This window comes from Schistocerca piceifrons, chromosome X (assembly GCF_021461385.2).
Source record: "Schistocerca piceifrons isolate TAMUIC-IGC-003096 chromosome X, iqSchPice1.1, whole genome shotgun sequence".
Taxonomy (NCBI): Eukaryota; Metazoa; Arthropoda; class Insecta; order Orthoptera; family Acrididae; genus Schistocerca; species Schistocerca piceifrons.
In genome coordinates, this window is record NC_060149.1 from 376,091,811 (window position 1) to 376,235,989 (window position 144,179).

Consider the following 144,179-nt stretch of genomic DNA (forward strand, 5'->3'; position numbering starts at 1 on the left):
GGAGCTCCATCGCAGTCTTTAACACTGGTAGCATGCCGCGACAGCGTGGACGTGAACCGTATGTGCAGTTGACGGACTTTGAGCGAGGGCGTATAGTGGGCATGCGGGAGGCCGGGTGGACGTACCGCTGAATTGCTCAACACGTGGGGCGTGAGGTCTCCACAGTACATCGATGTTGTCGCCAGTGGTCGGCGGAAGGTGCACGTGCCCGTCGACCTGGGACCGGACCGCAGCGACGCACGGATGCACGCCAAGACCGCAGGATCCTACGCAGTGCCATAGGGGACCGCACCGCCACTTCCCAGCAAATTAGGGACACTGTTGCTCCTGGGGTATCGGCGAGGACCATTCGCAACCGTCTCCATGAAGCTGGGCTACGGTCCCGCACACCGTTAGGCCGTCTTCCGCTCACGCCCCAACATCGTGCAGCCCGCCTCCAGTGGTGTCGCGACAGGCGTGAATGGAGGGATGAATGGAGACGTGTCGTCTTCAGCGATGAGAGTCGCTTCTGCCTTGGTGCCAATGATGGTCGTATGCGTGTTTGGCGCCGTGCAGGTGAGCGCCACAATCAGGACTGCATACGACCGAGGCACACAGGGCCAACACCCGGCATCATGGTGTGGGGAGCGATCTCCTACACTGGCCGTACACCACTGGTGATTGTCGAGGGGACACTGAATAGTGCACGGTACATCCAAACCGTCATCGAACCCATCGTTCTACCATTCCTAGACCGGCAAGGGAACTTGCTGTTCCAACAGGACAATGCACGTCCGCATGTATCCCGTGCCACCCAACGTGCTCTAGAAGGTGTACGTCAACTACCCTGGCCAGCAAGATCTCCGGATCTGTCCCCCATTGAGCATGTTTGGGACTGGATGAAGCGTCGTCTCACGCAGTCTGCACGTCCAGCACGAACGCTGGTCCAACTGAGGCGCCAGGTGGAAATGGCATGGCAAGCCGTTCCACAGGACTACATCCAGCATCTCTACAATCGTCTCCATGGGATAATAGCAGCCTGCATTGCTGCGAAAGGTGGATATACACTGTACTAGTGCCGACATTGTGCATGCTCTGTTGCCTGTGTCTATGTGCCTGTGGTTCTGTCAGTGTGATCATGTGATGTATCTGACCCCAGGAATGTGTCAATAAAGTTTCCCCTTCCTGGGACAATGAATTCACGGTGTTCTTATTTCAATTTCCAGGAGTGTATAATGATAATATATACTATCTGGTGAGGATAAACTGTATTCGCCAGCAACTCAGATCGTTTGATCAAGGAGCTTTTGAGAAGCTACATTCAAACTTTGTTCGAAGTCGTCTGCAGTATCCACTTATAAACACTCTAGGAACGTCTTATGCGATATCCACTTCTGAATACACTGGCAGATACTGCAGTACCATAACAAGTAGTAAAGAATTTATTGTTATTTATGCATGCATGAAACATTATTTCAGTATCAATTTAACGCACCTAGGTGTTTGTCTATGGCTGAAAATAATGAACAAAATATAAATAAACAGCAAACAACTTCCATGTTCAAATCAGATGTTACTCACATGTCGCAATTACAACATAATTTCGTTGTTACAGCTACACGACTACATCTACAGGATTTCTTTGCAATCCAGACTTACGTGCCTGGCAGAGGGTTCATCGAACCACCTTCGGACTATTTCTCTACCGTCACACTCTTTAACAGCGGGCGGGAGAAAGGACCACTTAAATTTTTTCTTACTAGCCCTGAATTACATTATTCTATGGTCATTTCTTCCTGTGTAAGTTCCCGACGAAATAATGTTTTGACATTCAGAACAGATGCTGGTGATTGAAATATCGTGAAAATATCTCACGGCAACGAAAAACGATTTTGTTTTGATGAATGTCAACACAACTCGCTTATCAAATCTGGGACTCTCTCTCCCCTGTTTCGAGACATTACAAATCGTGCTACCGTTCCTTGGACGTTTTTGGCGTGCACCGTCAATCACGTCTGTCAAGGATCCCATACCACGCAGGAATACTAGAGCAGTATACGGACAAACGTAGTGTAGGCAGTGAACGTCCTTGCAACCTTACAGGTTGTAAGGAGGTTCAAAAATGTTTCACATTATTTTCTCATTCGTTTATTATTTTTTTAATTCATTAATTACACAGAAAGTTAATTGACGAATAACGACAACATTATTTCAACATAAATTGGAAAAGACATTCCCAAAAAACTCTGATAGAGAGGAAGGAAAAAATAATAGTAAAAAAATATATGGTTTCGAACTCGGGAATCAAATTTAAGAAGGAACGACGTAGCCACTGAGCAACCGCTTCAATTGCATTCTCGGGCGCAAAAGGTATCTACACTATAGCAACAGCGCGTTGATAACTTTGATCGTCGTTTTCTCGGAAACGGTCGAGGGTCTGCAGATTAGCCGAAACACATGTTCGCTTATTTTGTCCTCTCCTTCACTGAGCAAATTTTCCGAACAATCAGCGTGTGGCACCTGGCGAGTTCCCCTCCTTAGTCATGTCGCTTCTTACGCCCGGCGAGAACTATTTATGCCTCAGAGTAAACTGCGCTACTTGGAAACACGGCGAGCGAGGATAAACACGTTTTCCTTTTTATAAGGCAACCTTCTACAGCTAAAATTCACGGGGTGTTCTTCTGGTCGCCTCAGATATTTCAGAAATGTTTAATACGTTAGGCCTGCCGTATATGCAAAACGTAAACATTTCATTTCATGTAATATTCAGGAGTGGCCGAGCGGTTCTAGGCGCTACAGTCTGGGGCCGTGCGACCGCTACGTGATGACTGGGTGTTGTGTGATGTCCTTAGGTTAGTTAGGTTTAAGTAGTTCTAAGTTCTAGGGGACTGATGACCATAGATGTTAACTCCCATAGTGCTCAGAGCAATTTAGCCATTTGAAAACTACCCATTTGTCAACGCACGACTAATTCAGTAGACTTTTGATCTCAATGTTAGCAGTAAGACCGTCACTCGTCGTCTAAGGGAAGGTGGACTGAGAGCAAGAACTGCTGCTGTGAAAGAGACATTGACTTTTGCTGCTGAAAATGTCGACAAACCTCTCCAGTTTTGGAGGCGAGTGATTTTCACGGACAAAAAAGTTTTCTCTACGGCATCAACCGAAAAAGTACTTGTTTACCGGCCAAAATACGCTAGGTATAATCCAAAATATATTTACAGTTGCCGAAGAAGTGGCAGGGAGTCGGTAACGGTATGGGCATAGATATCGGCCGAAGGGTGTGGGCTCCTGTGGGAAGTGGAAGGAAGACTCGATGCGCGCAATTACATATCAGTTCTGGAGAACGTGATGTTGCCTTCTATGACAGAAAGATTTGGCGATGATCAGATCATGTTCTAACAAGATCACTCGCCTATTTATATGGCACGTGTGGTTAAGAGGTGGTTCGACGACCATAGTAATATTACTGTAATGGAATGGACACCTAAAGCGGTTGACATGAATCCCATTGAGAATATTTGGGCAGAAATAGTCAGAGTAATACGGGAAAAGGGACAGTCATCGTCGACTCACCGGCAGCTTTCTGATGGGATTCATGACGATTGGAATGAGTTACTTGAATCTCCTAGTTATGTGGCTAGAGAAGTGGGCTCAGTGCCCAACAGACTTCGAGCCGTTGTGGAAGCCGAAGGAGGCTATACGCGACCTAAGCAGCATCAGCAGCAGTGTTTTTTTCAGCCCTTAACCAATCAGTTTCAACAGATAATTACTATTAAAAACAGTCTTGACCACAATTTATTTAATAAGGTGACCGGTTTCGACCACTACTGTGGTCATCTTCAGACCATTGAGTAGGAACCTCTTTGTTGGAGATTCTCCAACAAAGAGGTTCCTACTCAATGGTCTGAAGATGACCACAGTAGTGGTCGAAACCGGTCACCTTATTAAATAAATTGTGGTCAAGACTGTTTTATAATAGTAATTATTTATAAGACATTGATCACTGCTGTTCCCATAATGCATTCAAAAGTTTCAACAGATGTTTCAAGGTTGTTTTTTTCTTTTTAACAGATGTATATTTGTATAATTTTAAGGAAATACAGTAAGTTGAATCTGGACAAACAAATTAATTCACAACAAGATATGTAATATTTAATTTTCTAAGAGAAGAAATACGTTATACATTCATGCAGTCTCTAAAAAATAAATGACACACGTGTACATGCAAGAAGGGTAAAGAGCAATTCAGCACAAATGAAAAATATTGAGGAGAGGCTCGCCGATGAAGGCGTAATTGGAGAGCGAAGGTTGGGCTGGAAGCGGAGGTAAGGAGGCCCGACAAAGAAGAGAAAAGTCAAATACCCAATAGACATCGAGTCGTTGTCGCAGCAGAGGGCGGTTGGTACGAGTATATGGGATTCGGAGCAACAGTAGAAGAATAGTTTTATTTTCTGATTTTTGAGGCTTTATTTTGTGACAGCTAAACAGTGCTGCTTCATGAGACCCCCCATTTGTCCACATGTGGCTAAACATCAGGGGTGTAAAGAATTTTGAGAGGTGCCGAAGTTCTCTGGAACAGTAACGTATTTTAGACAAGAAGATGATTTTTAGTTCATTTTATTTTAACCATTCACAGTATGCTTTGAGATTCTAATCTATGATTTCATTTTATTATTATGTATATTTTCTTCAGTGAAAGTGAACGGTAGTAAGTTTCAAGACATAAAGGATAACTGGAAATTTTTAATTTGTGGAATAGCGTATTTAACAGTTAATATTTTCAACAAACCTGTAGTTATAGGACATATTAAGAGGCAAGTTAAAAATGACATGATGGAAAGATCAGGTTGGTCTCTAAAGGGTGACGACGGTCGAATAGAAAACACAAAACTATAGGTAACAACTATTGTTGATGGTGAGGAGCCATAATCAATTGGTGCAAATGGCTCTGAGCACTATGGAACTTAACTTCTGAGGTCATCAGTCCCCTAAAACTTAGAACTACTTAAACCTAACTAACCTAAGGACATCACACACATCCATGCCCGAGGCAAGATTCGAACCTGCGTCCGTAGTGGTAGTGCAGTTCCAGACTGAAGCGCCTAGAACCGCTCGGGCACACCGCCGGCGAGCCACAATCGAAGTAATGTTTCTGAAGTTTATCGTCGATCCTAGGACTGAAACCGAGACTCTGTTTTACGAAAACAACATAACCATTAAAATTTACGTAGCAGCGCAGAATATTAATACACAGTATACAGATCAGGAACCTATACCACTGCCTTTAATTTTATTCTCACGAATGACATTGAGACAGTAAATAACAAGAGAAATGACAGATCTTTCAGAATCAATATAGAGAATTCAAGTGTCCAGTGGATTCAAAAGTTTGATATAGTAGCGAATAACTGCTTTCATTGACTCCTTCATGCCTACGTTTTCTCAGTCAGACAATGTTTGAAACTAGGACTAGCAAGGTAAAACATTTTTCTATAAATTGTCAAATTGCAAGTCGAAGAGCAAGTTACATAAATTAAGACGACAATAAACGTTTTTCAAGCAGACAGGTTAGGTAAGTTTAAGTGGTTCTAGGTCCAGGGGACTGATGACCTAAGTAGTTTGGTTGCATAGCTCATAGAGCCTTTTTTTTGACCTTTCACGTAAATTTTCATTACATAAACTGCCGTAGCTTTAGACTGTGTTGACATAGAAGCTCACTTGTTTACACCACCAAGGGACCGTATACGGCAAGAAGTGCGACACATTTCCGCTTATTATGTCTACCCGTACTCGAGGTAAACGGGTTTTTTAAGAGTTGGGTGTACAGATAGACGGTCAAGAAAGTGAGACTAGTGGGGTTCCATTTTTACCGATGTAGGTGGCGAAATACTAACAACGAAAATAGCTATGACAGTTACTGAAGATGAGGACCGCTTAAATAATTCCCCTACACTTTCTTCGAAATGTTCAAGTTGCAGTCGATACATCAGCAAATTACTCATAACTACGCTTTCGATCCAAATCACGTTTACAGAAATGCAAATAAAATCCATTTGCCTATAAACGTGGTAATTCAGATTCCAGTATTAATGCCATCTCATTTTAGAAGTGCGAGCATTCCCATTGCTAGCTAGATTAAGAAACACTGCCGCTAATGATCGTTTTCTGGCTGAGGCGAGTATAATGGAGAATTCGAAACATTATAGAATACGTTTGGCAGCTATATAGCCGTTTATTTCCTTGGGTGATGCAGAATTATCCTACTAATCTTACTCACTAATAACAGTATTTTGTTATTTCGATAAACATCCGGAATGATTGTCACATAAGCGGTCACATAAAGGCAGAAAATTCATGTTTTTGAGTCCAGAAAGCTCTATGCAACAGAAACTGCAGATCATTTTGCCATTTTCAGTGCGAAATTGCCGGCTTATTCATGTCTGGGGTAATAATAGAGTGCTGTTTGGCTGGATTGTCTGCTAGCGTAATGAACGGTGTTTGCTACTGCAAGGGAGGTTTAGTTTGCTTTCGGTTTTAATCTCGGTGGCGGCAGATAGAGTATCAGTAAAGCAATTTTAAGAAATTCTCGCCCCCCCCCCCCCAATACGTTTTATTGCTACCTTTATTCTGTACCGGCGCCCTGTGGATGTCAATATGAAACTCTTGTAGAATTTCATACCCTACTGTCGATTAAAATTGCTACACCACGAAGATGACGTGCTACAGATGCGAAATTTAATCGACAGGAAGAAGATGCTGTGATATGCAAACGATTAGCTTTTCAGAGCATTCACACAAGGTTGGCGCCGGTGGCGACACCTACAACGTGCTGACATGAGGAAAGTTTCCAACCGATTTCTCATACACAGACAGCAGTTGACCGTCGTTGCCTCGTGGAACCTTGTTGTGATGCCTCGTGTAAGGGGGAGAAATGCGTACCATTACGTTTCCGACTTTGATAAAGGTCGGATTGAAGCCTATCGCGATTGTCGTTTATCATACCGTGACATTGCTGCTCGCGTTGGTCGAGATCCAATGACTGTTAGCGGAATATGGAATCGGTGGGTTCAGGATGGTAATACGGAACGCCGTGCTGGATCCCAACGGCCTCGTATCACGAGCAGTCGAGATGACAGGCATCTTATCCGCATGGCTGTAACGGATCGTGCAGCCACGTCTCGATCCCTGAGTCAACAGATGGGGACGTTCGCAAGACAACAACCATCAGCACGAACAGTTCGACGACGTTTGCAGCAGCATGGACTATCAGCTCGGAGACCATGGCTTCGGTTACCATTGACGCTGCATCACAGACACGAGCGCCTGCGATGGTGTACTCAATGACGAACCTGGCTGCACTAATGACAAAACGTTATTGTTTCGGATGAATCCAGGTTCTGTTTACAGCATCATGATGGTCGCATCCGTGTTTGGCGACATCGCGGTGAACGCACAGTGGAAGCTTGTATTTGTCATCGCCGTACTGGCGTATCACCCGGCGTGATTGTATGGGGTGCCATTGGTTACACGTCTCGGTCACCTCTAGTTCGCATTGGCGGCACTTTGAACAGTGGACGTTACATTTCCGATGTGTACGACCCGTGGCTCTACCCTTCATTCGATCCCTGCAGGATAATGTACGACCGCATGTTGTAGGTCTGCACGGGCGTTTCTCGATACAGAAAACGTTCGACTCCTGCCCTGGCCAGCACATTCTCCAGATCTCTCACCAATTGAAAACGTCTGGTCAATGGTGGCCGAGCAACTGGCTCGTCACAATACGCCAGTCACTACTCTTGATGAACTGTGGTATCGTGTTGAAGCTGCATGGGCAACTGTACCTGTACACGCCATCCAAGCTCTGCTTGACTCAATGCCCAGGCGTATCAAGTCCGTTATTACGGCCAGAGGTGGTTGCTCGGGGTACTGATTTCTCAGGATCTATGCAGTCAAATTGCTGAAAATGTAATCACATGTCAGTTCTAGCATAATATATTTGTCCAATGAATACCAGTTTATCATCTGCATTTCTTCTTGGTGTAGCAATTTTAATGGCCAGTAGTGTACTTATTACTGGCTACTTTTTCCGCTTCTATCAATAACTAAATTGACTTACGTGTGGCACTGAATGATTTTTAACTGAATTTCGTTATTAATCTTCACGCCTTGCTAAATTTGCACACTTTCATGGTAGGTCAGCAACGGTAATCCAGTATGACTGGTCTGAACGTTGACACAGACCGTTTCGCGGCCAAATGCCCATAATATTTCGCTAATTCGTAACGATCTGGGGTACTTTGTCTTACTAAAACAGTTATGCTATCTCGATAAACTAAAATTCATTTTTATTAGTACAGTTCATACTAATTAGCGTATCTTCTTTCATTTATATCTTATATTTACGTGTTGCGTTTAACACACTAATCAGCATTAATATAGTCTTACACATGATTGAAAACAGCTGACAAAGTTCGGATAGTTTTTCAATTTCACGCCTGTGCATAGTATGTTGGTAGCACTTCGTCGCCTTGCCTGTGTAGCAGACTTTAAAGCTGTGCGTTTCAGCATAACGAAAAGGCGAGGGGTCCCGTTCGTTTTGTTCACGACTGTATATGTCACAAAACACCTATGATCTGTAAGATGTAGAAATTAAGGTTCACGCGGAGTCTTATTGGCTGTACTTTCATGGCTGAGACGATGTTCTTAGAAACGAGTTATTAAACAGCTTTACGATCGGGGCTAGAGACATTCAGTGTCACTTGCTAGATGCAGAAACCTACTGGAGGGAGGTGTGGAACGGGAAGCGTAGGCGACATAAGCTAGGGCCAGAAATAATGGACGGTGGCTAGCCTGTGGTGTGCTAAGCTACCTGCGCCTCGCAATGTTTTTCTGTCGATCGATATATGCGTGTACTACAGCTATGTTGGTCACCGTCGTAGATTAATCCCCGGCAGTGGCACTTCCGGCTATTAGCGTGTCGTGCATGAATGGTAGATTCTAGAGGGAATTTTAAGTAACAAGAATTACATGGAAAGGAGCACTTATTGTTCACAGTATTTCTGCACATTCCTCTCAGGATCAAAACGTTGAAATCGTGTTAATTTTGTATCTATCAGACATTCTGCATTGTAGACTTTAAAATCGCCATAAAGATATATTTTGGAAGCTGAATCGCTGGCGGATCCTTTCCCCACAAGAAATGGTCCAAACATCGTAGTTTGTAAACTTCAACTGCCAAAAGAGTTGGTGGGTGTAATAAAAGTCGGAGAGACTCATCGGTCATGCCAAGTAGTGTCGTCACTGTCGTTCCAGTTGCAGTGTGCTTTCCGTTGTCTAGCACGCCTAAATGTCGTCACTACCGATGAACCTAGCGTTTTTAACTGATATATCTTTTAGTAGGGTGGAAGACATCGTACGTTGACATAAAAAATACCGAAAACAACAGTCATCATCAACTATTGACTTAAGGACATGTTTTGGTATGTGTTCTAATCTCTTACCAGCTTGTAACAGTAATGTACAACAGAGAAGATATCTCATAATATGCTGCTAGCACGTACAGAACGGAACGTATCTGTTTCGACAACCTAAGAAAAGCTTTTCTATAAACGTAACAAGGACACAGAAAATCACCAAAAACCTGGGTGGTGACATGACATTATTGTCAATGGGATGATAAATCCTAACTGGCTAGAATATGGCCTCGTTGAAAATGGGCCGTTAAGGCCCACGCTAAAGCGCTTTCGAGCGCTGTAAGGTTTACATCGAAAATTTCCAAGAGCTCGGGTTCTAAGATGAAGAGAGGAACAATAGAGCTTAACGTCTCGTTGACAACCAAGTCATTACAGACGGAGCTCAAGGATTGGAGGACGGAAACGGAAGGAAATTGGTTGTGTCATTTTTCTAATAACCCGCTCACCTAGAGAAATGGAGACGGAGTTAGAGAGTAGATCTGACATTACAAAGGCTATTCGGAAAGTAAGGAACGATAGGTCGCGAAATGGAAACCACAGTGAAAATCAACAGTTAGCTAAAATTTCCAGCTACTTGTCTCCATAGTCGCCATTCCGACTTAGACGTTTGTTGTAGCGTTGTACCAACTTTCCAATACCCTCGTTATAAAAGGCAGCCGCCAGTGCTTTTCGCCAATTCTCTACGCTGGCCTACAGCTCCTTGTCTGTGCCAAAATGTAGTCTTCATAGCCAGCGATTAATGTGAGCAGAGATGAAACTCAAAGGGAGACAATTACGGGCTGTATTGTGAGTAATCAAACATTTCCAATTGAAAACGATGCAGGAGCTTCTTCATTGCCCCTGCAAAATGTGGCTGAGAATTGTCTTGAAGAATAAAACGCACGACAGTTATGTAGTATTGGCTGCATAGCTTCAGGCGAAATTTCTCACCAGTCCCTCGTACTTGGCGGGAGACACTATTGTTCTAGGAATCGTTATGTGCTCCCTGTGTGCTCAGAACTAAAAAGAACGAAGTAACGCGACCGACGGGCATACTAGAGACACTGCCCAACACACCTGTGCAAAACTTCATCGTATTTTCACTGTGGTTTCCATTTCGCGACCGATCGTTCCTTGCTTTCCGAATAACCCTCGTGTTTGTTCGATTCGCAGTTGTATCTTCGCAAGCCGCAAGCCTAGATGTAACGGCAAATCTGCGGATTTGAGACAGCCGCTAGCTCTCTACGTGAAGTAAATACCAACCACAGAGGGCGGATGGGGCAAATTGTGTCTGAAGCCATAGTTACGATTTCCCTCAGATACAGGCATTACTTCGCTTTCTGCACGTGGGGTTAAATTTGGGCCACATCTTATCAGTCCCCATCCTGTTGCACTTGCAAATGGATCGAGAAAGAAAACAACTGTCTGTACGCCTCCATACGGGCCCCAGTTTCTGTTCACTTCCCTTCGTGGCTCTTACCCGAAATGTACGTTGGTGGTAGTAGTATCGCTATACAGTCACCTGCAAATGCAGGTTCAGCTAAATTTTATCAATAGCACTTTGCGAAAAGGTCGTCGTCTTCCCTCCAGGGCTTCCCATTTCAATTTACGAAGTATCTCCGTGGTACTCGCGAGTTGCTCGAACTACCGGTAACAATTGCAGTACGCCTCTGAATTCCTTGGACGTTTTCCTTTAATCCGGATTGCACTACTTTTTTGTACGCGGTCTTCTTTACAACTGAGCTATGATTTCCTATAATTCTCCGAATAAACGGAAGTCCACCATTCGCCGTCCCCACTACTGACCGTACGTGCTCGTTCCATCTCATATCACTTGGCAACGTTACGCTTAGATATTTAATCGACGTGACGGTGTCCAGGAGTACAGCACTAAAATTGTATTCGAACATTACAGGATTGTTTTTCTGACTCATCTGCATTAACTTAAATTTTTCTACATTTAGAGCAGGCAGCCATTCATCATACCAAATAGAAATTATGTCTAAGTCATTCCGTATCTTTTTACATCTTCTTACACTTCCCTGTACATTACATCATCGTCAACAAGCAGTCGAATATTGATGCTCCCCTTATCCATTAAGTCACTTTTTTCGCTTTCGACATATCCACGCGCTTTTTAAACCAAGAGTGCAACAATATGTGATTCTTCAGCGTTTTTTGATTTTTTTTGTTAAAACACGGTGATTGTTTTCCGTCCTTAATACATTTACTCAGACAACAAGGTCACTATCGAAGGAGCATAAGCTTGGGTTTGGCAAGGATGGGGAAAGAAATCGGCAACGCCCTTTCAAAGGCACCATCTAGAAGTTCGCTGAAAGTGGCTGGATGTCAGAATTCCAGGAACACTGATGAGAACACTTTTCTGCCCAGACTGCCTACTGACTCTCTATTCTTATACTTGAATCTACAATCTTGCACAGAAAAATAGAGAACGCAATTCAACATTTGAAGAATTATAAACCCACTTGTCTAGACGGTATATCTGCGGAGATGTTAAAAATGGGGTAGGAAGGTACGGATGTTCCCCATTCAGTGTGTAAAAGAATATGGGAAACTGAGGAGAGACCAGAGAAAAGATCTAAATCTCTCTCCAGGTCAGTCAGAGACAGCTCCAACTACTAAATAGTCCTTCTCATATCCTTGCAAGTAAAATTTTGCTCTACTTTTTTAACCATCGTCTGAAGCCGTACATTCAGCTTCACACATCCACAGAACAAGCATCTACATCTACATCTACATGATTACTCTGCAATTCACATTTAAGTGCTTGACAGAGGGTTCATCGAACCACAATCATACTATCTCTCTACCATTCCATTCCCGAACAGCGCACGGGAAAAACGAACACCTAAACCTTTCTGTTCGAGCTCTGATTTCTCTTGTTTTATTTTGATGATCATTCCTACCTATGTAGGTTGGGCTCAACAAAATATTTTCGCATTCGGAAGAGAAAGTTGGTGACTGAAATTTCGTAAATATATCTCGCCGCGACGAGAAACGTCTTTGCTTTAATGAATTCCATCCAAACTCGCGTATCATATCTGCCACACTCTCTCCCCTATTACGTGATAATAGAAAACGAGCTGCCCTTTTTGCACCCTTTCGATGTCCTCCGTCAATCCCACCTGGTAAGGATCCCACGCCGCGCAGCAATATTCTAACAGAGGACGAGCGAGTGTAGTGTAAGCTGTCTCTTTAGTGGACTTGATGCATCTTCTGAGTGTCCTGCCAATGAAACGCAACCTTTGGCTCGCCTTCCCCACAATATTATCTATGTGTTCAAAAATGGTTGGCTCTGAGCAATATGGGACTTAACATCTGCGGTCATCAGTCCGCTAGAACTTAGAACTACTTAAACCTAACTAAACTAAGGACAGCACACAACACCCAGCCATCACGAGATCTATGTGTTGTTCGTAATTTTTACACCCGGGTACTTAGTTGAATTGACAGCCTTGAGAATTGTACTATTTATCGAGTAATCGAATTCCAACGTATTTCTTTAACAACTCATGTGGATCACCTCACACTTTTCGGAACTTGTGAACATATCTTTAACATACGACAAATAACTGAGAAATCGCGAGAGTTCTGTGACCTTGTTCTCTACATCTACATCTACATCTACATTGATACTCCGCAAGCCACCCAACGGTGTGTGGCGGAGGGCACTTTACATGCCACTGTCATTACCTCCCTTTCCTGTTCCAGTCGCGTATGGTTCGCGGGAAAAACGAATGTCTGAAAGCCTCCGTGCGTGCTTTAATCTCTCTAATTTTACATTCGTGATCTCCTCGGGAGGTATAAGTAGGGGGAAGCAATATATTCGATAGCTCATCCAGAAACGCACCCTTTCGAAACCTGGCGAGCAAGCTACACCGCGATGCAGAGCGCCTCTCTTGCAGAGTCTGCCACTTGAGTTTATTAAACATCTCCGTAACGCTATCACGGTTACCAAATAACCCTGTGACGAAACGCGCCGCTCTTCTTTGGATCTTCTCTATCTGCTCCGTCAGACCGATCTGGTACGGATCCCACACTGATGAGCAATACTCAAGTATAGGTCGAACGAGTGTTTTGTAAGCCACCTCCTTTGTTGATGGACTACATTTTCTAAGCACTCTCCCAATGAATCTCAACCTGGTACCCGCCTTACCAACAATTAATTTTATATGATCATTCCACTTCAAATCGTTCCGCACGCATACTCCCAGATATTTTACAGAAGTAACTGCTACCAGTGTTTGTTCCGCTATCATATAATCATACAATAAAGGATCCTTCTTTCTATGTATTCGCAATACATTACATTTGTCTATGTTAAGGGTCAGTTACCACTCCCTGCACCAAGTGCCTATCCGCTGCAGATCTTCCTGCATTTCGCTACAATTTTCTAATGCTGCAACTTCTCTGTATACTACAGCATCATCCGCGAAAAGCCGCATGGAACTTCCGACACTATCTACTAAGTCATTTACATATATTGTGAAAAGCAATGGTCCCATAACACTCCCCTGTGGCACGCCAGAGGTTACTTTAACGTCTGTAGACGTCTCTCCATTGATAACAACATGCTGTGTTCTGTTTGCTAAAAACTCTTCAATCCAGCCACACAGCTGGTCTGATATTCCGTAGGCTCTTACTTTGTTTATCAGGCGACAGTGCGGAACTGTATCGAACGCCTTCCGGAAGTCAAGAAAAATAGCATCTACCTGGGAGCCTGTATCTAATATTTTCTGGGTCTCATGAACAAATATGGCGAGTTGGGTCTCACACGATCGCTGTTTCCGGAATCCATGTTGATTCCTACATAGTAGATTCTGGGTTTCCAGAAATGACATGATACGCGAGCAAAAAACATGTTCTAAAATTCTACAAGAGATCGACGTAAGAGATATAGGTCTATAGTTTTGCGCATCTGCTCGACGACCCTTCTTGAAGACTGGGACTATTTGCGCTCTTTTCCAATCGTTTGGAACCTTCCGTTCCTCTAGAGACTTGCGGTACACGGCTGTTAGAAGGGGGGGGGCAAGTTCTTTCGCGTACTCTGTGTAGAATCGAATTGGTATCCCGTCAGGTCCAGTGGACTTTCCTCTATTGAGTGATTCCTTAACTATAGAAATGCCTTTGACAATATTGCCTTATAAATGTTATGACAGATGCTTGCAGTGTTCGGTGTCGCACCATAGCTATTGCACTGATCGGAAGTCTGCACAATAATCGTCTCACAGCTGTGAATCCAAGCGCTGGAATGTCTGATTCCTTTAGTGTATCAAAAGGTGTTAGAATTGTGTCTCATCATGCCAACGGTATATCATCTTTGCAGAACAAATAACTAGGAATGTTCTTGATGGTTCAACTAAACGCATCTCGATTGGTGGAATAATTATTAACAACCTCTGGTTTGCTCATGACACCGTAGTTTTTAGACAGCATCGAAGATGAACTCGCTAAACTACTGACAAAAGTAAGGGACATTAGTCTATCATACGGATTTGTCATCAGTCTCAGCAACTCCAAACTCATGATAACTTACAGAGGACATCAGATCCAAGTCACAGATCAGAAAGGAACTGGAAATTTTGCATTCTTTCAGCTGTCTTGGGTCAGCCATCTGCGATATGGGAAGCTATGAAGTTGAGATGAGAAGACTGATCACACTAAGGCGAGCGACTATGAAAAAGCTCATCAAGATATGGCACAACGGAGCGATAACGAACAGCGCAAACATCCATCTTGTTCAAACATACTGTGTTTTCTGTCTTCTTTTATCGTTGCGAAACACAGAGCCTTATGACCAATGGTAAATAGAGTACTGATGGATCTGAGCTTTGGTGCTAGCGCAGGATTCTACACAGAAAGTGAACCGAAAGAAGGACAGATGTGTCGATTATTGAGCCACTTTGTGAGAAGAGATAGAGAAAACCTAGAGAAAATAATCATGGAAAGAAAGATGGAGGGCACGAGAACGAGGGGGAGAGCAGCTAACAGGTGGATAGATCAAATCAACATGACCTCCGGTCTGCCTCTTCAGGAGGCTAAAAGAGAAGGTGATAACAGTCTCGGATGGACATGCTTGGATCATGGAATCATGACGCTCAGAAATGAGCACAACGACTTTTGATAAATGGGATATATTGAAAGAAGAGCTAATTAATATAGTCAACGATGCATGGAATGTTCAAAACCTTCACACAAGTTTCCACCAAGGACTCATAGTATTGGTACACCAAGAAATACCTGTAAACAGTCATCGACTCCCTTGGCCGATAACTATGCTGAACGCCGACTAAAAATATTAGTACGAACAGTAAAAGCAAGATCAAGGAACGCAATGAAAAACATAGGAGATTACAAAACGTGCGCAGTTCCTTGGACGCTGTGTAACACATACCCTGCGTGACTGCTGTGACATAATAGTCCCTACGGACATCTTTAAAACTCTGTATTTGATCTCTTGAAAGCTTTAGACCGAATTTCTCTCAGTTTTCTGCTAAAATCAATGCGGAAGTATGCAACAGCTTGGCCGGCCGCTGGTGGCCTAGCTGTTCTAGGCGCTTCAGTCCGGAATCGCGCGACCGCTACGGTCGCAGGTTCGAGTCCTGCTTCACATATGGCCATGCACGTGGAATCTGGAAACTGACACAACAAAAATTGTGCAGTCCTAAAGCATCAACTGCACACCGACCAGAGCAGCGCTGCGAAACGACATCAAGAAAGCGCCGACCCGCGCGCCGATGAAAAGAGCAGTGAACGCCACACCTCTAAACATAGAGTTCACCGCCCCCTGTCAACACTGATTTAACCAACCGCTCATCGCTGGTCTGCACGAGTTCGGTCGCTAACTTCGAGAGCATCAGTACTGAGTAATAGGACTTTGTTACTTAGCCTGCGTTCTACGAGTAGTAGTAGTGGAAAGTGCTTGCACGTGGAAGGCAAAACAAGATAAGTAATGGTTCTCTTCTTTATGGAAATAGCGTTGTATTAATCAGCATGTGAAATGTACAGATCATTTTGCATTCTTGCTACCGGCCATCGCAACGTCTTTCCTTCCGTGTTCGTGTCGATCCTGACTTCCATAGTAGCCGACACAACAAAAAATTTGCATAACTACTGAGGACGGTAACACAATATGTCAATATACAAGAAGTTGTAACCCCAAATCTAAAGCGATACTCCGGCCAGGAAAACTGTAAAGAAATTTGTGTGTCAGGCTAATTCATACACCACATGACAAAGTCAGATCCACCAAGGTAATGGAATTTGAGTGTAGACTAACATCATTGCACTATGCACTGCAGAAAAAAATGGACTTACGAAAACAATTTAGAAAAAGCTCAAGAGCAGGGTACCAGTGCATCTGAAATATTAAAACCAGCGTGTAGAATGCTGAGGCCTCTGCTTTTTATATTGTATTGAAGATTAATGCTTTTGCTCATTATGTTACCTTTACCTTAAATGCAATTTGCGCACTTGAAGCAGGATAAACGTGGTAATCAGAAAAATTGCTACAACGAAGGACAGTAAATTTTTTTCATTTATTTTTTAAGATTTTCCTAACTAGAACCAAGAACTTTGATTTCTATAGATGACAATGTGACTGGATTTAGACAAAATATCAGAATTGTTAAGGCTTTCGTGGCCACTTGTGGACAAACTGCTTATTGGCTTCTGTCTCGGGTTCTTCGGCCGACGTTGGTCTGATGATTTTACTGACGTTTCACCAGCACGAGTGGCTGACACTGTCAAAGCTTCACCCTCCATAGCTGATGGTGAACTGGAGCCGAGCTCGCAGCCGCAGACTAAATGTACCTGGCGCACCAACGTCCGAGGGCTTACCCGCGGTCATTTCCGGTGCGATTCTCCTCTCGCTACCTCCGACGTTCGTTCGCTGCAGCACGGGAAGCCAGGATCCGTTTACCTTAAGGCTTTCCTCTTTCTTGTAGAAGCTATTCCCGTGTTTTTGTATTTCTATCGCCTCTCTGAACAAGCGGGTAGGATAGTGCTTCTCTACAGCCAGAACTTCCGTGTCGGCTCTGCCACAGCCGATTTCTCCACCTGCCTAACCTGCAATGTCGCTTATGTTCCTTGATCCTGGTGTTGATTGATCGTCCAGTCATTCCGACATAAATTTTCCCGTATGTGCGTGGTATGCGGTATATTCCCGACACTGCAAGTGGGCAAAGGAGAAAAGGGACCCACGTATGAACAGCCTAGTGTAGGCTGTCTGCAGATGGCATTTGAGACAGCTCGATTTAATTTTTACGTGAAGATCCCGTTGTACCCTTAAAATAATAAAAATATCTTCTTAACCGAAATTTGACCTATTGTGATCCAAACACGATCACTGTAGAATGAATTCATTCTGCTTTTACTTTCAGAAAGTACTTTTTAAAAAGCTGTACTTCGGTTTTAGAATTTAGGAAGCATTCTGAATCTATGTTAACTGGAACAAAACGCTTCCATTGAGCTTTTAGATCGCTTTTTTATCAGTGGTTAAGTATTCCGCTCATCAGCTGCAATTTGTAAATTATTCTCTTAGTTTAAAATACAAGAGGAGTTACGTTGTTTTGCTGGCAATTTTGTGATAAAAAACAAACCTTGATCTAGTTAATGGTATTATTCCCCAATTATTTAAGTGAAGTGCAATATTTTTGGCAATATTCGGGTTTCCATGTATGTTCAAGTTTGTGATGCGATCGATGGGTATCTGCTAAGACTAAGTGATATTAGTCACCTATGTTTAATGAAGCCTTTTGTGTACGCCAGTGACACAAATGCGAAAACAGTATTGTGACATAGCCTCCTGACTGATGACCGTCCAAGTCAACTAGAAGAAGCATCGTAGAACTCACCCTGCGGGTGTTCGATGCATCTTGTTATCAATCAAGCTATGAAGCGGGGGTCAGAGCATCGTCAGATATAGACGTCACTCTAGTGAATATGGCAACTGCGTGCTGTGTGAAAAGCTGTAGGGTTTAGAGTGGAACGACATCGAGTGATCGCAATATAACACACTATACCATAGCTGGAAGGAAAATCCAAGATACCACAGCCAACGTGCTCACAAAGCCCAATCAACGAGGCAAACTTTGAAGAAATGGGAATTGTTCTTTAGTGTCCGAGAAGTCCATCGCAGGTTGTATACGTTAAAGGGCAAGACCTGACTGTGGCTATACACAGGATAACGGAGGCGTCGGTACCTATCAGGAGAGGTCCTTCTAGAGGAATACCTAGAGACGCAAAACAAGACTAGAAGCTATAACAAAGCAGCATGACCCAATAAGAAAGAATCCGATGGCTACAGAAATGTGTGTATGTTAAATAACGTTTTAAGGATGAGTTATGGAAATGATAATGAGTGGGTGATAAAAATTCGTGGAAACTAATTAAGAAACCAATCCCTGGGGAATGTCATACAAAATAGTCTACTATAAGATACGATCACCAACAGTCTTGTCCATGATGGGATGAAGAAGACAGGAAGTTGGGAACGGTCAGCTGCCCTTCTGATGGAAACACTGCTTCCTGACGACGAAGGAGAAGGAGAGACAGATGCTCAGCTATAGGCTACGAACAATGTTGTGGGAAGAATATAGAAATAATAAACTTGAGTAGCTGTTTGCCCAAGAAGAGATTAGACAAATAATTTTGAGAATGGAAAAGAGAAAACCTCCAGTACCGGATGGGGTTCTTCTGAAATAATACAAGCTTTATGTGAACAACTGGATAAAAAGGGGCGATCAAGAATTTTCTGTTTGAGGGCGTTGCTGTAGTGAATATATAACTTAGTGCGTCTCCGATGCGGGTGTATAAGAAGCGATATGTAGGCAAGGGATTAGTGTGACATTCGTGTCTTCCCAACGTGCACGCGGTGAACGCATAGACGTGAAATATGGTGACATTATTACCAAATGCGTCCAAACAGGACCAGTGTGCTGCTATTCTTTTCTTGGCTGCCAAAGTACAAACAGTGGTAGACATCCACGAGAGAATGAAGAATGTTTATGGGTCAGTATGTCTGTTGAAACCCACTGTTAGCCAAGTCCCGCGCTGGTCGCAATTAGATATAAGACACAACACGTTAATACGTTTCTTGAGCGCATTGTTGCACGCAGTGGAAGCTACTGATACACTCCAGCACATGTCCTATAGTCCTGATCTCTCCCAATGTGATTGTCATGCCTTTGGTCCCTTAAAGGCGGCCTTGAAGGGTCGATGACTCCTATCGGATAAGGATGAGCTGCAGCCAGTTGTGGACTTATAAATCTGATATAATTAAATTTTCTTTGAGACATAGTTGAAGACGTGATCTGAAGTCTGTCTTATGGAGGGTGGTCCGTGTAGCTGTGGTACCTATACTGCTACGGTGGTTTAATGGCGTCCGCACGGTAGATCAGCGTGAACGGTCAGAGGGTTAGCTACTCTCTGTAATAAAAAAACTGAGTGAACGGGTCAACGGACAACCTGAATGGGTGTCATCGGACGTCATGGGTTCAAGTCCTACCTGTGGCACAAATTTTAATTCATTTCTCCCACTTCCATCATTATCGTAGTTACGGGCTTCTTTATGCACCAGGACACGATATTTTACCAAACGATTATCTTCAACCTGGTACGTCGGCTGGATGTTTGCATCAGCACTCATGGCGATTTTGCCTGATTTGTTTAGCGATTCTAAACTTTACGGTCTTTGAATGGAAACTTTTTGGTTACACTTTAGGTTTACTTGTGAAAACTGTACGAGTATCACTTGCAAGAAAGCGTCCTGCGCCGTGGAAGAATGCTGACGTGGTGATTATTAGTACAGGGCAACACAAATATCCAATGACACCCAAATCCTACAGGGTAATTTAACTTCTGAAAGTTCTCCCTAAGATGTTGAAAAACTATTAAGCAAGAGATTCAAAAACCAGAGACTGCTGCTTCGAAGAGGCAAGTCGGTCGAACATGCAATTAATATGGAGATCTCGCTAGTGATGGCATCCATTCTACATACGATCTGACTACGAAGATCGATATTACTGGCACTTTGGATAAGCTATGGTGGCTGTCTTTCTCTGGTCGTCTTAGGAGTTTGACTGTCCGTAGGCGCTGTAGAACTGCCTGAGAGACTGTTGCCATGGGAGACATGCATCTTTAATACGTCCAGGAAAGGAAATGACAGAGGTCACATCGGAAGGCTGTCTGCTGGGATCAGTAAGTGGACGAGAGTTTTGGAACATAGCATTAGAGAACATACTACAGAAGGTACATGACAGCCGTAACGTAAGCGGACCGTTAGCATATGCAGATGAAATGGTTCAAATGGCTCTGACCACTATGGAACTTAAATTCTGAGGTCATCAGTCCCCTAGAACTTAGAACGACTTAAACCTAACTTACCTAAAGACATCACACACACCCATGCCCGAGGCAGGATTCGAACCTGCGACCGTAGCGGACGCTCGGTTCCAGACTGTAGCGCCTAGAACCGCTCAGCCACTCCGGCCGGGTATGCAGATAAAGTGTTGTTCGTCGTACATAGTGACTTCAGGAGAACCACGGAAAACAAATGTAGTGCAGCGTTTCCGCTTCGTAAACTTGTATGATGATGTCGACATGTCAATTTGTCATTAGCACCTCACGAAACTACGTGCCTCCTGCTGAAAGGGTAAGTAGAGACGAATCCTGAAATAAAAGTAAACGCTGTAACGATTAGTAGAAGCATACTAACGAGATATCTAGGCATATTCCTGGAAGAGGGTCTTCATTTTGCACATCATGTATAGGAGGCAGCCAGAATGGTACAAACGAGGTGAAAAAAATTATACCCATCGTAGATAAGCAATTTAGACTTTCCTTGAAAAAAGACAGCTCATACCAACAATGTATATTAGCATCAGTTGTAGGTTATGGTGCGAGGTATTTGGCTCATAGACTGCAACTTATGAAGTCGAAAGAGTTCAACGAGTGGTGCTACTAAAATTTACAGACGCCTACTGTATTACCCCGAATGGTACGTTGTTAGCAATTCTAGGAATAAATCAATTAGACTTGCAAATCATAAAAGGGAGATCCGTTTATTGGTTAAAGAAAGTTAATCAAATGGAAGTACGAAGGATACTTGGAACTGAGGCCAATACGAAACGGTTTACACGAGATCATATATTACAACTCTGACAAAATGGATGTGATATTACAGACACAGGCAGGAGATCATACGAATTTGTCCTTATCAGGGAGAGTCTAAAATTTACATCCCGTTAATCTTCGAGTGGACTGACCGGTTCATCTGACCGGTCATAGACCGTATGCTATGGAACTGTACAAAATTAAAAGACAAATGAATGGTAAGCATATAATGCAGACTTTCACGGCCGGTGTTTGTATTATTGACCATTTTTGTATTGCTAGTATTAGGATGTGGGACAAGGCATAATTCCTTGCTTGAACCATGGCCTAACGCCCGTAATATAAATATCTAATGAATGACAGTTGCGCCTGCGGCAGTCTGGCACCCCAAAGCACACATTTTAGGAATATGTGAAGACGCACTGGGTAATGGTCCACCTAGCACATGTTGGAAGCAAGGAACACATCACGAGGCACCCAGCGACACGTCAGCATGCTGCTATACCGTCTAGACAACGAACTCAGCAGGTCGAGATAAGAAGACTGCGGTGGTTTTCTAAGGATTTACATGGCTTTAATGCACATGAGCAAGAAAGGGTGGCCCTTAAGACGTTAAAGTGGATCGTGAAATCGGTTGTACCTGAGGAATCGCTGCCGACATGCTGACCGATGTCCAAGGATTCCAACAGACAATGGCTGTTACCCGGCGTAGTATGAGGGCGGATCCAGTAGCAGAAACAACCATCTAAAGTTTAGATGTACCCTAACAACTGAAGAGATACATAGCAGAAGCTGTAGTAATAACTATAGTATTAGTAGTTGGGTAATTGGTTAATAGGTATTATTGTATTTCTGTATGGGTAACAAGCAGTTCTAGTATTCGCGTTCCTCTACTGTTAGCATTTATTTAGTAAGTACAAGGTATAAATATTTAATATACATATTTATTATTATCCAGGAAAGTATGAACTGTATGGCCTATTTTAGCTTCCCAGATAGTAGGCTGTAATTGCGAAGATTAAATAAATATTTAAATATGGAGGCCGCTTGGTTCGTAATCGGAAGACCGTAAAATAGAGCCTCTGTATGGTTCTACATATCGCTTGTTGAGAATGGAAAATTTGGTTTTGTGTACGTATACTACATCGGAAATGTCTGCCACTATCGTTACCAACTCGGCACATGGTAATGCGTCGCAACTTCGATTTATACAGCTTTCGATGAAGCAATGCACATTACCGCCGTCTTCATTGGCGCACAGAAATGAGCGCAATAACAGCATTATCTTGGTCTAACTGTTTTTATTTAGCGCCCGTCCAGCATTATATATTATCATGGAAGTTGTTTAATGACAAGCACGATTGCACATAGCTGGAAATGGAGCTCATTTCGTGAATGAGTGTGATGCAGTAGTCCCTCTCTCATATGCCGGTTTTAATAAACGGAGGTTTTGTGTCGAAGGCATTATTATGCGGCTATGTGAAGAATATTAGCTTGCAGTCTTCAAAGTGCGTGCCTAAAGAGCCGCATCCGCTTCTGCGCGCTCACCATTCTTCTTTACTGGCGAAGTGGAGTATTCAAGGGACTATGGATGGATTGAATTTACGTTTCCGATATCTTTTGGGACAGTTTGAAACGCTCTAGAATTTATGAAAAGCCCAGTTATATCACTTTCTGGCTATTTGAACACTCTCTAAGATCTTTTATCGTTACGACAGGAAAGATGCAAGTAGATTACTGGGAATGGAAACAATGGTGTCAAGAAAAATATGTCAATTTACGATACGTATCTTAAAACAAAAGATTACTAACTACTTTAATTAATCTACAGTTTCATAAACGTGTCGTTCATTTTGTCACAATCCACCTACTTCGGATCTACGGCAGTCACCTATGGTTGCACAGCATATTCGTGAAGCCACAGTTCCTTACTCAGCGGCGCCCAAATTTTCAAACTAGGCTACCTGAGAGAGGGAAATATTAATTGGAAATCAAAAAAGTAGAACCAGTTTTCATATGCTGACGAAATACTGTTAGCTCCGTCATAAGCTTAGCCGATGCAATACTGGATTCAGTTACCAGTGTTGTGTACAAAGCGGGAAGGATTACGTTCCAAAAATCATCATCAGACCAATTCACTGACATATCCGAAGCATAACACATTATACTTTCCATATTTTAACCGTAGTTCGATGTTACTTATGTACTGATAGTGTAAAAATGTTTGAAAACAGGCTAGCTGACTGAATAATTGGAACATCTTTCAGTGTGGAACCCTCGATAAGTACACAGACGCTGAGAGTTTTTCTACTATGATTTAAATAAATAGCTACCGGGTCGCCACTCTTCTATATGTTATACATGATTCACTTCACTAAAAATTCACTGTATCGCCACACTGCTAACTGAAATATGATTTTTATAAGTAAATGAAATTTCATTAATGTATTTAACACGATCCAAGCATTCCGCCTGACAGATGACACTGAAGCTCACACATAAACCGGCCTTTCAAATCGCAGTCCAAGCACATTGATTTTGATTTGTAAATATTTTTCTCAAATCACATCAACATACTGACTAGATGATGCCATCAGCAACGTTGCAGTAATTCAGCCACTGTTGTCCCCAAAAGTTGCTGGTGTGTCCTCTCCATAACCGCAATGCTGACGGATTGTTGTCTCCTAATTAAGGCTGAAAGATGTTCTGCCAAATAAATTTGTATACTCTGGATTCTAAACAGCTTCTTTCCCATCATGTTTGTTTCGTCAGTGGCATGATAAGTTAGTGAGTCGCAATCGCCCCCGCCCTCCCCCCAAACTGACGATAGTTTTAAGATTAATTATGTGGAGGAGTACCCTTTCTGTCAGCTCAGGGTATGGTGGAGGGGCGGAAGGAAGGAGAGGGGTTGCGTCACATGTTTGTGACTCGTGAAATTTGTATAACAATTACCTACGCTGAGGCTAGTCGGTGTACTAGATAAACAGTAAGACGTTAGAAACGACTTAAAGGCCCCCAGCCTGCCGGGGAAGACAGTAATGTACAAATAAACGATCTTATTCCCTTGAATACTGCATCCCACTCGAGGCCATTTCCCTGTTTCACAAGCCCACACACTTCAAATTAATCTATACTAACAAGCTGTACACTTGAGAATAACCACAGAAGTAACAACAAATCAAAAATTTCTGCATCATGTATAATTAAAGTAATCCAAACAGTTGATAAAATATGTAAATCGCGGTTGACCTTCAACGTAAACGCCCTAAACCAACAAACACAGAAAACACTACTCACGAGGGATGGCAGACATAAAACATCTAAATTCAGTTCTACTCAAATAATGCTTGTTAGAATTTAAAGTGTAGGAAGAATTTTACAAAATGCGTTTATTAGTTTGGTGTAGTGCAACTAATATCAACATGGAATGTGGCTACCAACGGATATGAGGTATGATAGTCACAGTTCTACTTGAAATTATTTGGTGATATACTTACATACCACCATACATACAAAGTATTTTAGGGGGAATGCTGAATGTTCAGGGACATACCAAGAGTTATCATTCGAAGCAATCGAATCTAGTAGAAATGGCCTCGAAAATGCAAAACGTAAGAGGTATGAGCAACTCTTCATCTTCGATACTGTGAAACAATTCTCTTCCACTGCAAGATCTTTGCTTTCCACATTTTGGAAAGAGTCAGTATGGACCGACGCAAGAAAAAATTGTCCAGTAAATGTGGGTTCTAAAATGCACACCTTATGTACAATGAGGGCTTCTTCAGTAAAATGGATATTTCACTGTAGCGAAAATGAGCAACTGCTCATAGCTCTTAATGAATGCATTTCATGCATGGGGTTCAGTCCGGAACCGCGCTGCTGCTACGGTCGCAGGTTCGAATCCTGCCTCGGGCATGGATGTGTATGATGACCTTAGGTTAGTTAGGTTTAAGTAGTTCTAACTCTAGGGGACTGATGATCTCAGATATTAAGTCCCACAGTGCTTAGAGCCAATTGAGCGATTTGAATCAAGCCTTTCCCTAGCAAAGACTGCGTTACGTTGTCCAAAATCTGACTTTATCAGTAGACTGAAGTCATTTTAACTTAATGAAACTGACTTGTTAGTGAGTTTCGATGTCATCTCACTTTTCACTAAGGTTCCTCTGATGGAGACCTTGTCACTTATCAGCAATAAGTTCACGTCACATGTAACAGCACTTTTTCGTCATCTCTTTTCTTCAGCCTACTTCTTATTTAACAATGAATATTTTGAGCAAACTGACGGCGTTGCCATGGGCAGTTCTCTCTCCCCTCTAGTAGCAAACTTTTTTGTGGGAATACTGATTAAAGGGTACTTGAGTCGATAGAACAAAAACCTAGAGTCTCTAGTAGCAAACTTTTTTGTGGGAAGACTGATTAAAGGGTACTTGAGTCAATAGAACAAAAACCTAGAGTCTTCTGGCGATGCGCAAGTGTGGCCGGGTGGTGAAGAAGAACTGTCACGTTTCTTGCAGCATCTGAATTCGATCAACAAGAACAACCAATTTACAATGTAAATCGAGAAGGTGGTTGCTTATCTTTTTTGGACGTCTTGGTTAGGAGGAAAGCGGATGTTTCATTAGGGCATTCCGTCTACCGTAAACCTACACCCTGTCTCCAAGCGTCGCATTGCCATCACAATTCACAAATTTCCAGCCGAAATATTGTGGAAAAGGCCAGCCGGTGTGGCCGGGTGGTTCTAGGCGCTTCAGTCTGGAACCGCGCGACCGCTACGGTCGCAGGTTCGAATCCTGCCTCGGGCATGGATGTGTGTGATGTCCTTAGGTTAGTTAGGTTTAAGTAGTTCTAAGTTCTAGGGGACTGATGACCTCACATGTTGAGTCCCATAGTACTCAGAGCCATTTGATTTATTGTGGAAAGAAGTTAACACGAATTGGCTGCAATCCCGTAATCTCATAGAATATTCAGTACATTGGGGAAACTACAAGAATCATGATGATTTCGCAGTTTGTGCACCCATAACAAAACAAACTCAGGCTTTGGATACTTCTCGATTTCGAGCACTTTTTTTGCATCTTTCAGTGGCTCCAAACATGTAACTAGTTATTTTCCAATGTTGCTGTCTTAACCAGTAAGCTTTCCAGAGACCCCTTTCTCCGGAATCATTTCCATGATTTTACCGTACTCTCTAACCACAACTGTAGGTAGCATTCTAAAAAAGGGAGTTCCACCGTTTCCACTTGATGCTTCAAGCTTGTCCGCATGGCATTCACGTCACCAGGTTTGATCATGGAACGGACAGTACCTCTGACAACATAAGTTGTGGAATAAACTACTACGACCTCATTTTTCAAGTAACTATCATGGTAAAATGTGTGTTACGATTGTGTTCAGAACACGTATAGTGCATGCATAATGCTGAAAGGATTGCAATGCTTTGAATGTATTAATACCTCAGTCAGTGACAAATGAAGTCTTATTAAAATGCTGGGAATGTACTCCTAAGTTAAATAAAGCTTAGTAATGCAGTTCTTAATCAATTCTACTGATTTTTTCTTCTCAGAAAAGTGAGTTGTGACGAATACTATATTTCGAGATGCCTTCTCTTGATCAACAAATGCGTAGTAATAGAAGGTAACACATTTACAGACTTGTGTCGGTCTATAGCCTCAACAAATCCGTATGTATTCACGCCTACGGCCTGGTCAATGCGGTGTTCATGCTCTCCCTTTTGTAAATATTTATTTAGTGCTCTGGAGAGGATGTTAGAAGCGCTCAACATCCAAAACATGAAATCTCTGTTTTCGGAGCGACTACATTGTAGGCCAAGTCATATTCAATCTGTCGATTAGGCTGACTTGTATTCACTCCGAATGGATAGTGGAGACGACGATGATCTGCTTAAAACGTAGAAACGTAACATTAGTTCTCTTTCCCAAAGTATCTAGTTTAGGAGAGGAATGTTTTGTGTTGTAGCCTCAAATGCGACTAGCTAAAAAAATGTGAATGCGATAAGTACCCTTATCTGCACGGACTCAGCAGTCATACGAAATGAGTAATTCTTTGTAATTGCAGTGCTAACAGAGAATAACTCGGAGACAATTTTATTCCCGCTAGATTTGTAATTTATTAGGTAGGTAAGTTCACATCTTGCATTCCGACAAGAACAGCTACACAGCTCAAAAATGCAATAATTGAAAAAAATTCAAGTTAAAGAATTAAATCTATAAAACTTATACTGAAATAGTGTAAGCGACCTCTAAATTTCAAGTAAGTATTGTTGGCAGTAAATTCCATCGCACTTTTTGTACACGTTGGGGCATTTCACAAGAATTTTTAAGTGACGTAAAGATTCCGTTTTTCGATTTCGGTCACTTTTCTTGTCGGATTGCGACATGTACGTTTCAATCAGTAAAGCAGATGGTGTTATAAAGAGCAGCAAATGTGGTTTTTGATTTCAAGGTCTACCACACTGTAAAAGTTGGTAACCACATAGTTTTCCTATGAAACACTTAACTTTTTCCAAATTTTCGTTATTGCATAAAGCGAGCTATATTCTCTCATGAATCAGAATACTGTCACTACTGTCACGATTAGACACTATCGCCCAGGAATATACGTTCTCAGCGTAACTAAATTGATATCAGTGTAGTAGTTCCATCAGGTGGTGGTAGTATGTCAGGAACGATACCAGCCTGCACACACACACACACACACACACACACACACACACACACTGAGCTGCTACTGAAGCGGTCACAACAGCAGCGCGGCGAGTGCGCCAGAGTGGGGGGACTCTGCCAACCCCTCTTCCCCCCCCCCCCCCCTCCTACAGGGCCGATCGGTGGACCACTGGCTGCCCACTTCTGCATTCGTCCTCTAGCAAGCCATGCCCGAGCGCAGTGCGCTCAAGCGAGTACAAGCGAGCAAAACGCCCAACTTGTAGATATCTAGTTTGGGCACAACACCGTCGGCATGTCGGCGTGCCTCTATTCTGTTATTACGTCAAAGGACGTCGCAATAATGATCACATGACAATCGTGATACCCTGAAGTAGCAGCTATATAGATTTGCGGTAAACCGCAGTCTCCATTAGCCACGATTTCGCCGCTGTCGAATTCTGAGCCTGTTAGTAACCATTTCTCCTTCTTACACTAGTCACAACACGAAATTCTCAAAGACAACAAACATGAATTGCAGTTTCTGAATGCAAAATGACGTGCAATCTTTCCTTACAAAAAATGGTTCAAATGGCTCTGAGCTCTATGGGATTAACATCTGTGGTCATCAGTCCCCTAGAACTCAGAAGTACTTAAACCTAACTAGCCTAAGGACATCACACACATCCATGCCCGAGGCAGGATTCGAACCTGCGACCGTAGCGGTCACGCGGTTCCAAACTGAAGCGCCTAGACCCGCACGGTCACACCGGCCGACCTTTCCTTACATACGGAATGAAGATGGAATTTATTCCTACCTATATTGCGTGGTTGCACTGAAATGATAGTAATTTACATATCCCAGCACACAGTACACTTGTGTCAATTTGATGTTTGCTGCATGGCGTCTTCGTGGTGTTGCATTTTTGAAGGTCAGCCGTATAAATTCCATCAGGGATTAAATGCGCAGTGTTCAAAGGAAAGCTAGCTGTGGTCATTTGTAGGCGAATAATGCTCAAAGAAACCCGATGAAGGCTATACAGCTGATTTTAAACTGGGAAAGAGGATCTGAGCCTGAAATAAAGCCATTCACAGCTGTCGAAAAAAAAGAGCAGTCAATTATGATTTCTTGTTCCCCTCTAATCCACTAGCCTAGAGAATGTCTTTCGATAACTTTCCCCTTTATATTCCTTTAGCTAGGTTTTACATCTCATAAACACGCAGTACAACATAATATGTTTACATTTGCATTCACCCCATGCATTTCATTTTACGTGTAGATTATACTTTTTCTACGGAGGCATACAAGGTTGTATTGTGGAATATTTATAAAAAGTTTCCTTAACGTGTAAGCAATTACTTTGTACTTATTTTTCCAATGAAGGTGAATGTAAACTTAATGAATATTTAATCTTGTACATGTACAAAGAATTAAAGGGATCGGTTTGTATTTTTGTTAATATATGTTTTATTCGCTTTAGAAAAGTTGTATGTAACAGCTGCTGTCAGCTGCAAATTAAGACTGTTAGTGCTCAAATACAGTTGGATTCACAGTTGCATGTACACGATAAAAATTTGCTTTTAGGAAGATAATCTACAAACTTATAACATGGTGAACAGCTGTCCATAATCCACTCTCCACACCTGCAGATGCACCGAGCGAGGTGATGTGGTGGGAAGACACTGGACCCGCATTCGGGAGGACGGAGGTTCAAATACCCGTCCAGTCATCCACATTTGGGCTAATCTGTGGGTTCCTAAATCGCTCAAGGTAAATGCCGGAATGATTCCTCTAGCAAGTTCATGACCTATATCCTTCCTCGTCCTTTCTCAGTCCGTGCTTGTCCTTTGTCTCTAACCACTTCGTTTTCGATGGAATGTTAAAACTTAATTCCATTTTTTCTATAGATGCTTCTGATTAAATTATATCAAATCAACAATAAAGAGCAATGGACTGCAGTGCGTCTGAGCCTAGTAGGCTCGATAAACATTCATGCCCGGAAGCCCTCTTTTGTTGTTAGGTTTCCATGCTCACGCCATACGCTTTGTGTGGGCGTCGAAGAAATCTCTGAAATAGTTCAGTGCCGGCTGCTTGCCGTGTACTGTTGCAGCACCTCCTTTGCCTAACGCAGCCTCTGCACTGTTGTGTTGTAAGTATTGATCTGAGGCTTTTGTGCGGCACTGCTGTGATAGGAAGGCGGCCCTTGCTGGTTTGATGGGTGCCCTCACGGCTATCGCACACACAAAGGCGCTCGGCAAACATGCCCCTCTCTGGCAGCCTGAGCTGTGACTGCAACCGACGAAAAATACCTTCTCAGTAATTTCAGACGACGTGGCGAGGCTGCATCACTTTCTACAGAAGATGGAATCAAATCGTGGTATTATCATTATGATTTAAATATTCGTTAACTGTCAAATCTGAAGTAACATGACCTGTACACAAACCTCATAGGCAATTTCTTCCCATATCGCTCTCCATCTGAATACCGTTTTACGCACAAAGAATATTTCTCTGTTGGAGGAATTCTAGTTCACTATTAAAGAAATGTGGAACTTACCACATAAAGAAATACGCTGAGTAAAGATTCTAGTGTCTAGCCTAAAGGTTTTAGTTTTCTGAGGGCATTTGTTGCTTTTGTGTGGAATGGATTAAAAAAAAGGGGTCCTTCCTTTATTTCACTATATTTTTCTCCTGTATAATAAGCAAAGAAATCCTGACGGCTCTATTGATCTATAGGGTCTTGGTTCCCATTACCACAGGAGAAGTCCGTACATTTTAAAAGTGCTAGTGCCTAGTGTTTTGCACTTGTTGAGATGGGATGACTTGAGGCCTCATTGATCTAGATGATCACACAGCAGATGCAATCAAAACAGCGGGTTATCTGTGGAGAGGCCAGGTACACATTTGATTCCTGATGAGGCTCAGCAGCGGTTTCGCTAGTTGCAGGGGCAATTGTCTGGAAGAATGATGATCTGACCTTGTAAAATAAGCTAAAATGATCTTCCTGTGCTGGACTAGCGAAAGGATGAAATCAAGGGGAAACTACAGGCACTATTTTTTCTGAGAGTATGCAACTCTACTGTATGGTTCAGTGATGACACCATTCTCGTGGGTAAAATATTCAGGAAGGAAAATAGTCCCCATTCGAATTACGTGATGGGGCTACTCAGAAGGTAAACCAAACTTGGCATTCTAAGGGGCAGAGCATGGAATGTTGATACTTAAATGGGGCATGAAGGTATAGAATTTAGAACCGTTGATACGTAGGCTGAAGTTACTTATAGTCGACATTAATGAAGTGAAGTGGCAAGAAGAACAGAATTTCAGGTCAAGTGATTACAGGGCTATACATACAAAATCAGATAGATGTAATTCAGTAATAGGTCAAATAATAAAAAAGGAATGCAGGTAAGCTGCTATGAACGAAATAGTGAATGCATTATCGTAGCCGAGATAAACAAGAGGCCAAGACATTAGAACAAGTCTCTATGCTAACTGACTCAGCGGATGAGGGAGAGATTGAAAAAATGTATGATGAGATAAAAGATATTACTCAGAAAGTTGAGTGAGGGGAAAATTTTATTGTACGCAGAACTGGAATTCAGTAGTAAGGAATGGAAGAGAAGCAATAATAGTAGGAGAATGCGGACTGGAAAAAAGGAATGGAAGAGAAATTGGGTAAAAGTTTGCACAAAGCGTAAGTCAGTCATTGCTAACACTTGGTTTAACAATCATGTAAGATGGTTGTACACATGGAAGATGCCTGTGGCATTAGATGGTTTCAGACTGATTATATAGTGCTAAGACAGATATTTAGAAACCAGATTTTAAATTGCCAGACATTTACAGAGTAAGATGTGGACTCTTACCATAATTTATTCGTCATGATCTCTAAGTTAAAATTTCAAAAATTGCAAAAAGGTAGGAAATTAAAGACATAGGACATGGATGAGTTGAAAGAACCAGAGGTAACTGATAATTTTAGATGGAGTATTAGGCAAAGTTTTACTGAAACAGGTGAAGGGAATACAGTAAAAGGCGAATGGGTAGCTTTGAGAGATGAAACAGTGAAGAGAGCAGAGGATTAAATAGGAAACAAGACAAGACCTAACAGAAAACCTTGGCTAATACAAAAGAAGGGAAAAAAGACCTAAAAGAAAATGAGACTGACAGAAAGAGCGAAATGGCTAAACAGCAATGACTATGGGAAAAGTCCAGTTCTGTAGAAACACATATAAGAAACGTAAATATAGATACTTCCTACAGGAAGATTGAAGAGACCTTTGGAGAAAATAGAAACAGCTGTATGCCTATCAAGAGCACGGATGACAAGCCAGTGCTAAGGAACAGCTGAAAAGTGGGAGGAATATACAGTGTGGTCACAAACAGTCTCAAACGCTTGTAAGGGTGTTGCAAGGTACGTTGTGCTGAGAAATAGCTTTCTACAGAAGTGAAACGTGAACGATAAGCATTTGAGACAAGAAGGGAATAAAATATTTTGAAATGTGGTGCTGTAGAAGACTGCTGACGATTAGATGGGTATATTACCTCGTTAATGAGGAGGTACTGAATTGCATTGCAGAGAAAGGAACTTTATGGCATGAATTGACTAAAATAAGGGATCAGTTGACAAAACACATTTTGAATCATCGAAGACTGGTGAGTTTGATTTTGGAGGGAAACGTGTGTGTGTTGGGGGGGAGGGGGAAGGGGGTTAGGGGCGAAGGGTCAAAATTGTATGCATGTTAAAACAGGTGTTGGTTGCTCGCAGATGACGAGGCTTGCAGCGGACAGTTCAACGTGGAGATCTGCATATGACCAGTCTTTGGACCGACGACTTTGACGACAGTACATGGTAAGCCTGCAAAAACTGAAACTACTAAGAAATGGGGATCGAGCTTCTAATTGTATCGTAGTGTAGATTTGGGAGCCAAGGTCCTTGCCACAGTGGTAACACTGTTTCCTGTCAGATGACCGAAGTTAAGTCGGGCACTTAGTTGGTGACTGCCCGAGTCTAATGGACGCTGTTGGCAAGCGGGGTGCGCTCAGCCCTTATGACACCAGTTAGGGAGCTACTTGATTGAGAAATAGGGGATCCGGTCACGAAAAATGACAACGAACCAGAGAGCGATGTGCTGAACATATGCCCCTCCATGCCGGCATCCACTTACACCTATCGGCTGAGGATGACACTGTCTTACCGTCGGGTCTTCTGAGGGCTGTTTAGAAGGAGTTAATTCAAGCTTTGGAGGGTTATAGGAACCATCTATGACAGATCCGATTATGCAGTCCAGACGTTACGTTGTGAAACAGCTGGTACCCTTAATGGATTAGACAAAACCGATCGCTTTATGGTGCAGATATGTGGAATGGTTCATAAAGTTGTATTTTATCCATCGGGGTGTCTCAAGTCTGCACCTATGTAAACCAAATGTGTTATGGAATACCACTTACTTCAGTATGTTGAAGCCTTTGTGTGTTGATCATACAGATTTTATCATGCTTCATTAGAGTGGTGAGAAATTATGAGCTGAAGTAGTGTCAGGCATGAAGATCTCATGCCACAAAAACTATTTTCAGCAGTCCTAGACAAAGTTTTCACATCCGTTAATGGTAAAAATTAGGAAAGAAGATGAGTTAATGGATGACACTGGAACCACCTTCGTATCACTGGCGACACTATACAGTTTGTCCTCAGTGAAGATAAACTTAAACAACGAATGGAAAAACTCAGATGGGCGTGACTGAAAGTAAGCATGAAAATCAGTCACAGGAAGACTAAAATTAAGTAAAACCAACATATCGCAAAGATAATTGCATAAATTAACAGTGACATCAAAGAACCACTTGATGAATTCTGTATTTACGACATTTCAAAACAACGATCACATGAGCCGGAAAATAAATTTACCAAAACGAAAGAAGGCCTGGAATGCTTTAGTGACCTAAATAGAATTTGAAAACAAGCTTTCAATGTGTTTTATAAAATAAGTTTACAATTAGTGTCTATTATCAGTCTAACTTTTGATGCAAAACCATTCAAACAGTGAGAGCTGCCCAGCGAGCTGTGGAGAGATGCTTATCCGGAAATACTGAGAGCGATAGCAAAATAAAAATATATCAGGGAACAGGCTGCAGTGTAACACCCAATCACGAGTACAATAAAACTGAAATGCAGGTTGGTAGGATATGTGGCCAGGAGAATAGGTGATAAATGAACCAAGGAAAAACTTTGCTTGGTTCTGAGAGATAGTAAAAGAACGAAGCATCAATGTTAGTGATAGGTAGGTAGATAACTCCAGAAACCTTGCTGGAGAAAGTGGACGAATATAGCTGACGGCAGACGAGGCCTTTCATCCAGCAGTGGATGTCAAATGGTGGATGATGATAATTACATGTTAAACGAATAACTTTATAAATTCAAGTTCATAGTGATTCTGTGTTTTAGTTGTACACATTTCCATCATCGTACTTGCATTAATAATAGTTGCATAGGTATAAATTTGTCCATGTTGAGCTACAAAATACAGGAGAAAATTAACTACAGTGTAGCAGAGCAGTATTCCGAATGTACGCTAATTATATCAACTACAATGTTCGGGCTTGACGATATCTCATGCAATGTGTGATATAACGTTGAATGTCCGATTACAAGAAGCTGTCATTTTTGTATTGTACTACATTCTCTCGACAATCTACTGGAAACATATATTTACCCAACAGAAAATGTGGATTTTTGAGAGACCTATTCTGCTCCTAACTCAGCCACGCCAGCAAATAAGTATAATCTGGTTTCCCATTAATATGTCGTTTCTCCTTTAAGAAATTACTAAGAGTAACACACGTAATTATGTATGCGGTTCGAAAAAATGATACTATTTACTACATTACGTGAACATACAACTGGCTTTTCTGTGTTCAAGATTCTCTTTGAAACTGGGCTGAAGTTTAATGCCAGCACGTAATGTCAAGCGAAGTTTCTGCAAGTTTCAGTCGGAATTTACGCTAAACTATGTTAAGGAAACATTGTTTGTGTGTTCTTGGCGTTCATTGACTTTTGTGTGACGCATATTTGAAATGAAACTGAAGAATCACTCCATATATCGTCTAAATTTGCGTCACTTTATCACAATCATTGGGAAGAATGGACGTGTAGAATCATCCACGTGTGTTGAGCGCTAATAATTATTCGAATTATGTTACCCTACACATAGTTAAACACCGAAATATTTTAAATTAATACAAGCGGTTTGTTAGATATTCCTTTCATAAATCACTGTTGATATTTACTTGATTGAACTGTGTTTACAAAGAGGAAATACGTATGACATATTAAGACAAAAATAACTACTTTTCCCCTAAAAAACCAATTTTCAGATTCATGTCATCCATTTGCATTTTATACATAAAGGTTGCCCCTAACTATAAAATCTATCTGTGATGTAGCTGTATGAAAAATTCATCGTTCATTATATAGCGTCTTACCTGTTTATAAATGCATATACAGAGGAAATTTGGCATCCCGTATCGCCTAAAATGGTACAGTCATTCTGATACATAATGTAATCAAAATGATAGAATAGAACATATGCAAATCACCACATATCAAGTGTGAAAGATTAGTGAAACAAAAAGCCCACTACAAAGTCGATTACAACACTATGGGCTGTCTGTCCTCCAAATCCCAATAAATGCTGCTGTTCTTAGGTTTGTTCACGAGCTAAGAACTGGATTGCTACATTCGGTTCAAACACAGATATTTAAGCGAGTAAATGTATTATATGAATCTGGTATCAAATGAATCAGTAGATGAGAAAAATTAAGGCATTATTATAAACAAGTAGTGTGCAACTAAAATCCGTTTGAGATATTACGTAAATTTAGATTATTTCCTAAAGACATGTAGGTGCAATAGATCTGGCAAGCATGAAACACAGCGGATAACACTGGCCAACAATGAAAATGTTTCGGGCTCAAAAATAGTAAATTCTTGTGTATTTCCACTTGCTGAATTAAAAAATCACCATAAAAGTGACAGATTAGCTCTTGGTTTGGAGATAAAGTGACATTTCATTTTTTATAGTCAACATTTTCATTTGGGGGAAATTCTTAAAAATGCCACGAAAATGTGTAAATAAGGTGAATAATTTTTGTTACATTTGTAGTGGAATAACATTTTCCTCACAGAAACGCAATCTGACGCCTCTTGTAAAGACTGCTATCACCATTATACCGGAATGAAAGTAGAGGACCTGAATAAGTCATGGGCTCCACATGTATGTTGCAACACATGTTAAGTTACACTGCGAGCATGGCTAAAAATAAGAAACGATCTATGGCTTTTGCTGTGCCTTTGGTTTGGCGGGAGCCTACAACGCATGCATATGTCTGCTATTTATGTTAGACTCCATCTATAAAGGTAGGACTGTCTATGAAGTAAAGCAAAACAGTTCAGTACCCGAATCGATCTGATAATGACCCACTCCGCATTCAGATAGTTTACCAGTTCCTACTCCACTCGAAAATTGTGTGTTTGAAGTAGAAAATGAAGACAGTGTGGAACAAGAAGAACCAAACAGCCCTTCCACATCCCGTGACCCTGATTTTGAGGGAAAAGGTGATAAACCGCAGAGACTGAGTCAAGCGGAATTAATTGATCTTATTAGACATCTTGCGCTGTCAAAGGAGAAAGAAGAAACTCTTGGGTCTTGACTACAGCAATGGGATCTTGTCGAAAGTGATGTAATAGTCTCACAGTACAGAAAACGTCACAGGGAACTGCTGCCTTTTTGGAGAAGAGAAACAATCTTGTTGTTTGCTGCGACATCAATGGCTTGATGAAATCTTTGAATCTGAACCATGATCCAACTATATGAATGCTATTCATAGACTCCTCCAAGCTTAGTTTGAAAGCTCTGTTACTTCACAATGGCAACCATCGTTCTTCTATGTGTGTTGCGCATGCAATTCACATGAAGGAGACATATGCAAATACGACAGCCCTCTTGGACTCAAACAAATATCATGAACGCAAATGGAAAATCTGTAGTGATCTAAAAGTAATTGGCATACTCTTAGGAATGCAACTGGGGTACGCTAAACATTGCTGATTCTTGTGTATGTGGGACAGTAGGAATAGGAAATCGCATTATATTAAAGCAGACTGCCTGCAAGAAATCTTAACCCTAGCGAGAAAAATGTCGTTGCCGAGCCTTTCGTGGACCCAACCCTGCATATCAAGCTGGGTTGGATGAAACATTTTGTCAAAGGTATGAACCAAGAAGGACGGGCCTTTAAGTACATGAAAGAGAAATTTCTGAAATTAAGTGATGCAAAAGTTAAGGAAAGTATTTCTATCGGGTCAAAAATTCGATAACTTGTGAAGGAGCCTGCATTTGACCAAGTTTTGGAGGGAAAAGAATAGGAAGCTTGGAAAGCCTTCAAGAGAGCTGTTCGTGGATTTTTAGGCAGCAATAGAGATAATAACTACACTCAATTGGTGACAGTGCTCCTGCAACAATACCATACCCTTGGATGCTACAGGTCCCTTTAAGTCCATTTCCTCCACTCCCATCTCGACTTTTCCCTCCTAGTTGTAGAACTGTCAGCGATGAACATGGAGAAAGATTCCATCAGGACATTTCTGTTATGGAACAAAGACATCAGGGCGACGACGACCTCATGCAGCCACCACATGATTCTCTTCAGATTCAACCATTTGCGAGGTATTCTTTCAGCAATTTGGAACTCTTAAAATGTAACTGCCATTGAAAAAAATTCAAATATGCTTTCAGTGCTGTTATCACATGTAATTAAAGTGTATCTTTTTCTCTTAATCCTTTGATATTAAGAACTTGCACCTAGTGTCTATCAAAGAAACTAGAGCTAAGGAAAATTTTTCATTGTGATATTCGTTTTCCTCGACCCAAAATTAGTGAGAAATTGACTCATGATTTACAGAAAAACATTCAAAAATTGTTTTTTGTTGGCCAGTGTAGTCAGAACATAATGTAACTCACATTTTTTTGCAGTGCTATTTTAATATTATTACTTGCTTGCTGTAGATGTTTCAACATTGTGAGCTGTGAAATCATTTGTTACTCCGTAACTCGTTCCCTCTTGTTTGTCTTCTGTATTAACTTAACAAAGACTATCATTGTTACACATTTCCACTTAAGTTGTAATTGCCATTAATGTTGCCTTTCCTTAGTGTCAAATGTACAAGTGTGGATAACCTTGGTGCAGAGTGGAATGAAAAGAATGAAAAGGTGAGAGATGCAGGCAGGGACCCTGGTGTGTGCATGCAGCCGTGCCATGTTTCCCGAAGTTAAAATCTTGTAAGTGCTAAAACTGCAAATTCGAGTAAAGGTTGGTGTGACTGCGGTATTTGTGTTGCAAAATCATCTCCGAAAACTGCGGCTTCCGGAAAGCGAAGTTTTCCAACATTAATCTATTATGAAATTGGGAGGCTCTGTTATGCCAAGAAAAATGGCTGCAGCCGACAACGTGATAGTAATAAATTAATTTCTTCTCAAAGAAGGTGTGAAGGACCTAGCCAATTATCATTCTGCAATCTGCAACTATAACACCACGACAGCTACGATAAATAAGGCAAGAACCTTTACTAAATCTGAGTGGTCATAGTTCTGGTGAATATTACAACCGAAATCTTCATGATCAGTGATGGAAAGAAGTATGTTATTTAAAATTCTCTCTTCATTATCGTAAAATCATGAACAGTTCATTTTCATGTAAACCATTGAAAGTATTGAAGAGAAGCTCTAACTCATGATCAGTACCATCAAAAGCAATGATAATGTCGTCAACATAACGTGCATAATAGCGGATTTTGTGGCGTAATTCTGAACTTGAATTGAAGAACGTTATTTCCAGGGCGTTGATAAAAACATCTGCTAAAATACCGGCGAGGGGGCTACCCATTGCTAGACCATCTGGTTGCACATACATTTTCCCATTAAACGTGAAATAATTGTATTTTAAAACGACCTTAAGCAAACCAATCAGTTCCGCAATCTGAATTTCACCTAGTTTTTTATGTTTGAGAAGATTCTTTTTTACAAGGGCTATGGTTTCATCAACCGGGACATTTGTATAAAGACTGACGATGTCAAAGGACCCCAGTCTAGTGTCAGGTGTACATCTTATAGTTTGAATATTGTTAATTAATTCCTTACTATTTTTAACAGAAAAATTATTTTCAAATGTGAAAGCATCTTTAATTTTAAAATGGAGGCGTCTAGCAAGTGTGTAATGTGGACTACCTATTCCATTCACTACAGGGCGAATCGGGTGATTTTGTTTGTGCACTTGCCTAATATCGTGTAGGGTCCCGTGAGCACGCAGAAGTGCCACAACATGACGTGGCGTATACTTGACTATTGTCTGAAGCAGTGCTGGGAGTAGCCGTCACCATCAATCCTGCTTGGCTGTCCATAAATCCGTAAGAGCACGAGGGGGTGGAGATCTCTTCTGAACAGCACGTTGCAAGGCATCCCAGATATGCTCAATAATGTTCATGCCTGGGGAGTTTGGTGGCCAGCGAAATTGTTTAAACTCAGAAGAGTGTTCCTAGAGCCACTCTGTGGCATTTCTGGAAGTGTGGGATGTTGCATTGTCCTGCTGGAATTACCCAAGTTCGTCGGAATATACAATGAACATGAATGGATGCAGGTGATCAGACAAAATGCTTACGTACGTGTCACATGTCAGAGTCGTACCTAGGTGTATCAGCGTTCCCAGTCCATTTCAACTGCACACGCCCCACACCATTACAGAGCCTCCACCAGTTTGAACAGTCCCCTGCTGACATAGATTCATGACGCTGTCTCCAAACCCGTACACGTCCATTCGCTCGATACAATTTGAAACGAGACTCGTCTGACCAGGCAACATGTTTCCAGTCATCAACGGTCCAATGTCGGAGTTACCGACTCCAAGCGAGGCTTAAAGCTTTGTGCCGTGCAGTCATCAAAGGTACATAAGTGGGCCTTCGGCTCCGAAAGCCCATACCGATGATATTTCGTTGAATAATTCGCACGCTGAGACTTGTTGATAGCTGTCACGTTGAACGTTTCTCTTCAGTCGTCGTTGGTTTCGTTCTTGCAGGATCTTTTTCCGGTCGCAGCGACGTCGAAGAGTTGATGTTTTACTGTATTCCTGACATTCACGGTAGACTCTTGAAATGGTCGTACGGGGAAATCCCCATTTTATCGCTACCTCGGAGATGCTGTGTCCCATCGCTCGTGCGCCGACTGTAACTCCACGTTCAAACTCACTTTAATCTTGATAACCTGCCATTGCAGCAGCAGTAACCGATCCGGCAACTGCGCCTATATAGGCGTTGCCGACCGCAGCCCCGTATTCTTCCTGTTGACATACTTCTGTATTTGAATACTCATGCCTATACCAGTTGCTTTGGCGCTTCAGTGTATATTTTGCTTGTAATACTGCTAGGAAGTAGCACCTATAAGTGATTTAACAGATAATGAACTCAGTTGGTAAATTTAGAGTGAACATTTGACGTACTTGGTACGCTACGTTTTTGTTGTTATTGTTGTTGTTGTTGTTGTGTTCTTCAGTCCTAAGACTGGTCAGGTGCAGCTCTCGACGCTACTCTATTTTGTGCAAGCCTCTTCATCTCCGAATAACTACTACAACATACATATTTCTGAAGATGCTGACTGTATACATCTCTTGGTCTCCCTCTACTAGTCATGTTATGCCACATATTCCTTTTCTTCCCAATTCTCTTCAGTACCTCGTCATTAGTTATTCTATCTACCTGTCTAATCTTTAGTATTTCAAAGGCTTCTATTCTCTTTTTGTCGAAACTATTTATCGTGCGTGTTTTACTTCCATACAAATATTTTCAGAAAAGACTTCCTGACACTTAAATCTATATTCGATGTTAACAAATTTCTCTTCTTCAGAAACTCTTTTCTTGCCGTTGCCAATTTACGCTTTATATCCCCTCTACTTCGGGCACCATCAGTCATTTTGTCACCCAAATAGCGGAACTCATCTACTCATTTCATAATCTAGTTCCTCAGCATCATCTCATTTAATTCGACCACATTCCATTATCCTTGTTTTGCTTTTGTTGATGTTAATCTTATGTCCTCCTTTCAAGACACTGTCCATTCCGTTCAACTGACAGAATTACGTCATCGGAAAAGCAAAAAGTTTTTATTTCCTCTTCAGGAGTTTTAATTCTCATTTCAAATTTTTCTTGGATTTCCGTTACCGCTTTCTCAATGTGCAGATTCAGTAACATGAGGGATAGCCTACAACCCTGCCTTACTGCCTCCTCAACCACTGATTCCCTTTCATGACACTCGATTCTTGTAGCTGTCATCTGGTTTCTGTACAAGTTGTAAATACCCTTCTCTCTCTGTATTTTACCCCTATTACCTCCAGAATTTCAAAGATATTATTCCGGTTGATATTGTCAGAAACTTTCTCTGAGTCTACAAACGCTGTAAACGTAGGTTTGTCTTTCCTTATCCTATCTTCTAAGGCAAGTCGCGGGGTTTAGTATTGCCTCACGTGTTTCTACGTTTCTCCGGAATCCAAACTAATCTTCCCCGAGGTCGGTTTCTACCAGCTTTTCCATTCTTCTTTAAAGAGTTCATGTTAATATTTTACAACAATGATCTATTAAACTAATAGTTCGGTAATATTCTCACCTGTCACCACCTTCTTTCTTTGGAATTAGAATTATAATATTCTTCTTTGTGTCTGAGGGTATTTCACCTGTCTCGTACATCTTACACACCAGATGGAAGAGTTTTGTCGTGGCTGGGTCTCCCAAAGATATCAGTAGTTCTGACGCAATGTCGTCTACTCTTAGAACCTTGCTTCGACTTACGTCTTTCAGTGCTCTGTCAAATTCTTCTCGCAGTATTATGTCTCCCATCTCATCTTCATCTAAGTCCTCTCCTGTTTCTACAATGTTGCCTGCAAGTTCATCTTCCTTGTATAGACCTTTCAGTCGTCCCTTCTTTGCTTAGCTCTGGTTTTCCATATGAGCTCTTCACGTTCATTCAGATGCTTCCCTTCCCTCCAAAGGCCTCTTCAGTTTTCCTGTAGGCGGTATCTATCTTTCCCCTAGTGATATTTTCTTCTAAATCCTTACGTCTGTCAACTAGCCCTTCCCGCTTAAGCATTTTGCACTTCCTGTCAGTTTGATTTTTTAGGCGTTTGTATTCCCTTTCGCCTGCTTCATTTACTTCAGTTTCATTTTTTCTTCTTTCATCAGACAAATTCAATATCTTTAGTGTTATCCAAGCGTTTCTACATGGCCTTGTCTTTTTACCTACTTAATCTTCTGCTGCCTTCACTAATTCATCTGTCAAAGCTATCCATTCATCTTCTGTTCTATTACTTTATTCTGTTCTTGTCAAACGTTGCCAAGTGCGCCCTCTGAAATTCTTAAAAACATCTGGCTCTTTCAAATTATCCAGGTCTCATCTTCTTAATCTCTTACCTTTTTGCAATTTCATCACTTTCAATATACAATTCATAACCAATAAAGTGCGGTCAGAGCTCACATCTGTCCCTGAAAATGTCTTACAAATTTAAAACTAGTTTCTAAATCTCTTTCTTATAATAAATCTGAAACTTTTAAGTGTCTCTGCGTCTCTTCTAAATGTGCAAGCTTCTTTCATGACTCATAAACCAGGTGTTAGCGGTAATTAAATGGTGCTCTGTGCAAAATTCTGCCAGACGGCTTCCTCTTTCATTCCTTCCCCCAAGTTAGTATTCACCTACTATTTTTCCTTCTCTTCTTTTTCCTACTATAGAATTCCAATCACTCATCACTATTAAATTCTCATCTCTCTTAACTATCTGAATGATTTCTTTTATATCATCATACATTTCTTCAGTCTCTTCATCATCAGTGGAGCTAGTTGGCATATAAAGTTGTACTACTGTGGTGAGGTGGGCTTCGTGTATAGCTTGGCTATAATAATGCGTTCACTAGGCTGTTCATAGTAGATTAACCACATTCCTATTTTTTATTCATTATTAAACCAACTCCTGCATTACCCCTATTTGATTTTGTATTTATGAGTCCGTATTCACCTGACCAGGAAACCTGTTCGACATGCCATCGAACTTCACTAATTCCCACAATGTCTAACTGTAACTGATCCACATACCTTTTTAAATTTTCTAACCTACCTGCCGGATTAAAGGGTCTAACATTTCATGTTCCGATCCATAGGACGCCAGTTTTGTTTCTCCTGATGACATCCTCCTGAACAGTCCCCGCCCGGAGATCCGAATGGGGGACTATTTTACCTCCAGAATATTTTCGCAAGAGGATGGAATCATTATTTAACCACATAGTAGAGCTGCATGCCTTTAGGAAATGTTACGACTGTAGTTTCCGATAGCTTTCTGCCGTTAGCAGTACCAGCACAGCAAGGCCGACAAGGCCAGATAAGTCAATCATTCAGACTGTTTCCCCTGCAACTACTGAAAAGGCTGCTGTCACTCTTCAGGAACTGTACTATTGTCTGCCGGCCGGAGTGGCCGTGCGGTTCTAGGCGCTACAGTCTGGAACCGAGCGACCACTACGGTCGCAAGTACGAATCCTGCCTCGGGCATGGATGTGTGTGATGTCCTTAGGTTAGTTAGGTTTAATTAGTTCTAAGTTCTAGGTGACTGATGACCTGAGAAGTTAAGTCGCATAGTGCTCAGAGCCATTTGAACCATCTGTACTTTTGTCTGGCTTTTCAACAGATGCCACTCTGTTGTGGTTGCACTTGTAGCACGGCTATATATATAACTGAGGCGTGCAACACTCTCCACCGATGGCAAGATCCATTGCTCATGGGACGAATCTATGAGTACAAAAAAAAAAAAAAAAAAATCTACATGAAATTATATTGCAGGCGACTTATAACACGTCCTTGTCAACAAAACGGAGAAATATATACTATACGTGAGTAATATTTTAAGTCAGTTGCTGGTTATAGAGGTTTCAAAGGAAAACAGTTCTGGTATTGTAGCATTTTTAACTGTGTAATTTCTGTGTACAAGTTTTTCGTAAAACATTTGTGGGGTAAGAAGTATCTGAAGTTTATCAGTGAGCCGCAAAATAACACAAATATTGTAAGTGAGATGTGCACGATTCGTTTAATAATTCGCCGTTCCACTCAGATGAGTGTGGTAAACTAACTTTTATCAAAGCTTAGAGAAGGAAGTTGTATGTGCTCACCGTTATTAAAAACTGTAGGTAAAAGTTTTTTCATATAGCTGTCTTCTAAACATTTATGGCCTGTAGCGATGTCTGCAAGGAAAGAAACACACACGTTTTGCTTCTGGATATGTAAGACTCGAGCTACCTCGCAGATACGTATGTTACGATAGAATCCAAGGAGGTATCGCTGTTGTACACTTCAGATCAAATTTCGAGACGCGAAATTTACGGAGATTCTTTGGCCTTCTCGTGCGTAGTTTTATTAAACAACTCTCTGTAACAATATGAACACATCTTTTCAGCGTGTTGAGAACTTTAGTACATAGCTTGCAGTGAACTGGTAAACTAATAGTACTTTAAGATCATTAATTTAAATTTGAAGTAACACATTACAGGCCGGTAGTGCTGTTCTGATCGATTAGTTTCTATAGCACAAATGTTACTCATACTTACGTTTGTCGTTGTAACAGCTGCTATTGGTCCTTGGTTGTCGAACGTATAGTTGACTATACTAAATTTCACTCAATATTGATAATGGTTATATGGAATTTTAGCTATTTTTTATTCTACACGCTTGCCTAACGAGAGGAATCAGAAACTCGGGTGGGTATTAATGAATATAATGTCATTCTGGAACTCACACCGGGTGGAGAACACGAAGCAAATCCAAGTATGAATAAGGAAAAGGTGCTGGGATATGGGAGAAGTATAATACAAAAATAACTTGAAAACTAGTTTATCAGCGGAGTAAAAGAATTCCAATAATTCTAGCTGTACCTCTTCTACACCGTAGGAGATATGACAAGCCAGCGCAAGGGCTGTGACTTTCGAAAATTTCTGTGTGTGCATGTCAATGGCGGAATTTAGTATATGTTTTCTGGTGAGTCTCGATATTTTTTAAAGTGATTACCTTTCATTTATAACCTTTTATGAACGCTGTCTGTGTCATAAGGATCTATGCTGCGATAAAATAAAATATTCCGGTACTATAAGAATACGTTAACACTGCCCTAGCTCAGTCGGTAACACTGATTTAAAACCAACAGAAATGAGAACAAACTCGGATCGAAATGTACTTGAACGAAACTATAGATCCAGAGGCAAAACGTGCGCCTGAAAAAGGAAAAATCCTGACCCCTTAACTAAAATGTATAACGTATCATTAACTAACGTAATTTTCATTATAGCAAGTAGAAGTAGAAATTTAATTGAGTGAGATGTAAAATCTAGTGTAACGTAAACATAGAGGTCATTCGTTTATTATATTGAAAGACTTAAACAAAAATTATTAATATAGATTAATGTTATTAAAAATTAAGCACATTATAATGATTGACGGTCAGTATCAATAAACATAGGCCTATAGTTCTTTCTGTTGTTTGATTGCTTTGTACTTATAAAACCTCGCTGTACTCACCTTGACCTCTAGTACAACTGGACCAGGCAGAGTACTTCCTGCGATTGAATGTATCGATTATTTCACTGACATCAATAGATCACTTTGGATACTGTGGATTATTTCACTGACATCAATAGATCACTTTGGATACTGTGGAGGTTCAGTTCACTAACTCTGACTTGGAACATAGAATTCTACAGGTAGCTCTTTATAAGTATGAGCTTCAAAAATAAGCATTCAGCCGAAGAAACAGCAACAGGAGTGGTTAAAAAAGGTAAAATTTTGTGCGTTAATCTGGAACGATACATCTGCGATTGAATCTCTGTTACTAATAGTTCTCTTAATCAACTACCGAGGTTTATGAGAATATTTCTTTTTTCATAGCTTTTTCAGTCTGGGAATTTGCTGGATAAATCCCCCGCATATTCATTTTTAAGAACTATTAACGCATTTTGAATCTCAAACATTATACATACCCATAAATTTGCTCTTTTACTTGGCCACAATGATGTCCAAACAGCAACTGAAATGTCCCATTTATTTGCCGAAGATGTTGCCGATGACATAGCTTCTTAAAAATTATTTCGATTGCAAGATAAATTATCAGCTTCATCTGAACAAGAGAACACGATTTATCAAGGTCTGCATTTTCCGACTACATAATTTGAGACGCTAAATTGCAAAGCTATGATTGCAGTGCTATCTGAAAAATGAGTACACATTTCTCTAATTTGTTTTTCAAAACAATAGCTTGTTTCTTTCTTCCATTTACTTAGGTGTCAATGTTATTCTATATTGAGCCATAAATAGCTTTAGACATAAGGATAACAAAGGGCTTTTACAGACTGGTATCTCGAAGACGAACGTGTTGGATCAAGTTTTTATTGTACAAAGTAGATACTGAAAGTTCCCATATTTTAATTCTATGACTGACGAAAAGATACAACGTTCATACTGCGTAGTAAAAGGACCTGACTTCTTGAATTCTACATGTAGCATTGTTAAGGTCTAGACTTAAAGTGTGCACTGCACTATGCACATATTTTGCAGTCTTTTGTCTTAGGTGAATTCTCGTTCTGAGAGCTTAGTGTAAAGTTAACATATTGGCATAACCTTCACAAACCTGACCACAGCATTTAGTTCAAAAGTCATTTTCATCTATTGCACTCAGTATTTCCTTTCCTATTCCTAATGCACTTTGATCTTTTATTTCACGAAAACTTAAAACTCTTTCATTTATCTTCAAGTCACAAGGCTTTCCACTCTAACATATCTAAATATCTGAGTTAACTAGTCTCTTTTTGTAGTGCCCCACCGTTACATTTGTAATAACAGAAAACAATGAGACAGCGTTAATGTCATTAATAATTTTCTTTTCAACTGCACGGGATAGAACATTTTGCATTGAAGACCTGAGGTATTTTTGCATATAGGCGTACTTTGGTTTATTTATTAGATCGCGTAATATGGGATTGTATTTTGCGAAGAGTTTGATGGCTGCTAAAAGGCTTCTAATGTTTTATTTACCTGTTTTCTCCCAATGCTCCCGAAAAGCTGTATTATTGAATTCTAGTATTATCGTCATACTGACACACGTATTTCACACATTCTCACTTTTCATTTGATATGAATGCATACCGGAGTCAGCTGTGTTTTTCTTACACTGCAAATTGAATACAACGCATCTACATCTACATGGATACTCTGCAAATCACATTTAAGTGCCTGGCAGAGGATACATCGAACCACCTCCACAATTCTCTAAATTATATTCTCTAGATTATGCCAATCTCGTATTGGGCGTGGAAATACGAGCACCTATATCTTTCCGTATGAGCTCTGATTGCCCTTATTTTATTATAGTGATCATTCTTCCTTATGTAGGTCAGTGTCAACAAAATATTTTCGCATTCGGAGGAGAAAGTTGGTGATTACAATTTCGTGAGAAGATTCTGTCGCAACGAAAAACGCCATTTCAGTGACACTCTCTCCCCTATTTCGCGATAATACAAAACATGCTGCCCTTCTTTGAACTTTTTCGATGTACTCCGGCAATCCTATCTCGTACGGATCCCACAGCACGCAGCATTATTCTAAAATAGGACGGCAAAGCGTATTCTCCTTAGTACATGTGCTACATTTTCTAAGTGTCCTGTCAATAAAACGCAGTCTTTGGTTATCCTTCCCCCACTCCCACTACATTTCCTTTGTCTTCCTTCCAATTTAAGTTGTTCGTAATTGTATTTCCTCGGTATTTACTTGGATTTATGGCCTTTTGATTTGACTGATTTATCGTGTAACCGGAATTTAAGGTATTCTTTTTACCACTCAAGTGGATGACCTCACACTTTTCGTTATTTAAAGTCAATTGCAATTTTCGCATCATACACATACCTCTTCTAAATCGTTTTTCAACTTGTTTTGAACTTTTCATGACTTTACTAGTCGCTAAACGACAGCGTCATCTGCAAACAGCCTAAGACGACTACTCAGATTGTCTCCGAAATCGTTTATATTGATAAGGGATAGCAAACGGCCTATGACACTACCTTGGGGAAAGCCAGAAATCACTTCTGTTTTACTCGATAGCTTTCCATCAATTACTACGAACTGTGACATCTGTGACAGGAAATCACGAATCCAATTATATACCTGAGATCATGTTTCATAAGCACACAATTTCACTACAAGACGCTTGTGTGGTACAGTGTTAAAAGCCTTCCGCAAATCCAGAAATATGGAATCAATCTAAAATCCCTTGTCAATAGCACTCAGCACTTCATGTTAGTAAAGAGATATTTGTGTTACACAAGAGCAATGTTTTCTAAATCCATATTGACTGTGTGTCAATAGACCGTTTTCTTCGGGGTAATTCATAATGTTCGAACACAATATATGTACCAAAATCCTTCTGCATACCGAGTTAATAATACGGGCCTGTAATTTAGTGGATTATTTCTACTACCTTTCTTGAAAATTGGTGTGACCTGTCCAACTTTCCAGTCCTTGGGTGCGGATCTTTCGTCAAGCGAACGGCTGTATATGATTGTTAAGTATGGAACTATTGCATCAGCATACTCTGAAAGGAACCTAATTGGTACACAGTCTGGACCAGAAGAGTTGCTTTTATTAAGTGATTTAAGTTGCTTCACTACTCCGAGCATACTTAATTCTACGTTATTCATGTTGACAGCTGTTCTTGATTCGCATTCTGGAATATCTACTTCGTCTTCTTTTGTGAAGGCATTCTGAAGGTAGTGTTTAATAACTCTGCTTTGCAGCACTGTCTTCAGTAGTATCTCCATTGCTATAGCGCAGAGAGACAATGTTTGTGTCTTGAAGCTAGCATGCTTCACATACGACCAATATCTTTGGATTTTCTGCCAGGTTTCGAGACCAAATTTCGTTGTGGAAACTATTATAAGCATCTCGCATTGAAGTCCGCGTTAAGTTTCGAGCTGCTGTAAAAGATCGCCAATCTTGGGGATTTTGCGTCTATTTAAATTTGGCATGCTTGTTTTCTTGTTTCTGCAACTGTGTTCTGACCAGTTTTGTGTACCAAAGAGGATCAGCTCCGTTAATTTATTTGGTATTGAGAGCTATTGATGCCGATACTATTTCTGCGAATTCAATCCACATTTGGTCTCTATTTATATTGTTGCTTTGGAAGGAGTGGAGATTGTCTCTCAGGAAAGCGTCAAGTGAATTTTTATCTCCTTTTTTCAGTAGTTATATTTTTCATTTCTTTATGGAGGATTTGGGGGTTACAATACTGAGTTTCGCTACGACAGCCCTGTGGTCGCTAATCCCTGTATTTGTTTTGATGCTCGTTACTAACTTAGGATTATTTGTTGCTAAGATGTAAAGCGTGTTTTCACAACCGTTTATTATTCGCGTGGGCTCATGAACTAACTGCTCCAAATAATTTTCAGAGAAAGTGTTTAGCACAATTTCAGATGATGTCGTATACGTACCTCTGGGATTAAACATATATTTTAGCCAACATATCGAGGGCGGATTAAAGTGACCACCAACTATAATGGTATCAAGCGGGTACGTGTTTTAAGTCAAACTCAAGTTTTATTTCAACCTTTAAGGACCTGTATCATCTGAATTTGGAGGTCGGTAAAAGGATCCAATTATTATTTTAGTCCGGCTGCCAACAATGACCTCTGCCCATGAACTATCTCCTTCAATTTCGAGACAACATAAACTACTTCTAACAGCGATAAACACTCCACCACCAATAGTGTTTAGCGTATCCTTTTGGAACACTGTTAGGTTCTTTGCTAAAATTTCGGCTGAGCTTATCTCCGGCATTAGCCAGCTTTCAGTTCTTATAACAATTTAAGCATCAGTGGTTTCTATTAGCGCTTGGAGCTCTGGTACTTTCCGAACACAGTTACGACAATTTACAACTGTTATCTCGATGGTTCCTGTATCTACGTTCTTTCTTTGTCCGGCCTGCACCCTTTGCGACTGTAGCCCTTTTAGTGTTTTCCCGAGACCCTCTAACACAAAAAACCGCCCAGTCCACACCACACAGCTTCTGCTACCCGTGTAGCCGCCTCCTGCGTATAGTGGACTCCTGACGTATTCAGCGGAACCCGCAACGCAACTACCCTTTGGCGCAAGTCGAGGAATCTGCAGCTTACACGGTCGCAGAACCGTCTGAGTCCCTCATTCAGACCCTCCACTCGGCTCTGTAGCAGAGCTCCGAAATCGGTCCTGTCGACTATGCTGCAAATGGCCAGCTCTACTTTCATCTTGCAAGCAGGACTGGTAGCCTTTACCACATCGTTAACCGCTCGAAACCAGAGAGAATATTTTCTGATCCAAAGTGACACACATCATTGGTACCGAGGTGAGCCACCACCAGCAGTTCGCTACACTCTGTGTTGTTCATGGCATTCAGGAGGACTCATTCCACCTCTGGAACGACTCCACCCAGTATGCACACAGAGTGCACATTGGCTTTCTTCCCTTCTTGGCAACCATGTCTCTAACCGCGCCTATCGTTGTAGCTCCCAACTATGAATAATTCCACCCTCTGTGATTGTCTGGCTCTTTCAGTCTGAGAGGTTTCCTCTGAAACAGGACAGGCGACAGCATCTGGCTCAGTGACAGTGCCAGCCACAGACAGCACCTGGAACCTGTTTGACCGAGGAAGCCTTATGTGCAGCTTCTTCGGAAGTCTTTCTCCGCCTGCTACGCCCAGGGGCGACCTCCCACTCCACCACGGGTGAGGGATCAATCTCAGTGTGACTGAAATGGCCGTCGGTCAGGAACAATTGGAGGACTCAGACGTAGTGGACGTCTGTCGGATACCCACGGCTGGCCCACAACAGTGGTGCCCATCCACTGCAATCTCAAGCTGTGAAACTGAAGCCATCACAGCGTGGAGATGAGAGCGAACTGTCACCAACTCGGTTTGCATATGCACACAAGTTTCGTGTCACACTGTCTTTTTTGTTAGCGACCTCCAATGTGTAACCACTTCCATGCCAGCGGAAGGATTTTGTCAAAGAAAGAACTTTCTTGTTTCAGCCTTTACATCCAACTGGTAATATGCATGATCATTTGAATAGCCTCTGATATTAACAGGTCCAATTACATTTATTGCCGGCGGAAGCACTGTACTGGAATCAAAAGCGTTTTTACATGCGCTACAGAACACTTTGTCCAATTCTTTGTCGTAATAAGTCCTAGAAAATGTGTTTTTCCATCCTTGATGGTATGACCTACCTGGTGGTTTCTTGGCACTTCTTGTCGATGTACCACAGGAGCTGCCAGAAGATACATTCTTGGGTTCCTTATTTTTTGTGTCAACATTCTTTTCACTTTTGTCGGTGTTCCTAATTTCTACCTGGAAGTGAAACTGCAGAAATTGAGCATGTACAAGGGCGTTCTTCACTGAATGCTTATGGCGCAAGTATTAGTTAGGAGAAAAAGACAATTACAAAGACAGTCACTTACGCGTGTGTAAAGGCAGATCTAACTGTCACAGCAGGAAGTCCCCCTTCCGTGTTTCATAATATGGATTACTTCAGAAGATTCTCGGATTCAGAATTAATTAACAAAATTTTGGAGGAAACGAAATTATACTCTGTGCAACGAATCACGACGTCAGCAAACACTAATCAAAGTTAAATGGAACAATTCTTCGGTGTTATGATATACATGGGTCCTGTTTCCATCCCTTCGCATAATGACTATTGATCTCAGTCAATGAATTATGAAAGAGTCACCAGTAATTTCAGATTGAAGCGCTCCCAGAAACACCATCGATTCCTGCATTTTACAAGCAATGAGAATGCTGTGAACACTTTTGACACACTTTTCAGAATAGACCTGTTCTTGAGTCGATTGCAAGAAACCGCCGTGAACAGCAACAAGAATCGGAATTTTCTGTAGACGAGATGATGATTGCGTATAAAGGTACAAGAGCAGGTAGCTTGCACCAGGATATTCAAAACATGTCACACAAGTGAGGTTTTAGGACTTTTGTTCGTGTTAGTGGGTCTGGAATTGTCTACGATTTTCTTCCCTGTACTGGCAAACAATGATAACTGACGCTGATGACGAGAAAGTATTTGGAATGGGAGGACAAATTGTGTTTCACCCTTTGCGAAAGTGTTTCAAGGTACATTTCTCCCAGAATGTACTTTGACAATTTCTTTTCCAGCCTTGAACTTACAATATACTTAAAAAATCTAAACATTGAAACATGGGCGCTATAAGGAAGAAGTGAATAAAGAACTTCCCTCTGGAAGACGAGAAGAAGTTACTGAAACGAGAACGCGGCAGCCATGACTGTAGGAAGGACACTCAGTCTTACCTCAGTCAGAATAAAGTTGTGACACTTGCAAGCTCGTTTTTTGGTGTCCAACCACTCTCAACAGTAAAACGACGGAAAAGCACTGATAAAAGATGAATTGGTGCGCTCTGTCTCAGTACAACAATCATATGGGAGGCTATGATCTTGCCAGTACGGTAACAGAACTGTGCAGAGTACCAATGAAAATTAGTCGTTGGTACATCAGATTGTTTGGATTTGTGCTAATCCTGAGTGTTGTAAATGTCTGGTTGATGTACTGAAGAGAATCTGAGGAAACCTTAATGAACCTTAATGAAGTCATTCAGGCAGACAATGCCCATGGTTTGATGTCCCTTGGGAAAAGGAAATTAGGAAGGCCCTCATTAGACCTAACACCACCTCAGTCAACAGCTCTGACTGTTGCACAGGATGTCCGATATTGTAATATGGTGAACTGGTCTGTATACGGTATCAAGCGTCGTTGTTGTCTTTGTCCATCTGAATGTTCTACAATGAAATGTTCGAAATATAATTTAGTATTGTGCTTTGTTCCAAAGACGAACTGTTTCAAACATTTACATTACAAGAAGGACATAGTTCTGTTACATAGGAGGAATGCTTAAAAGTGTTTATAAATTCGAATTATACACATAGAGTAAACCTTTTGCCTGATGTTATGATTGGGAAACACTTTTTTCTACAATATGTATATCTGTATAAAATGAGAATAAGTGTGGTCTACTGCTGGCAATATTGCCTGCAGGCAACACTTCACAATTTTGGAAATTTTATCAAAAAATTTTAATGCATACTGAACTGTGCTTCATTAAACACAATAAATAAACAGAAACACTAAAAAAACTTTTTTCTCTCATTTTCACCATTTTCCAAATAAAATGATGAAGGAGAGATGAAAACCAATTATAATAAAGTTAAAGGAATAGTTTTGTAGCCACATATACTGAATGGACACTAAAATTCTAACCAAGCTGTTCTTCAACTTAACTAAACAGCCTCAAACTCCTGAAACTGACAAAGATATGAAAAACACTGGAATTGTTGTGGTCTTCAGCCCGAATACTGTTTTGATGCAGCTCCCCATACTACTCCATCATGTGCAGACCTGTTCTTCTCCGAATAACTAATGCAACCTACATCGTTCTGAATAGGTTTACTGTATTCACCTCTGGGTCTCCCTCAACAATTTTATCCCCAGACTTCCCTCCAACACTAAACTGGTGACAAATCGATTTTTCAGGATGTTTCTTATTATGGTGTAACGTAACTGAAATTTATGTGCAGTATTTTTGATACATTTCGTCCAGAATTTTTCATATCCAACTTACCCATGTATCGGGTGCAGCCGTAATACTTAGAAAGTGAGGTCATGCAACACTTTCAAATCAGCATACGCTATGCTGTAATTGTTAGCAGTTTCAAGTCTAGTATTAATTGTGACTTTGTAAAAGAAACAAACTGACGCTTAGTAGCTGTCAGTCAATAGAATAAATTAAATGCAGTTACGAAGGGGATCCACCTTTGGTTTTCTTTTGGCGGTCTAGGTGATTTTACGCGACCGGCCATGCGCAAAGCGAGGGAAAAGACAGTTGCTGACAGAGAGGTAGACGGTGTGGACAAACATCGATTTTCATCTCAGTAATTCTGAGAATTGTGGATTAGTGCAACCTGTGCTAATATTCTGAAATGGCAGCAGCAGATGATGGGGAAAATACGTCTCTATTGTTTAAGTTGTGGAATGAAAGAGTTTTCGAACTAACAGTGACGGCAATGTTGGGTGCCGTTACCAATGGCGGCGATGAGCACAATGGCTTCTTGCAATAATTGGCCCTACACTGAGACTTGAAGGTATCGTTCATCTGCCATCTTGCCTCAATACCAGAGTTTCACCATCTAAATCATTCAGTATCCACTTTGTGTATGAGTTTGCAGAAAGTTAATGTAAAATATTAACATACTACATTCCAGTAAAAGTAAATTAATTTTCTTTAAGACAAAAACCACAAAGAAAATGAAGCTAAAAATTTAATTTTTCAAGTCTTCAGTAAAGAATTATTGTCATTATTTTGCACCAATGACTTATTAAATTGATAGTTTGGTAGTATTCACATCTGCCAGCACCTTATATGTTTGAAACTGGAATTATTACATTCCTCTTGATGCCGCAGGGTATTTCCCTTCTCTCATCCAGCTTGCACACCAGATGAAGTAATTTTGTATGGCTTACTCTCCCAAGACCATCAGTACTTTCGAGGGAATATCGTCTACTCCAGGGTTCACAGAGCTCTGTCCAATTTTTCTGGAATTACAATGGACATAATAGATAAAAGAATGTTTTGTAGAGAAACAACACAAAAGGCAGGATTTCGGAAAAGAAAGAGATCTCGAAAAGGAAGGAAATGAACCGATGAAGAAAATGGATAACACTCTCAAAGAATCTGGGAAGTCTGGGAGCATCAAAAATTGAGGACAATGAAGCAAACCAAGGATGACATTTCATACCTTCTAAAAGGGTTGTTCGAATAAATAAATAAATTAAACTGAAGTATGGAAAAAAGTTAGCTAATTAACAATGAAGTCATAGAACATGTGGTTACGTTTTCTGTGTTGACACCTTCAGTAATTTTTTTCACTTCTGCTATGAAAATTTTTGATTTTGTATCCAAGCAGAGTTTATTTTTAGAATTTTTTTCATATATCTGAATCCAAAATTTGACTATCTAAATATGAGTTATGGATTGTCCACAACAGACGACACTGTGACTTAACTGTACAATTTTTCACAGTTCGCAGAATTTTTTAATGTGCACTTTTAATCTCTAAAAATTGAAATTAGAAATTTTGGTAGTGTAGGCTGCGCAGGTTAGTGAAATTGTAGCTACTATGAGACACCCTGTCGCTAAGTAGTCACACTCAGCCATAATCTTCGCACGACCGACACCGCGCATGGCTTCGAAATTCAAATTTCACTCAGAAGATGGTACTGGAATGTAGACTCGTAGAAGAGAACGTCCACTGCAAAGTACACTATGCCCAGTGCCTTACAAACTCTCAGAACGTGTATAGCGACTGAAAATGAAATCATCCACTACAGTAGACAAAGACATCGGCAAGGTTAAAGACATTTGTTGAAAATGACTGGATGAGCAGGAAAAGAAACAAACCAGAGACTGAAAAATAGCCTGGCCACTTTTTGGTAAAATAAATAAGGTTATCAAATCTCTGATTCCGATTTTTCTGAAACTGTAAGTTCCCATTCAGTTTGTATCACTAATTTTAACATTAACTGGCTGACAAAAACTTTAAAGCATGCAGACAACATGGTCGAATGTCAATGTAACTTCGTACACATAGAACCAATTGATGGGTACGTAAATGTTAAGAGTTGCAATTCTCTGAACAACTGTCACCAGACTACGTTGTTACTAGATTTTTGAGACATTCGGATGTGACGATTGCCTGATATGGAGGCAGCCACTCTCGTCGTCATGTTTCCAGTCGACCACGTTTGGCCCTCATGAACAAGGATCACCAAATTCGGCAACAAGCACATAATAACCCCTTCACTTTTCCTCTTGCCATCTGAGGACAAGTAATGGGCTCTCTGCAACATTCTGCCTCATCCTGCACCACTGGTCGGAGAGTAATGGCAGCAGGGCTAGGGAACTACAGTCCATGTATAGACTGCCGTTGACACCACAACACACACGACTGTGTTTGGGGAGGTGCCGTATCTGGGATCATGGACTGGTGATGTATGACGTCGTATCGTTGTTCTGCCTTTCACTGGGTGACCATCATCAGCGAGTATGGCGGCGACCTGCGGAGAAGACCTGTTCTTCCAATGTTTTGGAGAGGTGCAGCTGTGTTACTACTGGAGTCATGGTAAGGGGACCCATTAGGTATGACTAGGTCGTAGTTGGTAGTGATCGAGGGAAATTAGACAGCATAATAGTATATCAAGGACATCCTCTTACCTCTCATGTGATAGTTTCAGATTGTCATGTTTCAACAGGACAATACTCGTCCACACATGATAGGTCTCTCTATGAACTGTTCACGTGACGCTGATGTACACCATGTTCAGCAAGATCCCCACACCTTTGTCGGGAAGAACATGTGTGGGACCAAATCGAACATCGACTCTGCACTAATGTCAGTAGCCATTATATCAAACACCAGTTACAACAGCCTGCCTCAGGAGAGGGCACAACAGCTTTATGATATCCTTAGAAACAGAAGCAGTGCATACTTCCTGGTCAGAGGTAGTGTAACGTCATTCTCAAAACTGAGTCCATATTCCCAAGTTCTTTGTAAATTTGACTCGATTTTGTAATCACTGAAATAACAGCATATACCCTCTCAACCTGTGAAGTTTCATTTCGTCTCCTCCTTCCCTTCTGGGTACTTTACTTCTTTTGTCAGGTAGTGTAAATCAGTCAGGCATAAGATTTAAATAAAATTCAGATCAGGCACCATTTCAAAGCGGAAGATGTGATTATGACCAAAAATGACATTACATTGCCGTGGGCAGCACATATAGCAAGGCTCTTATGTGATAAATGGACAAACGAAGTTTTTTACTGGATTCCTAGACGTAAGAAAGACCAAGCAAACACCTTTAGGGATGGGTGGGTAGATGAGAGTTGAAATCTCGTAGGCGGCGGAGGTGTATAGGAGGCTATTATCCAGCAGCGTATGTCAAATGACTGTTATTGATTATAATTACGTGATAAACGAGTTTGTTTGACAAAGTTGTTTTAATCGTTATTCCGTATTTTATTTCAATATTTTTCCGCTATCGAAGCAACATTCAGTACTAATGTAAAATGTTAAACTTATTGTAGATGAGCTGTCAAACACTAGACATAACTTACTACGAGAACCCTTTCAAGCGTATTTCTGCAAATTTTTATATTTGTGGTATGTGGAGTTCAGAACTCACATACCAATTTCCAAAAGCATTTTGACGCAGCTCTCATAAATTTTCGATGAAATCAACTTTGAATTTTTCTAGCCATCATCAATATGCTGAAGGTCGATTTTTCTGAACAGATAGCTTGGTTCCATGGTAGAAGGCTTGCTTGCCCAGTAAAGGTGTATGTTCTAATGGCATTTTCGTAAAGCATAAAATAGAAAAAAATTTAAAAAAATCGATAACCTGAGACAGTAATTGCTGGTCTAATCTTGTTCTGGTCATTTTTTCCTTTATTTTTTACTCTTCAGTTTGAATATGTACGTCATTTTATTGAAAAATTCACCAAATATATGCTAATAACCGATATCTGTCATTTTTATTGCACACAAAAATCCTGTTTTCATTGTCAACATGAATTCTTAGTTACTAATCATTTATAATACAGTTCTTAAATCACAAAATAATTAGAAACTGAGGTTCTTTTTTATTTTTCAATATGTTACATTTCACAGAAATATTTGTGAAACATGAATCTTTGTTTGAAATTTTGCTATGGATGAAAATCAATGCCAGGTCACCACACAGTAGATCAACACTCTACCACAGTGCCACGTGGCCTATTGGAAGCACTTGGAAATACGACCTTGCTATAGGGTATCAAGGAAGCACAGAAAACTTCAAAGTGCGTTTGTCAAGAATTTTTGAAAATGCCATATTACGATTCCCACTTGCTCCTTTGTTAGATGTTTGAAGTTATGCAGGAGCCATGTGGAACGTATGTTCGTAGACTATAATGGTAATGGATGAAGGATGCTTTAAGAGGCTACTAAACATCAGTGTATGTGATCATGAGGAACATAATGATGGCTTAGGTGTTGGGGTAATGTGTTAGTAATTTTCGCAATGATAAATTTGATAAATATCGTGATAGTGTGACAAATAACGTACTACAGTGTTAACTGCGATATTGTATCTACTGGTCAAAAGAAAGTGGTATAGGTATGTTTATTCTAAACTACTTTGGTCAGCATGGAACGGTAGTGCCCTCATGTGCAATCATTGACCTGGAAAGAGTGAGGTCACATGTGCCTGTAACAAGACGCAGGGGCGAGATGATCAGTCAGCTGTAACCTGAAGTTACGCTACCAGAAATGCTGCCCTGTAAGTAAAATTTCAACATTCTTAACAACACTCCTACACACATACACACAACGTTCAGGTCAAGTGTTACAATATTATTATATATAAAAAAAGCTACAGACAATTCTGCAAAATGTTTAGTTGCTCACACATTAAAGAAAGAATCAACATTTCTTTGTAACATCCCGCAGACTGTGAATTTTCACATCCTCGTGAACTTTAAAAAGAAGTTACATTAGCAAAATGTCATTGCCGCAAAATCAGTACAAGGTAACATTGTTGTAAGTTTGAACATGTTTGACTATTTGAAAGATGTCAACGATTTCTTAAGTCCTGCATGCTTTGAATTCTTAATAATAAGTTATTCATAGATGGCACTAAATTTGTTATGAATTCCTGGAAAAGTATATATTCGGATTTTGAATCAAAGCTGTTAAGTAACAAGTACCCAGTGCCACTTAGACTGCATGGGCTTTCCAAACTATATAAGCATGGTGCATCCATCAAACCAATTGTATCATCTTTCACTGCTTTATCTTACAAACTGACTAGTAAATTGGACACTAATTAAAAGTAAGACAAAATACCAATCAAGGTACAGCATTTCAAACTCAGTGAAATAGGTAAAAAAGTATATCTGTCTATCTTACACAGTGCTAAATCAATGTACTTTGGTTCTTGCAGTTAGTTTGCGAACACACTAGTAGGGGATTATGTTATTATTCTTATATAATTGATATACAGGTCTAACATCAAGCCTCTGGAACATGAATGACTTTGGCATACCTGCATAGATATGTTCAGCACAAAGTCATATCCAGTTCCAAGGGATTTTGAATAGTTAGAGGGCTCAGCTCTGAGGTTTCCTCTGTGTCTACTTTTGGCTGAAATACTCATGGACAACTCCAAGCAACAATTTTTGAATAAAGAACCTTTGAGTGCTAAGATTAATGCTAGTTCAGGTATGTAGATGATGTATTGCACTGACAGTCAGCTCAACAATTGTTTTGCAGTTCTTGAATAGCCAACATAAAAATATTCATTTCAAAATGGAGAAAGGTAACAAGAAGATTTCATAGTAGAGTTATAAATAATAAAATTTATTGCTTTGATTAGTGGCTACACTCTTATCTGATTAATCATGTTTTGCACATGGATTATAAACTGAAAATTATAGCCCTCATCTATACTGCCTTTGCTTCTCATTCCAATGACTGCATGGTGTGCTGTACAATCCCACACCTTGGACGGATATCATACAGTGTAACAAAATCACTGAAATCCTACAATTGTAGGATTTCCCACCATGTAAGGAACTCCAAAGCCAACAGTATATTCAATAGCAAAGTTAAGACTCAATTGCTAGCCAACAGTGGGGTATACAAAATTATATTGTCCTGATTGTGATACGTATTATATTGGTCACTCAGGCAGTCACATGACAGCTAGGTTGGCTGAACGTGAAAGCATCTGTTGCTTACAGAATTATGACTCCACATTCGGTGAACGTGTACTGAGTGAGGACCATAGCTACCAGAGCCACACTCCCATATCTTCCAGCTAGCAAACAAAGTTCAAAAACTCTACCTGTTGTAGGCGTGAAAATCAACAAACATCTAGTCCACAATACATATATAATACTGAATGGCTAAACACAGCCCAGTACCTCCACTTCTCTAAACGTCACTTATCCCTCACAGTTTTCCCATGTTTCCCATACTCTCTGCTTCTTTATATTCATTCATTTGTCAGTGTATTCCGTTTATACTGTTATTAAAATTCCGTACTCTATATTTTATGCTGAAACTATATTACTTTCCATACATAATACTTCTTCGAGCTCTTCTTTAGTGTTCTTGCCAACGACATATTATATTTTTTGAGATTCTTAATTTATTTTAATTTGTTATATAGACACTGCCATTTGAGTTTACAGTTAATGGCTTCCTCGGTTTGCTCCGATTATATTTCTGTACTGTTGAACGTCTAACTTTTTAATGACATTACCACTCCACCGTCAGAGATGATGTTTGCCCTGTGTTAGTGCCTGACTCTACATGATTAAGCTCTTTTCAAATGTTGTTTGCAAATATTGTAACTTCTTTGACAATGGTAGTCAGTTAAAGTCTAATGATGTTCTTGTAAGTTGATAACCTGTTAACTCAATCAATTAAGCCTGTAAAACATACATAACATTGTGTTTTGCACTTATAACTATGTTGTTCTACCAAGAAGTGACAGAATAATTTTTAACATTATTTCAACATATAAATTACCCATCAAAATTAATGCCTAAAACAGGGTGATGGATTCTCGAAATTAAAAGCCTGGAAGGTATTTCAATGTCAAATTTGTTCTATAGCTGTACAAACCAAATATGCAAGCAATGCAGCAACATTTGATATTTTCATTTTAGGCCCAAATCAAGTTATGCAACAAAACGTCTTGACCAAGACTACAACTTACGAACCCTATGTTGGCTTAAATACTATGCTTATCAGGCGAGCACAGAAACAGTCAGTATGAGCTTCTGCTATACAACTGTCAGGTACTAAAGTATTGCAATTCGTGTGTAACCTACGCTTGACAACTGAAATATAACTCTGAACTCTCAAATTAATACCATAGTGCTAATTGCATGCTTAAATTGGTCTATAACTGTACAAAGCACATATGCTCTGCTAAAGTAACATGCTGAGCAGGCAGTTGACATTTCAACCTAGACCTAAATGAGACTATGATCAAAAACAAACTGACCCAGCAACTGTGCCATAGCAAGTCCTAAACCCAGGTGACAGGGGAGTAGGAGTAGGAGGAGGAGTAGTAACTACCCATTTGAAAATCCTGTGATGAGTTGGCCCACCTGACCCTAATAAGTGAGGGCTCCTGCTTGGGTTATAGATGAAGATGGTCAACAGGTTCAGCGCCAGATGATGACTGCGAGTCTCAATGACGAAGAAGGTGGAAGAGCTACTTTCAGCAGCGTCTGACATGGATTGGGTGGCTGCAAACTGCGTGTGTCATCCATGTTAGGGGCACCTGATATAACAAACCTCATGTGTTCCGCCATATACGCAGTAGCGTAAAAACAAGAGAAATATTACCTACGCACCTGCAGTCAGTATGCACTTTTTGCTAAAAGTATATAAACAGAAACAGTCCCCGGTTGTACTGGACAGGTCTAACATCGAGATATCATCACTGCAACCCACTCAGTTCATGGATGAAGATGCAGTGGAATTCCAAGGGTACAAGCTCTGTAATAGGTAACCAGGTATCAGAGTAACAAAGACAATTCCATACGTAGGAACTGGCTTTGCTGTGCATCATGGTCTGATCGATCAAATAACAGGAAACCAGGTGTCAGGCTAATACAGACAGTTCCATATCTAGGAACTGATTTTGCTTCACTTCCAAGGCTGATCGATCGTATGGTAGGTTTCACTTAACCTAATGGTAGGACCTCATTACTATCCTTAAGGTTCCACAATATAGCATGTACTATAGTGAACTTAGATGCACCTATGACTGACACTGACATGAAGTACCAAGAAGCGTTAGAACACAACTGGAGCATTGTAGTAGAAACATTGGACAAGATCTGACAACACCATACCAAGATACTGATGGGTGATTTTAGTGTACAAGTTGGCAAAGAGTAAAAATATCGTAGAATAGTTCAAATGGCTCTGAGTACTATGGGACCTAACTTCTGAGGTCATAAGTCCCCTAGAACTTAGAACTACTTATACCTAACTAACCTAAGGATATCACACACATCCATACCCGAGGCAGGATTCGAACCTGCGACCGTAGCGGTCGCCTGGTTCTAAGCTGTAGCGCCTAGAACCGCTCGGCCACTCTGGCCGGCGTAGAATAGTTGGCTGCTATCTAGACCACAGTAGGTTCAACAGGAATGGAGAACGCCATTTGGACGGTTGCGATAATTATACCATAATCCTGAAGTCAACCATCTTCAAACACCTATGAAGAAATTCCAAGACTTTTAAGAGCCAAATCCCTGATTGGGTGAGTTCCTGATAGACCATGTGTCTACAGACAGGAGGTACCACAGGGAGAGACAGTACATCAGAGTACTAAGAATAGCTAAGCTAGACCCTGAACCTTACTCCCACTAGTAAAGATCGATCTCCAAGTATTGAGAAGGCCACCTATAATTACAAAGCTCTCTAAGCCTCTAGATATCAACATTGTAGGACTGAATATTGAGAACTGCACCTTTCAGACTATCCTAAGGAAAAACGCACAAAACCAAGGGTAGCCCAATCGACAAAATGCTCTGCTGGATGCTGCACCCCAGCCTCATCCAACAAAGGGAAGCATCCCCGGTGGACCACAGAATGTGAACAAGCCATAGGGGAAAGACACAAGCCTGTATCAAGTGGAACCAGCGTAAAGATGTGCACAACTATCAACCCATTATTCGTTCAAATGGTTCAGATGGCTCTGAGCAGTATGGGACTTACCTTCTGAGGTCATCAGTCCCCTAGAACTGAGAACTACTCAAACCTGAATAACCCAAGGACATCACGCACATCCATGCCAGAGGCAGGAGTCGAACCTGTGACCGTAGCGGTCCCGCGGCTCCGGACTGTAGCGCCTAGAACCACTCAGCCAGCCGGCCATCATTATCCTTATTGCCAAGAGAAACTGCACCAGGTCCCTGATACAACAGGCAGAGGAGGACTTCAAAAAGAACACCTCAAAAAATCTGTACAAGGAAATCAAAAAGCAGATCATGCTGTACACATCCCCCGGTCTTCAGCTTCACACATCTGATGGGAAGTTTCGGTTACATAATGGAATCGGCACCTGCACTAATACCCCTGCAGGGTACTCTCAAAAGCCGCCCCCCCTCCAAAGGAACATAAGAGACTTAAATTCCATGAGCCCTCTTCTAGAAACCTAGACTCCATGTCACCATCCTGGGAAGATATATTGGATATTATCGACAGCCTCAAGAGCAACAAGACCTCAGCTAGAGATGACATATTGCAGAGCATCCATCAGATCATACAGCTGTGATCCATCCCTGTCACAAGAAGGGTAGTAAGACTGACAATGACAACTACAGAGGCGTATCTCTGATATCTGTCACCTACAAAGTTTTCTTCAGTGGCTAGCTACAGTAACTTAGTCACCAACCAACTTGACTCCCATCTAGGTGAATATCAGGCTGGATTCCAAGATAGTAGATCTTCCTCAGTGCAAATAAGAAAACCTCAAGACCGACCCTGCATACTGGAGTCATGGCGGACGTTCCACAGTAGTCATCCTAGTGGACTTTGAAAAGGTATATTATTCGACAGAAAGGCAGAAACTGTCTCCACCCTGTGAGAACTGGACCTAGAAGACAAGCACGCCAGACTAGTCAAGGCCACTCTTAGGAACAACATGTTTCATGTCAAATTTGGAGGTGAGCTCTCTGAGAGTTTCATCATTCAAATGAGAGTTGGTTCAAAAATGGTTCAAATGGCTCTGAGCACTATGCGGCTTAACTTCTGAGGTCATCAGTCGCCTAGAACTTAGAACTAATTAAACCTAACTAACCTAAGGACATCAAACACATCCATGCCCGAGGCAGGATTCGAACCTGCGACCGTAGTGGTCGCTCGGATCCAAACTGCAGCGCCTAGAACCGCACGGCCACTCCGGCAGGCAAATGAGAGTTCGACAAGGTGATGACCTCTCATTCTCACTATTCAGTTGGGCACTGGTGAAGACTATTGTGGAATTTTCTTGCACTCTATCATTGGGAACTGAAGATGAATTAAGATTAGGTTCAAGAAAGATAAATTTAGTGTGCCCTGCCTAGCTGATGATCTTGTCTTGTTAGCCAACAATATAGAGAAGGCTACTTACTAACTACAGAGCCTTTACAGCATACCAGCTAAGACCAATTTTAAGGCCAGTATACAAAAAACTGATTTCGTTAATAACTTGAAGGGAGCGCCATCTATAATTCCGCTAGAAGGCACCTTCCTACGTAAGATCCTGCAGTCAAGCATTTAGAAGAGTGAGAACTTGGCAACAGATACCAAATTCCCTAAGTTGTTGGCTTCTGAAGTAACTTCCAGTAACTCCATACCTAAAATGTATGTCCGAAATATGTATAGTTCATCATCAACACAACATTTATGTCAAGTATCACAATGTTATTTTCATATCTAAAAATATCTGTCGAAATACATAATTTCTATGAAAATACATAAATAAATAGACATTTCGATCTTAGGACTACCTGGGGCTATGTTACTGGTTCGTATCTTGAACTTTTATCACCCAATGAGTACAGAAGTTTTCAGTAATGCTTCATCTAAGGAAGCGCCATTTTTTGGGAGAAAAAGATAATTAATCATGTTCTGTGCTGTAACATAAAATGTAATTGATATTATTGACTAACTATCATAGGTTAATAAAGGTTGTAGTTGTGTTCCACTAGTGTTATATATAATACCACATTTTATGACACTTCAGCATAGTGGACCATAAAAAAGCTATACATTTTTACATGATCACTATTGCGTTTTCTCACTTAAACTTGATATCTTCGTGAGGTATAGAGAACCCTTTGTAATACTCCAAATACCACATGTTAACATACAACACAACACAGTGAAAAACAGAGATGTAACAAACTTCCCCATAGAAACAGAACTTTGAGACCTTAAAAATATGACCTTCCTACAAAAGTAAACTTTATTTTTCAAAATATGCAAAGATTTGAAGTATATAGCTCACAGAAATAATCATCATAATGCAAATGCTTAATTACTGATCTCTGATTGTGAATCACAGTTCGATGTTGCATCAATATAAAGTTATTTATCAAATTATATTAGATTTCGAGTTGAGGGATATGTGTTACTTCTGCTGTAGCTTAATTGTTCTGAAAGGTTTAAAATAAATAGACTTGGCATGCGTATTGGCACTATTGGTAAAACGTACCGGATAAAGTACGCTGGCAGCTACTAAAGTTCTTTTACTGTACCACAATTTACCGTCAAATAAAATAATTGTCTATATTACTCATCAAAATACACAGGGCTTGCTTATTGTAACTGTTTGTATTGTAGAAGAGCTTAGTTTGCTCTATGTATTTGTCATTGCAGAAACAAAAACTAATAAAGATTTGTTCTATAAAATTACAAAAAACACATGGGAACTATTGCTGGTCTGTCTGATTGTTTAAAGTGCACCTACCGATGAGAGAAGTTTGATCATAATAACAAAGTAAACCATCCTATTCACACATCTAAATTTTTAAGCAACAACAAAAATCTCTTCTCAGTCCAGCTAAGACTGATATCAAAGCCTGCCAAACGTTATGCTGCCCCCTATGCTAGGGTATTAACATTCACTTGCAGTATTAACGTTTATAACTCGTCCTGAAAACGCTAACTTTTGCTGTCACACAATGAAAATTGCAAAACACTTCGATTAAACATTGTAGTAACATTTGTAATGCACATTCATATAGTTAAAAAATAAGGACTGCTACACTTTCAAGTATCCTCTTAGAAAAAGTCAGTCAAACATTATAGAGGCCCGAAGCCAGGGTGTTAGCTTTACTTTGCAGTGGAAATGTTTGTCATTTTCAACTGATAATTCTGGCTTATGGTATTGCACACTGGAGACTACATGACACTAACAACTATATATCACCAATTCAGAGCAAAATTATTATATTATAACAAATTACGCTATACAGCACCATGGTACAGTACATTTGTATGAGATTTCCATATACTACACAGTGTTACGGCAAAATTGTAACGAATTTCATTATAAATGGACATTTTGCAGCAAAATTATAACAAATTTGCCTATACAATCTCATGTTACAGGAAAATTGTATCAGACTGCTACATAAATCGGTATGCTCTACATGTATAGGGATACTCTGTAAATCACATTTAAGTTCCGGGCAGAGGGTTCATCGAACTACCTTCACAAAAACTCTCTTTTATTCCAATCTCGTGCAGCGCACAGAAAAAAACGAACGCCTGTATCTTTCCGTGCGAGCTCTGATTTCCGTTACTTTATCGTGATTATCGTTTCTCCCTTCGCACATCGGCGTCAGAAAAATATTTTCGCTTTCGGAGGAGAAGGTTTGTGATCGAAATTTCGTGAGAAGATACCGCCGCAACGAAAAACGTAGTGTAGTGTATGCAGTCTCTTTAGTAGATTGGTTATATTTTCTACGTGTTCTGCCAATAAAACGCAGTCTTTGGTTATCCTTCCCCACAATATTTTCTATGTGTTCTTTCCAATTTAAGTTGTTCGTAATTATAATTCCTAGGTACTTAGTTGCATTTATGGCCTATAGATTTGACTGATTTATCGTCTAATCGAAGTTTAACGGATTCCTTTTGTACTCATGTGAATGATCTCACACTTTTCGTTATTTAGAGTCAACTGTCACTTCTTGCACCATGCAGACATCTTTTCTAAATTATTTTGCAATTTGTTTGATCTTCTGATGACTTTACTAGTCGCTAAATGAGAGCACCATCTGCAAACGAATTAAGAAGGCTGCTTATATTGTCTCCTTAATCGTTTATATAGATAAGGAACAGCAAAGCGCCTATAACACTACCTTGGGGAACGCCAGATATCACTTCTGTTTTGCTCGATAACTTTCCTTCAGTTACGACGAACGGTGATCTCTCTGACAGGAAACATAATTGAGACGATATTAGATAAGCACGCAATTTCGCTAGAAGCTGCTTGTGTCGTAAAGTGTCAAAAGCCGTTTGGAAATCTATAAATATTAAATATTTTGATTATTGCCCTGTAAATTTTCATGTTACAGTCAGATTGTAACAAACTGTTCTATTCATCACTATGTTAGACCAAAACTGTAACAAACTGCCTCATAAATTAATGTGCTAAAACACAGTTCTAAAAAACTGCCTTTGTCTGAGACAATCTGTTATAAACTGCTACAGATATCGCCAACTTACGCCAAATAAGACCTAGTTACCCCATGTATCATGATGTTACAGGACAATTGCAACAAATTACTCAGTACATTGACTTGTTACAGAAAAATATTATTAAACTGACACATACAATATCATGTTATAGCAAAATTATAAAATGGTCCCCCACAAATCAAAATGTTGCAGCAAAAATGCAACAGATTATCGTCTATTTCATCACATTACAGCAAATCTGTAACATTTGGTCCCCTACACTGAAATGTTACGACAAAATAGTGAAGACTTGCTCCACACATCATCATGTTACATAAAATTGGTGCATACATTGGTGTACTACATCAAAACTCTTTCCAATTTCCCAACAGATGGTCATGTTACAGCAAAAACTTAACAAATTTGCCATGTATCGCTCTGCCACACCAAAAGTCGTAACAAATTGCTCCATAGATTGGCATGGAACAAAAAAATTTTAAAAAGTTACCTTTGCTACAGCAAAATTTAAGAAATGACTCATGCATCATTATTGTTACATGAAACTTAACAGAAAGCCCCATACATACCACTGTTCCGTGAGATTGTACCAAATTAATCACGTAAATTACCATTATTACATGATATTATAACAAATCGCCCTATAAATCACCAATTAAGGAAGTTGTGACCTTTTCCAGCAAGCTGTGACTTGTTCCAACGATCAAAGCTGATTAACCAACCAGTTGAGACTTATTAGTGACAACAGTTACAGACTGGTTTCAATAAGCAAAACACACAGTCAATTTCATGACGTCATGTGCACAAGGCAGTATCTTACGCATGATGTCACAACTACGCCCCATTTACTATATTTTCAACAAGATATGTATGGGTTATTGGCACAGACTGAACGATGTCACAATCCACGATGGCGGCATCAATGATGTCACAGTACCGTTCCACCTCTCATGAAAACAAAACAGTCCACCATATTGCAGTATTTTAGGGACCATTAAAATGAATTCAATTTTGACATTATTGCATATCAGGTTATAGTTGCTTCGATATCTTGCCACTGTATTGAGGCAACACATACTAGGTGAATTGCTCCGTGTGCTGGCACTACGATTGAAGGTTAGTCAAAGTGGACCAGAGCATAAGTAAAGTAATTTCGAATGTTATTGATGTATTTGCATTAATAGTTCTCTTCATTGCTAGATTCTTTCACACTGTGCAGTATATAGTGGTAGTATGTCGGCAGTGGGCTCGTAGTGGTGTCCATGGTCTGGATCCATTGGTCTCAGCGGTGGAAATTGACCTGTTCGTCCTGACCTTTACCTGCCACTCCACACACTGTCAATGCAGGCAGCTGAGACCCATCTTGCTGTCACTGATTTCCACACACAGTGGGCCAGATCGACAAGAGGGTGGTCTAGCGGCTTAGCATAGCTGCAGAGCTGTAAAAGGAGTTCTTTTAACTGTTAAATACAACAGCCTATACAAAGGAAGGATATAGTAAAACTTTATAAATCTCAAAGGATACGCTGGTCAGGACAAAAGGAGGTGATGGTAAATGACAGGATGCCTAACTGAGTATTGAAAAGTGGAGTGTATTCAATCAGAATGAAGGACCTACCAAGAGCTAGGTTGCTGTATAATTTGTCAGTTGACCCTACCAAAATGGAGATACGAGGATGGAAGAGAAAAGCAATGAAGAGAAATTTCTGGTGGTAGATTGTTCAGGAGGACAAGGACCTTGAAGGGCTGTAGAGCCAAAGAAGAAGAAGAAGAAGCCATGGACTTTGATAACATAGTTTACACGTCTATCTCATACACTGATTAGTCACTGATGTATAGCGAAAAGTAATAGCCCGATTGTATCCAACTATAGGATTAGTGTTGTACACCTTGATAACTATGCATGGTGTATTTAGGAATAATATTAAGAAGCACTATGAGATGGTACGAGCAACTAAATCATATTAGGAAACAAAATGGTAAACTTAGATTTCTTGGGAGTATTCTGAGAAAATTTCATGCACTTTTGAATGAAAATATTACTCACAAGACGCTTATGTCACCAATTTATTTGCTGTACCAGCATTTGTAGTCCTTATCAAGTAAACACGACTTCAGACACCAAATGGATTCAGAGACACTCTGCTAGGATACAATAAGGTCAGTGCAACCAATAGGAAAGATTAACAGACATGCTCGAGGAGCTTCGACTGCTTCTTTGGAATAAAAGCGTCGTTGTTTCCGCGAAAATTTGCTGGGTACATTTAGTGAAGAAGTATTCGAGCAATATGTGTGACCATTCTGATGCCGCCGACTTATGTCCTGTGTGGAAATCAAGACTGTGAAATAAGACGGATTACGTTGAGTGTAGAAACACTTTTTCCATGCGCAATACGAGCATGGAGTTGGACAGAAAATCGCTGATCCTGATATAAAATACCTTCCAACAAGCACAGTAGAGTAAATTGCGGAGTATGTATGTGGACGTATACTTGTGTTCTGCACAAATGAATTACCTAATGAAGTAGCAAATGTAATGACTTTAAAGTTCAAACTAGCGTTATTAGTTTATGAGTGATATTTATTCTTAGAACATGCGCTTATCACAGTTTGCGTAGATGAAGGATAGCTTGGAAACTTTTTTTTGGAAATTTGTGGTAAGTTCCTATGGGACCAAACTGCTGAGGTCATCGGTCCCTAGGCTTACACACTGCTCAGTCTAACTTAAACTAACTTACCCTAAGGACACCACACACACCTATGCCCGAGTGAGGACTCGAACCTACGACGGGGAACACCGCTCGAACCGTGGCAAGGCGCCCCTGACCCGCTGCTACTCCACGTGGCGAAGGATAGTTTGTCTCAGCGTTGGATCGATTTTCACGTAGTATTTTATCCATAGTAGAAATAATGCTCAGTGATCATGTAACATAACAGCTACAACATTACTAAAATTTGTACTTGGCGAATGTACTGTTTTTCAGTTTGAATGTAATGTGATTCTAAACTTTGTTTCTAGATTTAATGCTGAATTATGATGTGGAATTCAGCATACTGAGTTATTTAAAAAGTTAATTGACGTATAATCAAAAACATCAGAACTAAGAAGTAGTGATACGATTACTATTCTCAGTTTCAGCAAACACTCTCTGGACCCTTTCCCATTACATCGGCAGTCAGAATTAAATGGCCATACCAAACTCACTCAAGGAAACGCTCTTCATCTGAGTTTTTCCATACCCACAAATGTTGTGGAAATTTCAACCATGGTTTCCCAGGGAGTAGTACTTACTGCAGACTCTTAACTATTAGTTTCTAGTGAAGTAAGAAAGTCTCTTTTGGATAAAGCAGTTATCTTCTACATATGTGTACCTTCCAGTTCATGTGTTCATAGTAATTTTTTGAGTGTATATGTTAAAGGCAGATGCAGAATAAGTGGCAACCTGAAACAGCTAAATAAGCTATCTCAGCTCATTTACATATTCAGTGACTTTATTTTATGGTCAGATATGACATTTGTAACACGTAATTGTTCAGATTGTAATACAATGTTTTATATCTACAGAATTGCACCATTTTAAAATCATAATCCTTATTACACGAAACAGAGCGAGCAGCTCTGTGGGCGCCTGAATAATGGAAGCAGCTGGCAGATTTAGAACATTTATTAGAGGCCTTCTGGTCGTGTGGTGTTTTTCTGGCCACAGAATTGTTCATTATCATTTATCTTGTCTTGTTTTCGTTTACAGAAAGCCCGGTTTTTGCTCCCTCTGCTTCTCTTATTTCGGACATTTCTTTAAGGGTTTTACATTTCCTGTCATAGTTGTAATATCATCTGCACATACAGATATCTGACTGGATTTCCGCATTAGTTTACCTCTTTTGTCTGTTGTTTGTATCATACTATGCAGTGCTAAGTTACACAGGACTGCAGACAGACTGTAATCCTCTTTCACCATCTGTCAAGTTAAAACTCTTCACTGTTTTTTTGTTCACCTGTAATTTCGTCTATTTTTATTATTTATTGTTCCGTGGGACCAAATTACGGAGAAGTCTCCATGGTCATGGAACGAGTCAATACATGAAATTATAACACGATAGTAGAAACTGATAAAATGAAATATAAGAAACATATTCAGGCGACAAGTCGTAAGTTTAAATAAAGAAAATCAACAATGTAACACTGGAATTTGCTTGATTTTTCAGCTCTTCCAGGAGCTCCTCGATAGAATAGAAGGAGTGAGCCATGAGGAAACTCTTCAGTTTAGACTTAAAAGTGTTTGGGCTACTGCTAAGATTTTTTAGTTCTTGTGGTAGCTTATTGAAAATGGATGCAGCAGAATACTGCACTCCTTTCCGCACAAGAGTCAAGGAAGTGCATTCCACATGCAGATTTGATTTCTGCCTAGTATTAACTGAGTGAAAGCTGCTAACTCTTGGGAATAAGCTAATATTGCTAACAACAAACGACATTAAAGAAAATATATCCTGTGAGGGCAATGTCAGAATTCCCAGACTATTGAATAGGGGTCGACAAGAGGTTCTCGAACTTACACCACATATAGCTCGAACAGCCCGTTTTTGAGCCAAAAATACCCTTTTTGAATCAGAAGAATTACCCCAAAACATAACACCAAATGACATAAGCGTATGAAAATATGCGAAGTAGACTACTTTTCGTGCTGAACTGTCACTTATTTCAGATACTGTTCTAAGGGTAAATAAAGCAGCATTTAGTTTCTGAACAAGATCCCTAACATGGGCTTTCCACAACAGCTTACTATCTATCCGAACGCCTAGGAACTTGAACTGTTCCGTATCGCTTATAATATACCCGTTCTGTCTGATCAAAATATCGGTTCTTATTGAATTGTGAGTTAGAAACTGTAAAAACTGACTATTACTGTGATTTAGCATCAAATTATTTTCCACAAGCCACGAACTTATTTCATTAACTACATTATCTGATACTGTTTCAATATTATTGTCCTTTATTAATAACTCTATTAAACATCTTAGTCTCAATATTACTTTTAAATAATTACACTATGTGAAGTTCTCAAGATGTTCGACACTAATCCTATAATAAGATGCAATTTGGTTGTTAATCTTCAGTATACCTCAGCCAGCAATGAATGTTTGAGATAAACGTCTAAAGAGTAATATCAACATCCGTGGCTGGGAAAGATCATTTTGGTGGGAGGGGCGCGTCTGTGGTCGTACGAGAGGCCTCGTGTTGCGCAGACAATCGGCAGTTGTTTGAGCCGCGCCAGGTCGGCGTTTATTGCAGCGTGTCGCGGCTTGAGTGCCGCAACAACAGCCGCCTCAGCCCTCCACACATCAAAGGCCGACGTGCAAAGGCTGCAGGCGACACGAGGTAACTCGATAGCAGGGCTCCGCTCCTCAGGATAAAGCAATTACCAGCGCGAGCACCACTAGTGTAGTGCGATAGGCTTGCGTTACTTTACGCCCCCGCAGGTAGTGTGTGCGGGACAGTAGTGCCGGCATCTTTTCGCCCGGACCGGGAGAGACCTTCCAGGAAAGAACAGACACTGGGTGTCTTCCCGGAATTCAGCACCATCTCGTTTACCGTGACCTTAGACAGTTTCGAAAAATGAGACTAATACAATAATTTAATTTAATGTTACTAATATTCTAACACCTTTCGCTTCTGCAAACTTGTACAGGGCATAAATCTGTATGTTATGGTAATAAACCAACTGATTCTGTTTAATAAAGCTTTTAATTTATCTGATTACACTGACAAAAATATGCCGACGTATACTAGTGGTTGTGAGAACTGCAATGCGTAACTGAAGGAAAGTGGGTCGTGCTACAAGGCTCTGTTCTTGGTCCGTTACTTTCCTTGTTTATATAACAACTTATAAAATGTTTCGCACCACCCTCATGGCTTGCACTGTTGGAGTTTCTTTGATCCGAAAGTTTCTCAGAACTCGTTTTCCTTCAGGAAATCGCTGTTTACAACCATTTTTTAAAGGAGTAAAACGTAAACCTGCATTCTCAGTGCAGTTCAGAAGATCGCGACTTCTCTCATGTGGAAACAGGGGCTTCTGTACACTGTTCATTCAGACTGTTAATATGCCTCGAACTGACATTTGTAGCTTAGATAGCATTCTCATTCTCACGTTAGGAGAAAATGGTTATCAGAATGAGCATTTAAACACCGAATTGCCCAGCGTCACAGAGACATCATTCGAACATTCAACAGCTATCGTGAGACACAGAAACAACAACAGGCACACACTGCACCAAAATCCAGCATGTATAAAGCATCAGTGAAGATCTGTCTCTTAACTGTAGTCTGATGTCATCAACACTAGCTGATCACAGCTGGCCACATATTATAGTTCCGAGGTACCCCGAGAAGACTGTAACACTTCTCTAATCGTTATACACGAAGATGTGCTCTATATCGTAGCCTTTATATTCAGTGGTGTTCTAGCACAATCGAACAATTTGAGCAATAAAGCCTAGTTGCTGAAACGTAAGTCGAAAGGCTAATACTCACATTTTATTGTGCACAGGAGTTCCTTGCTGCAACCTCTGTAACGTATCGTCCATTTATAAGCTACTGTAGATATTTTCGTTTTTTTCTTTATTTTTGTAGGCGTTGATCACTTTGAAATGTTCTTATGAACTTTCTGTCAATTATGTACTTATTCGATCAACGGCAAAGCAACTTTGATTCGTATGGTCCTGCGGTCATTATATTCCAACAGTTGTTTTACAATGTTTTTAGCCGTCTTCCGCATTGTAATCTCCATACCTTTTTATCTGTCCAAGCATTTTCCATCAGTTGCCTTTCCTGTGTCGTCTGTGTAATTTCTCCATTCCAGTCTTTCTCTGCTTATCTCTTTTCTACCGTTCTGGAGATCTCCACACTCACATCTTCTGAGGTATTCTTTTACCACACATATCTCTCGTATTACTATTTGAGCTGTTTACTTTCCGTCCACTGTTTAAATGATGAATCTGCTTCCATAATCTGCTTGTTATGTTCAGTCTTCACTCTGTCCATTATTATGGATTGGCACCACATATCGATTACATCAATTATACATTATCTTTCCTCCATTTTCTTTACAGGTACACAGTTCTGTCTCTTATAGCTCAGTGATTTCCACAAAACACTTGTACAGTCGCTTCTTTGTAAGTTGGGAGATATTTCCCTTCATAATACTGGATATAGGTGCTTAACAAAAACTTTTACTGTGTTTAATTAATTCTATAAATCTTAAACATGCCTACAATCTGCTTTCATTACGATACCCAAGGATACAATTTGTACAGAAAACAGATGGCAGTTATAAGAGTCGAGGGGCACGAAAGGGAAGCAGTGGTTGGGAAGGGAGTGAGACAGGGTTGTAGCCTCTCCCCGATGTTATTCAATCTGTATATTGAGCAAGTAGTAAAGGAAACAAAAGAAAAATTCGGAGTCGGTATTAAAATCCATGGAGAAGAAATAAAAACTTTGAGATTCGCCGATTACATTGTAATTCTGTCAGAGAAAGCAAAGGACTTGGAAGAGCAGTTGAATGGAATGGACAGTGTCTTGAAAGAAGGATATAAGAGGAACATCTACAAAAGCAAAACGAGGATAATGGAATGCCGTCGAATTAAGTCGGGTGATGCTGAGGGAATTAGATTAGGAAATGAGACACTTAAAGTAGTAATGGAGTTTTGCTATTTGGGGAGCAAAATAACTGATGATGCTCGAAGTAGAGAGGATATAAAATGTAGACTGGCAATGGCAAGGAAAGCGTTTCTGAAGAAGTGAAATTTGTTAACATCGAGTATAGATTTAAGTGTCAGGAAGACGTTTCTGAAAGTATTTGTATGGAGCGTAGCCATGTATGGAAGTGAAACATGGACGATAAATAGTTTGGACAAGAAGAGAATAGAAGCTTTCGAACTGTGGTGCTACAGAAGAATTCTGAAGATTATATGGGTAGATCACATAACTAATTAGGAGGTATTGAATAGAATTGGGGAGAAGAGGAATTTGCGGCACAACTTTACAAGATGAAGGGACCGGTTGGTAGGATATGTTCTGAGGCATCAGAGGATCACAAATTTAGCATTGGAGGGCATCGTGGAGGGTAAAAATCGCAGAGGAAGCCCAAGAGATGAAAACAGTAAGGAGATTCAGAAGAGTGTAGGTTGCAGTAAGTACTGGGAGATGAAGAAGCTTGCACGGGATAGATTAGCATTTAGAGCTGCATCAAATCAGTCTCAGGACTGAAGACCACAACAACAACCCAAGTGTTCAATCAGGGCTGTATTTTTAATAATACCCTTTTCGGTTTTTAAGCCATAGTCTTCAGCCCCAATGACCATTTTCAGCACATTTATCTCCATGTAAAACCAGGACAATCAATATACTTTAAACACGTGACTGGAAACAAAATTCTATTTTGATCGACTAAGTCTTGCTTAAAATTGAATTTCAGTGTAATCTGAAATAAATGTTAATTTGAACCCAAATACACTTTCTAATTCTAGCGTATGGCTGAGCTCGTCATTAGAATGACGTTACAAACTGTCATAGTAAACGAAGCTGCCCCTCGTGAATGTGGCCTGTCGTTAGGCAGTTACGCCAATTACTAGGACAGTGAAGGGAGCAGCACGTGATGGTTTCGTCTGACAGCTTGAGATGACACCTTGTGTATTCATTTCTGAATAATAAGCAGTGACTGTTTCCATACTGCAGCACAACAGACATGTTTTTCTTTGGGCTGTATGTTAGTACTAATAACAAAACACTGTGATTTTTTAAGTTCTCAATTGCCGTCTGAATTATCAGATGCAAGAATGGACGAAATTGCGTCTACAATTGTAAGTATGTTCACAGGAGTTGTGGATTTGGATGTCTGCTAATGAGGGCTCGATAGATGCCAAAACCAAGCATTTGTAGATCTCACCAGACTCAGAAGGCTGGAGGAGTTTCGTGTTATTTATTGGTGTTACGTCAGATCCAACAAGTAGAGATCCATTAAATGCAATGGAAATGTGAAAGAAACTGCTAATAGTTTCACGGAAGGGCGCAGTAACAGCATATGAGTAAGTCCAAATGAACCAGAATTCTTAGTCTGTGGCATATGAATTTGTCATACTTGGGCATTTATGTTCGTAGAGGGCCTGCTGCTACGACAGCTACACGTCTGTGGGCCCAGTGGGGTCAGAGGGTCGTATGCAGTTGATGAGTGGGTACAGGACAATGCAATGCGCGAGCTCACTGCAATCTTGTCCTCATCTACATAATGAACCAAGACCTTTCGTTCACTGTGTTTGTTCCACTCTACAGTATTCCACAGGATGTGGACCTTTCTCTGTAGAAGGAACAAAGGAATATTAAGGCTTAGCATCAAATAGATTACGAGTCCACAGGAGATGGACGTCTACTTCGCGGTTCAAAGCAGTCTGCTGCTGCCTGTACTAGTGGCAAGTGATAACTTTGTCATGAATCCACCGTTCATAAAATCCAAAGAGCCTTATTAATCACTTGATCGATATCTGAAATAATGATTCTTACTAAATAGTCTTTGATTCTTAAGGCTAAATCCTGATGGAATATAATCTACAACTTAGTAATTTCCTGTTTTTTATGCTGATCAACGTACGTATATTTTCCCTACCAGTCGTCCGCATGTGACTCGAGTTTTCTCTTCTGGTTTCCTTTTTTGAAGCTATGCGTGACGTTCTAGCGCTGACTGACAGCTAGAACAAATTTTTATTCGTAGGGAAGCTAATAGGTTTTGAGAGACACAGCTTCCTTGAGTAAATTTCTCTAGTCCTTGTATAAAAGCACTGAAAAACTTTGTTTTAGATATATTTTAGAAAGAGCTTATTCAAGTGATTGAACTGTCTCAACTGAAGTAAAGGTTAAAATAACATGATTAAGACTTCAGGTTTTTCACACTAGACGATATTCAGAGTAATATGAGGAAACTGGGACAGTGATACAAAAAGGTGAATTACTTTTCATTCTCATTGTGCTTGAAAACCCCCTATGCCGGTTTAAATTCCACAGAATATTGTTTGGCGTGAATAATAATGATATTCAGTTCTATTAATTTTCATAAAATTATGGTAAATTTTGTTTTTTTTTCAGTTTTCGGCACATGTATCCTCATACTATCCTGGATCAATATAGTTTGTACGCATACAGATCTTGCACTTTCTGTGGGACTCCATTTTATGTAATGAAGCATTAAATCACACAGTAAAATGGACATCAACCTAAATAAACAATTTACGAAACACAAATTATATTTAAAAAAACGTGCCATTGCTCTGAAGCTTAGGTCATTTTACACTCTAGAGCAGGAGAGCAAAGTACTTATTGGATAAAATATGACCTTTACTCACGTCCCCTTCCCCACTCCGTCCCTTCCCCCCTCGTCCCAGACACTCTTATTCTCTACCCTCTCCCTCTCCTATACCTAAGCTCTGCCCCTTCCCTCCCTATCACCTCCCCTTCCCCTTTCACTCCTAAGTCATATTCCTTTCTGTGAAATAGATCAATTAGTAAACCAACATAGTTATTTAGCTCCAATGTTGACAGCTTAATAGCTTAATGTCCCATCACACTTCTCTACTCTTTTTTAAGCCACACCCCTTTCTTGGAAACAGCAGAGTTACATAACTTATAAGCCAACACACATTTTTAGCTCTCCCAGTAATACCTCAGCTCACACAATACCGTTTTTTGGTTCCTTATACTATGCCCCTTTTTTAGAAATAGGCTAGTCAGAGAGCTTCCTATGCCAGTAATACCCAAGGAGATGTGATCTCATTCGCATTCAGTGGTGTTGGAAACTGGATGACTGTCTTTTATGCTGGTTGGATCTGACATACACTTTGCTTATCTATCTGCTGTGTAGGGTCAAACAGGTATGAGAGAAATAAACCATAAGAAAAACACTGAGATACTCGTATATAGCTCATAATATATTCTGGAAGTTTTCCATTAAATTTTCATAAGACTTCTATTGCTTCTCTTCTTCATCTACAGTCAATGTGTGACAGTAATATTTTCAAAAAACATTCACAAACAACCTGTTACATTTCAATTATCATACTGCCTCTATAATAAATAAATTACAATTACATTTTCATAATACACCTACAGCCATCGTGTTACAGTCTCGGGTTGAGGGCATGACGTAATTCTTGTTCAGTGATGGTGACAACAATGTAATGGTCCAATGGTACACAAGATGGAGCAGGCACACCCACATGTAGTAATATGTTGCTCAGCTGATATGCGTTGGTGACATAAGACGCACTCGACGCCCAACTCTTATTTAAATAACGCATACATGTAAATCTCAGTGATGGGTTGCAGTATTGGCTCAAGAACTCAGTCTGTATGTTAAAAAATCGAATACAATCTGTTGTCACCTGTTCCCAGTCTCCAGAACATGCTGTTTGATATGCGATATCACATTTAATAATTTCGTCTTCTGTATTTGCGAGTCACACATATAGTGTCTGTCTTTCAAATGACGGTTTTTTTTCATTCTGCAATTATTCTTTCGCTTCATTTTCCGCATCCAACTTAAAGTTCAAACAATATTCGCTGTTTTCCAAAGTTTCTCTTCAATGGGTATTCTTTAGTTATCATGTGAACTGGTGCCTGCTACTTCCGATGCTAGCAACAATAGTAAGTGCTCTAACAATTCTTTCAGGTTACCGTAGTAGGCATAATTATTGGCATGTGCTGACGATTCTTTCAGGACCATCTTCAAATTTTCAAAGTCAAATTAATTTTTCTTCTCTTGGTGCCTGTACATTCCATTGCCGATATGTATTTTATCATCTCTCAGCGATGCTCCAGAACTGTTGCGAACCTAATCATATTGATATAATTGTAGCTTCTATTTTAATGTACTGAGCTGCTGGAGAGGTAGTTTTGTCTACAACCAGTGCTTGCTCCGAAAATTTTTGATCACACTTAAAGAGCTCACGCTGTGTAATTCTTCTTATTTGATTTATTTTTAAATAATAAATTATTTGATACTGTCATTCCTGGGTATCTTATGTCTCCATCGATATATACTGGTGAATCACCAATCCTTCACACTCTTTTTATAAATAAATTTCTATAGCAGTTGCACTGTTTCCAGCACAGATTCAGCTTTCTTTAGGCAGCACTGGCAGATTTTCACTGATATTTTAGTGAGCAGTATTTACCCAAATATGTGTCTTGACATTGTAGGTGAGGCAAACAGATGCCAGCATACTATCCTAATGCTCTAGCTGGCGTTATTTCGTGTTTTAACCTGCTACAAGAAAGAAAGATTAGCAGTAACGGCCAATTCCACAGGTAAATCAATAATACATTTTTGTTTGGTAATATTTCAAAATATTTGTGAGCATTATGTAAATTGGTTCCTTTACTTACTGTACACTGTAGTGTTGCATTATACCAACTGAAATACGCTGAATTATGACGACAGTGTCGGCTGTGATGTGCGAGGTGAGGGGCAGTATTTGTTTTGGCAAATCATGTTCGGTAACGGTGGGTACAGAAATATAACCATAATCTTCGCCCAAAGAGGCCATGAAAGCCCAACAAACAATACCGACCAGCCGCAGCGTTCTTCTCAGCACACAGATGTCACTGGGCGTGGATATGTAGGGGCATGTGGTCAGTACACCGCTCTCCAGACCGTATGTCAGTTTACGAGACCTAACGTTTTTAGAAGTTTTTTAGTAATGATCCACTTCACCAATCAACAATTGTAGATGTCGCTAAGTAGTAATTAACAGCGGTTTCAGTTCCACTTTAAAATACAGAGACAGCGTACCATGCCTGTGACAAAATCTGATGCCTTCATAACAATAACATAAACATATTGTCACCAGTATGGTGTCACCGCCACACACCACACTTGCTAGGTGGTAGCCTTTAAATCGGCCGCGGTCCGTTAGTATACGTCGGATCCGCGTGTCGCCCCTATCAGTGATTGCAGACCGAGCGCCGCCACACGGCAGGTCTAGAGAGACTCCCTAGCAGTCGCCCCAGTTGTACAGCCGACTTTGCTAGCGATGGTTCACTGTCTACATACGCTGTCATTTGCAGAGCCGACAGTTTAGCATAGCCTTCAGCTACGTCATTTGCTACGACCTAGCAAGGCGCCATATTCCTCAAGAATGTATTCTGAACAGATAATATTGTGAATCATGCACCGTCAAGAGCGACGGTCATAATTAATGGATTAAAGTTAAGTATGAAACAAATTACGTCCGCTTTCTGAATTCTCATTCCTTGTCGTGTTCCAGACCTCACGTCAGTATAGTTCTTCCATCCTCACGCCAGCCTGCTTGATCTAAAATGCGTGCATTTCGGCCTCCAGTGTTTTATATTAGTCCAGCGTGACGTAGCGAGTATAATTTATGAATAAAAATAACAGATACAGCTTTTGTAATTTATTATCTGTGAGATCACATATATTATTTACTAATATTGACACCATAATTCAATCGTGTGTCAGCATGAGTTGTGTTGGCGTGAAATATTTTTAAGGTGGCACGCAAAGATAACACCCTCTTCTAAATTTTTCGTGCTTGTTCAGATTATAGTCTGTTAACGTTTGTAGCTGTGGAAAAAGCCAAACATGTTATGAAATGCTCATTACAAAAATAGAACCTCAAACTTGAACAAAAGCTATGCACTAGCACCTCTTGAAGAGACATGCTGCTGGTCGGTGTGGCCGAGGGTTTCTAGGCGCATTAGTCTGGAACCACTACGGTCGCAGCTTCGAATCCTGCCTCGGGCATGGATGTGTGTGATGTTCTTTGGTTAGTTAGGTTTAAATAGTTGTAAGTTCTCGGGGACTGATGACCTCAGGAGTTAATTCCCATAGTGCTCAGAGCCATTTGAACCATTTTTGAAGAGACAAGTAATTTCAGGATTGAAAGACAAGTATATCCATTAAAATCACGGAGTTGACTATCTACTTGTTAGTGTTCATGGAGGATAGAATTACTTGCCAAAAGCGATAAGTAGATCGCAGAATACATACTGTTGCATCGATTTGCATTGTACAGAAACCACAAAATCCTGTGACGAAGCGACATATGAACATAGTCGTTACTATGCTGTGTGCAGAAAGACTGTGTCTTCGAACTATTCATTTGGATGTACGTGTCATAAACTTCGGTGTTGACTGTAATCTAGATTGTCAGACAAATATCAAATGTAATATTGTTTGGCTTCATTGGATACAAAACGTTATCTTGACAGTTAATTCTAGCCAACTGCCATTTTATGGAAGGATTAAAGCTCAAATTACTATCCCTTCCTTCACAGAATTCCACACGCCACCTTTCCAGCAGGACAATGCCAGCCTACATCAATATTGTTACCGCGTAAAGTCAAGCGCCGGCATGCCAGCCAGGAACGACAAAGCAGAGAAGGCTGTGAGAAGGGGTCAGTCAATCGCACACTGACCGACCTCCCTTCCAGGATGACAACGCGACAGCAGCGACCCCTATGTGGAGACGACGTAAGCACCGCGATCGACTGATGATGGCCCACTTCAGTAGCAGCTTCAAGCTTAGCGACTTCGATAGCAGCGTCAACCCTAGTCACCTCTCTTATATCCTCTATGTAGCACAGACTTGGGATTCTCTATACTGAAGAAGATAGATTATTTCGTATGTCGTCCTTTGCTTGCGACACATCTGTGTAATTGCCTAAGTTAAGTATTGCAATTTTCTTAATGTAATAAAACTCATTAATACGACTTGGTTGATTGTTTGTCTAGCGAACCAAGTATGCCTGCTTTCTAAAAACTACAAATATATTCAAACATGTTCTCCCCTATCTCCTTCTCAGCATTGTTCTGTAGCCTTGAGGAAGTAGCACCATATATTCAGTAATCCAGATATGAAGTTTACACAATCAACTCTCACGCAAAGTGCTCCACCTCAGCTTACACGGGTTTGGATTCATGAAATTGTATATTTTCGTAGAAATTCTTTAATTTCAGTATTTCTTATTGTTTAGGTACTACTCAAGTGTATTATATCTCAGTTGCAGGCCACCTTACGGACTCGTGCCCTCACTACAAGGCTTTGATAGTTTTCACCAAGTTAAAAGTTTTTGCAATTTCAACCATACAAATTCCAAACACGAAGTTTACAATGGAATACTTGCGCACCACCGAATTATTTGGAGAGGGGGACAATTACCAAGAATATAGTCAAAAAATACCTAAAACCCCTATTGTGCCCAAGCAAATTTCTTTAAATTAGTGACAAGTGGCAGAATTTAGATTATTAAAACAGGCTGAAATTAACCAAATTATGGAAACAAGTGTAAAATGACGGAAAATATCGGCGTTATTTATTTTTTTATTTCATTTATTCATTAAATTTTATTATTATTTCATTAAAATTGACACATTTGTCTTTTCTGATGCACGTGTCAACTGTGTGCTGTGCAGGTAGTTCGAGAGAAACTTCTGTGAGGTTCTTCTCGGATGCTCATCTTCCCATCTTTACAGTACAGTCGAGTTCCATTATTCAACAATCCAATGCAGTGGGTCCGCAATATACGATTTTACTGTTTTATTTTACACAGATAGGTTAATGAAACTCGACAAAAAGTCTAGTAAACAAGGAAATGTCAAACATAAAAACAAAGAGTAAATATTAAAGCGGTAACATGTATTTGCGATCCAAAGAACAAACAAATATACTTTATATCTCAATCCAAAGTCGATACATGTCACAAAGCCCCCCCCCCCCCCCCCCCCCCGCTCTTTGTCCACAGTAGACAGAGACCTTCTCTAATTTAGATTGCCAGTGCCTCCGGTGTTTCTTGTGGGCCTGCTTGCTGCGGGAAGGATGATACTGGGGCTGCATGGCCAGCCCCATCAGTAGCAGGACACAGAGTCGTTGATATCGAGTTGACGGTTTCCTTAATGTATGTCGAAAGTTAGCAAATATACCGACTTTGCTCTTTCGATTGTCAATGTCAATGGATTATCGTTATACCTTATATGTACTATATGTTCATTATGGTTTAAAATCTTGAATGGCCCAGAGTATGGTTGTTGCTATGGCTGGTGCACTGTATCAACTGTTATGTAAGAACACTTCTTAAGATCACTGTGTACAAAAACTTCGTGCCTCCCATGTGATGGTGCTAGTGAAAATCATAGTTTAGATACTTGGATTTGGATTTGTTGCATTAAACGTGCCAGTTAGGTCTCCATTGCAACAGATGTGTTGGGAGAAACTTAGATGGAAGGCATAATGGTGGTAACGCAGAGGTCCAATTGTTTCCATGGCATATAAGTGCAGCCTTTAATGTTCTACGCGAGGCCTCTACCATACCATTGCTTTAAGGATGGTAGCTGGTCGTATGATGGTGTTGGAAACCATTAACCTTGGACAGCTCAAGGAACAGCATCGACTCAAATTGCCATTCCTGATCTGTAGTGCCATGAGATGGACAACCAAAACAGGATATCCATAACACTGAAAGGTCCTTCCTGTTGCAACTGCTGATATGGCACTTACCAGAATTACCCCTGTCCACTGATAAGGAATATTCCCCATCGCAGCCCCTTCAGATTTAGTGATATGATGACCCAGCGGATAGCCAATCAAAAACTGAACACAACGGGAAGGTGTACTAAATTGTGAGAAAAAGCAAAATAAAATCAGTGAACGATTTAGCCTCAACAAGTGCTATATGGAGAGATTTTAAACAACTGTGGCGTCGTGGTTAAGTGGTCATGGTGTTGGACTGTAGACCGAACGAGCCGTGTCCAAATGTCCCTTGTACCATTCGTTGTCATTTATTTTTGTTCACATTATGACCTGTCCGTCCGGTCACTGAAATGTTTGTTCTCTTTCTGTATTCTTGGCAGTTGTCATACTGCACATTGGCTGTAGAATATGAGTCACGTAGTAAGAATTTATTACCGTCGCATTTAAATGTGATGAATAGTGAGAAAAGGCGAGATACCACATTGACGGCTCACAGGAATGAAAACAACAAATAAACCGGTGTAAACTACGTTACAACAAAAAAATTCAAGAGTCAAGACTTCCAAAACGGAACGCAACTTCAAAACCATTAAAAACGTATGTGTTGACGGGACACGGAGAAACTGTGTGACTGTGAAACTATTTTCATATGTTGCTGCTTATGTGACAAACTACTATGTTTTCGTCATTTCCTTGGGACTGATAACATTGGCGTTAATATGAACACCTAAACAGGATAAGAAGGCGTATCACACTCACATAGTAGGCATACAAATTAGGTGCGTCGATAAGAGGCTCTTATTATATGAGACACATACTGTCACTAATGCCGTGTAAGACACACCAGGCGTGTTTTCCGGTGGAGGTTTCGGTTGACTTACCGCCTTGTCATCAAACGTTTGCGGTACCCATTCGAAAGCTACTTGCTATGGCTGCTAATTGCGTAGTTGTGCTGAATCAACTGTCGTTATAGGTTCCTACCTTACACCTCGCTGTTGCCAACGAACGTTACACCACGACAAAGACACAAATTCGAATACAGCGAACAGCGAAAAAAAAAAAATGGCATGAGGTAGGTTTGAGCAGGGCTGGCCCACTTGACAGTGAAACACCGTGACCACTTAACAACGACGCTATTCCTTTTTAGGGATGCTTTATCTTGCACCTGTTATCCTTGGACTGTTTACTGTTTCCGCTTTGCTTTTTTTCACAGTTCAGAACACCTTCTTCCTGTTTTCATGCAGTATTGTGTTCAGTTTTTGACGGGATGTCCACTGGGTCCTCTTACCACTAAATCAATCTGAGGTGGGTGTGATGTGGAGTTTCTTTTGTGTTAGCAGAAGAGCCAACACCGTGTTACGAGTGGAGGCCGAAATGCACGCGTTTTAGCTCAAGCAGGCTAGCGTGAGGAGGGAAGAACTATACTGACGCGACGTCTGGAACATGACAAGGAATGAGAATTCAGATAGCGGACGTAATTAGTTTGATACTTAACTTTAATCCATTAATGATGAACGTGGCTCTTGACGGTGCATGATTCACAATATTATCTGTTCAGAATACATTCTTGAAGTAATTATAGTAACTGAATATGACACCTTGTTAGGTCGAAGCAAATGACGTAGCTGAAGGCTATGCTAAACTGTCGTCTCTGCAAATGAGAACGTATGTAGACAGTGAACCATCGCTAGCAAAGTCGGCTGTACAACCGGGACGAGTGCTAGGGAGTCTCTCTATACTAGACCTGCCGTGTGGCGGCGCTCGGTCTGCAATCACTGATAGTGGCGACACGCGGGTCCGACGTATACTAACGGACCACGGTCGATTTAAAGGCTACCACCTAGCAAGTGTGGTGTCTGGCGGTGACACCACATTTCTCCCCCGCAAATCGGCGGACGGTTGTCGAATAAGGCCTCCGCCCGCCATGGGGAGGACCCAATGTTGACGTATGCGCTGAGGTGGGGAGCCTAACAACAGGCGAGGCTGTGCCGAATCAATGAACATGCAAGCAAGTTTGGAGGAATCGAATGCCCTATCCTCAGCAACAGGCAAACGGGACAACGCATCGGCGTTTCCGTGCTTAGCAGTGGACCGATACAAGATATCGTAGCGGTACTGCGAGAGGAAAATAGGCCAGCGAATGAATTTCTGCGCTGTACGTGGAGGTACAGGCTTGTTGGGATGAAAAAGCGATGCCAAAGGCTTGTGGTCTTTGATTATGGTAAAGTGACGACCATACAAGAAGTCATGAAACTTTGTAACACCAAATACGAGAGCCAATGCTTCTTTCTCGATCTGTGAATATTTTCTTTGCGCAGACAAGAGCAATTTGGACGCCAAGGCAATAGGGCGATCGTGCGAGTCATCTTTGTGCGCAAGCACAGCACCGATCCCGAAATCCGATGCTTCCACCATCAACAAAAGGGGCTTCTGGGGATCGAATGGCGTAAGGCAAGTATTGGAAAGCAACGCCGATTTCAACCGGCGAAAGGCGCGTTCGCATTCTGTCGTCCAGACGAACGGAACACCTTTACGGCGTAAGCGATGAAGCGGAGCTGATATGGAAGAGGCATGTGGCACATATCTGTGATAATAACTGATTTTTCTAAGCACACTCTGTAGCTGCTTCAAATTCTGCTGCGAAGGCAACTCTTGTATGGCACGGAGGTGCGTGGGACTGGGATGTATGCCATGGGCATTGAGTACATGTCCCAGGTATGGCAAGTCACTAGCAAAAAACACACATTTGTCCCTCCGTAAGCGAAGACCATTATGGCGCAAGACCTGAAATAATGTTCTGAGATTGGCTAAATGTTCGTCTTCCGTCTTTCCGGAGATCACAATATCGTCCAGATAGTTTGCTGCAGTAGGGACCGACGCACAAACAGTTTCTAGATATTGCTGAAACAATGCAGGGGCGGATGCACACCCGAATGGCAGTCGTTTAAATTGATACAAACCAAGATGCGTGTTAGCCACCAAAACGCGGTGGGATTCTTCGTCCACCGGTATTTGCAAGTACACATCTGCTAGGTCCAAATTCGAAAAATATTTGCCCGGGTATAGTTTGTCAAAAAGATCTTCCGGGCCGTATAAAGGAAAAGTTGCAGTCACTAGTTGTGGATTCATTGTTGCCTTGAAGTCCACAGAAAGTCTCAATTTTCCCGAAGGTTTTGGCAAAATTACTATGAGTGATGCCCAGAGAGAAGCCTGCACACATTCAATTACACCTTGTGATTCCAAATCGTGTAATGTTTTTGCAACCTCATCATGCAATGCATGGGGAACATGGCGCGCTCTGAAAAATTTCGGTTGCGCGTTTACTTTCAGTTCCAAATGTGCTTTATAGTTAGCGCAACCGAGGCCCGGTGCAAAAATGTCTGCAAATTCTTCACATAGACGAGAAACACCGTCTGAAGGCACAGTCTGGTTCACTGATAAGACCTGATTTACTACAGACAAGTTAAACAACTGAAATAAACCGAAACCAAACAAGTTCACTGCAGAAGAAGAACGATGGACGTAGAATGAAACAAATTTTGTTTGTCCTTTGTATGTTGCAAGAAGGCTGCACTGTCCTAACACAGGGATCTCTTGACCTGAATAGCTAGTTAACTTAACATTTGCGGCACGCAACGGAGGTGTGCCCAGCAGTTTGTAAGTGTCCTGATTGATCAGTGAAACTGCAGCTCCGGCATCGAGCTGGAATGGTATCACTTTGCCATTAATGTCCAAGTCTACAAAAAGTTTATTGTCCTACTGACGACAAGAGCGACTGTCTCGTGCAACGTGAAGTGACACTGATACAAAATCACTAGCGACTTGACGGGAGTTCCGGCGATGTCGACGCACACTATTTGTGGGATGAACACAGTCAATGTTAGAGAGAGTGGCACTGGGCGGAGTGGAATGAATGACATGAATTTCCATGGGTGAAGTTTTCGCGAGCCTGAGTATCCTTGGTTCGATTCCGATTCCGGCGCGAAGCAAAGAGCCTGGAATGGTTATGAGTTTCCGATCTGAGCTTTGTCTGGCAAACACACAGAACATGTCCTTTTTTATTACAGTAAAAGCAAAGAGCTTGGCGTGACAGGCAATTCTCACGCGAATGTTTAATAGCGCACCGCGAGCATGATTGGAGCACCGCATTTGCTTGCCGGCGCAGCACACGTGGCTGAGAGCCTGGCGGCAGCGGCGCGGCCGGGCGCGAGGGCTCTTTACTGCTCCGTTTAACCAGACACACGGCTGGCGAAGTTTCAAATGATTCCTGAGCAAAGTCAAGTGTGTCCTGCCGATCCAATATGTCCATCACTTGTTGAAGGGAGGGATTGATTAGTTTCAAAATCTGTTCCCTTATACGAACATCAGAAACGTTCTGTGCAATTGCATCACGTACCATAGTATCTGAATATGGGAGTCCACATTGACATTCAAAAGCACAATCCCTAGTAAGGCTTTGCAAGGTTGCAACCCACACTCAATTAGTCTGACCTGCCGTACGTTTTGTACGAAAGAAGGTATACCGTTTCGCAACTACATTGACTGATTGTTTGAAATATGCATCTAATGCAGACAAAATTTCTTCATAGGACAGAGTTGCTACGTCACGTCGGGGAAATAATTTGACTATCACACAGTAGGTTTGCACACCGACAGATGACAAAAGAAAAGGCTGCCGCTCGTTACCTTGAATTCTGTAGGCGGCGAGATGGAATCCAAAATGGCGTGACCGTCCAGCTTTCCAGAGCAGCATCAAAAGGTCTGAAGGTCGGTGCAACTGCGTGTTGTGGCTGCATTACAGGTGGAACGGCGGCTGCCGCATCGTTTTGCATTGCACGTTGACCCTGGACGAGCTGTCCAAGGGCATCCAGTAATGCCTGCGTCTGCTTATTCTGTAAGCGATAAAATTCGGTCAGTACATCTGGAGATTGTGGCGAAACGATTACACAATGAAATCAGGGCAGTCGCAACGACATATGTCAGTCTAGTTAAGAACGCCGTTTTCACTCCTCGTCGCCAAATTTTGTGTTAGGAGAAGAGCCAACACCGTGTTACGAGTGGGGCCCGAAATGCACGCGTTTTAGCTCAAGCAGGCTAGTGTGAGGAGGAAAGAACTATAGTGATGTGACGTCTGGAACACGACAAAGAATGAGAATTCAGAAAGCGGATGTAATTAGTTTGGAACTTAACTTTAATCCATTAATGATGAACGTCGCTCTTGACGGTACATGGTTCATAATATTATCTGTTCAGAATACATTCTTGAAATAATTATAGTAACTGAATATGGCACCTGAGGGCTATGCTAAACTGTCGTCTCTGCAAATGAGAGCGTATGTAGACAGTGAACCATCGCTAGCAAAGTCGGCTGTACAACTGCGGCGAGTGCTAGGGAGTCTGTCTAGACTAGACCTGCCGTGTGGCGGCGCTCAGTCTGCAATCACTGATAGTGGCGACACCCGGGTTCGACGTATACTAACGGACTGCGGCCGATTTAAAGGCTACCACCTAGCAAGTGCGGTGTCTGGCGGTGACAACACAGTTGCCTTTGTGAGTGTATCTGTCCACCACAGTAAATATATTGCAATATCCTTATGATGGTGGTAGGAGACCCACAATGTGTATTTGGATATGAAAGAGGCGCCCTGTTACCTGTGGGAACTCTCTCATAGGTTTTTGTGCATGTCTGCCTGCTTGCCACTGCCTACCTACTATGAATGTTCTCACCCATTGACGGAAGCCTCTCTTTATATAAGTCTCCCTTTCATCAGCTTTATGGCTGATTTTGCGCTAGGGTCAGTGATTTCACGGATACTTTCAGAAATTGTTTCCCATAGCGTTTCAGGAAAAAAAATGCACTTGGTTAAGCTGCAGATCGGTTGACTTGTTCTGTAAATATTCTTGCAGTTGACTATCCATAACTTGCTCTGGACTGAGTTCCCTGTAAGTAATAGTAGACGAAAATCAGCTACCATGTTTTATGCCCCTTTTATATGCCTTACGTCTGTTGTTAACTGGCCAATAAACTCTAATAACAGGTGAAACTGTCAAGGAGCACAGCTGTTCTTGAGGTTACTAAAAGCAAATGTGGTTGGTTTGTCGTTGGCATAAATTATGAATGGCTTAGCTTCGAAATAAGGGTGACAGTGCTACACAGTTGTGTATGTGGCTAACAGTTCTCATTCATACTTTCTCCACTTGCTCTGAGCCGCCATGGGCATACGGGACAAAAACACAAGGGCTTCCAACTCTTTCCAGCATGCAGATGGAGAGCTGCACTAACTAACGTATACTACTCGGACTGAATAGAACGCCTGTAAGTTTGCTTTCCCATGCTGTCATTGCTTGACAGTGCTGCTGTCACATATACCAGAAACTTAGCCGTTCCCAGTAGATGTTGTTGAATCCCAGTAATCTTCTCAGTTGCTGGTAATCCATTGGTCATGTTGTTTCCTCTATGACGTCATTTTTCTCCTTTATCAAATACTGGCTAAAAAATCTCTTTGTCACAGGAACGTAACCTGGGTCTCTGTGCAGAACGCATTTTGCTTCATTTATTATTAGACCATAACTGCTCATCCAGATGAACTCTCTTCTGAGGTATTCCTCATGCAGTGATACCATTAGAGAAAATATTATATCATCAAGGTAAAAAAAAAAAAGTTCACTCCTCTTAACACCTCATCTATGAATAGCTGGCATGTCTTGGAGTCATTTGTTCAGCTGAATGGCATATGTGTATATTCAGAAACACCGAAAGGTATTATTAGTGCAGTCATGGGTATGTCCTCTTCTTCTACCAATATGTAATCATACTCCTTGTTAGAACCAACCACACTGAAGACCATTGCTCTGGCTAGCATATTTGTGATATCTCTTATCTTAGGGACTGTATAGCAGTCGAGGATTATATGTATGTTTAATGATGGTAATCTCCCCATGGCCTCCAGATACTATCTTTCTTTTTTATCTAATGCTGGGGTGATGTCCACAGCCTGTTTGATCTACGTATAATTCTGAATACTGGATTTATATGTCTCTTCAAATTCTGAATTTTGCTGCAGCGAACTTGTCAGGTACTAATGTTCTCATCCATTGAGACAGTGGTGTGATTTTGATATGGTACAGCGTGGTATGCCACACATTATCTATTTGCTCATTAACTTCGATATTCTCCTGTACAATCGAGCTACATGGCAAGAAGATGGTATATGTAGAGCCTTTGCGTATAGTACCTGTAATTATTTCACAGTCTATCATAATCACTGAGATTAATCTCCAGCCTTTGTTGACTAATAAAGTCTGCTCCCAATATCGGTTCTACCACATATGCTATAGTAGCCAGCACTAAAGTAGAGTCTTCAAGGCCACGGTCGCAGCCTGCCGCCAGCAATAACTGCAGGCTGTGATTCGTCTGCCTCTCGGCTTTGTTGCCATGTAGGTACCATTGTCGGTGCGGTAGGTCAGAGCAGCTGAAAGCTCGGTGTTACCGTACTATATCGAGTGTTCACATCTGATCTCAGTATCTTACTGTCTTTAGAAAGGTACTTTGACGTGTGTTCGGTGGTGAACAACAATGCAGGAGCAACGGCCTACTTGTAGGATTCCTCCGGTCGCTGTGCGTAAAGGGCGGGGTTAGGTACACGTACACACGTGGTTTCCGTTTTCAATTACGGAGTGGAACAGAGTGTGTCCCGACATGTCAGGCCAATAGATGTTCAGTGTGGTGGCCATCATATGCTTCACACAATTGCAATCTCTGGCGTAATGAATGTCGTACACGCCGCAGTACATCTGGTGTAATGTCGCCGCAGGCTGCCACAATACGTTGTTTCATATCCTCTGGGGTTGTAGGCACATCACGGTACACATTCTCCTTTAGCGTACCCCATAGAAAGAAGTCCAGAGGTGTAAGATCAGGAGAACGGGCTGGCCAATTTATGCGTCCTCCACGTCCTATGAAACGCCCGTCGAACATCCTGTCAAAGGTCAGCCTAGTGTTAATTGCGGAATGTGCAGGTGCACCATCATGCTGATACCACATACGTTGACGCGTTGCCAGTGGGACATTTTAGAGCAACGTGGCATATCATTCTGTAGGAACGCGATGTATGTTGCAGCTGTATGGGCCCCTGCAATGAAGTGAGGACCAATGAGGTGGTCGCCAATGATTCCGCACCATACATTTACAGTACACGATCGCTGTCGCTCTACCTGTCTGAGCCAGCGAGGATTGTCCACGGACCAGTAATGCATGTTCCGTAGATTCACTGCCCCGTGGTTTGTGAAACCTGCTTCATCGGTAAACAGGTAGAACTGCAACGCATTCTCTGTTAATGCCCATTGACAGAATTGCACTCGATGATTAAAGTCATCGCCATGTAATTGCTGATGTAACGACACATGAAACGGGTGAAAGCGGTGACGATGCAGTATGTGCACGACACTACTTTGACTCAGTCCACCGGCTCTCGCAATGTCCCGTGTACTCATGTGTGGGTTCATGGCAACAGCAGCTAACACACCAACTGCACCCGCTTCTCCTGTGACGGGCCTGTTACGGACCCGTTTGCGTGCTACGACCATACCTGTTGCATACAGTTGGCGGTAGATGTTTTGCAATGTGCGGCACGTTGGATGCTCTCGGTCCGGGTACCGTTCTGCATACACCCTGCAGGCTTCAGCTGCATTTCGTCGACACTCGCCATAGATGAGTATTATCTCCGCCATTTCAGAGTTCGAATACACCATGGTCACAGTTCCTACAACACTACACTATCACAGACGTCTGGTAACACGGTGTACTACAGTTGGTCTGCGTGCGCAGACGAATGCAGAATAACAATAGCAGCAAGCGCTACATGCGGACACTGCGACAGCTAGACCAAACCACAACAGTGCACTACAGCCACACTCGTAAACACGGTCGTCATCGTAAACATGTCCCTGCAGATGCTGCTCGCCGACCGTGGCCAGTGTTTGTTACAACACGCAACTGAACGTCGGAGATTTCAAGCGTCAACTTTAGGTTACAATATCTCCGGATGTAATTAACATTTTACAATGCAACAAACGGCACTGATTACGTATTCGTTTATATGTTCAGATGTGCTAACAAAACTAACGGGGTTCCATTTAAAAAAGCGTAGGTTTGTGTTAAAAAACATACTTCCGTGCATTTTTGTATGGTTTGTATTAACCAATTACACTAGCCCCTCTCCTCACGTTCGGTCTGTGGAATCGGTTCGTCAGTATTTGGTGTGGTTTACGAAATATATCCAGCGGTAACGTTAGGTGACTCACCCTGTATATGGCACGACTCAGAAAGAAACGGCAGTTTGAAATTGCCTACTGATAGAGGTGGCCGATTAATCATTGACCACGCTGTTCATTAACCACAGTCTTCATACCAGAGGAAATTGGAAATTTGTGGTAAGGTCTTATGGGACCAAACTGGTGAGGTCATCGGTCCATATGCCTACACACTATTTAATCTAACTTAAACTAACTTACGCTATAGACAACACACACACCCATGCCCGAGGGAGGACTCGAACCTCCGACGGGGTCAGCCGCACGGACCGTGTCAAGGCGCCTGAGGCCGCGCGGCTACCCCGCGCGGGATACCAGAGGCCAAACTTGTTTTTTGTGGTGGGAAAAGCTCTTGCCAATCCGATTACCATTCAACAATTAATAGAGAAGTTTTTAAGAATTGATTTATTCGACTGTTGTCTGCACTGGAAAAAGGGTCAGTTGTCGTGATGGAAAACGCCAACTACCACTCCATTCAGATAGAAAAGCCACCACGTTCAAATTGGCGGAAGGCAGATATTGTGGAGTGGTTAAAGAAAAAGAATGTTTCATTTTCAGTCGATGAAACGAAGGCTGAACTCCTGTCTGAGGAAGAAATCGTAGGTGCCAAAAAGACTTACGAATTAGATCAACTGGCAAACGAAATGGGACACCAAGTGGTACGTCTACCACCGTATCACTGCCAGTATAAACCCATTGAATTGATATAGGCCCAAGTAAATACAGAAGCAACGAAAAGAAATACTACTTTCGAACTTGCTGTTGTCGAGAAGCTAACACACAAAGCTCTTGACAATGTTACACTGCAGGACTGGGAGAAGTGCGTAAAACACGCAGAAGCATTGCAAGAAACTGATTTCTTGAACCAGGTTTTAAGTGACACCATAGTCGAATCAAAGTGATGATACACGTGACTGAAACAAGAAACACTGAATCTGAAGACATGGAACCAGAAGATCCTTCATTTTAGGTAAGTGCCGTCTATGTAAAAATCTGACTTGATTTAAATGATTGTCTATTCATTTCAGTTATAGAGGACATACTGCGAATGTTTTTCCCTTACAGTAGACGTGTGATAAATTGGTCACAAGTGGTAGCGATTAGTTTACTCGACTGTAACTGTCAATTAAATAAAATAAGGCTGCCAATTCTGCATTACTAACAATCTGTATCGAATGTCTTTACATTCAGATATAATCTTACTGCATTAGGTTTACTTGTACATTCGTAATTTAACACCTTTTTTCATAGAAGGATTTACTGGCTGTTTCGTAGTAAGGGTAATGCAGTTCATAAAATGACAAAACGTTGTGGTGCTTCTGTATCGACTGTATATATAAACAGTGCAGTAACATCAGAACAGTCCAAGCACCTATTCTGAGCCGGCCGAAGTGGCCGTGCGGTTAAAGGCGCTGCAGTCTGGAACCGCAAGACCGCTACGGTCGCAGGTTCGAATCCTGCCTCGGGCATGGATGTTTGTGATGTCCTTAGGTTAGTTAGGTTTAACTAGTTCTAAGTTCTAGGGGACTAATGACCTCAGCAGTTGAGTCCCATAGTGCTCAGAGCCATTTGAACCATTTGAACCTATTCTCCGAGAAGAGCACAGAAATCTATGATGTTTTATGACTTTTATAAAAAGCTAGAACGCAGAATAGTATTACTTTCCTACGGCAGAGGACAGTATCCGATGGCTAGAGAAATACAGGGTAATGTCCGTGATAAAACTGATTACGCTCAGTAGCTCGGTACGGGCTTTTGTTGAAGTTTCGAGAACATACCTTCACCGAGGAGTCAAGCAGTATATTGCTCCCTCCTGCGTATATCTCGCCAAGAGACCATGAGGATAAAATCAGAGATATTAGAGCCCACACAGAGGCATACCGACAATCCTTCTTTCCACGAGCAATACGAGACTGGAATAGAAGGGAGAACCGATGGAGGTACTCAAGGTACCCTCCGCCACACACTGTCCGGTGGCTTGCGGAGTATGGATGTAGATGTAGATGCAGATTATTCTGGCCAGTCACTTCAATGCACTGTCTTCTCTGCCCACTTGGATTTTGACTCAGAAATTGTAATGGCGGACGAAGTTTGTAACACAAGACAGGGACATTGCAGTAGTAAGAACGAGGTTTTTGTGCACCAGGCACGTATTACGTGCTGAGCATAATAGGCTTACATCAAATTTAGATAAAACTTGGGTTTCACAAATCCTTTCGAACAAATATTTTGCTCGACTTCAGTGAAACTATTGGCTTCAAAATAACTACAATTACTTTTGCGTAGCGTATATCGACGTTTTGAGTGATGGATGGAATGGCGAAGGATGTGTATTAGCAGCCAGTAAAATATTTTCTGGAAGTAGGGAATATTCTCGGTCATGTTAAAGCGAGCCGTCCGAACAAAACTCTGGGCGACGGCCTACAACGACTCTCGCGCTGCTGTGCACGGAATATCGCGGAAGTACTTTGCCTTTGTACGTGATCCGATGAAATAATGATGTCTGAAATGTTACCAAAAATAATTTTGTTGTTCTCTTAACAACTTTATCGCTGGAAGTTTCATCGCAGTTCTACAGAACGAAAATTCATCAGCGACTACATTTTTCGCTAGGCAGTCGGCACAGTTTCACACGTCTTATAACATTTTATTTTTTATCTCAGAATGCTTTTATGTTTCCGAAATAAAAGAATCAGCATATGCGTCTGTAAACTTTGAGGACGTTCATTTTTTTTCAGTCCAGTTACATTAGTGATTCTGTTACTTCCACAGGTTGAAGTAAATAGTTATTTTTCTCCTAAAATTCTTGTAACGTTAGTTTCCATTCTTTTTTTTTTCGTAGTAGCTAGAGAGAATTTTCCTTTCGAAAGTACTCCACCTCACATTTGCCATATGTGGATACAGGTTCAAATGGCTCTGAGCACTATGGGACTCAACTGCTGAGGTCATTAGTCCCCTAGAACTTAGAACTAGTTAAACCTAACTAACCTAAGGACATCACAAACATCCATGCCCGAGGCAGGATTCGAACCTGCGACCGTAGCGGTCTTGCGGTTCCAGACTGCAGCGCCTTTAACCGCACGGCCACTTCGGCCGGCGCGTGGATACAGGTGAACGATTAGCTGCCATAAGACAGACTGGTGTAGGTACCAAAGCATTCTCATACTGCCCGACTGGCAGCATGCTTACATTAGAACCCAGGTCGATCAGCTAGCAATGGCTAGCTTCATTGCCCCTTACATACTCTGCCAGAAACAGCATGTAAAGCTTACAAAGATGTTGCAGAGCAGGCTGACCTGAGAAGTAATTGTTAAGAAAAAAATTCGATGCATTGCATCGTTTCCGAGTTCATTAACACTGAAGTTATCCAATCAGGTTCCTGCATGCAGGATCTCAAGCAGCCTACCAAAGACAGTGTCGTGAAACATGTTCTTTATTTGGTTTCCTAAAACCGGGAAAAAGAATAATACAAAAATTGGATATGGGATGGAAGTAAGGATCGAACTTGAAGCAAAGATTGAACAGTCTCCTATTCCATCTTCTATGCTATGAGAACTACTGACACTAATTGCATCTTATGGGCCGCTTGAATATGTACGCACAATGGGCTGATTGGCTAACTTCAATGCTAATTAACTCGGAAACAGCGCACCATATTGAACTTTTTTTAACTTTTGTTTCTCAGCACAACGTACCCTACAACATCCTCGCAACCTCTACAGGCTAAAAGTGACCATGCTGTATAACCAGCGTGACAATGTGAGGAAGTACGATCGGTTGTCTGCATGAATCAGCTGTCATTACTAACTGGACCAATATTGAACACTCTGATCTTAGCTGTTAGGTTGACACACTTGCGCAATTTCGCGGCCTGCTGCACCAACTACAAGCCGTTGAAGCTGTTTGGATACGCACACTGAGATGCGAAATGGGTGACCCAATCACCAAAACGAAAAAATTTCCTTGTCGTGTTAACCCTTCTAGTAACACGATATTTACAATCAGTTCAAAAAGAAGGTGCACGCCATAACTTTAAATGTAACATCCACAGCGACTTCGAATGGTTCGAATGGCTCTGAGCACTATGCTACTTAACAGCGGACGTCATCAGTCCCCTAGAACTTAGAACTACTTAAGCCTAACTAACGTAAGGACATCACACACATCCATTCCCGAGTCAGGATTGGAACCAGCGACCGTAGCGGTCGCGCGGTTCTAGACTGAAGCGCCTAGAACCGCTCGGCCACTTCGGCCGGCCACAGCGACTTCTCTGGTAGTAGTCTCGAATCTGTAATCAATGCGCTTTTGCACAGTATATAGATAAAGAGTGTGAGATTTGCATGTTTTGTTTCGTCGGTTGCAGTTTAAAATTATGCAAAAGATCTGAAGCGTCATGAGGCAGTTTTCCTTGTAAATCATCCAAAGGGGTCAAAGCTTTCATATGGAGCAGCTGCTAAAATTCTTAGACAGCCAAAGACATTCATTGCAAAGTGGCCCAAACTATATTTAGAGGCTGGTAACGTGGATGATTTACCGGAGAGAGGGCTAACGTGCCACACAATAATCAATAATGGCGGCGATTGGATTAACTGTTAAGTAATTGTGCAATCAGTAATAACATGTATTTTCACGTAAACATGTATTTATAATAGTCTCCTTTCTTTCATACAAATAACGCCATCCACTTTCTTGTGGAAGTGGCTGTGTGTCTCACTGGGTACCGCTAGAGTCATATAGACCCTAAGTGATTCACACTGGATATATTGGCAGTACTTTAATGAACTACAATAAAAACATACATTACAGTTGTTCAGTTTAATTGAGATCGTATAGATCTCAGTTGTATTCTTTACAAAAAACTTTAACAAATTTTAATATTTTGTAAATACAGTGATGGGAAAAAATGTGCAACACCAAGAAGGAATTGTGTAACATAAACGAAAGTTGGTAACAATGCCGAGTGCGCGGACGCCACATACGCGTGCAACGACCTTGGACATATGTGTGTTCCACCTGCACTACGTACGTTAGCTTGTCCATGCTCAGCTGTGTGAGCAAAGCGCTCTCACAGCGGTACCGTTGCCCCCATGGAGGTAAGAATAGAGGGAGACGCCGTGACATCACAGCTGCGAAGCTATGTGAAGCCGAGGGTAGCCATCTCAGTCCGACCAAAACATTGCTGCTGTAAGCTTTTGTGCATAGGTTTGTCGCTCGCTTTTGGAAGAATTTTGCGTTATTATGGTGACTTGTGTGGTGTTCGGATGTACGAATCGTTCTGATTGTGATGCGAAATCGAAGGGAATAACATTTCATGTGTAGGTTGTCTCGTTAAGTGTGATTTTACAACTTCATTGTGAATGAACGTGTGCTACATCGGTACTTGTACTATAGCGTGTTTTCCTCCTGTATGATTTTAGATTTCCTAAAAATGAAAGTCGGAAAGCTCTGTGGGAGAATGCCGTGAGGAGGAAGAATTGGCGTGCGTCTAAATGGAGCACTATATGTTCTCAGCATTTCCGAGAAGAGGACATAGACCGAACTTCCCTTTCAACAGTAAGGCTCCGAGAAAATGCTGTACCATCAGTTTTCTCTACACACCCAAAAGATTTGCAAAAGGTACGTTAATTCAAAGAATTAAATTCTTAGTTTTCAAGTTCACATTTCAGTATAATACGTACGTATCGTCGATAATCGAAGTGTTGAGTAACTCACTTTGTCTTCATCATGTACCAAATTAAAAGCTAACACTACATTAACTGGCGTAAAGTATAGGCCTAAACAGTACACTGTGTAGATTTGCCATTCTATGTACCGTATTTCAGTAAATATTGGTGGTAATGAACAATGTTTCCCAGTAGAGTAATGTAACTGAAATGTCCCAGTACGTATTACAAACAGAATGTATTTATGGGGCTTTGGAGGGAGGGTATAGCTAACTTAGTTTTCAGTTTCTATTATTTAGCTCTAACTCCGAAAGTAATGGAATACACGTGTGAAGTAAATTATATCAGTTATGTGAATATTTAAGGCAGTAGTATGTGAAAATCTCACTTTGTCTGGTCTACTGTGTTGTACAACATTTTTATTGCACTGTCTTTGCTAGTTAATGGCAGTTATGTTTTAGGAGTAATTGATACAGCTCTAGTTTTACTTATATATGTTGATTTTGGGAGGATTCCTTCAGGTCATTTGAATACATTAATTTCACTTTCCACCTGATTAGGTCCTTACACATAGCTTTTGCCTAAGAATGATTCCATGCTGTATATAGAATTTAAGAGGGGAGGTGCTGGAACACTGAAGTGTTTCTGCAGCTACACAGTATGTTATAAAGAGATAATCTGGTTCTCCACATTGTCATGTAGAAACAAATTTATGAAAATCCTTTTTGATGAGCATCAGCCTGTGCACACAAGAGAATATTTGAGAAGAAAATTCAGGTTCGCTGTTTAGATTATGAGACTACTGAAGCTAACAAGTTTGTCTGGTATAATTATTTCGTGAAGTCACAGAAATTAACACTTGGGCTGTGTTAAATATAACTCTGTATTTGGGTTAAGCACAGCAAATGAACATTTCTTTTGTTTGATGCACTATTCATTGACATTCTCCATTGAAAGATATCATTGATTAAAAAGCTTTGGCAGTACCTTCTTGTTAACATTATCCACAACTGTGTAACATTGAATATGCACCAACCACTAATGCAAAATTAGATATATCACACAATTTTATATCATTAACTGTTGGACCGGTAACTTGTTAACTGACAGCACCCATAGCGATACAGTGTGATAGTTAAACAAGACACCCCAGCAGAAATATTTTACGTGTTCAAAGTTTATATTTTTTCAATAAGTGTGTATTAATTGTAGCTTCGCACATGGGAGGCATTTCAAGTTGTCTGCTGAACACAACAACGGTTTTTGTTAGAGTAATGAGTATTTTATGAACAAGATAAATAGTTGCTGGAAAAATAGAATTTATATTTCTGGAAAGGAATAAGAATAGGAGTAATTAGTGGGCTGTAACATGCTGTTCATGACAAAGACTGTAAAACCTTCAACCATCTGATAAAAACAGTTCTTAATGTTTTCCATCCGTTTATTTCATTTAGGGAGACAAGAAGAGAAAGCCACCATTGCGGAAGGAGAGCTCTTCCTTTCCATCTTCAGTTTTGGCTGCCGTCAGCAGAGTGCAGGATGAAGAAGTTCCTGCTCTTGTTCCTGAGTACACTGCAGGACCACCAGAACGTAGTCAGACATCCTCTGAAAGTGAGGAACTGAAGACGAAGTGTGAACACCTCATAAGAAAAACTGATCAGTACAAAAAACAAATTAAAACTCTTCAGCAGTCTAAGCGACGACTTAAGAAGAAAGTGGCTTCTTTGAGTGCTATCATTAAGGTACTGAAGGACAAGCATCTTGTGGATGAAAGTTCGCTAAATATACTAGAAAGCATACCTGGAATGCAGAGAGACTTGCTGCAGCGACAAACTGCGAAAGCTGGGGCACAGGCTGTACCTAGGTCATACAGCCCAGAACTGTGCTCCTTTGCCTTAACACTGCATTTTTATTCCCACAGGGCGTATAATTATGTTAGGCACTGTTTTAATACATGTTTGCCACACCCCAGAACATTAACAAAGTGGTACCAGTGTGTGGGTGGAGCACCAGGCTTCACATCCGAGGCGTTTAAGGTAATCACGGCAGAAGCTAGTCACCGTGAAACAAAGTTTCCAACTATATGTAGTTTGGTAGTTGATGAAATTGCCATCAGGCAACATGTAGAATTTGATGGTACATGCTATTACGGTTATGTTGACATGGGGTCATCTGTAGACACAGATAATTTGCCCATTGCCAAAGAAGCATTTGTGCTCATGCTTGTGGCTATTAATGCTTCTTGGAAGCTCCCAGTTGGGTATTTCCTGACTGCTGGTATAACTGGTGAGCAAAAAGCCGGGATAGTTAAACAGTGCATTGATCTTGCCAATTCAAGTGGTGTGAAAGTTGTTTCGCTCACATGTGATGGTTCAGCTAGCAATTTGTCAATGGCTAGATGTTTAGGCTGCAATCTCAACTGTGAAACTTTGAAAAGTACTTTTTCAGTTGAAGGAAATGATCATGAAATGTCATTTTTCCTAGACCCTCAACATATGTTGAAACTTGTGCGCAACGCTTTAGGAGATAAAAAATTTCTTTGGGATGAGCAAGGTGGTGTCATTTCTTGGCACTTTTTGGAACTGTTACATAAATTACAGGTCAAGGAAGGGCTCCACATAGGCAACAAGATCACTGCCAGTCACCTTAATTTTTCTAAAAATAAAATGAAGGTGAAACTGGCTACTCAGCTGCTTAGCAATTCTGTGGCAGATGCCATACAGTACTGTTGTGATATGAAACTCACAGGTTTTGAACAGGCATCTGCAACAGTAAAATTTATACGCATTTTCAACTGTCTCTTTGATGTCTGCAATTCCAGAACAATTGTACAAAGTGGTTTCAAGCAGGCATTAAATACAGCAAATTTTAGTGCTGTAGAGGGATTTCTTTTAAAGGCACAGAGGTACATCAAGGAACTCACTGTTGGTCCAAATCCTCAAGCAATGAGAGTTGTTGACTCAAATAGAAAGACAGGGTTTATTGGATTCCTGGTGTGTATATTCAGTGTTTTACACATGTATAGCAAAGTAGTGGGGACACAAACTCATGCTCTTCTATTGAAGTTTCTGCCTCTTTACAAATGTTCTCATGACCACTTGGAAATGTTTTTTAGTGCCATCCGAAGTCGTGGTGGTTGGAATAACAACCCCACTGCTCGCCAGTTTGTTGTAGCATACAAGAGGCTACTAATTCATAGTGAGATCCGTGGATCAGAAAGAGGGAATTGTATAACTTTGGAAGATATTCCCATTCTTACTTTCAGCAGTTCCGATGTTGAAGTTCACATAAATAACACTTCGGAACGGTGTCAGTTACTAAGCACGGAAAATAGTGCAGCGACAACTGACAACGACCACGATTACTTTGCTACTGGAATTTATCTCTCTGAAGTGGCAGTCCATATTGTAGTGTATATAGCTGGATTTTTGGTGCGTCACTTAGAGAAAACCTTAAAATGTGAACCATGTTTATCCGTGTTGAGAGGGGGTGGTAGCCATGTTGCTTATTCTCTCATTCATAGAAAGAGTAGGGGATGGTTGGTTTTACCATCGAATGATGTTGTTGACATCTGTGTGTATGCAGAAAAAGTGTTCAGGTGCTATACTACAGGTAATTCTAAAGTTCCTTTGAAAAATCAGTTTTCCAAATGTGTGTCTGAGGTGCTTAGTGAATTCATATTCAAGCCAGTGTTTAAGGAGTTAGCAGACCACATGAAAAATCAGCATCCCTTGGACAATCATATGATACTGCTGATTAAAGCAATTGCCACACGATACCTCCTGACACGGCAAAAACATGCAGCAAAGAGAATAAGTGATGCATTGCATGAAAATAAAATCAGGACAACCTATACAAAACTGGTACTCTTTAAAGGTTAATAACTGATATTTGTACACAGAGGTCTAGTGTGTGAGGCATCTTGTATAAAGCACTCATTATATTGAGGCAAACTGGGAATGTAACCTTATTGCAATTAATAACTCACGCACATTCTTCCTTTTCCGTTATGTCTATGTTGTTATAACCAGCTACAAAATGTTTGTGATGTCTGTATCTTAAAACTATTAGTACTAGCATATTCAGTGTATGTATGAAAATTTGTTCCTGGTGTGTGATGGAGTCAGACAATTATAATTTTATGTGTGTGTGTGTAATACCTTTCAAATATATCTTCCTCAAACCAACATTTGGAACTACATTATATGTAGAGTGTTTCCAAATGATTGATACTCCACCATACCAGTATGCAGTACTGGTTCTGCAATAGCTTGTGATCTGTGTGCTTCCAAATGGGACATACATTTCTTTTTGAAATATTTAGCCATTGTTTGGCAGAGTATGCTGTAGTATGTTCTAGCCAGTGTTGTCAATGAAGTTTCCACGAGTGACAACATATTAATGAGAAATAGAATTGCCTCATTTTTGTCACATTGAAATACATTCCTATCATTGTGTGGTATGTTATGGTTTTTGCTTGTGTGTCATTACAAATTATATTTTTTGGTGATCTAGTCCAACAGTGGTTTACTCTCAAAAAATGAGAGATAGTAGTGTTCGCAGGTGGGCGTTATTGGTTTTTCACTGCTTCATTGGGCACTAAATTTTCTTGCAGTCTCTCCCCTAATCCATTGAAATGTAACCCATGTGTTGTACAGAAACTACAGCCCACACCGTTTATATCTGTAGTAAGACATATTTTATAAATGATTGCATATTTTCTTATGTTTATTTGCTTGACTACTTTCCTGGTTTATGTGAGACCACTGTGATAAATCATATGTATGTGGAATGGTAAATAGTATTACATTTATATCAGTCAGGAGACTGAGACATTTCTTTCATTCTCAACAAGCAATGATGTGGACTTTGTTACAATTTCACATTATATTTTTCTTACATAGAACTGTGTTATTTTTAAATTCCACAATCTTGTGAAAAGGGCAGTTAACTGAAAAGTCACATTGTAATAATTATTCTGTATACCTGTAACAAGCAGTTCAACAAAGTGGATAACAACAAATCAAGAAAAGCTTTTTTGCTGGAATAAAATTCTGAATATAGTACCTAATATTTATGCTTTATTTCATTCCCAGTTCCCATACTTTTTATGAATGAATAAGGAATATATAGCTTATATTTTTATTAGGATAATGATTTCAAAAGCAAATCCTAGTTTCAATGTTAGTAAAACTTTGTCATTGGCAAGCAATGAAGCTTCTGCTTATTGATTGAGACATTCCACACTTCTCAAACTATGATGTAAGGTTTTGCTCCATGATCTGTCTCAATCCCTTCATCATTTCATTTTGTACCACTGTAAATACCTGTCAGCTTGACAAGAAAGGCTTGCATTTAAAAGAATGAAAGTTATAAAATAGGGAATGACACAAACAAAGCTCAATGAAGAATGGTTTATGCCTAAGCTACCTAAAAACACTGGGACATTGTTGCCCTGTTAACAAATCTCTTCCATACCAAAATAAGAAATTGGAACCTAAGGTAAGTAAGCAATAAGTAGAACTCCTTACTAATTTTAAAATGAGTCCCATAGCAGATGAAAATTGAACACTGTTATACTGCCTTGGCTAACAGACATGTCATTTAAGTGCTGCTGTTTTGTGTATAACAAACACCTAATTTATATTTCTTGGGATTCTCCGCAGTTATATTGCACTTGACAACGGAATGAAGTTGTGCACAATGTGACAGGTTGTTGGCTAAACATTAACTCACATTGAGTTATTTTATCAGACTTATTTATCTGCTGCTTCGTTGTTTAAATAATTAACAACAAAGACAGATCATTTGGTTACCTCTTCAGATATAGATGGTGGTCAGAACCGCAATCAGTCTGTTACACATTAGTAAATAGCTGCTACAATACATCATTCTGAACTCAAACAACTGAAAAGTTTTGGTTTGCATGTCACGAAAATCGGAAAAGACGTCGTCACTTTTCGTAAATCTGACATTGCTTCGTCCAATCAGATGATCGTAAGAATAAGTAAAGAAAGAACCCTAGTTTGTGATACACGTTGATTACTGAATTAACAAAATTGTATAGTTTACATTGAAGACTAGCTATTCGTAATATTACATTAAAAACTATTTTTAATCAGAAGAAACGCGGAATTTCGAATTTACGAGGTTTCATTTTAAACAAAAACTTTGAAACAACCAATCTGATGACGTTACATGCGTATATGGTGCAATTAGCGACTTTAATACACGCAGCGCTATAGCACACTGGCAATGTTTTGGTCAGAGTGTCATGGCAGCGAGCCACGCCACCATGGCTTCAAAACGTAGTACGGCTGGGATACGTAGCGCCATCTCCCCTTATCCTTACCTCCATGGTTGCCCCCCATACAGTGTGCATAGCCAAGCGGCCAACCACATCGCACAGCTCTGCTACCCGCACTACGTGCCCTCATGGCTGCTCTGCGTCGCCCTCGCGGCTCACGGTGCCCGCGGGTAACCATGCGGGCAGCTCTCGTGACCACCACTGCGAGCGGCCAGTACGTGCAGCGCCCATTTCACGTGCAATGCCACGAGTACTTGTAGTGGGTTCCGCTGCAACACGTTCCAGGAGTTCCTCTTCAAAATCGGGGGTGTGTAAGATGTGCAATGTATGTGTAAGATATGAAACATTAAGGATAATATGAGGACAGGAGCGCCGTGGTCCCGTGGTCCCGTGGTTAGCGTGAGGAGCTGCGTAGCGAGAGGTCCTTGGTTCAAGTCTTCCCTCGGGTGAAAAGTTTAATTTTTTATTTTCAGACAAGTTCAGGCACTCACACATAGTCAACTTCGCTCTCCAAAATTCCAGGACATGTTCAGATTTCCTTGAACATATGCAGGATTTGACGGTCTACACACGGAAAAATTCGAAAACTTTAAAAACATATGTTTTGACAGAGCACAGGGAAAACTGTGCGACAGTGAAACTGTTGCATTCATTTATTGCAGTTTATGTGACAAACTCTTATGTTTTCATCACTTTTTTGGAAGTGAATATCACATCCACAAGAAAACCTAAATCGGGCAAGGTAGAAGAATCTTTTTACCCATTCGCCAAGAGTACAAGTTGGTGGGTCGACAACATATTCCTGTCATGTGACGCACATGCCGTCACCAGTGTTGTCTAGAATATATAAGACGTGTTTTCCTGTGGAGGAATCGGTTGACCTATGACCTTGCGATCAAATGTTTTCGGTTCCCATTGGAGAGGCACGTCCTTTCGTCTACTAATGGCACGGTTTTGCGGTGCGGTCACAAAACACAGACACTAAACTTATTACAGTGAACAGAGACGTCAATGAACGACCGGACAGATCATAACTTTGCGAAAATAAAGAAAGTAAACTTTTCACCCGAGGGAATACTTGAACCAAGGACCTGTCGTTCCGTAGCTGCTCACGCTAACCACGGGGCCACGCTGCTTCTGAGCTGACAATATCCTTGATGTTGCCTATGTTGCACATGGACTACTCAGTTTGTATATATTGCTTATTTTTTCATAGTTCCACACAACTTCTTCCTGTTTTCTCGATTGATCTGTGTTCACATTTTCAAGGCCTATCCACTGTGCCAACTTATAACTAAATCTGAGGGGGGTGCGAAGGGGAGGTTCCCTTGTGAGTTTTGCGAAACTCCATCGTATTGGACTGCATGTCTTCGAAGAGCAGTGAGTAACAAATGGCTCTGTCGTTGACTCATAGCATCTTTTGTCGTGGGAAAATGTAAACACGATACGAAAGAGCAACATTAAGGACAAGTAAAGTAAACAAAACATGCATCATGAACTTATAGTAATCAGGCTCGTCCTCCTTGTTTCCTTGCAGGAAATAACGAATATACATGTAAATACAGGGTGTTTCACAATTCTTGTTACATACTGCTAGAGGTTGTAGAGCGGACATAGTAGATCATATCTTTCCTAGTAACCTATGAGCCGGCCAGGGTGGCCGAGCGGTTCATTGACGTTCTGAAACCGAGCGACCGCTACGGTCGCAGGTTCGAATCCTGCCTCGGGCATGGGTGTGTATGATGTCCTTAGGTTAGTTAGGTTTAAGTAGTTCTAAATGCTAGGGGATTGATGACCTCCGAAGTTAAGTCCCATAGTGGTCAGAGCCAAGTAACCCATGTTTAGAAACGTCATCCAACGACGCTGCAGAGCGTCAAAGTTACAGGCGCCGGCATTTGTAAATATATGTATATACAGGGTGATTCCACGATGACGTTACAAACTTTCTAGGATGGTGGAGATTGATAAAAGTACCGAGTCCAGCTCAAGGTCCCTGTACCGGTAAGTTATAAGCGAAAACCGTTCTGACACATCTGACTGTGAAATAGACGTACAAGTACTGTTTTTGCTAAGACTGTAGGGAAGGCAATTTCAGAGGTGGTAGTATGGACCAAAACAATGATAAAATGTGCAGTAAATATGTTCTATAGATTGCGTACTTTGTTTTAGCACGATACAAACAAAACTTTTCTTAATCTGCGGGAAAAATAAATATTTGGGTCAACATTTGTAAAACTCTAATTCCTCTCTCTAAAACCCCACCCTATGGGGAGAGATGGCGAGTTTTAGTTTTAGTGAATCAAAATTTACGAAGTAAATAAGTACTTTTTATTCATCCGTAACCATTTTCCACGCAAAAATGAGAACATCGATTTTCTCGAATTACAGCACCAGCTACCAAGGATCAAAACAAATGTTTAAGACTAAATGTACGTAGTTTTTTTATGTAGAATCTGATTCTGCAATAAAAAATGGGGGTTCCCATTTGAAATTTTAAAGTTGCCTCGCGCCCCATCCCCAGGGGGCTGGAGTGGCGGGCTAATTTTAGTACTAGCAGAAGTCCCCCTCGAAAATAATCAACTTCGGAATCGACACATTTTTTCGTGTGAAGCTTATTTTTCGAGTTATTCTGGTTTGTCAACTTAAAATTTACACCTTGTATAGTGGCTCCTTTCTTGCAAGTTTTTCTGCAGTATGATAGAAGGAATATCGAGCTTCTTGTAGCCCTATTACAAGACCTCAGCCAGCCGCTGTGGCCGAACGGCTCTGGGCGCTTCAGTCCGGAACCACGCGGCTGCTACAGTCGCAGGTTCGAATCCTGCCTCAGGCATTGATGTGTGATGTCCTTAGGTTAGTTAGGTTTACGTAGTTCTAAGTTTAGGGGACTGATGACTTCAGATGTTAAGTCCCATAGTGCTTAGAGCCATTTGAACCATTTGAACAAGACCTCGTTAAAACTCAGTGAGGTGTTAAAAATGGCGTCTTTGTCGTCTTAAATGCGTTCTTGACTAACATCAAATTGCTATGTCCAACCTCAAAGGTAACTAACCTTCACGCCCCTTACAGCGTGTATGTAAAGCAAATCTAATTTTTATCCCCATAGTGCCACTACCAACTTTAGTTTATGTCGTACAACTCCTTGGTGCTGCGATTTATTTTTTCGTCAGTTTAGTAGCGCTAAAGGACCTATTTTCTGCCAGTTATGGTCATTTATCATTTCCTTCGTCTATGATTCCTGCCGCCTTCTTCTCTCTTATATTCATTAACTGGTGTGCTATCACGTCCATAATTCCCTCTCTCCTCCGCTGCTTTCTCTATGCCCATCGCTGCCAGCATTTCTAACTAAAAACCTACCTTACGGTTATTTCTAATTATTGCTATACTTATATTGTAAGAATATAAACTGTGTGTAATTGTGTCTCTTCAGTAGTAATGTGACTTTTAATTTCTAAGTGCATAATATGCTTACCGTAATATATGCAATCTGAAATATGGGAATGCCTAGCTACATGTAATAGAGGGCCTAATTGTTGTAATCTTGCACGGATAAATAACTAAATAAATAAATAAACAAAAATACTGTTGCCTTCCTTTAGGCATGCATCGTTACTGCAACGGCTTGCTTTGGTAAAGGCAAAAGGTGAAGCAAAATATTCGTCACAACTATGTATCTGCTTCGATTCGTCACAAAATATATCGCAATTCTGCCGCACATTGACAAGTGTAGGATTTCAATGTCGGATGCAATTGAAGTAAAAAGGTAGGCAATTTATTTAAAATCAATTGGTCACAAGCATAGAAACTATATTTCACTAGGACCGTTTTTACATCTACGTTTAAAATAGCAAACTACAATAACAGTGCCGGCCGGAGTGGCCGTGCGGTTCTGGGCGCTGCAGTCTGGAGCAGAGCGACCGCTCCGGTCGCAGGTTCGAATCCTGCCTCGGGCATGGATGTGTGTGATGTCCTTAGGTTAGTTAGGTTTAAGTAGTTCTAAGTTCTAGGCGACTGATGACCTTAGAAGTTAAGTCGCATAGTGCTCAGAGCCATTTGAACCATACAATAACAGTGTTACTAAAATGAACAGCGACTTACAATCAGTTTTGAACTTTATGAAACTATGGCATTTGACAAAACAAAAGTTAATCATTAGGCTGTTCTGTTATTGTGATTTGAACACACCCCATTAACGTATACTTCAATAAATGCTTCATTTATGATTACTCAGGCCTAAACACAATCTTCCTTTAAATTTCTTTGATCATATATCATTTTTAACTTTTCTCACTTAAGAGTAAATAATGCACGTATGTAAAAGGCTGTTTACATCAGAATAGGAACACACTGTTGTACCTTTACACATATAAGCACTTAAAGTAAAACATAAGAGTTTAAAGTTTAAGTTTACACTTTAAAATAGTATAAATTTTAAAATTTTAATGTTAAAATTTTTCAAATTCCAGTAATTCTAGCTGTTAAGATAATTAATTTATGTTCTTTAATTTAACTGTCTTTAACAAGAAAGGCGGTTCAGCTATGGGTCAGATATAGTGTCCTATCATAAGTCCAGTGCTTCATGGCGAAAAAAGCTTATTAAACATTGAACATTTACCAGAATGAGATTTTCACTCTGCAGCGGAGTGTGTTCTGATATGAAACTTCCTGGCAGAGTAAAACTGTGTGCCGGACCGAGACTCGAACTTTCTGCCAGGAGTGCTATTTCTGCAAGGTTCACAGAACAGCTTCTGTGAAGTTTGGAAGGTAGGCGACGAGGTATTTGCAGAACTGAGACTGTGAGGACGGGTCGTGTGTTGTGCTTGGGTAGCTCAGTTGGATCAGTGTACCTTCGGCAGAGCAGCAGAGTGGACCGCGCTCGGCCGTCCACGCCGCTGCGCGCGCGCGGAGTGTTTATTTACATTGTTCCGGTTGTGGCAAAGAAGGCCACGTCCGTAATGAATGCCTGCAAAACTACATCACACAACTACGGCATGACGATACAAACACCGACTGAACCACAACCGCCCTTCCAATCACCTACACGACGACACTGCACGTTCAGCCCTCACAAGACGCAGTTAACAAGCGTCTCTATAGACCTATACATCCGGAGGCGTCCCAGCACCTTGCCACCGGCAGTGCCGCCCGCGAGCTTGAATTACAACCGGACACACCCAAGCTAGAAGATCACAAGGATGCCAGCAAGAGTTTTGTGGAGACTGAAGACCGCATCATAGCACCCGCGGCATTTGTACCAGAACGACGCGAATCTCTTCCTTCTTCAGTTCAAAAATGGTTCAAATGGCTCTGAGCACTATGGGACTTAACTGCTGTGGTTATCAGTCCCCTAGAACTTAGAACTACTTAAACCTAACTAAGGACATCACACGCATCCATGCCCGAGGCAATATTCGAACCTGCGACCGTAGCGGTCGCGCGGTTCCGGACTGTAGCGCCTAGAACCGCTCGGCCACTCCGGCCGGTCCTTCCTCAGTCACTGAAACACATTGCCGGAAGCAAAAATCGCCCAAACGACGAAAAAAGAAAACGCCGCAAGACATCAGAATCGACCACTGGGCCCCCTCTGCAGGACGAAGCGATGGAGCATAGCTCTGACGGAGTGCACAATAACTCTTTCTCCTCTGCCACGGAGACGCGTATCCACAAGACGGTGAGCCTTCCAAGAGATCGTGAGCAAGCCCCGCGCCCAGAAGCCATGGATCATAGCACGCCCGTCGTCACCGACGCAATTGAGCCGACTTGGCCAGCGCTACCACCTCTCACCGATGTTGAATCTAACGGATATTTTTTGTGGGCAGATGACACCGATTTCCCACCTCCACCGGATGCGGAAATGAGATCTGTTCCTCCCCTAGACCAACACTAAAATGGGGGATGTTTCTACGACTCCTGCGACTTCTATGGACTTCCAGCATCCATCACGACAATCTTAACCAGCTACGAACCTATCGATAGCACGGATCCCCCATCAGGCATACCGAATAGCTAGCATCGACACTAACAGTAGCAGCTCCCACGTTAAACTTCAACTGCTCCGTGACACGCTAAGAGCAGCGGACATCGACATCGCCCTGTTACAAGAACTGAGGACAGTAACGTGGTACGGGTGTTATGGGCACGAGACGTACGCTAGCCCGGCAGCAATGGAACACACAGGCGCAGCCATCCTCATCCTAGAAGGGATTGCAGTTTCCGATGTCGCATGGCTCCCAGCGGCGTGAGGGGTAGCCCTAACAGCTGAAGGAATCAAAACCATAAATCTCTAGTCCCCATCGGGTACAGATAAACGGAGGGATCGCTCCCAATTCTACGCAGAAGATATCATGGCTTTATTCCTCTGCAGATACGACCATCTCATCGTAGGTGGAGATTTCAACTGTGTTCTCGAGCGTACAGACCAATACCCTCATTTCACCACTTGTCTGGAACTTCGCTTTCTCGTCCGCCGCCTTCATCTCCTCGACACATGTAGAGTGGTACACGGCGACCGCCCGGGGCATACACACATCACGAGCCACTCCACCAGCCGACTCTATAGAATATATATCTCTGAAGCTCTAAAATCCGTTCTCCTCGACTCAGAACGTTGGCTGTCTGCCTTTTCGGATCATGACATCTACATCTGCACTATGAACCTACGTAGGCAACCTATATGGCGCATTGCAGGACTTTGGAAACTCAACGTCTCGCTACTGCGGGACCCTGAATGTCGACAACAGGTCACCGACACGTGGCGCATTTGTGTTCAACGCATCATGCGTTATGATACCACACTGCAATGGTTGTTACTGTGCGCCAAAGCAGCCATCCGACGCACCTTGACACACTATGGCAGAGCCGGAGCCAGGTGGAATCACCACACAATAGCGCTCTACGCGAGCTCATGGATCATCCTCCATCCCCAGATCGTCTAAAACAACTTTATTGCATCAAGGCAAAGATTTTAACCTTGACCAGGTGCCGTCTAGAGGGATCCATTGTAGGAGCACGCAGCCAAGATAGGATTAACGGTGAAGAACCTTCTATGCATCATATGATTCAAAAAGTTCGTCGACGCTGACAAGCGTTAATGACAACTTTATACCTACCTGATGGACGACAGCTGACCTCGCAAGCTACCATTGTGGATCCCTTTACAACGCACTACAGACTTCTATACCAAGAAGTGCCTGCCGGTGCAGAGGCCATTGGTGAGGTTGCCCAGGATATACATTGTACACTAAACGCCGCTGCTGGACCCCCCCTGACTGCAGAAGTGACCACCGACGACGTCCATGGCGCTGTGGCCAAAGGATCACTGAATCGGTCTCCCGACCCGGATGGTTTACCTCTAGAATTTTACAAAACCTTCCAAGATTTGATGTTGCCGAGATGGAGAGACATGTACTGGGAACTTTTGTCGGGCGTAGCATTTCCGCCACCAACGTTCATGGAAGGCTTCCTCGTACCAGTACCAAAACGTGCAGGAGGAACACGACTCGACTGTTATCGGCCTATCACGTTACTCAATTCCGATTTCATAATTTTCACACGCCTTCTAGCTGTGCGACTTAAAACTTGTATTACGAGACATTTTTTCCCACGTACAAACATCCTTAGCCGGCCGGAGTGGCCGTGCGGTTCTAGGCGCTACAGTCTGGAGCCGAGCGACCGCTACGGTCGCAGGTTCGAGTCCTGCTTCGGGCATGGATGTGTGTGATGTCCTTAGATTAGTTAGGTTTAATTAGTTCTAAGTTCTAGGCGACTGATGACCTCAGAAGTTAAGTCGCATAGTGCTGAGAGCCATTAGAACCATTTGAACCAAACATCCTTAGGCGGCGATCGTAATATACAGACAGCCATCAGTGAATAGCGAGATGTGATCGCTGTGGCAACACACTCGCGACTGCCAGGTGCTTTAATATCCATCGACTTCAAATAAGCGTTTAACCGCGTCAATCACGCATCCTCAACGCAGTGATGGACCGGATGGCGATTCCCCCGACGTCCATGCAAGTGATTATGAGGCTCTGTCATGGGGCAACTTCCAGGCTTCTCGTCAACGGCAGACTTACAGAACCTATACGGATTGAATGCTCAGTACGGCAGGGTTGCCCACTGTCGACGGTGCTTTATTTCGTTGCGATGGAACCAATCACTTGCGGATTACGACGACGTTTGACAGGTATTCCAGTCCGGGATAATATGTTCCGCTGTCGAACACACGCAGACGACTTGGCCCTCGTCGTTCGTTCAGCGGCCGACGTACAAGCTGCTATGTAGTGGATTACCCGTTACAGTGTAGGGGCAGGGAGCGCTATGAAAGTCGCTAAATCATGCGCCATGAAGATCGGTCGCGGCCTTCCCGCAGACAGCTTTGTCCGCTTTCAACTGGTGGACACTCTTCGCTATCTCGGGTTGGTGTACACTCGCGACATTCGGCGCACCTCGGCGATCAATTTTCGGGTGCTACTGCATCGCACCCGGGCCAACATACAAAATCACCTACTACACCCGCTAAATATATACCAGAGAGTCACCTTCGTCAGTACCCATCTGGCAGCACGGATGCCCCACATCGCGCAGATTCTGTCCATCACTGCCACAATGGCAGCCAGACTACAGGCGGCTTACACGTATTTTATATGTTCTGGACACATGTTCAAAGTCCAGTATGAAGCTCTCACCCTACCGAAGCGTAATGGTGGCCTCGATATGGTCAAAGTGAAAGCCAGGACTACAGCACTTTACACCAATACTATGCACCGGTTATGGGAAAACCAAAATGCTAGTTTTACTGGAATGTTGACCACCGAGCCCGTACCTGTTTCGAAACACCCACCGACGTCTTTCGCACTCATACCACCTCCGATGTCACACATCGTCTGTTTCTTTTTCGAATGCAACTACATATGCACCGAGCTCTCCAGGACAAAGAAGACGACCACCCACGACATCTACCGCCTTCTCCGAAAGTACCCATCCCGAAACCCCGTCGAAGCACGTCACCCCCAGGTTGCATGGCCTACAGTTTGGAAAACGATCCACCAACCAATCCACACCACTGACAACACCGCGACGTGGTATCTTCTCGTCAACGGCGAATATACTACAAGACAGAAACTGCATCGCACTGGTGGACTCACACCTGTGCCTCAGGTGCAATGTCGAAGATACAGATTTACATCGTTTTGAGTGTGGGCCAACAGCAGCTGTCTGGCCCCTCGTACAGAAGAGTGTGGCTTTCTACTTCTGAATACCCCCAATCACATTTCTCTTACCATGATCATATATCCTGACACGACCTGCTTTCCAGCGTCTAAGTGGCACGCCATCACATGGATCAGTGGTATGGCTATCAACTACCTCTTCTGGGACAACATCGTCGATCCGGCGGTCTTTTAGACACACCTCCAAGTACATCACCACACCCTTCGCCGGCATCGACACTGTCGGGCCACTTTCGCGAACTATTTACAGAGTATTTTCGCCAACCTGCCTCGGAGCTGGAATCTCAACAAAACGTGCCAGTCAAGACTAGACGAGCCCACGCCCTCCTTCTAATGGTCAATGATAGAATGGACGTTGTTCTTATGGAGCGCCAAAGTGGAGCATGGCGCAGAAAGTATTCCCAATTTCTTTCTCTTCTCTTTCCTTCTCATCTTCTAAGTTTTTTCTCCTTGCACATGTTTATCATTTTCACTCTTAGCTCTCTATCTGCAGCCTATTTGTTTTCTTTATCCTATGCTCTACCACAAAAATAAAAAAGAAACTTGCGGTGCTGCTGATGGTGAGACTGTATACTTATTTACGTATACAAAAAAAAAGAAAGATGTTGAGAGAATATATTTACTTATGTTTTAGGTTTTCAAGGAATATTGTTATTTTATGAAGAACGTCGTGTTTTATTTTCATGCACTAGAGGTTTTTATTTGTTTTCTCATTACCTGCAACTTATTGCTCATGTAGTAGGTGTTTATTCCTTTTGTTCTGTACAAGGAAGACATAAATTTAAAAAAAACATAAAAAATAATAAGGCGACCTTTTCTTACAAAAAATAAATTAAAAAGAAAAAAATTAAAAAAAGAACAAAAATTAAAAACAGTTGGTGGAACACTTGCCCGAGAAAGGCAAAGGTCCCGAATTCGAGTCTCGCTCCGGCACACGGTTTAATCTGCCAGGAAGTTTCATTGAACATTTAGCAACATTATATTTGCAAACTTAATTGCTTCACTCGTCCATGTTCTGTTAGAGTGCTAATTGAAACTTACATGTTTAATTAAGATCATGATTGGCTGAAGAAGATCGTGAGCAGTCGCTGTTATTGTTGTCTGTATGTTCCATCAGAGCCTACTTCCTGGTGGAAGTGTGGTATTGCAGTTTCCAAAACATACACGTAGCCTCGTGGTACCCAGGCTCATGCCTTTTACATCTGTCCTGTGTGATTCTTACGACTAGACTCTTGCTTCATTCTCACGCTCAGCTTACTAGCTAAGCCCTGATGCCTCCCCTAATCAAACTGTTTCCCTTATCTTTCATTCTTTAGTCTCAGATCACACCATGTGGTACTGACAGACGTCCAGCGTGGACTGTAGTTATTGCATGGCAGCGAAACTTGGGTGGATATATCCAATTTGTTAATGCGGAACCGATTTACACTGGAAGAAATAGCTCCAATTTGGGCCACCAGGTGCGAATCTGGCGCTGTGAACGCAAGAGAGACGTATAGAAATGTTTCCATAAGATATGGATTGAGAACAGTATGAGGGCAATTTGTTCAATATGAACACTGGGGACGTCGACGAGATGCTGCAGCCGGCCGCGGTGGCCGGCCGGAGTGGCCGAGCGGTTAAAGGCGCTACAGTCTGGAACCGCACGACCGCTACGGTCGCAGGTTCGAATCCTGCCTCGGGCATGGATGTGTGTGATGCCCTTAGGTTGGTTAGATTTAAGTAGTTCTAAGTTCTAGGGGACTTATGACCACAGCAGTTGAGTCCCATAGTGCTCAGAGCCATTTGAACCATTTTTGAGATGCTGCATCCGTAAAACGTGGCTCGCTGAAACTCCGTTGGAAGCTGACCAACATGTTCCTGTAAGATCGAACGTGTCCCCGGTAAACTCGTTCTTTTAGATACTCCCAGAGCCAAAAGTCACATGGATTCAGATAAAATCATCTTACAGTCCATGTATCTGGAAATCTTCTGGAGATAACACATTCGTGGAAGATTGCATTCTGCAGAACTTTCTCTGGGTGAGTGACAGGAGGTATTGACCGATTTACCATTAAAACAGTGGTTTCCGCACTGTAACACTCTTCCAAAGCAGTAATTACTTTCTGTAGAAGGAAGTCCCGACAAAGGGCAGGTTTCACGGTAGATTTGCCAGGATCTCTGGATGTAGTCTCTTCAATGAAGAATGCACCGAGAATAAAGGTGCCTATGAGTCCACAACGCACGGTCACATACGACAAGTGAAGTGGCTCTTCGTAAACAACACGCACTTTAGCAGTATGCGAGATTCGGCAGCTCTGTGTATTCACTGCACCCAGTAGTGTAAAACGCGCTTCGTTACTCCACAGAATATTGCCCACGCATATGTCATCAACTTCGATATCTACCTAATATCTGAGCAGCGACCAGTGACAATACACTACATGTACGTGATACTCTAATAGTAACGATTCATGTGAACCTTCTCTATTGCCTTTACAATTAGTATAAAAACATACTGTCATTTATATTATTAATAATGATAGAGATTGCGTTACATATTGAAACAAAACAAATGCATATATTGCGGAATCCAGCTATTCGGAGGCTGATGCATGCAGTCGGGTTTATGCGGCCCTACCACAAGCAATGCGCAAATTATGACGGTTACACAGCGAGCGGAACTACAAGCCAGACAGTTTCTTACAGGTCAAAATAAAGGTGCCAATACGCCTAGAGAAGCACCACTTGCTTGTTGTCCTCGCTCAATGATCAGAATCTGTTATCGAACTCTTATTTCTACAACGACCTCTGTGTTTCGGCGTAACATTAAGCGTGGGCACGACGATCAAGAACGGAGGAGCAGAGAGAGCTGTGAGACGAGGTCAGCCAGTAATACGCTGACAAACTCCTCTCTATCTAGGACGACACCGAGACAGGAGCGGCATCTGGGCCAAGAGAATATAATCGCCGCTCCACCTGGCCGAGGCCCCAGTTGAAGTCGAGCCGACCTACGAACGCTACAGCAGTGACTTACGAACTGTATTCTTTTGTGGATATTGGAGTTGTGTATACTGAAGAGCTTACTTATGTCCGTCTGTCGCCCTTTACTTGCCACACGTCTATCTCTCTCAAAGTATTATAATCATTTCCTTTGTAATAAACTCCATTAATACGATTTCCTTGAACTATTTTCTAGCGATCCGAGAAAGTGAGAAAGCAGCTTTTCTAGGTGCCCTATATTAGGCGAGTGGGTAGAACACAACCCTCTGTGACCATGGGACTGGGCTTTAGAAGGTTAACTGTGACGTCCGGATTCTCACCCACAGCTCATAATCGAATACGCCAGAACTTGGTTTTTGAGTGTTGTGCTTGTGTTCTGTATAGTCAATGTATTGCGCTCAATAAACGATCGTGTACGATGAGTCAGCAGTGGCGACTACACTGTGCAATCTCACAGTGGTGCAAGAGGGACGCGGCAATATTAGAACTCTTGAAGTCCCAGAAACAACATCTGGCGACTCAAAATGTATGATATCAGCAGCAGATGGCCGTGCAGCAACAGGAGATTGCAGCGTTGTCAGTAGCTGTGGCAGCAAAATCACAGTTCCAAGATGGAACTGGCTACTAGGAAATGTACTTGAGGCGGCTACATCAGAATCTTACTGCTTTAAAGGCAAGCGCCCAGACTGCAGGAATTCTTTTTTCTGTGTTGGTTCTCATAGGAAGTTGTGTGCTTCCCAGAAAATTAGATCCCCTTGTACATGGTGACGGTTCGTATTTCACTGTTATTTGTGAATTTCTCTCAGAATATTATACGTGCACTGCATCGCCGTCGAAAGGTGCAGACTCAATCTACCGTGACTGGTAGCTGATCTTAAAGGTTTGAGTCTGTTGTAACGGCGACCGAAACAGTCGCGGGGTTGAAGTGACGGAAACGCGGCGGGACCCGCGGAGCGGCCCGCGAACAACAACGCAACGGGAGGGGACGGACACGGCCAACGAAGGACCTTACGACGACAACAAGAACGTACAACAGAGTCAAGAAAAACCAAACAAGATAACCACGTCGACTCGTAAAGAAAACACGAAAGTCAATACGCTGTCTAATGCGAGTCGTTATGTCCTGAGACGTACGCAAGGTTAGACTGGCAGGCTGAGTTTTTGTTTTTTTTTCCTTTATTGATTTTCAATTCCCCCCGAATGGGGCGGGCTGGCAGCAGCTTAGTACGCTGCTCTACAGCCTACAGACTTTTATTTTAAGACACGGAAGAAGAAAAGAAATAAGAAAAACAGGCGATAAAACGGTGACGTCAAGTGTAAAATGGCGGAAAAATGCGGAAAGTTAAAACAGAAAGCAAAAGGGGTTGGCAACGTTAATAAAAGACACAGGAATCAGACAAGTGACATAGTACACACACAATTAAAAAACACGGCCACAGTCTGGTTTCTGTTCGCAAGAGATAAAAGGCACACCCAGCGACAGTACGATGGCCGTTCGCAACACTTCCCAAAAAACACAACACGGAACACTCACTGTAAAACACTCACTGTAGAACACTCAATGTAGAACACTGCAAAAAAGTGGCGGCACAAAGATGACACTCCCGAGCCAAAGACAGATGGGGGGAGGGGGACCTAGAGGAGGGGGAAGAACAAGGAGGGAGGAAGGGAAAAAACGAAAAGAGGGGGGGAAACCAAGAAGGGAGAGGACTAATAAAGGGGGAGAAGGGCAGACGCGAGAGGGAATGAGAGGAGGCAGAGGAGGGAAATGTAAAAGGACTCGGAGGAGAGAAGGGGACAAAGAGAGGGGAGGTGGGGAAGAAAGAGGATGGAAGGGGGGAGTGGGAGCCCGGGAAGAGGACAGAGGAAAGGAAGGGGAGTGAGGTTCAGAGTTGATAGGAGGGATAAATGGAGGGAGAGAGGGCATCATCCGGGAGGGGGAGTTGATGGAAGCCACCTTGGGAAAGGATATGTAGGGTGTAGAGATGGAGGGTAGGGGGGACACAACAGTGAAAACGTGGCAGGGGGCGGGGATGGGAGAGGAGTGGAGCAACCAGGGGGTGAGGGGGTTCAAGGCGGCGGGAGGTATAGAGGATGCGGATATGTTCAAGGAATAGGAGCAGATGGGGGAAAGGAATGAGATCATAGAGGATCCGCATGGGGGACGGGAGGCGTATACGGAAGGCGAGGCAGAGTGCATGACGCTCAAGGATCTGGAGGGACTTACAGAAGGCAGGCTGAGCGACAGGCAGGCGCTTAAGTATGCTATCGGGGACGCCGCTATTGGCCCCTGCAACCACATGTTCCACTGTGGCGCCCTCACTCTAAATGCAGGCCAGGAGGCGCGAGTCGCCACAGCTTACGGTGCAGCGACCTCTATGGGTCTTCGACGTCCATGACGTCTGGCGGGGATTCAAATTCCGCGGCGCGCGGTACCAGAGAGTCATCAGTGCAGTTTTGTGTATGCTAACGAATAGTTTACACTGAGGTGAAAAAAGCCATGGAATAGAGATATGTACATATAGAGGTGGCGGATACCGCGTACACAAGTTATAAAAGACCGCCTTGAACGTATCCCTTGAACAGGGTGACGAAATTTGGCGTTAATGGATTATGGTGGCAGATGAACGACGCGAGGGCGTTTGCTAACAGCACGACATCGCCTGCAGCGCCAATCCTAGGCTTGTGACTATATCAGTTGGACCCTAGACGACTGAGAAACCGTGCCTGGTCAGGTGAGTCCCGATTTCAGTTGGTAAAAGCTGATGGTAGGGTTGGAGTGTGGCGCAGACCCCACGAAGTCATGGACCATAGTTGCCAAAAAGGCACTATACAAGCTACTTGTGGCTCCATAATGGTGTGGGCTGTGTTTACTTGGAAAGTATTGAGTCCTCTAGTCCAACTGAACCGATCATTGACTGAAATTGTTTGGCTACTTAGAGAACTTTTTCAGTGATTCATGAAGTTTTTATGAATGACAAAGCACCATGTCACCGGTCCACATGTGGTTTTAACATCATTCTGGACAATTCGAGGCCGACCGAGGTGGCAGAGTGGTTCTAGGCGCTACAGCCTGGAACCACGCTACCGCTACGTCCGCAGGTTCGAATCCTGCCTCGGGCATGGATGTGTGTGATGTCCTTAGGTTAGTTAGGTTTAAGTAGTTCTAAGTTCTAGGGGACTGATGACATCAGAAGTTAAGTCCCATAGTGCTCAGAGCCATTTGAAAGCCATTTGAACCACTTATTTGGACAATTCGAGCCACTGATTCGGCCACCCAGGTCGCCCAACATGAATCCCACGCAACATTCGTGCGACATAATCAATTATGGACGATGACTCACTATTTCTGCATGGGATTTACAATCACTTGTTTCGTCCTTGACACATCGAGTTGCTGCGCTCTTTTTTTTCTTTTTTTTTTTGTCATCAGTCTACTGACTGGTTTGATGCGGCCCGCCACGAATTCCTTTCCTGTGCTAACCTCTTCATCTCAGAGTAGCACTTGCAACCTACGTCCTCAATGATTTGCTTGACGTATTCCAATCTCTGTCTTCCTCTACAGTTTTTGCTCTCTACAGCTCCCTCTAGTACCATGGAAGTCATTCCCTCATGTCTTAGCAGATGTCCTATCCTCTTGTCCCTTCCCCTTATCAGTGTTTTCCACATATTCCTTTCCTCTCCGATTCTGCGTAGAACCTCCTCATTCCTTACCTTATCAGTCCACCTAATTTTCAACATTCGTCTATAGCACCACATCTCAAATGCTTCAATTCTCTTCTGTTCCGGTTTTCCCACAGTTCATGTTTCACTACCATACAATGCTGTACTCCAGACGTACATCCTCAGAAATTTCTTCCTCAAATTAAGGCCGGTATTTGATATTAGTAGACTTCTCTTGGCCAGAAATGCCTTTTTTGCCATAGTGAGTCTTATTTTGATGTCCTCCTTGCTCCGTCCGTCATTGGTTATTTTACTGCCTAGGTAGCAGAATTCCTTAACTTCATTGACTTCGTGACCATCAATCCTGATGTTAAGTTTCTCGCTGTTCTCATTTCTACTACTTCTCATTACCTTCGTCTTTCTCCGATGTGCTCTCAAACCACACTGTGTACTCATTAGACTGTTCATTCCGTTCAGCAGATCATTTAATTTTTCTTCACTTTCACTCAGGATAGCAATGTCATCAGCGAATAGTATCACTGATATCCTTTCACCTTGTATTTTAATTCCACTCCTGAACCTTTCTTTTATTTCCATCATTGCTTCCTCGATGTACAGATTGAAGAGTAGAGGCGAAAGGCTACAGCCTTGTCTTACACCCTTCCTAATACGAGCACTTCGTTCTTGATCGTCCACTCTTATTATTCCCTCTTGGCTGTTGTACGTATTGTATATGACTCGTCTCTCCCTATAGCTTACCCCTACTTTTTTCAGAATCTCGAACAGCTTGCACCATTTTATATTATCAAACGCTTTTTCCAGGTCGACAAATCCTATGAAAGTGTCTCGATTTTTCTTTAGCCTTGCTTCCATTATTAGCCGTAACGTCAGAATTGCCTCTCTCGTCCCTTTACTTTTCCTAAAGCCAAACTGATCGTCACCTAGCGCATTCTCAATTTTCTTTTCCATTCTTCTGTATATTATTCTTGTAAGCAGCTTCGATGCATGAGCTGTTAAGCTGATTGTGCGATAATTCTCGCACTTGTCAGCTCTTGCCGTCTTCGGAATTGTGTGGATGATGCTTTTCCAAAAGTCAGATGGTATATCGCCAGACTCATATATTCTACACACCAACCTGAATAGTCGTTTTGTTGCCACTTCCCCCAATGATTTTAGAAATCACGCCGGGCAAAAGAAGGTCCGACACAGCTTTGGAAGGTATCCCATGACTTTTGTCACATCAATGTAAGTTACTGTATGTAAGTTCTGTAATGAGAACATTGGACATTCGATGTGCTCCAGACAAAGAAGTTCACAATCAAGCATTAAGGTCGTCGGAATCTTCCTCTGTAGGAAGCTCAAGTATGTGAGTGCCCGTGGAGCGAAATCAACACAAAACATCCTCACATCGTTGTTTCGATGTAGAATCTTCATCAAGCAATTCTACCCACACTTCAGTATCTCCCAATTTCCCTCGTTTGTTACCATTTTGTCTTGACTGTTCCGTTCGGCATCCACTCAGCCAGTGTTCTAGGCGCAGAAATGATTACGAAAGAGCAGAGCCTGTGCTGTTAAGATGTACGTTGGAATGTTCCCACGGAATTGCATTCATGTCCAAAGGAATAGGCACTGCAGCGGCTACAGCCGTGAAGAAATACAGGAAGTATATTCGCAGTTGCCATTATGAAGCTCCTTTGGCTGTACATAGGAATGCCGACAATAAATATTTGTGCCAAACTGGAACTCAAACCCGAAATTTCCTGATATACGTGAGTGGCCGTCTAAACCACTTCGGCTAGCTGTTCACGATTCACGATTTCCACATGTCGTCGTCCTTGTATCACACTCTGCACTCGTACGTTACGTGTATTCCCGTCCAGGACGGACATATTTGTTGAGAGTCGAGGGCCTCGTATTGGCGAGTAAATATGAAGTAGCAGTGCATTTGTTATTAAGACGTTCCGAAGGAACATTGCATCGTATTTCTTAATAACGCGGGCATTACCATTTCGTATTTATTCGCCAATACCACGCCCTCGACCCTCAATGAATATGTCCTTTCTAGACTGGAATACGCATAACTTACGAGTGCAGGTTGTGAGACAAGGACGATGACATATGAAAGTTTTGATCTGGCTGAGATTCGTGCGCGGACATCTGAAATTGTTAAGTCGACCACTGGCATAGAACAGGAAATCCGGTTTCTAGTCCTGGTCCGACACTAATTTTCACTGTCGTCATTCTAATATACAACCGAAGGTGATTCATATTCGCAACTGCGACAGCATTTCTTGCTATGGTGATTGTTTCGATTGTAGAAAAAGGGTACATATTAGCAATCTTTGTATTTCTCTGCAAAAACGGTTGTGACGGAATGCTAGTGTATAAAATTCGGATTTTAGTTTATCCTGAATCGGGTAACACACACAAAATGTAAACTGATTTCCGTATGTCATGCGAAACAGTAGTTTTTAAAGTAGAAACCTGAGCACGAGCCTTCCTTATTAATTGGAATACCTGTATACCGCTTGGATCGACCACTTTACGGCCGTTTGCTAACACGGTGACAACACATAGAGGACATGAACTGCATAGTGAAGAACATTTCCAGGCTTGCTTGGCTATCAGACACTAAATATTCACAATATCTTTGCCTTAGATGCTTTAAGGAATTCGAATTCTCAATTAATGAAAAATATCACTTAGCTTCCCCTAAGATTCATTTTCAAGATGTTGATGAACTGTGAGCAAAGTTTCCCTATAATTTCTCTCCAGCACTAGGCTATGCAAACGAGATACAAGCTCGAATCAATAGGCAAGAAAGCACAGTTCCCTGTTTGTTTAGAGCACGCCTCACACCTCACATTCTGCGTGACGGAGTGAAGGCGGAACTGGAACTTTAAGGCGGTCAAAGTGGCATCATCTCCATTCCGTGTAGCCTCAGCCTCTGGGAGTCTACATTAGCGGCTTTGAGGAAGGCTAACGTTCGCTTAGGTTTGTGTAAATGCGGAACTTTTCGTGTATACGTTTCCTATTTCTGGACCTCAATATTTATTCTGTGGATTAAAAGAATGATTCATAAAATATTGATTTTTCTTATGCTTATCTGCAACTCCTCCAGCACCTGGAGTGAAATGATCATGATTCGGACACGCCATTCGGCTCGTGCCACTATCAAAGACCACTTTTTGGGGTTCCCAGTGCACCCGGTATTTTTCAAAGCTACACTCCTGGAAATGGAAAAAAGAACACATTGACACCGGTGTGTCAGACCCACCATACTTGCTCCGGACACTGCGAGAGGGCTGTACAAGCAATGATCACACGCACGGCACAGCGGACACACCAGGAACCGCGGTGATGGCCGTCGAATGGCGCTAGCTGCGCAGCATTTGTGCACCGCCGCCGTCAGTGTCAGCCAGTTTGCCGTGGCATACGGAGCTCCATCGCAGTCTTTAACACTGGTAGCATGCCGCGACAGTGTGGACGTGAACCGTATGTGCAGTGGACGGACTTTGAGCGAGGGCGTATAGTGGGCATGCGGGAGGCCGGGTGGACGTACCGCCGAATTGCTCAACACGTGGGGCGTGAGGTCTCCACAGTACATCGATGATGTCGCCAGTGGTCGGCGGAAGGTGCACGTGCCCGTCGACCTGGGACCGGACCGCAGCGACGCACGGATGCACGCCAAGACCGTAGGATCCTACGCAGTGCCGTAGGGGACCGCACCGCCACTTCCCAGCAAATTAGGGACACTGTTGCTCCTGGGGTATCGGCGACGACCATTCGCAACCGTCTCCATGAAGCTGGGCTACGGTCCCGCACACCGTTAGGCCGTCTTCCGCTCACGCCCCAACATCGTGCAGCCCGCCTCCAGTGGTGTCGCGACAGGCGTGAATGGAGGGACGAATGGAGACGTGTCGTCTTCAGCGATGAGAGTCGCTTCTGCTTTGGTGCCAATGATGGTCGTATGCGTGTTTGGCGCCGTGCAGGTGAGCGCCACAATCGGGACTGCATACGACCGAGGCACACAGGGCCAACACCCGGCATCATGGTGTGGGGAGCGATCTCCTACACTGGCCGTACACCACTGGTGATCGTCGAGGGGACACTGAATAGTGCACGGTACATCCAAACCGTCATCGAACCCATCGTTCTACCATTCCTAGACCGGAAGGGAACTTGCTGTTCCAACAGGACAATGCACGTCCGCATGTATCCCGTGCCACCCAACGTGCTCTAGAAGGTGTAAGTCAACTACCCTGGCCAGCAAGATCTCCGGATCTGTCCCCCATTGAGTATGTTTGGGACTGGATGAAGCGTCGTCTCACGCGGTCTGCACGTCCAGCACGAACGCTGGTCCAACTGAGGCGCCAGGTGAAAATGGCATGGCAAGCCATTCCACAGGACTACATCCAGCATCTCTACGATCGTCTCCATGGGAGAATAGCAGCCTGCATTGCTGCGAAAGGTGGATATACACTGTACTAGTGCCGACATTGTGCATGCTCTGTTGCCTGTGTCTATGTGCCTGTGGTTCTGTCAGTGTGATCATGTGATGTATCTGACCCCAGGAATGTGTCAATAAAGTTTCCCCTTCCTGGGACAATGAATTCACGGTGTTCTTATTTCAATTTCCAGGAGTGTACTTAGAGCAGATGACTCGCAAAGTTTAAACTTGTTGCAATTCTCTGGATGTCGTAATTGTTACGGGAGTGAACTCGCGTGAAAATTGACAGAATCTTCACATGCTGTTTATCGCATTGCGGGGGCCTTGCCTGTAATGTTATCTGAAGAAGTGTCAGTTCTTTCAACAATCGATGGATTATTAATGTTTGTTATCAGCGAGAAAGCTATTCTGCCTGTTAAAGAGTAAGAAATAAAATAATGTGATTTTTTTATCCATACTGTTATAATAAAATGTTTACATCTGAGTTTAAGATTACAAGAAAAAAGAGGCTTCTCTAAGAGAGGAAAAGCAAAGAGTATTTATGTAAGTGAATGAATTCCGATAAATGTATCGATATGTAAAAAATCTGTCAGTTGTCAAAACAGTTGGAGTATGTTGGGGAAATAAGCTCCATCCAGTTAGTCACTCTTGCTCTTTCTGTCTTGCAATACAGACTAAGCTATGTGTAACTGTCAAATCTTGTACTTTATATTGTTCTCAATAATAACTTGGGGTGATTATCAAAAGTGTCTGCAATTAATGTTGGTACCTGTAGATTTCTCACATATGTTTTTACGCTGCGTATTTTCTGCTTTAGACATAGCGCGTCAGGAGGAGTAACATACCTTGTTCGTGAATTATCAGACCGATCGCGGATCGTGTCTTGCTTTTTGAGCAAAGCGTTACAAACAGAACCTATATCTTTAAGTACGAAACATGATTCAGTTTTATTAAGATGGAAACTAAAGTAACTTTTCTGGTCAATCTGCTTATCAAATAAATGACACATTCATCAGTACCCACGACCTGATACACTCAACAGTCGGTAAGCGACAGCCATTTCTCTTTCTTTTTAAGAGGAATCTTTTTCATACTCGTTGGAATAATTAACACTGATTCTTCTTTAATGGCACGATGCAATGGTGCACAACCAAAGCCATATATTGCCGAACAAGCAGTAAACAGACTTACGGTTGTGTACTCGCCGACTAGTGGTCAGGCAGCAGCGATCTGATCTCAACTGACGATTGATCCAACTATACTCGTAATAATCTGTTACTTTAAACCCCTGGTATATTGCAATTGGTTGGTCACATCCGGGATTAACCACTTGTAGACAGCTATATTACACCAGCTTTTTGAAATATGAAGGAACTATAACCAGTCAAGGCGAAGATCATTTGATATGGCAGGTTCATCACTAACATAGCACAAATTCGGCATCCTCTAAATGCACTGCGACAGAAGGGAGCTACATTTATTTGGTTTTCAGAGTATGACATACCATATCACACCCTTAAACAGAAACTGCAGTCAGCACCATGGTTAGCCTCATACTCCCCAGAAAACTGCGGATGCTTTGCAGTATGGTATTGGAGTAGTTTTATAGAACCGTGAGAAAGACGGATCTCAACACCCCAATGTGTTCTTGAGGACTATAAACTCGTCTCAGCAAAAATGATCTCAAAATGACAGGGGACTCTGGTTACTATCTAGCGAGGTCGCAAGTTCCATCCATGTCTACAATGGGTTCAGTGTCATATGATGATAGGCCACAAACGCTGCTGTCTTTATTTCGCCTCCAGTCATCGCTACCAAATAAAACAGCCCAACAACTGCAGCAGTACGCCTTATTCCTATCAGTATACAATTATCACATTGTCTATAAACCTACCAGTTGTCATTCCAGCACAGATACATTACCCAGGCTTCACGTTGGTCCAATCCCTGCATTTGATCAACAAGAGGTTGTTTGTTTCGAGGCAGAAGCTGAGGCGTGCCATTCTATGGAAGAGTCGACTATAACTACATGAGGGATCGCAGAAGAATCGAGTAAAAATTCTACCATTCGTCAGGGCTTATGTTAGATGAGATTGGGCTGGTCTGATCACCTACTAGCAGGGCTCAACCGATACAGAGAACTTATTTTTCTCTGAGGCAGCATCTAAAAAATTAGGATGGCACTGAAGATGAGTTCAATAGCGTATTTGTTTCACCTACAGTACGCAGAAAAGTTCTTTCACTACTTCATGCAGGACATAGGGTAGCCCCCATGTAAGGGGTGGCTGTAATTAAACATTCACTACTTGAGAATGCCCTAATGGCAAACGAATGGCCATAGGAACACGAAGCCTTGTGGAAACATCTGTAAGGACATAAGGAAGAGAAATAATAAATAAACCATTGACAGAAAATTATTTTAATTCCCACGTTAGAGGGTTACATTTGTTAGCTGCGTACCACGTTTACGTTCAGGCTACAAACCGGACGCTCAATGGGACGATCATCTGCAATCACGACAGCCTGGAACTACAGTAGACATTGCTCTACTGCTGACAGAAACAACGGTACACCATGGAATTTTCAGCTATCGTGACACAGATGCTGCACTGCTTGAAGATCGCACATTGCGTCGACAGTAAAGTAACTTCTTCAACAATCTGTGGCGCAATTGGCTTTCTGCCTTTTCCAGGAGCAGTTTCCTAATCCCCAGTTAACGCAAGCTTCCGGATCATGTTCTTCAGCACCAGTGAAGAAAGAAGACCTCTCTGTATTCCTTTAATGCGTCGACACTCGCAAAGAGCAGTAGCACTACTGCTGTTGTTTTTATAAAGCAGCTTTATGTATAAATTCCTGCTCATCCTGTCCACATCCATGTTGACTGTGTGCAACTGTAATGCACGCTAATGCGTGTGTTTCAACCCTACTTCGCCATACCAGTAGCTGCGCATAGCTGCAAGTCATGACACTAACACTAGTAACAAAGCAAATCCTGCATCGCACAGTCTTGACGTCACTCCTATAAAAACGCCTACCCATACGATAAATAGTTTCAGTCTACACTGGCACAAGTAGCGAAAGTTTAAGTATAACCACCCTGTAGGTCTTAGTCTGCCATCATGCCTATTGTGCAACAGTGGGCAAGAAAATCGAATGTACAAGCCACACATGCTCGGCATGTGCACCTCAACAGGCTGCTTCTCCCACAGTTTCAACCGTCTGGTCCTTGACAACACGTACATGTCGACCGGGAGACGTTTATTGTAAGTTCCAATATGTAAGAAGAATGTGTACAACAACGGTAGAAAACACGGTCAAGACTGTCACATAAAGTTTCGACACTGATGGGCTTCCAAGGACAGTGGTCATGGACCATAGTCCCCTGTTCGCTTCATTCACCTGTACAAATTTTTGTGACCAAAGTGGAATCCAGCACCTCAGTATTGCTCCGTTCCCTTGTTATTCCAGTTGAGAGATGGAGTGAATGTTTCGCTCTTCCAAAAAAAGACTGCAGATATCAGTGCAGTCAACACACGCAGAAGATGTGTTAATAGTTTTCTTGAGTACTTACAGTGCTACACTAGTTATAGAGCTCTCGCATGCCAGGCAGCCTCAGACCTTCTTCCACCTCCTCTGCCCACAGCAACAAGAATCTCAGTACACCAGTAGTTCTGCACTAGTCCCAAGGTGTGCTTGGGAATGAATGACAAGTGGCCAGGTTTGGGCGTCCACCGTTATCACTGACGTCTAAGGACGCCGCCTTTAAGACGTGGAGGCTGATTTACGCCAGTGGCAGTGCCATCAAGAACAGCTGCTCCCCAAGTCTCTCCTGCCAGGACCTTCCACGTCATACCACCAGCGAACCTGGCCTTGGTTAGCTTAGCCTCCACCACCGCCTCCTCTTCAGCAGCAGCATAAACTAAGGACCCTCCAGATGCCAGCTTTCTGCTTGTGCCAGGAACTGGCTCTCAACACCCTGTCCAATGCAAGAAAGAGCAACCTTCACCAGAGTTATGGACCCACTCCCAACTCATGGCGACAAAGGAACTCCCGCAATGAAACTCCCGCTGTCAGCCAGCCTGGTGCCAGATTCATCAGCGGTCCTTCAATGCCTGGTTTCATCAGATGGAGATGACGAGATGGAGGAAGAGCAGCTTTAGACGTCCCAGGTTGGAGGTAGTTGCCGAAGTCCGATCCTGTTAATTACACTCCAGTAGTCTGAGGTTTATAACTGGAGAATGGAACGTTTTTTCGGTGTTTTTGTCATAGTTTCAAAGCCGGACTCTACGCCATACTGAGTTGATATCCTGCTTCCTGTTTGACCTAGTTCTCCATCATCTTGTTTTCCATACATTTATTGATGATGCTATCCCAGAATCTGATGGCCGGCCGCGGTGGTCTAGCGGTTCTAGGCGCTCAGTCCGGAGCCGCGCGACTGCTACGGTCGCAGGTTCGAATCCTGCCTCGGGCATGGATGTGTGTGATGTCCTTAGGTTAGTTAGGTTTAAGTAGTTCTAAGTTCTAGGGGACTTATGACCATAGATGTTAAGTCCCATAGTGCTCAGAGCCATTTGAACCATTTTTGAACCAGAATCTGGTGACTCAGAATCCTGGTTTTGTCATAATTCATGGTGTGTTCAGGTTCTAGGAAACGTTCTGCTATCGCTGATTTAGTGGCCAACTCCTTTCCCAACGTGAATGAGGACGAAACGAACACGACTGTCAACAGTGAGTCAGTATTGACTGTGTCTCACAGGAAGTTATACACGGAAGTGTGTGTGTTTAACAAATTATTGAGAATTCATATGGACACGAGTGTAGCAGCAACTTTGGTGAATTCTCAGACTTACGTGGATTTGAATTCTCCCCTTGTGATTCCAGTGTCACGGAGGCTGGTGATTTACAACAAACAACAGGCTCCCATTCTTGGACAGTTCTCTTGGCCTGTGACTTACAAGGCTGTGGTTCGTTCATTGACTTTACTAGTTGTTGACAATTCTTATACCGAAAATCTGTTTGGTTTGGACGCTTCTAAACTGTTCGGATTCTCTGTGGATGATGAAGTGCGTTTGGTTTCTGACCAAGTTCATTATTATCAGTTAGATGCTCTCTCCAAATGTTCCTCTCTATTTACGATCGTCTTCAGTCCCTTGATGTTATTCGACCTACTTCTTCCAGTGAATGGTCAGTTCCACTGGTGTTGGTAAAAAAAATTGGAAATTTGTGGTAAGTTCCTACGGGACCAAACTGCTAAGGTCATCGGTCCGTAGGCTTACTCACTACTTAATCTAACTTACACTAACGACAACACACAAACCCATGCCCAAGGGAGGACTCGAAACTTCGACGGGGGGAGCCGTATCAACCATGGCAAGGTGCCTCAGACCGCACGGCTACCCATCGCGGCGATGGTCAAAAAATCTACCGGTAAAATACGCCTCTGCCTTGCTTTTTTCAAAAATCTATTAATTCAAAGTCAATCATTGATACCTCTCTGCTGCTACCCCTTACGAGCTGTTAGCAGAATTATCTGGAGGCCATTATTTTTCCAAGATTGACTTGGCACAGCCATATTTACAGCTGCCGCTCGACGAGGAATCTAAACGCCTTCTAGCTATTGATACCCCATTTGGGTTTCATCAATACCAGCGTTTGCCATTTGGCGCGGCAAGTGCGCCAGCTATATGTCAGTGCCTTTTAGAGCAACTTATTGCATCGGTTCCAGATTGAATCAACTATTTAGATGACATAGTAGTGTCTAATGCCTATACAGAAGAACTAGTACAGAACCTTCGTGCTCTATTTACTGTTTCATTGTTTGCAGGGTTAAAGTGCAATTTGAATAAAACACAGTATTTTCAACCATTTATTATTTATTTGGGTTTTGAAGTGTCGTGTGCGGGCATTAAACCATTACACCAGCAGTATGATGCTATTGAAGCGTTGCCACATCCAAAATCTGTCAATAAATTACAAGCATTTTAGGGAAAACTGCGTACTGTCACAAATTCGTATCCGACGTTGCTACTGTGACACAACCACACCTTGCCTTATTGTGTAAAGATTGTCCTCTCCACTGGTCCCCGGCGTGTGACCGGGCATTCAAGTCGTGGAGATTGAAGCTGTAGTCGGCCCCGTGTTTGGTCACTTTTCAGCCAGACCAGCACCTTGTGTTAGTGGCAGACACGTATCAGTTAGGGCTTGGTGCTGTCCATGTTCATAAGTCTTGTAGTGAACTCGAGAAATTTATTTGTGACATCAGATACTATAAAAATTACCAATGAGATTCCCCTACGCTGTAAGCCAACAATTAATTGATACCAATAAGTAAATGAAATAAAAAACAAATGGTTCATAATTAAGGAGTTCATTTATGAATGTAAAAGATTGCTTATATGATCAAAACACGAAAGAAATGTATTTATTTTCGTGCTGTTTAGACCAAACAAAACAAAACTACAAATCTCAAGGCCAGTTTGACTGTGCGTAGACACGACTCAGTTATTAAGGAAAGGAGGAGGGAACAAATCGTCTGACCATTCTTCGTTATCGTTCATCGTGTAGTGCTGTCGGAGGCAAACGCTGCTTCGGTACGGCGCGTCACCTCGGAGCTGTGCTGCGAGAGTCGGCTGCCCTCATCAGCAATCACGGTGGGTCGCAGGTACGATCTCCGCGTTGTCTCCCCGTTGTCGGTATCGTGGGCGAAGCTGTGGTGTTACGGTGTCAGAAGGCGGATGCTGGCGATGGGTGGGAGAGCGCCTATGTCCTCTCACTTCAGCGGTGTCTCCACAACTCCCTCCTTCTCGCTTTTCCACCCATCTCTCAGCTCAGCTCCTCTTCGAAATATTATTCCTTTCAGCGTTGTCATTGGTGGACGAAATTTTCAATGTAGCCCAATGACAGATAGACATTTCATCGTCACGCTTCTCTGTTCGGGGTGGAAATTTTCTGTCTAGCGTGGTCTGGCGTGTGGATCGTGAATCGGCATCTTTCTCACGATTTCACATTCTTAAGATGTTTTCCTGCACTCCGAGGCTGTTGGGAGAGCAGTTACACCACACTTCTTTATAACCGCTCGCTCACTGCGTGAGCCCTGGACAAGCTCATGATCAGGCTCCGTCTCAAAATCTGCTGGCGTCCGTCATTTACAAGGTTTGTCCTCACTGTCGAGAAAAACATGTTGTTAAGAATGCTGACTTCTTTCACACGCCTCCCTGCGCCAATTCCCCGCGCTATTTGTATACTCCTCCCTGTGCCCGTGGGGTGCTGGAATTTTCGGCACATCCTTGCTTTCTAATGCAGGTAAAGTGACTGCCGCCGGGCCAGAAGAACTCAGATGCTTTGGCGCGTACATTCTTGGCGTTCCGTCCTAATGGCTGTAGGTTTCCATCAGCTCTCGGCACGCTTGTCGTTGTCAGACGGGCGAGGCGAGGACGTAGGCCCGGCTTTTAGCTGTGTGCTTGCAGAAAGTGCGGCGTCCGTCTTCTTGGGGGCTCGGCCAAGGGAGTCCGGCCCCTTCCTCCTCCACGGCCGCTCACGGTGACTTGGCGGAAGTGGCTGCTTTCAGACGTATTACAGTATGAGGACGCTTCTGAACGCCCTCTTGCATATGCCTCTAAATCCTTAAATTCAGCACAACAGCGTTATTCTCATATAGAGAAAGAGGCTTTGGTGATTATGTACGCTCTACAGCAGTTTCGTGTTTTTGTTTATGAGTTTCATCTGATCACAGACCACAAACCACTGGTGTCTCTTTTTAACGCTTCGGCATCCTTGCCAGACAAAGCTGCACATCCCTTATAGTGGTGGGCTCTTTTCCTGCCACGCTACTATTATGAGGCACATTTTCGACTTACGGTGTAATATGCAAATGCTGTTGCAGTATCGTGTTTGCCGATTGATCCAGATCCAAAGTTTTATAAAGAGGAATAACTTTCTTTTCATTTAGATGTGGAAATTAAAAATTTTGTCGATGGTTTTCCTGTTACTAGCAGTAAAATTGCAGCTGCAGTAGCTGTGGGATCTGTTTTAAGTGATGTTCTTTCTTTTGTGCAACACAGATGGCGGAAAAAACCTCCAGGCAGTGCTTCTGATCCTTTAAGAAATTATTTTGTATTAAAAAATCGTCTTTATGTTTAGGACGCAGTTCTGCTGTTAGTTACACAGGACACTGCTCTCCCGGTTGTAGTACCTTCGGCGTGAAGTTATGCGTGTACCACATGTGGACCACTGGGGTGTGTCACGTACAAAAGCGTTAGTACTCACATGTTTTATGGCCAGGCATCTGTCGGGAAATAATGCGAGTTGTTGCAGCGTATTCACAGTGCCCCCCTTCAGGCAGCTCCCCGTGCTTCTTTGTCTCTACAGCCGAGTCCACAGCAGTCTTAGGAACTAATTCATGTAGGTTTTACGGGATTTTTGTTGAATGTCTGCTGGTTTGTAATTGATGCTTACTCTACGTTTCCATATGTGGGTCACTGTCTGTACTTCTGCAGGGCCAACAATTTCCACTTTGTCAAACATTTGTGCAATGAAAGGTTTTCCGTATACATTGGTTCCTGACAATGGCCACGAGTTCATATCTGACGAATGTACAGATTTTTGTAGAAAAAAAAGAGGTGCTCACCACGTCACAGCACCTGCTTTCCACCCTCAGTCGAACGGGGAAGCAGAACGATTAGTAAGACCATTTACGACTCTGACGAAGAAAGGCGTTTCTGATGTGTCACCAGAAGTAGCTATCGAGCTTCTCAGGTCTTATATTTTCACCCTGTTGGCGATAAGAGTCCGGAGGAGTTGTCGGACGGTCGTCAGTCCTGGGCTCTGCTATATCTGCTTCGGCAGACGCTTCCGGCCTGACACGGCTGTTTGGGCACGCGGGTTTGGCCGCCAGCCGAAATGGATGCCGGCGGCGATCGAGAGTACCCGTGACTGAGGCCATTGTGTCTTCTCTGCTGTGTGTGCCACCTTCAGCTGTCGGGGGTCACGGTGGGACCCCTGCTCATGCGCTGTCGCAGCCGACGCCTCGGCAGCTGCCGCTTCCATCGCAGATGGCAGCTCTATTTCCGTCGCCTTCGCCGCAACCTCCTTCCCTGGGGCTGGACTCGGGACACGAAAATGGACGCTGTGCCAGCGTCACCTCTCCTACCATATGACCTCTCACAGGGGGGCTGGCACAGTACCCGTCCGGGCTCGCGCCACTTCCGACCCTACGCACCGATGGCAAAGCGTTGCATCACTCAACAACCCACGTCGATCACGGAAGAAATGGAAGTCAGCACAGTATTCACTTCTTCTCAAAGGAACAGGAGTGCTGTAAATACCTACGTTGTGTGTGTGTCGCTTCATAGATCGCGCTAGAAGTTTGTGGTTGATTCGGCGACTAGGGGCCACTCATCCTGCTAATACAACCGTTACAACTAATGAATATACAGGGAGTGCAAGGCTCCGCCGGCTACTTGTGTATTGCTAATTGCATTGTACTTTGTCTTCCGTTTGTGACTACTGCTAGAACAATAAATTACTACACAAGAAAAGGCCAGAAGATATTTAACAAACTAGAAAGATGTATGCTCAACTGGAGGGTCAAACTCAGTCCCCAAAAAACACAAACAGTCCTCTTCCGGCACCGTCACGTGATCCGAAAGAAACAACAGGAAGAAAGAGACATACACCTGAGCGTGTGCAACAGAGCACTAAAGATAAATAACTCAGCCAAATACCTAGGACTACTTCTAAACCAACACCTCATATGGCAACTGCACCTTGAGATCATGATGATAAAAAAATGGCTAATAAGAAGAGTACAAGGCAGATTGAATGGATGCAGCAGTAGAACGGCCTTAAACACATGTAAAACATATGTTCACGCAGTGTTAGAATATGGAACAGCCGCAGTGGAGGTCATGAACAAAGCAATAGTGAACAAAACATATGCCACGGAAAGAGGACTGATTAGGAGCCTCCTGAGACTACCATGCTCAACATTCAGTGGAGAGGTGTACAAACAAGCAAGGCTAGTCACCTTCAGAACCAGGTATGGCAGACACATACTCCGGAACAGATCAGACTTGGAGGACCTGTTCACAACACTCCCCACGCTGTCAAGGAAACCAAAAATCAAATACTCAGTACCAGCCAGAACAATCGCCATAGCACATCAAAGACCTTCCCAGGCTTAGCCTCAACCACGTCCCCACATGCCGAAAGCCTGACAACACTCCCGCACCTAGACGAAAGGACAGAGTACATTAACCAAAAACATAAAAACAACAAAAGAACGCAGGAAAAGCAAAACATCAACTGTTAAAAACACGTAAGTAGCGCATAATGTACAAAATTTTCCACAGGTAAATAAGTTCCTAAAATGTAAAAATTTTGCAACCGCTCTGGAAGCGGCATTCAAAAATTTTCAAATAATATGTAGGCTAACAAATATGAAATGTGAATAAAATACAACACAAAAGGCTGTAAGCTTAAAAGACTGCACCAAAGCAGTGCCTCATTGTTTCTTTAGTTTATAAAAATAGTAAAAATAGAAAGTAAGATATTTTGTAATATAAGAATGGAAAGTAAGGGAATTACCATAACAAATGGCCAAAAAAATTTTTTTTGTAAACTTTAAGAAGCAACACCGTATTTTACTATTGATAATACAATTAAACGCAGGAAATATGTGTAAACCCTACGGCTAACCCTCAGAGGGGAAAAAAGAAAGAAAGAAGGAAAGAAAGCAAGGTGACTAGTATCAGAAAACACCTGATGACGACGTCAAGTAACGCCGTCGAAATATCGTGTTGGGAAAATGCGGACCACGAGGAATGGTTCAAATGGCTCTGAGCACTATGGGACTCAACTGCTGAGGTCATTAGTCCCCTAGAACTTAGAACTAGTTAAACCTAACTAACCTAAGGACATCACAAACATCCATGCCCGAGGCAGGATTCGAACCTGCGACCGTAGCGGTCTTGCGGTTCCAGACTGCAGCGCCTTTAACCGCACGGCCACTTCGGCCGGCCGACCACGAGGAATACACCCTATTCTACGAGATGACAACGAATCGCCGGTAAAGACTAAGAAATTACAGTGTACAGTGTTCAGTAAATGAGCCGTATACCACGACTCAATATACTTAGTGTATATCTAATATTGTGTTGTATGTGATACAAGGTCTCATGGGTATAGCTGTGAGGGGTCGCAGGGTTGCCGACTAGTCTCTGGCGGGAGAGATTCAAAGACGCTTCATTTTTGTCAGGTGCATCAGATAATCCACGTGGTTCCCGAATCCACTTAAGTCAACTGTAAAACTGGGATCATCTTATTGATGAGAAGTGTCTTCGTTTTTGCATCTATATTTGAACTTTACGACATCTAGGGAAATAATTTCGAGGCATTCTGTCCGCTCTCTGATGGTTCGAGACATTGTGTTGGCTCTCAGATGGTTTATAGCTTGGCGTCTTTGCAACACTTTATTCCGTCCTAATAACTTTCCCCTCCTTGTGTAGAGGATAACATAGTTTCATTTGAGAACCCACAATTCCGTTTGTCTTGATGCTGCAAAGATTGTTACAAGTCGCGGTGTGCACCTGCAGCTGTAGTTGGTTTCGGCGACAAACGCAATCAAACACTGCGGAGAAAAAGAGAAGCTGTAACATGTATAATTAATCGAAGCAGTTTTGTTATTATTATGGCCACCAATGGTTGCTTCTCAACATGAAATAAATGTATAACACAAATTTAACTTCATAATATTATTTTGCAGCTCTCATCTGCGTCATTGCGAAGTACATAACTTAAGAACTACTTAACTAACAAGTATACTGAATATTACCACAACTGGGTAGCTATCTTCCTACTGTTCTGAAACAGAAAACCAATAATGAAGCCACTGCAGACTGATTTTGATACCATGTTACCAAGCATCTATAACAGCGTTCGGCTACTAAGGCTACGGTCACTCTCTTCATGATCTTACAGACCATGGCCTTTCCCTGTGCGTTTTCTGATGGTGGCTGATTCTGTGGCCAAATGATGGTTCACCACTTTTTGGACTGGACCCTATGCTAAGTGATTTTCAAATTATTCACGTTCACTGACCTTCTTTATTTCTATTCCCTCCATTATCAATGACGCTGGCGGCAGAATTACTAGTTCAGTGCGTGAGGGTGTGTTTACATTGGGAAGACGTAATGTCCGGCTGTACTGTGACAGCAGCTGTGAATGACTTGTGAGGACGATTAGTATTTTTTTCCTAGTTCTCCATTCATCTGTTCGACTGTATTTTTTATCACTCATCAGTTCTCCTTCAAGTTTATTAATCTCAGCATAGAATATAAAACATATCATATTGTCTTTACTACAGCTGAGCGCCGTAGGATTTTTCTGTAACATGCTTTTTCTGCATCAATGTGAATAGCACTTTTGCAAAACCGTTTAAAAAAATTCTAATGTACCTATTATGCACCTTCGTGATTTTTTAAAATCAAATAAAATCAGGAGAGTATTTCAAAGTAAAGGTGCCTTCTACTCTCTTGACGATGATAAAGGGCTTCTGAAAACCAACCAAACTCGTAAAGAGTGCTTCGATATTTTCGCAGATAAAATACAAGTGCGACAATGTAAAATAGTCTTAAACATTATATGTCTTCATCTCGTTTCATTATGAATGCTAACAGCGAAAATATTCAAGTTTTGGAAATGGAAACTGATTCTTATCAAATCCTGAGGCGGAAAATGTGTGATAAATTCAATGATGGCAGGCAGGGGTTGTCCTGAGACTGCAGTATTACATTTGGTTGGCCTTACAGTGTAACTCAATTAAATTATACGTCCATTATGTAGGTAAAACGCCTGAAATGCATTACTATGTTGATTAATTATAAAATATAACTGTTATTGAGTGGGGCATCTACTATTAACAGCAAATAAAAAATTATGCTACGTCAACTGTATTATATTTGCTAACAAACTAACAATTTATATTATTTGGAACCACATCTAATTGGTTTGTTACCCATTACAAAATATAATTACGGAACGGTTGACATCTTTACATCGTACAGAGTAATAAAACAGAAACAATACCACACCCGTTATTTTAACAAATCTCTGATTACCGCTTTTGCTAGGTTTCTGTTCCTTCTCTGAGACACGCGGTCAGCCCGCCTTTGGGCGATGCGCCTGGTGCCCCCTAATAGAGCAGCCTCTATGACGGGAACAGCTGACTACCAGCTATGACTCTCGTCAGCATACATCGTTTAGGTACAAAGCAAAGACGTGCAACCCTGAAATGCCACGCACGAGGACTAGCGGACAAGTATTTCTAATGAAGCCTAACTTCCTAGTGTCACACACTAGTAGGATCTCAAACCTAGCGTTCAGCAAATGCTATTAATGGACGTCCCCATGCATCTGACTGGCCAGCTCGGACTCTTCATCACCTCGCCAGTCGAATTAGTTGCTAGCAGCTTGTGTTGCTGGTCCGTGACTCCCAATTTTCACATGTTAAAGGACACATACACTCACCGAGAAAGTTCTTCTCTGTAATTATTTCTCGAGTAACTGTTAGTTTCTCTAGTGTCTGCAAGCGCCTTCGACAAGGTTTTATTACGGACGTATCACAGACTCCATAAGCGAAAGCACGGGCTGGGTGACTATCTGTCCGTCCAGTCATACAATGACTCGTGAGGACCGTCGTGGATCACCGTCCAGTATAAAACTTTTTTCTTCCTGTGTTTTTGGGCGCCTGGGCGACCGCCTGACAGAAATATTACGGGACTTAAGAGAAGCCAAAGAAAATGTCAGCATTAAACCCGCAGAAAAACTAGGAGGGCGGGTAAAACAAAAGAAACTGAACGTTACAGTGTTGGTGAGCAGTAGGTCACAGAGGTTCTAAAAGGGGCAATTAATTATTGTTAGTTGTCTCCATAGTAACAATATTTGTTTGTGTGTGTGTGTGTGTGTGTGTGTGTGTGTGTGTGTGTGCGCGCGCGCGCGTGTAGGCCGTGTGCAGTGGAATGAAAGAGACACCGCAACATTTGGCGGACAGATACCGTGAACAACACGATAATGTCCAGCTTCAGTGATAAATGTGAATGATTGTTGTGGATCTGTCAACACTATGGCTGAATTGGTGAGCAGTCAATATTAATTCAGCTGTACAACATTATTAACGAAGGTGAATTAAATTTTCGTGCAACATTTTGTTTTGACACTCAGGCTACACATACTTCGTAATGTACGGAAAACATACAAGAGTACACCTGCATATCAGTTACATAATACATAATTTTCAGTGACGTCGTTGCCTGCGTAAGCATAATTTCTACGTGGAATATCTCTTTTCTTTGGTGGGATATGCAGTTTAAGATCATGACTGTACAGTTATATGCCAGACAACTGAAGTTTATCTAAGAGTTTATGCTTCAGATACTTGTGATTCTTACTTCATTATTTCTAAAAAACAATTTCAGTTAAACTTCCACTGTTTATTTAAAAATCACCGCCAATGTGATACGTTTTTCGCACAACGAATTCCTCTTGATTCATTATTATTATTATTGCTATTTATTGGCCCACTCACTTTTCCATGTTATTCATATAATGATAGCGGTGTAAACAACAAGTTATCACTAAGTTAAATACGTTTTTTCGAGAATCCAATGCTTACTTTATGCTGTTCCCAAAAGTGCGAAGGATGCAGTTTTAGGGTTTTTAGACTTTTCACTGTTATTTTGGTGTAAAGCCGGTGTCAGGTATTATCACAGGCTCTAACGTGTTCAGACGTCTACTTCAACGTAGCCTTAGCCTCAAGTGCCAGATCCATGTACATGGTCATCATCTCACTGAAAGTGATAGGAAAATTACGTGTGTTGGGTTCAGCAACATTTAGAAGGAAGGTGACTTGCTCAGCTTTATTATTCATCACTTTTGTGATAGGTCTGTTACAATGGGTTAGTCAATCAGTTATTGTGCTGCAGTTCCAGAAAATTTTGGATTATTCATTTCTTCTAACAGTGAGAGGATCGTACCTATGTTACACAGAAAAGTTTTTGATCGACTGAATTAATTCTCATCATTATTAATATTATTATGTAACTGGGACCTCCTTATACAGACTAACGTATCTGAGTAATTTTTCGAAACAGGGAAAGAACCAGACCTGCATATAATCTCGATCTCTGATTGTTAACCATTAGTGTAGTTCGCTGTTCAGCATCAGTATCTTGTTTCTCTGATTTTTGAAATTCGTTTAGTCTATTGGCAGGCTAATTTCCCACTTGTTCTTGAGAAGACGAGCATATAAAACGCAAAATATAACAGAAATGAGTTTGGGCAGGGGACAGATGGAAGACGGCTTAGGTTGTTGTTCCCGAAACGGCACAGAAACAAGTACCAGATTAACCATGAGCCGGTGTACGCTCTACTAAGCTATACCAAGACTAAGCTCAACCACCACTGCTGGTGCTGGGCCCACATGAAGAGTACGAATGCAATATGACAACGTTAATTTTCCTCCTTACACGAATAAATCTATAATAATGCTGTATGCAGAACCCGGATTTGTCTGAAAAGGAGATGTGATGCCACTCCTATGTCCACTGCTATCGCCGGCCGATGTGGCCGAGCGGTTCTAGGTGCTTCAGTCTGGAACTGCGCCACCGCTACGGTCGCAGGTTCGAATCCTGCTTCGGGCATGGATGTGTGTGATGTCCTTAGGTTAGTTAGGTTTAAGTAGTTCTAAGTTCTCGGGGACTGACGACCTTAGATGTTAAGTCCCATAGTGCTCAGAGCTATTTGAACAATTTTTCCACTGCTATCGTTGGGCGCACCAGTGTAGGTAGACAACAATCGCCGTGCTAGCACTCAGTGGTGCGACAAACGTGGTCGCATTGTCCGCGAGAACGCTTGCCTTTTAGCAAACAAGCCCAAATCCTGAACCAAGATAGGTGACGTGGCTATACGAACCAGCGCTGCCGACCGAATGGTATGTCTGTCCTCTCGGGCGCTACTCAAGCAGAGACGCTGAGGCCCTGCATTGTGTTGAATATGACACTTCTAATTCCACCAATTTTATATACGGATGACTATCGTGGAATTCGATGAAGGCGAGCAGCAATATTGCAGAACGTTAAAACCGCTACAGTCGAATACCGACAAGTGCTGGTAGACATTTCTCCTTTTAGTGAAGCAAAACACTGCCTTCTAGAGAATAAAAAGAAACAACATTCAACTGCCGTAAAAGAATGTGAAACCATGTGCATAATCTTTTCTTCTATATAGAACTTGGAAGGTGTTACTCCTATCTGCGTTGCGTGGTTGTATTGAAGTGTTAACAATTTCTATATTCAAAGGAGTAATAAATTTGTTGCCAATTTGAATTTTTTGCGCGTCGTCATCATGGTATTACGATTTTAATGGCCAGAATCATATACACTGAGGTGTCAAAAGTCATGGGATAGCGATATACACATTTACAGATGGCTGTAGTATGGCGTACACTAGATATAAAAGGTCAGTACATTTGCGAAGCTGTCATTTGTACTCAGGTGTTTCAAGTGAAAAGGTTTCCGATGTTATGGCCGCACGACGGGAATTGACACATTTTGAACGCGTAATGGCAGTTGGAGCTATACGCACGGGACATTCCATTGCAGAAATATTTAGGGAATTAAATATTCCGAGATCCACAGTGTCAAGAGTGTGCCGACAATACCAAATTTCGGGCATTACCCCACTTAACGACCGAGAGCAGCAGTGTTTGGCTGGAGTTTTCAGTGCTAACAGACCATCAACAATGTGTCAAATAACAGGAGCAATCAATGTGGGACGCACGAAGAAAGTATGCGTTAGGACAATGCAACGAAATGTGGCGTCAATGGGCAACGGCAGCAGACGACCTTCGCGAGTGCGTTTGCTAAACCCGCGACATCATATGCAACGTCTATTCTGGGCTGTGACCATATTAGTTGGACGACGGGAAAATCGTGGCCCAGTCAGATGAGTCCATATTTTAATTGGTAAGAGCTGGTGGTACGGTGCGAGTGTGGCTCAGACTCCACGAAGCTATGGACCGTAGTTGTCAACAAGGCATTGTGCAAGCTGGTGGTGGTTCCATAATTTTATGGGCTGAGTTTACATGGAATTGACTGGGTACTCTGGTCCAACTTAACAAATCATTGGCTGGAAATGGTTATGTTCAGATACTTGGAAGCCATTACTTCATGTTCCCAAAAAAAAACCCATGGAATTTTTATGAATGACATTACGCCATGTCAGTGGGCCACAATTGTTCGCAAATGGCTTGAAGAACATTCTGGAGAGTTTGAGGGAATGATCTGACCACCCAGATCGCCCGACATGAATCCTATCGGACATTTATGGAACATAATCGAAAGGTCAGTTCGTGTAAAAACTCCTGCACGAGCAACATTTTTGCAGTTATGTACGGGTATAGAGGCAGCATAGCTCAGTATTCCTGCTGAGGTTCCAACTGATTTTGAGTCCATACCACACCGGCAAAAGGAGGTTCGACGCGATATTAGGAGGTATTCCACGCTTTTTGTCACCTCAGTGTGTTTATAAACGTGATGTAATAACTTATCGCGCGCTAGGAACTGTCAGTAAGGGTGTGCCCATTCCTCAAACTAAACGCAGTACACTTTAGAGAAGAAAAGGTAACAGATAAGAGGACAGGGAAAGAAAGTCGTGATGTAGCGACTATATTCGCTCACTGGCTACTTGTAGGTCACTGAAGAATATATAACAACTGACAAAAAATATGATGATGCCATTGGGTGATTAAGCAAGGAAATGGCTTCTTTACCCCCTACCTCCCCCCTCCCCCCACACACAAAATGATTCACTTGAATTATTTCCGTAGTCGGATTGTCGACCCGTGATTGTCATAAGAAATGGTCTGATTGTCTCTTCTGGTATATGGCTTCAGATGTTTGCCACCTGTTTAGCTTTAACAATCAGGTGCAACATCACACAGGGAAACAGTTAGTACCGCTTGCTTATTATTAAAGTGCACCTAACTACCGAAACCCATTGTGGAACGTAATTATTGTGTGGCGGCGAAACTTGGAAGATATGCTAATGCGTTAATGCGGAACCGATTTACGCTGGAGAGAAATTAGTTCTAATTTTGGCCACCACGTGCAAATCTGGTATTGTCGACGTCTACGGTGCTCATATTGAACAAACTGTGTAAGCAGCTATTAATAATGAAATCAACATTAAGCCTTTCTCACTTGTTTAATCTTTTCTGTTTACGTCCCGTAAGTAACATATTACATATGGAAATATTTCTATTCTTCTTTCTAGCGTTCAAAGAGCCAG